This window comes from Mchenga conophoros, linkage group LG18 (genome assembly GCF_057382185.1).
Source record: "Mchenga conophoros isolate Kocher_MC1m ecotype Shallow Benthic linkage group LG18, M_conophoros_male_GT1.1, whole genome shotgun sequence".
Taxonomy (NCBI): Eukaryota; Metazoa; Chordata; class Actinopteri; order Cichliformes; family Cichlidae; genus Mchenga; species Mchenga conophoros.
The window spans coordinates 24322849-24459340 of NC_140543.1; the positions used below are offsets into that span (position 1 = coordinate 24322849).

General features: G+C 40.6%; 9 protein-coding genes across 13 annotated transcripts; 7 read left to right on the plus strand and 2 right to left on the minus strand.

Annotated features, from left to right (window-relative positions):
- The first annotated feature begins 3177 nt into the window (after positions 1-3177).
- On the plus strand, positions 3178-25994 carry crtc1a (CREB regulated transcription coactivator 1a). Of its 5 annotated transcripts, none has more exons than XM_085253350.1 (16): positions 3178-3340; positions 6390-6506; positions 7972-8097; positions 9796-9857; positions 10270-10364; positions 10921-10971; positions 11211-11296; positions 11382-11422; positions 11892-12082; positions 12228-12373; positions 12502-12594; positions 15363-15461; positions 16878-16982; positions 19555-19638; positions 19755-19932; positions 20689-25994. In XM_085253350.1, exons 1-16 carry the CDS (start codon positions 3215-3217, stop codon positions 20892-20894), a joined length of 1806 nt encoding a protein of 601 aa, XP_085109476.1. In that variant the 5' UTR covers positions 3178-3214; the 3' UTR covers positions 20895-25994. The 5 variants fall into 5 exon arrangements, with proteins under 5 accessions (XP_085109476.1, XP_085109477.1, XP_085109479.1 ...); XM_085253351.1 differs by having other exon boundaries at positions 15366-15461; XM_085253353.1 differs by lacking the exon at positions 16878-16982.
- A 1969-nt stretch (positions 25995-27963) lies between these two features.
- crsp7 (cofactor required for Sp1 transcriptional activation, subunit 7) lies at positions 27964-32976 on the plus strand. Its single transcript, XM_085253349.1, has 3 exons — positions 27964-28096; positions 29120-29194; positions 29286-32976. The coding sequence occupies exons 1-3, from the start codon at positions 28025-28027 to the stop codon at positions 30954-30956; spliced, it is 1818 nt and encodes a 605-aa protein (XP_085109475.1). The 5' UTR covers positions 27964-28024; the 3' UTR covers positions 30957-32976.
- Positions 32977-38144: 5168 nt separating this feature from the next.
- On the plus strand, positions 38145-44687 carry cnn2 (calponin 2). Its single transcript, XM_085254487.1, has 7 exons — positions 38145-38334; positions 40896-41017; positions 41148-41214; positions 41538-41675; positions 41777-41893; positions 42566-42712; positions 43291-44687. The coding sequence occupies exons 1-7, from the start codon at positions 38278-38280 to the stop codon at positions 43594-43596; spliced, it is 954 nt and encodes a 317-aa protein (XP_085110613.1). The 5' UTR covers positions 38145-38277; the 3' UTR covers positions 43597-44687.
- Positions 44688-46451: 1764 nt separating this feature from the next.
- On the plus strand, positions 46452-50132 carry rps15 (ribosomal protein S15). The gene is given in 7 exon segments (XM_085253218.1): positions 46452-46470; positions 47547-47593; positions 47595-47666; positions 47668-47688; positions 48087-48172; positions 48591-48825; positions 49972-50132. Coding segments are annotated over 7 exon segments (594 nt in total). The 3' UTR covers positions 50086-50132.
- Positions 50133-50542: 410 nt separating this feature from the next.
- Positions 50543-67199, plus strand: LOC146553842 (dipeptidyl peptidase 9-like). The gene is made up of 21 exons (XM_085255088.1): positions 50543-50711; positions 52021-52104; positions 52249-52487; positions 52694-52806; positions 54195-54368; positions 55697-55868; positions 56112-56222; positions 56836-56964; positions 57067-57128; positions 57241-57341; positions 57564-57741; positions 57839-57998; positions 58137-58216; positions 58863-59015; positions 59663-59798; positions 61485-61630; positions 61804-61950; positions 62047-62199; positions 62635-62777; positions 63453-63564; positions 66066-67199. The coding sequence occupies exons 2-21, from the start codon at positions 52049-52051 to the stop codon at positions 66156-66158; spliced, it is 2658 nt and encodes an 885-aa protein (XP_085111214.1). The 5' UTR covers positions 50543-50711; positions 52021-52048; the 3' UTR covers positions 66159-67199.
- A 3196-nt stretch (positions 67200-70395) lies between these two features.
- On the minus strand, positions 70396-76655 carry angptl4 (angiopoietin-like 4). The gene is made up of 7 exons (XM_085255055.1): positions 76003-76655; positions 75122-75232; positions 74916-74997; positions 72340-72453; positions 72153-72248; positions 71688-71972; positions 70396-71581 (listed from the first exon to the last, which is right to left on the minus strand). Exons 1-7 carry the CDS (start codon positions 76528-76530, stop codon positions 71397-71399), a joined length of 1401 nt encoding a protein of 466 aa, XP_085111181.1. The 5' UTR covers positions 76531-76655; the 3' UTR covers positions 70396-71396.
- Positions 76656-89404: 12749 nt separating this feature from the next.
- Positions 89405-92825, minus strand: rps28 (ribosomal protein S28). The gene is made up of 4 exons (XM_085253524.1): positions 92709-92825; positions 92355-92402; positions 90224-90346; positions 89405-89524 (listed from the first exon to the last, which is right to left on the minus strand). The coding sequence occupies exons 1-3, from the start codon at positions 92745-92747 to the stop codon at positions 90224-90226; spliced, it is 210 nt and encodes a 69-aa protein (XP_085109650.1). The 5' UTR covers positions 92748-92825; the 3' UTR covers positions 89405-89524.
- Positions 92826-93542: 717 nt separating this feature from the next.
- On the plus strand, positions 93543-100605 carry LOC146553845 (potassium voltage-gated channel subfamily V member 2). The gene is made up of 4 exons (XM_085253522.1): positions 93543-94450; positions 94549-95182; positions 95742-95867; positions 97208-100605. The coding sequence occupies exons 1-4, from the start codon at positions 93924-93926 to the stop codon at positions 97523-97525; spliced, it is 1605 nt and encodes a 534-aa protein (XP_085109648.1). The 5' UTR covers positions 93543-93923; the 3' UTR covers positions 97526-100605.
- Positions 100606-100667: 62 nt separating this feature from the next.
- Positions 100668-102642, plus strand: insl3 (insulin-like 3 (Leydig cell)). Its single transcript, XM_085253523.1, has 2 exons — positions 100668-102135; positions 102305-102642. The coding sequence occupies exons 1-2, from the start codon at positions 101943-101945 to the stop codon at positions 102499-102501; spliced, it is 390 nt and encodes a 129-aa protein (XP_085109649.1). The 5' UTR covers positions 100668-101942; the 3' UTR covers positions 102502-102642.
- The last annotated feature ends 33850 nt before the right edge of the window (positions 102643-136492 follow it).

Consider the following 136492-nt stretch of genomic DNA (forward strand, 5'->3'; position numbering starts at 1 on the left):
TGCTCCAACAAAGTGATTCCCAAAACACTATTAGCCAAAAACAGCATATCTCAACACGGTGTGTAGTGCTTCCTTAAAAAATTTGAGGAAACTGGGCGAGAGGAGGATGAAAGAAGAAGTAGCAGGAATTTAAAAAGACAAAACAAAAATATCTACAGCAGATAAGCAGTATCTGAAAGTCATGACCTTAAGAAGTAGTAAAAAAAAAAATCCAACAATGACCTGACACAGGACCTGATAGATACAGCTGGTCCTTGGCAGTCCAGTCCAGTTGATCCACCTACTGTTCATTGAAGTCTCCTCAAAAAGGGCAACTGTCAAGAAGCCATTCTTAAGGAAGGGAAACAGAGAGAAAAGGCTGAGGTCTGCCAAATTTTACAACACCTGAGCTGACAATCAGAGTCAACAGGTCTGATCAATTAATTCAAATGTAACAGGTTTGGTTTAAATCATCAACAGGATAGAAGCACAACAGTGTCTACAGCCATCTGTAAAACATGGTGGAGCCCCTGTCATGGTTTGGGGCTGAATTTCAGTCAATGTTGTTGTGGATTTTGCCAAAATGGTTGGAGGGAAAAAAATTGCCATCAAATTTTGATGTACCATACAATACCGTCTGGGAAAATTCTGAATGGCAATGACTTCATTTTTCAGCACAACAATGATCCCAAACCCAGTCATTGCAGTAAAAGCATATCTGAATAGAAAAACACACAGTGCAACACTATCAGTCATGGGCCGGCCTCTTCAGAGCCCAGACCTCAAGTTTATTAAAAGCGTGTGGGATCATCTTGACAGAAACAGGTATTGTGGCTTTGGCATTGTAACTGTGCATCTACTAGATGGACTGAGTTCAGATATAGAATATTATTATAGTCAAAGGTTTAATCCATTTGTCCACCAAGGCCCAGTCATGAACTAGTGACCCAACCAGACTGTTCATGCGGATCACCTTGTGTTACCTGGCACATGCCTTCATATGTTTTATATGGTGTTAAAAGATTAAAAAGGTTTTTGGAGGTGTTTCAGAGGAAGATTTGGTACCATTTAAAAGGCTTGGCATACCTGAAAAAAAAGAAAACCTTTCTTATTTTATTGATAATTAATATTTGCCATCTTAGTACACTCTGCTGGAGCAGCATGCATGCTTCAGGACAAGTCTAACTACATTAAAGGAGCAAAGCACAAAAGACAGAATAATGTTACTTATCAAAGACTATGGGGTTCACCAAACTCTCTATCATTTATATCTGTTACCATCTCATCAGCGTTTTGTGAACAACACGGAGCCAGAGTGTGAAATTTGGTGTAGATGTTTAAATGACTTTCAGACTTTGAGCTCGGCCGATAAAGTGAAGTGAAACGTTCTTTCAGCTGTGCACTAAAGCTGAGATGTCGCTGCATGCTGGGCTGTTATTGTCACCGCAGCATGTTTGCATTAGATAAACATTAACAATATCTGACAAAGGACAGCTGGATACAGAAATCCTCCACATGCATTTCCCCCCGTTTTAAAAGGGAATTACATACAGGCTCAACTTAAAGCCTCTTGCCCCTTGGAGGCTTATTGAACAATAAAAATAAATAAATAATAATAATCCTGTGTTCAGACTCCTATCCTCCACCTGCCCTGGAGTCACTTCTTTTCCTATGTTACCATGGTTACATTACAACCAAATTACACTCAACTTAATGGCAGGTGAAACAGCTCCACTGTGTCTTTAGTGTCTGAGAACAAGAAACAATAATTAGGTGCGTTTATCCTTAAAACAAAACAAATGCTCCAGATGTTTTGTGTTTCGTGCGAACTTCAATCTGCAAGTAAGCTATTTTCACTGCGCTCCACACGGAGTCATAAATTAAAATCAGAGGGGGGTTTTTTGGAGGGGGGGGGGGTGTTAGGGGGGATGAAGCAGTGCAGGTGAAATTAAAAATCCCAATGCAGCCAAAAAACAGGTACGGACACGCAAAGACCTTTTCTTTTTCTCTTTCCCCTGCAGACGGATTCGTTTGTCATCGATGGCACAAATACCACATTTGTTTTTCACAAAAAACTCGTTTGTCTTCAGCGAATGTGTAGTCCATACAGCTTTTGTATCTGCTCAGTGGGAAAACTAGGAGGAGAGAGACACTCCCAGGGGGATTCAGAGACTTCTACATTCTCACTCAAGGCGCAAGTCATGTACACTAAGGCCAAACCAAACTGCAAATTGTCTCTCCACAAATGTAATGTGGAGAGAGAATGTAATGTAATGACATAATAATAATAATATTATTATTATTATTATTGTTATTATTGTTATTATTATTATTATTAATTCTGTAGATTACACTGTCCTCAGAAATATTAAGGGACACGCACACAATGATGCGTGTCTTCTTAAATAGTGTATTTTTGCGGGGGTTCCGCAGTCCAGATGTGCGGTGCGCCTCCACAACACCCCCGCGCAGCGACGTGACCACGCAAAGCCTACCTAGGGAGAAGCGTCAAGTTTGCCGTTCTCTTCCCTGAGTACACCGGAAACCAGCAGATTTCATAATAAAAGATGTGTAAACCGTTTGGTTTTAATCAAGTAAAAGTAAATGTTTGTTCGGTTATCTGCCTGCACGGTTTAACAGATGAGATAAAAACACGGTGGCCGGAAGTTGATTTTAGGCTCACATGCCGTCCCTTTCTTGCCTCGGCAGGTTAGTAACGACGGTTTTAGGGTCTTTGAAGCTTTTAACACTAAAAAAAGCTGCATTTGATTTAGGTAGTCCCAGATCCCGGTGCGGACGTCATTCCCCACACACTAACATGTTTAATAAGTGTCAGCAGGATCACGCAGCGCTTTATTAGCACACTGGAGAGGCTTCATGGGATCCTGCACATGTGGCCTTCCTGTAATAAGTCACACACTGGCTCCTGTTGTTTTAGTTAGAGTCAGTCCACAGACTGTTTTAGCTGTAGATTATAGGTATCACCTGTGGTCAGTAAATTCAAATATGTGAAGCCCACTTGGCCTGCACGACACTGTAAAAACCTTTTAAAAAAATAAGTTTAAAGACTTTTCATTCAGGATGAAGGAAAAGCAGGTAAACGTTGCCTTTTTTTGGGGGGTATTCTGTTTTTACGCTCTGCGTTGTGTCCGCCTCTCTAACCGGAAGCTGTGCGTCCTCCCTCCGTGTTACTTGACGCTGACCATTGAAGGAAAACGGAGCAGAAGAGCGAAACATGGCGACTTCGAACAATCCGCGGAAATTCAGCGAGAAAATCGCTTTACATAACCAGAAGCAGGCGGAGGAGACGGCGGCGTTTGAAGAAGTGATGAAAGACCTGAGCATAACCCGAGCAGCGAGGGTAACGACACCGTTTGCTGCCTTTTCCTTCCCTCCCTCCTGTCTGCGCTCCGTTTGTTTTCAGCGAGCTGTCAAATAGGCATTTGTAGCGCCGCGGCTGCACGCAGAACAGGTAAACAATAACAAACGACGCTTCCTGCCAGCTGTGGCCGATTTTCTCCTGTCGGTGGACGGCCAGCTGAGCCGACACGATGTGTCGGTCCTCAAATGTAGATGCGTACTGCGGGGACCATCTTTCCTAAAAGTTATTGGCTACAATTTTTGTCCCACGCAAGTGTAAAGCAAAGGGGCGTGCATCCGTGTTTGACAGCGCGCGTCCAGCACCGCGATTTTCCCTTCATCTCGTGGGCTTAGATACGAAGCGATTAACCTAAAGCATATGATATGATCCGTGAACGTAGAGATTGACATTTTAAAAAATGAATTAGAAAATCGTGGTGCATATAGGGATATATGTTAAGGTGTGTTTCTGTGCATATAAACCGCGGTGAACTTGTCTGACGGGTCCTCAGGCCTGTGTGCACTGCAACATGAGTGACATTTACGGCAAAGATGAAGGCCAGCAGATTATGTGGAATTTAAGCCACATACAGCACAGGCCTCCAGAATAAATCCTATGGAGGCAGGGCTTCAGTGGAAACCGCTACTGAGTGGAAATATGATGGACTTAACATCATTGCAAGCATCAGCCACTATCCTATCTAAGCTCTGTTTCTCTGAATCTGTGTGTTTGTGTCTGCTCAGAAGACGATAAAGAGCAACTTAAAGGTCTTTCTAGAATCAGAAAAGCAGAAGTATCATGTAACAGTAGATATCGTGGATGCTGGTTCACAGTCTCACGTCAATGGCAGACTGCAGTGCAAAACTTCTAAACGTGCATTGCTTTAAAAAAAAAATTATTAGAAATACGCGCTCACCCGACACTTTGTTAGCTACACCTCACTAGTGATGGGTTGGCCCATTAAGAAGTGCCTTAAATCCTCTGTGTGATTTTTTTTTTTTTTAACTGCAGTTTCCTGTTCTTAGCTGACAGGACTGGCACCTAGTGTGGTCTTCTGCTGCTGTAGCCTATCTGCTTCAAGATTCAAAGATGTTGTGCATTCAGAGATGCTTCTGCTTCTTCTTCTTCTGCATGCTTTGGTTTTAATGAACTTTTTTTCGGGGATATTGTATCTTCCTATCAGCTAGAACCAGTCGCGCCTTTCTCCACTGACCTTTGACATCAACAAAGCGTTTTCACCCAGAAAACTGCCGCTCACTGGATGTTTTCTCTTTTTCAGACCATTCTCTATGAACCCTAGAGGTGTTTAGAAAATCCCAGTTTCTGAAATACTGAAATACCAGCTCACTTGGTCCTGACAACCATACTACGATCAAAATCTCTTAAATAACCTTTCTTCTCCATTTGGTTTGAACTTAAGCATCTTGACTTGACAGGTCTACATGCATAAATGCACTGAGTTGCTGCATTGTGTCTGGCTGATTAGATATTTGCATAAACAAGCAGTTGAGGAGGTGTATCTTAAAGAAGTGGCCAGTGAGAGCACGCACAAAAATCGCTTGGTATAAACTGAATATATACCAATCAAGTACATTTCATTTGAACAGGTAACTTAAATGTAACATTTTACATTACACTTATGCAACATAGTTACGTGTAACCAAATAACCAAAAATCATCAGTTTGGGAATACATGTTAAGAAAAATGGCCTCCCTATGCTTTACCTTTAAACACGTCCTTATCTGGAAACTAATAGAACAAGTTGCATCAGAGTTATGACTTTATTATTATAGGTCCATATTTGTAGACGATATGTCTCGACAGGTTGGTGGAGGTCTGTGGCCTTATGTTTTTTTTTTTTATCTAGATTTCATTAAGTATGCAATCAGTCGTTTGTGTGTTTTTGGCTGTCAGTAAAATTATGCAAAAACCTCCAAGCTGACTATAATTAAAACCCAGTGGAGAGGTGGAGTATGAGCAAACCCATTAAACAGAGCGAAGCTGGATTGCTTTCTTCAAAACTGCGAGATGGGGCAGTGAAACTGGTGAAAGGATGCACTTTTCCAGTGATTAATGGAAAGACAAACATTAGGTAGCTCTTGTTTGAGCCAGAGTTAGACATGCTGGAAGGATGCCTCGGGTTTAGAGTTTCAACCTTTCACACTGTTGCCTCCCTTTATGCTCAACTCTCACTCTGATTTTTCTTTTGTGCTTTTCTCCGTACACGGCTTCTTGTGATTAAAGTGACCCAGACTTCATATTCTGTTGTTACAGTATCTAATCCGTTGCATCAGAGACTGCGTTCATGTAGCTAAAGAAGTATACTCTGAGGTTGGAGGCTTATCAAAATACACCACTGATGCAGGCATAGTAATTGTTATTATTAGATTTTCTGCCATGCCAACAGTAAGCAGTGGGCTTGCATGAGACAATTTAATTGACTGGTCATGGGTTCTCTGATTGGACATGGAAAAGGAGGCTGTTTTGAAATAAACACTGGAGTGACAGTTTGGAGGGTTTTCTTCTGAAATGAAGACAGGCACATTCAGTGATACTGAATTATATCTATACTGCTTTGCTTGCACCTTGGCATTCATATAATCTATTCACATTAAATAAAAAAGAAACCGTTAAATTTGACACTAAATTAGCTGTAAACGTTAGAGCTTGCAACAAAATTTGTCACTAAATTAAACAGCTTTTAGTTTCCACCACTTCGATCTTCCTTTCCTTTACTGCTAAAATCCACAAATCTCACTTTTAGCACTTCAAAAAATTTAAGAAAAATCTGCAAACAGTCCTGTAATGTAAATGAAACAATCATGCAACTTAAAAAGAAAATGTTCTAGCAGAACATCATATTCAGCTCTCGTTATTAACAATATCACGGCCTGGTCCTTGGTTTTTAGGCGTGTGGGGTGTTAATAGCTAATTTATTACATCGCTGTAACTGGAGCGTGGACTTAATGCGAGCGAGAAACTCTTTTACTTCTTTTCTAAATTTCCCATAAATGCCTGCTGATTTACCTGATGTTGTTCTTCTTGCAGTTGCAGTTGCAGAAGACCAAATATTTGCAGCTGGGGCAGAACCGTGGGCAGTACTATGGAGGATCCTTGCCAAACGTCAATCAGATTGGAAACAGCACGATCGACGTGCCTTTTCAGGTACAGGATTGCTTATCTTTCCTTTGCCTTTCACATTTACAACTAAAATATACCTGGTGTAGGTCAATTCAATCTGTGGCCTTAACTGCAAAAATATATTGTGTGATATAAATAAATAAATACCCCCATTTTTTCCCAATCTCTATGGGTAAGTAATATCCTGCAGTATTGACTGGTCGCTTTTTTTAGACATCCTGAGGTTCTTTTTCCCTGGACTAAATATTCTTCTACAGGAAGTCACATACTTTGTGTAAGTCACTTATGTAAGCAGTATATGAACAAAAATAATACTTTATTTAGAGGCAGTGTAAGTATCCAAGGCCACAGCCTACATTAGGTTTGTATACGGTTGTAGCATGGCTCGGCGCAGGCTCTGTCCAATAAACACTGTGTACACAGTCCTGCAATAACTTTGAAGTTTATATGTTGCTGCCGCAGCGTAATAAGAACGTTCTTGAAGCCACGTCTGTCACACCAAATTTGAATTGTGTGTTTTATGTGCAGGGAGACAGCTTCATGCTGGGCTTCAGTGCACTCGGCAACAACGTGAACAGAAGCAGAAGTTTTTTTATTGCTTTAAATTGTTTTCAGGAGCAGCTTCAAAGGTGGCAGGAAAGGATTTGTATTAATTGTCGACAGAAACATAAAAGAAATGTCAGTCTTCAGTGAAAGCCTTAAAACTGATATTGCACAATAATGAATGTTAGAAATTGAAGGGAAAAAGGGTCAGGAGGTTGTGTGTAATTTGTTCTGAATAATAGGTTTCATTTTATTTGGGGAAATAAAAAAAGAAAAAATCATTGCGTTCAGTGCTATCTGCAACGCGACTGCTGCGTTGCTTAGTGTGTCAGTCTGTGTATATGAGAAAGAAGAGCTTCTCCATGTTTTATTCTCTCAGCCAGTGCTGGAAACAGTCTCTTGCTTGAAAGGCACTGAAGCTGCACAGCAAGACAGAAAACATCTGTCATGTGGGCTAAAAAGCCCTTGTCCTTGAAATTTCCACGGAATAGCGTCAGACAAATGGAACAAGATACCAACCTTTAAAAAAAAGGAAAATGTAATGCAGTTTCGTAGTTTTAATTTTCTTTGCCAATGAAATGACAACCCTCAAAAAAACAACAAACAAACAAGTTGAAGAACACGCGTAGAACATAATGCACACATTTCAGATTTTCTTTTTCCAGTCTTCCCCCATCCTTTTCACCCCGGACCACTTTACCTTTCATTCCTGTGCTACATGCTCATAGGAAGTGTTTATTCTCTGCTGGCCAAGAGCAGTGTAACTGAGGTAAAGTGCTGACTACCGTGGCTGCCGCAGTGCTTTTTGTAGATTAATGACCTCAAAAACTCTCTTGTTATTGTTACACATTCAGCTCTAATAGTGCAGGCCGGTGAGGAGCTGAAAAGTAATGTTTGCAATTTGCCCAGTTCATTACCCATTTTTTTCCTTGTCTTTATTTGTCAGAATTCAGGGCTCGACATGAACAGGTCGACGCGACACCACGGATTGGTGGAAAGAGTCTACCGCGATCGGAACCGCATCACATCGCCCCACCGGAAACCCCTGTCTGTTGACAAACACGGACGACAGATATCCTTTTATGCTGCCTGTTGGGTGAAGTGTTGTTTAATGTTGGGGCGATCGTGGCTCAAGAGTTGGGAGTTTGCCTTGTAATCGGAAGGTTGCCGGTTCGAGCCCCGGCTTGGACAGTCTCGGTCGTTGTGTCCTTGGGCAAGACACTTCACCCGTTGCCTACTGGTGGTGGTCAGAGGGCCCGGTGGCGCCAGTGTCCGGCAGCCTCGCCTCTGTCAGTGCTCCCCAGGGTGGCTGTGGCTACAATGTAGCTTGCCATCACCAGTGTGTGAATGTGTGTGTGAATGGGTGGATGACTGGATATGTAAAGCGCTTTGGGGTCCTTAGGGACTAGTAAAGCGCTATATAAATACAGGCCATTTACCATTACCATTTTTATCTGGTTTCTGAGCTTCAGTTTAAATCAGAGTGCTTGGTCAAAACTTCACTCGGTCAAATTTTTCTTTAGGAGCAGTAGAGTGGCATTTCTGCAGATTATTAGGAATTTACACAGATGTTATCCTACCAATGCATGCCCCATGCTACAGTATTTGTTTTGGCCTGTTCATGCTGTTGGAAGCCTGATATACTTAATCACACTGAGAAAAAACAAACAAACATGTTAATATCCTAAAAATGGGTCAGTTTAACCCATTCCTAGGTGCTTACTAGGCATGAATATTTCAGCTTTTTGTGGATTCAAATGAGAAGTAGCTTTGAAATGAAAAACGATAGGGATGTCTCATAAACTGCTGTAGGTGCATGAAGCCTAAAAACAGGGCATTTTAGCCTGTCGCTAGGTGGTTGCGGGGCAACACGATGCCATCATAATGTGTCATGCATAATTTAGCTTTTGCGAATACAAATTAAATGTTACTGTTGTGAAATACAAACGATACAGTGCTTTTATAAGGTGCATAAGTGCAAAAAAATGGGTCGTTTCAAACTGTTGCTGGGTGGTTGCTAGGCAATGCGATGATGCCGCAGTATCTGATATAGATAAGAACCTTCCGGGGCCTAAGATGAACTTGTGTGCACAGGTTTGGTTGCTCATCTTCTAATGCTCTCGGAGGAGTTGGTGGACAAAGAAACCAACGCACAGACAGACAGACAGACAGAGATTTCATGTATTATGATAAATATTCAGTGGGAGGAGTTTGGCTGGGAATAACATGGTGTCAACAGCTGAACATTAGCATCGTGGAGATGTTAATAAACCATAGTCTGCACACACCCACACAGTTCTGAGAACAGGACTAATCACACAGTATAAGTGAAACCACCTGCGGGCTCTCATCATTCTCCAGCAGAAGTCAATGCAAATCTTTAAACTGTATTATTGTTTTTTAAAGCTTAATATATGCATAAAATATACATTTGTGTTTAAATGCTCCTTCGTGGTAGCATTATTGGAAAATACACAGTGCAGAACAAGCAATTATTAACACCTTTTCATTAATAATGCTGTTGTATTCAGCTAGCTTTTGAAACGGAAGTGCTTCTTGATTTCAGATTTTTAGATCTTAATCAAACTCTTTGTGGGCATTTTTGTAAAAGACTTCGGCCTGTAGGTAATGAAAGTGTACCCTGTATTGTAGAAAATCACCAAGCACAGTGCTTTTTTTATTTATTTATTTTTTGAATTCACAGAAGAGAGTACACTGATTCTGCCAAGGCTTTATTCTCCAGCTGTTATTTCTTAACCTGCGATGTCACATTGACAGCTGTCCATATGGCTCAGTATATCTCTCGCCGCCACCTGATACTAGTTGGAGGAGGTAAGACGGTCTCTGATAATGACACAATGTCTCGGCATGGCCTTCTTGCAACTAAATGCATTTTTTTTTCACCTGTCATGAAGAAATGTGTTCAGATAATAACGCAAGACACATTCAGAGTGGAAAGACCCAAGAGGCTAACACTCTGACTGTGAAATCCTTCTGCATTGTCACATATTTAATGACTTTCACAGTTTCTGCCATTGAGAAAAATTATTGAAATGTTTATATTTACACTTAAAACTATTCCAGTGTCCTTATTCTAGTGTTAAACATTTAAAAATAACTGACTGCTGCATGTGATGTTGTTGTCGCGCAGTGCTGTAGTTGCCCACTATGTACTTTTTTGTGCTATTCGGGTAGATTTTGTCTATAGATCGCCTTATGTGAGTTTAAAATTCTTGTGCTGCAGGACAAACTCTGACTCAGCACTGCATCAGTGCACACTAATTCCTGCCCAGCAGGCCTCCTTCACTGGAGGATCACAGGAGCTGCAGCCAAAACGAGGTACACAAGATTTCGAAGATGTTCTCGTCATGTAGTGTAAGAGACATGTTCATTAGTGTGGTGTGTGTCAGCTCACTTCATACAGACACCCTGCATGAAATGAGCTTTTAACTCTGCCTTGAATTAGTCTATATGTGCTTTTTAAATTAGTGTTTTTTTGCATTATCTGCAGAATTCAGTGTTATTTGTTTTTTTGGTTTTTTTTGTGATCCTGTTTAGTTTTTGTGGTATTTTGTTGCTTTCTCCTGACGACTCAGTGGAAGCGCCCTGCAGTGTATGATGAAAGGGTTTGAATGCAGCTTTGAAGGCAAGAGGAGGAAAATTGATTGCTGTGCAGATGGTGCGCATTCAAGTACCATGTGAATTTCGCTCCTAATGGCCATGTGAGGGGAATTATGTCAATTTTAGAAGCACTTTGGTTGAATTTGTATGTATCATCTTGGAGAAGTGCTTGTGCTTTTACCCATTATTTGCATTCAGAATTCTTTTTTCTTTTACTAATGTCACACTTCTTGTCTACTTTCTTTTTTTGTTTTTGTTTTTCCTCTTTTTAAAGGAACCTTTTCTTCCCACTGTCATCAAGTGCTTACTCAAAGGGAATTGCTGGGTACCTTGTCATCATTTTGTACCTTACAATGCAATAGTGCTTGGATATATATAAATTCATGTATATATATGTTGTAACTTGACGCTACATACATTAACGACTGCACTTACTCACTTGATCTGATTAAATGAAGGCAGTTATTATGAGCTTCAACAGGCAGGACATCTGTAGATCCAAGAGATTGAGGAGATTTATTTTTTAATTTCTCCATCTCCATCTCTCGCTCTTGCTCTCCCCAGTCCTCCTACTCACTGTACCGGGGTCTGAAGCAATTAAACAAGAGGTGGATGAAGATGGACAGAAACATAACTGGGACAGCAAAAAAGTAAATCTTCACACAAAATGTTTTTCACTTGAGTATCTCACTGGTCTTCCTGATACACTAGTTGTCTTTTTTTCTCCCACTTTAGAACATTTCAAGATCCAAGCCCTGCAAAGTTCCTGGAATCCAGTGAGTTTTAATGTCTTAGGTTGTCTAAGGATACCTTCCTCTATAGTCTGAGTAACACAATGAAATTATGTTTCAGTGTAAATATTTTTGGGGGGCACGTTGGTCTCACTGTTACGATATAGTGTTTAAATCCAGAAAGGAAGCTTCGGCTAGGTACGTGTGTACACAAATCTGATGAATGGGTGTGAATAAAGCGTAGTTTTGAACTGAAAGCATCTGACTGTAGTTCAACATTTTCATTTTGACTCGCTCAACTGCCAAAGGAATGAGAGTGTGGAGCCAAAAGATTTGCAAAAATACCCTGGGCCAAATGCATGAAGTCCAAATATCTCTGGACTTGTTTGCCTCGGGAGACATTTCCAAGTAATCTGAATAAGCTACTGGTGTTGGCGGTTCTGCTATTTCATCACCGAGTATATCGAGCATGTCATCGCTGGAGAGTTTACGGCACCCATCTGTTTTTCTGCAGCATTTTCCCGTCTCCAGAACAGCAGCTGACCGCTTCGATGAAACCAGCAGCCCACAACACTGGCGGCTCTCTTCCCGATCTGACCAACATCCAGTTCCCTCCTCCGCTGCCCACCCCGCTCGACCACGACGACCCAGCTGCCGCCTCGTTCGGCTCCCAGAGCAGCACGCAGGCTCTGGGTAACACACAAGGTGGTAATAAGCACTCTCTCCTCTGTTCTCTCTGGACATATCTTAAAGTTATGTGCAGGATATGAAGGATCTTGGATTTCAGCATTTGCCACTTGTTTGGTGCCAAGTTGGGTCTTTAAGGAAACTGTTTTCTTGTGCTGGGTAGGAGTGAACACGTCTCAACCCACAGTAGCCATGGAAATCCAGGCCGGGCAGGATAGTGTGATTCCTCTCATCCTGAACGCGGGAGACTCCCACCAGCACCAGAACCTGCAGCTCTCCCCAACAACTCCACCTCTCACTCTCTCCCAGGTACTCAAGAGGAAAGCGTTGTACATTAATAGACATAGAAACAGTGTCATGATTTGTAGGCAGGCTACAAATACTGAAATGAATGCTTTTTGAGGTTTCTGTCATATAAAGTGCCGTGCTCCCAACAGGCAGCCATTAATGCCATGAACCTGGAGCAGCAGCTGTCCCAGTACGCCTTCTTCAGCCAGCAGCCGTCGTCCCAGACACACCCAAACCAGCAAGTGAGTTTCTATCCAAAGCCACAGCTCAAAACATAATAAACTTCATCTCATTCATATGTACGAACATCCAGTTTTATATAGTATTATGACCACTTGCCAAAAAAAATCAATGAATGAGTCAACAGCAGTTGTTTAACTCGGACGTGTGGCTCGTTTTGTTTTCATTTACCCGTTTTAAACATCCAGAGGATCGCTGAGCGTTAGTCCATCTGCATATGAAGCAATTCGCTCACTGTCTGCCGCTTTACAGCTGACAGTTGGTCGCCCTGCCCTGTTGTTAGTTACTTCAAACAATCACCTCAGAGTTGAGAGTAGTTTAACTTGCTTTCTGCCCACCGCTAAAGCCAAATCACTGCTAGTCACTTCCTCTTAGAATGTCTATCACCTTAGGTCAGAGTTATTTGAAGCCGAAAAGATAATGGGAAACTTTCAGCAACGTGCTCTCCTACACAACATGCTGCCAGTGCAGATGTTGCATATCGCTGCCCCCTCCCCCTGGCACTGACTCACTTTCTCTCTCACTCCCTCGCTTTTACCCGTGGTTTGTGGACATCTTTTCATTTTCTCCGCAGTTTTGGTTGCATTTCCTCTCCGGTTTTCTCTTTTCTGCCGCAGCCGTTCCTTAAACTCTTCCTTATAAGGAATTATATTTCTTGGGTCCGCTATAGTAGCTGCAGTGGATTCACACTCGAATCGCACTCTCGAACTTGTCATGTCATGTACAACATACAGAGAAGCGTCTGATCATGTTTGTTATTGGTAGTAGTAGAGAATGAGTCATTATCATCTGAAGTTAAGTCTAAATTTTGGAATTGATGAAATAATTTACTTAGTAAAAGTTATTCTGGGTCTTCCAGCCAATCAGAGTCCTGAATTTTCAGTGGCTGTGGTATAGACCTCAGGAAGTTTCACTGGAAATTAGGATCGAGTCCATTCCTTTACAAACCTGTTGCTGTGTTTCAGTTTGTGACGCTGGCGTTGTGGTCTGCTTTCCATTTCATCAGTCTGTCAGCTCCCTAAGCCTCCAATCTCGGGATTATGTTTATTAATGCAAGTACAGCTAATCCCAATCTCCAAGTCTTTCCAACTTCTTCCAATATTTTTGGATTTATGAATGTTTTCATTCTTTTCATTCTAAGAATGTTCATACATTTTATCTCTGTTTATCACATGAACGCTAAATCATTTGAAACTATAGCTTTATGTTAAATGTTACTGAACACGTGTCCTAACAAACTGTAATCATGAAGCCGTTCATGTTTAACTGAAATGAAAATGCATTTTTCCACAGCCCATTAAAAAAAAAAAAAAAAGAATATTACAAAACTTTGATGTTAGCCAGACTTTAAGATCTCAGACTTAATGTTTATCTGCAGCTGCTGCTGCTTTTTAATTAGATTGATAGCATCCAGATTGTGAATGAGTGAGTAAGATGAAAAATGAGGGGAAAAAAAGATAAACTGCATTTAATGACGATGATGCGTTTTGGCTCTCATGGGAACATTCGACTTACTTTGACTTACTTACGTTTACTCGTCTGTGATTCAGTCACCTCTCTATTGTTGAGATGTTTAATGAGATGGAATTAGAGAATAACCACACCAGAGTTATAGGAGCAGCAGTTCATAAATGAATTATTATAACTATATTTTTTTAATAAGGTTCCAAATAAATATTAAAACCTATGATGATTTCAGTTACCAGTTAGTTGGAAGAAAACTTCGCAAACTCTTTGATATTCCTGTCACGTCTGCTTTTATTTCATTTACTTTGATTACTTTTTGAGCAGATCTTCATTTTTGCCACAGTTGACTAAAAATAAAAACGCACCAACAACTGTGCTTTCCATGTCTTTATTCAACATACTGAGTTATTATCAGAGAGGCTGTAAAAAAAAAAAAAAGTGAATCCCTGCTAATTGCTTCTCCAAAAGCTGTTTGGATTCAGGTGTTCCAATTATGAAGATGAGACTAGAAGTGTGGGTTGTAGAGGTTGTTCTCAGTAAGAAAGCCATAGAGAGTTTTCTCTTGTGATAACTATGACTCAGTCACAAAAGCTTTCTCGCTGGGTTTTTGCACAAACCTCTTAAAAGCTACAGACACATTTCCAAGAATCTAGGCGTTCATCGGTCCACAATGAAATAAACAGAGGAGATAATGACGTGGGGCTATTGGGATCACAGCAAGTGCGAATACACGCGGTCCTGAAGAAGGTACAAAGAACTCAAGGCCAACTGCAAAACACCTGCGGAGATCTCGCTAACTTGCTAAAATCTTTGTTCGTGTGTCTCAACTCCCAGAACAACAGATGAGACGCAAGTATAACATTTAGACAAAAAATACACAATGATTTACTTAGAGGGGTAAAAGTAAAACCATATCCCTGCTGCCTCGGGGTCTGGGAAAAAAGACATTTCACAGGAGATTGTCAGTGCAGCAGTCCTTGTGCATAGTCAGGTCAGACTCTTCACCTTTAACTAGAAAGTTTATGTGTGTGTTTTTTTTACATTTTGGCATGATCTTTGACAATAAAATTCAACAAAAACATATAAAACTCTAAAATCTAAACTCCTAAAAATGTCACATAAAAGGCAACTTGTAGCCTTTTATGTGATTTTTTTTTTCTTCTTTTGATGTGTTTTCATATCTGCCAAGATGTAATAAAATAAGATATGAATATAATGCGTGTGTGATTAAGCAAGCATTAAAATTATACAGTGGTGCTTAAAGATTAGTTATCTATTTATGAGTCCACTGCTTATTTTCCAGCAGGCGGGTCTGGTCCAGCTGCCGTCCTCGGTGAACTCCTGCTCCCCGTCAGACAACCAGGCGTCCTCGCAAACCAACATGACCATCGACATGAACGCGGTGAGCAGTCTGTGTCTCGCTGATTTGTTGCAACAACAACCCAGTGATGACTGGTTCTCCTTGGCTGGTTCCCAGTTTTCCCAAAGAACTGTTTTCAGATGGTGTTAACGTGTTGGGCTCGGGGTTTCGCGAACACACTGCCACGTCGAAGTAATCAGAACTGATCTCGTAGACGTTCAGCTGTGACGTGAAGTTGTCCAAGTGTGTGTTTTGTAACAGACGTTTTGCTTGGGGGGGAAAAAACGACGTGAAAATAGGACTGTGTGTGACAGTGCAATTGTTCTTTCTTTGTTATTTTAACTATGATACAAAACCATAATTTTGCAGTCCCAGAATTTCTTTGTTTCTCTGCAGAGTTCAAGTCCCCCCCAAAAACCACTAAAGCAGAATGTAAAAAAATGCACAAAGAGATTCGCAAAACATCCGTGAATCTGAAAGCTTCTGTAAGGCGCTGTTTCTCCTTCAGATCTAGGCTCTCGCTGCTTCGCTCTACTGTTGCGATGGGAATGTGTTTGGATTACTGCAGAAATGAAGTGGCCTACATTCTCTTCATCTCCGTAAAAGACTGTGCGGCGTGAGGTCACGGAAAACGCAGAGGAAGCTCGCTGGGATCTGGATCTTAGACTTGTATTCTTGTTATTAAACCGTTAATAAGGAAATGTTTTTATCATTTTACAGTCAAAGTAATGTCAAGGAAAACATGACCTTCTTTCATTTTCAGGCGAGTTCAAACAGGTTTACTCGACGCCACTGACCAGGTCACCGGTTTATAGCTCTATCCACAGACCTTGAACTCCTTTTTATCGCTCTCATCTCATGCTACCATTATTTTGGTAACTTATCTTTTAATAGTTTAGGAGTTTAAAGGTTTGAACGCCTCGTTGACTTGTAAATGATTAAACATTATCAGCCTCATTTGATAAATCTCAATTACTTGATGGCGTATCTGTTGCTTACTTGGAAGGTTTTATAGTACTTTTTTTTTATTTTGTTAGACAGTATAAAAAACATCTGATGATAGGACAGAACAAGAGATAGCAGAGTGGGTTTTCCCTGGTCACTATTTTTAAAATATTCACTTGCTCAGGTTTAATTTCCAGCGATATTCTTACTAATTAATCCCCTGTAGTACTCAGTCTTTCACTTTTCTTTTTTTTTTCTACTACTCCACTGACGTTAGATCTACACATCACTCGTCACATATTGTGATCATACTAATTACATTTCAGCATTAGCTACAAGTATGCACAGGTTCAATATTCCTCTGATCGCCAGTCTCCTGCAAGAAAAACACCACAGACATGGTTAACCAAAGCTCCTTGTTCAATAGGAGAAGAGTTACACACAACGAACGAGGGGGGGAAACAAAACGACGGCCTCCAGTGTGAATAACTCAAATGTATCCTCTTGTATCAGGCCTCGTCCCTTCAACAGTACCGCAGTAGGGTTGGATCCTCTGCCAATCAATCTCCAACCTCTCCCGTCTCCAATCAAGGCTTCTCACCCGGAGGCTCGCCTCAAGTAAGGGCGTATGGACTGAACGAGCTGCCGGCTCGCTTTGTATAAACATCACCGTCCCTTGCATCGTAGTGCTGTGGTTATCTCTGCTGAGTAGGACTCCGTGCAGCTTTTTCTTGTTGATACAGATCTGGGCAAAAAAAAATAAAATAAAAAGCGAGCCCTTCAGCAAGACCCATAACATCAAAACAAGCATTTTCCCCCCTTAAGTTAATTGTATTGTCATTATTTATGCATTTACATATGATTACTTTCTGTGTTTTATAAGCCAAAAAAGAATAATATCTATTAGTATCTAATAAGTAGATAAAACACAGTGCAGCCTCTATTAGTTGACATTTTAACGAGCAATAGCAGGAAATCCTGGGGTTTCTTTGAGTCTGAGTCTACCGACATGCACAGCGGCATCATTAACCTTATAAATCACTGATGTGTTTTCCATGCTTGACATAAGAGGAAGTGAAACCGCGCAGTGAAGGAAATACTCTGGGAGAAAGCTGTCTGTGTGTACTTAAAGTTAATAATATATACATAGAAAATGTGCATTAAAAAGTTCTATTCCTGATCTGAATGATCACATTAAGCATTGACAAACTGTGAACCCTGAGCAGCTCTTGTTTTGCCCAGATCTGACCACCAGTCTCTTTAAGCAGTCTCTTAGTGTCATTGATGTGTTTTGTGATGTAGCCGTGTCCCTGACCTTCCTCCTCCTCTGCTGCTTTTTGTGGTATTTGCATCGCAACTCCACCGTTTCCCTCCCAGTCTTGCTTATTAGACTGTGAAGTGGAGTTTGTTTTGTTCTTTCCCATGTTTGTCAGATCTCTGTGTTTATTGTGGGTTTGCACCAGCATGGGGGGGAATGGGTGAGCATCAAGGGAGGTATTAATCCCCTTCGAAGGATTTTTCAGGAAAAGCTGTGCAAACTGAACCTTGCTTGCAATGTAGTGCATTAAGATAAACTGAACACACCCAAGGTAAACATGGATTAGGGCTGTCAGTGATGTGCGTGAGACTTAGTAAAAGCATGTAAGATTTGCAAAAGGTAGTGCTGATAATCTTTTAATCGCTTATTGCTAAGTGTTCTTTCTTAAATACTGTCTTGAATTACACCTTTAAAAGTGCCATCTAGTAAGCCTTTACTGGTCCAAAGATTGAAGTTATAGTTTCTGACTTTTAAACATGCCCTTGTGTGTTTGAGATGTGGAGAGAGAGAGGAACGTGGCGAGTGACAGAGTTGATTCATGCTGTGTGTGCATTTCTATATGTTTGCTTTCCCAACTCGGGCCTTTCCAGAGCTGAAGTGGCTCACTCGTAGTCCCGAGGTTATCCACGGGCCAAACCACAACCAACAGTCTGTGTTCTCTTGTTAACCTGCTCTGCCCCGTGGGGAGTTGTGCAGCGCACACAGATAATGTGGTTTAGAACTAGGTGGAGCACAGACTGAGAATATGATCCAATTACTTATACATTAAGAGGCCACAATGAAACGGGAGAATTCCTGCTGCTGATTCGATGAGGACATACAAATCAGGATTTTCAAGAGAATTAGCTTGCGCTGGATGAGTCGGTGGAGGGGAGAATAAAGCCACAGAGGGGATTACATTTTCAGTGATTCCCTTAATTTTAACGCACATTACATCCTGTTTGGTTTGTCTTAATTAAAACGTGGAAGCCAGAAGGCAGGAGAGGAAGCTCCTTTTTCATGTAAGGCTTTCCTTTTGTTGTCCTTACGTAGACGATTTGGGGCGTTTGGCCGGTTTGCATTTCAGTGTATTATGTATACAGAGAGCTGTAAGATATCGGCAGCTGATATTGAAAGATTTTGCCTCGTGTGATTAATTAAGCCATTTATTTATTTATTTTATCATATAATACATTTATTTACATATCTGCAGATTACTACAACTGTTTTTTTCTTTTATTTTTTGCAGGTTTTAAATCGTTTTTGTGCAATTAAAATGAAAAGGTTTGTGCTGCAGTAATGTCACACAAATGTGCAAAACGTTATGGCAGATGCTCAAAGACTTGTGAAGGCCTCCTCATGAAAGAAAATCGGCTATAAGCATTTTATAGAGGCATATAAAAAAATCCTAATTATTCTAAGCCTTTGTATCTGGTTGTCTAGACCCGAGGTGTCAAACATGCAGCCCACTTTGATCGTTAGTGGGTCAGACCAGTGAAACTACATGATAAATGTGTAAAATTCCAGTAAAACATCTGGTAGTTTATTGCCTAGACGGTGCTGTAATTCCGAGATTTTTTTCTTTTTAAAACACAAAAGATAAAATAAATACGCTGATGGTGCATCATTCACATAAAAACACTTAATGTGTTGGCATATGCAAACTGGGTGGGCATTTGTACATTAAAAACCTCACACATTTCCAGACGTTGTGACATGTTGCAGTGTTCTAGCTGCTTTGACTGTCTCGTTTTGTATATCCCGTGTTTTTTGTTTAATGTATTATGTCTGAAGCCTTGATGCAATACATATATATGCTCATATTGATGGTGCGCACTTGTAATTTTGACCTACATCTATAATAAACCGATCACTGCTTGTTTGTTGTTGCAGCACAACTCCATACTGGGCAGCGTGTTTGCAGACTTCTACGACCAGCAGCTGCCTTCCATTCAAGCCAGTGCGCTCTCACAGCAGGTACAGGCTCTGTCCGTGTCAGATAGAAACCAATCATCTTCGCATGTTTTTCCTGCATTTAGCTTTCTCCTACTTCAGGGACTTGTTGCATTATTTCTTTCTTTTGGGATTGCCAGTTGGAGCAGTTCAACATGATGGAGACCCCCATCAGCTCTGACAGCCTGTACAACCAGAACTCCACCCTCAATTACTCCCAGGCTCTTATGATGGGTTTGACTGGCCACTGCAACCCTCAGGACTCGCAGCAGCTTGGATACAGTAGCCATGGCAACATCCCCAACATCATTCTCACAGGTGCTTCACACGGCTTCTCAAGACATGCAGCGAGTGGCCTGTTAAGGCAGAGACCCAGACTCTAAAGTGTAGAACTGGTAGATCCAAGTGCGGAGGAACGCTTGTGATTCACATTTTCTTGTGGGTCTTGTGACAGTAACTGAACAGAAGAAGCTTCACAATGATTTGGTTGATTACTGGATTTGTATAATGGATGGAAGCAACAGCACTTTGTCATTCAGTCGTTGCATGCTGCCGCAACCCGACGTGTTGTTACATTTCTCACGAGTTGCACATCAAGGATAAAAAAGGTGGTTGCAGTTATGACGGAAGTTACGACGTAGATTTCCCACAGAAGTCTAAATCGGGCATAAATCACAGGATAAAAAAAATGAAAGTCCAACTTGATTATTTATGGTCTGAGCAGTATGAAAGTAGCGGGTTACCTGTCATTCAATCACTAGAATGTTAGCTCTGACATTGTTAAATGCTGCAGAGACGTATAACACTTATCTGCATGTAGATTCAAAGATAACCATCCTCTTAAGGTTTGCCTTTATTAGTTTTTAAAAAATTAGCCCTCCTAATAATCAGCTTCACTTAGATATGTAATTATGATGCCAAGCTGTCCCCTTAAGTTGTTATCAAATCATAACCCACACTCCTCTGCATTCTTTTGTTTTCATTGAAGTTGTCTCTAATTTTAGCCTTCCTTCTCTTCCTTAGAAACCTCAGTGAGATGAATAGTATTTTTTTTTTCTTGTTGTCTTTCCACAGTGAGTGGAGAGTCTCCACCCAGCCTGCCCAAGGACCTGTCTGGCTCCCTGCCCACAGATGTCAGCTTTGATGTGGACTCTCAGTTCCCGCTGGACGATCTGAAAATCGACCCGCTGACGTTGGATGGCCTGCACATGCTCAATGACCCGGACATGGTCCTCACCGATCCCGCCACCGAGGATGCATTTCGCCTTGACAGGCTGTAACAAAAGTAGCGGGTGTAACAGGTGTGTGAACTCTGCTACCTAAAGCCGAGGGTCTCTGAGGAGAAGGTATCTAGAATCAGGCTGATCAAAGGCCTCATCTGGGCTGAGCATCAATTCCACACGACCCAACACAATCGACTCCCACAAATGAGCTCTTAAAATGTTTCTAAAGACTGCTGCTAGCTTCCCTTTAATGGTTTTCTCACTACCTTTTGTGATGGATCCTGTTGCGATTTAGATGATATACCCGTTTTTTATTCGAGGAAGCTTAATGAAAATTTGGGGGCATAAACAGCCCGGTCTCTAATTCTCCATCAATGACTGACTAAACTATGTCTGTAGAGCAAACCCGTAATAAATCACACTATAGCGATCGCACGGCTGTTAACATAGAGTAGCTTGATGACTCAGAGGAAACACCTGTTGAGCTTAACCTCCCTCTGTCCCAAGCTGTAATGGAAGCCCCGGTGAGGCGATGAGTCACCCTTTTGCAAGCTCATTTATTTTTAGGGAATGGTGAATTTTGATTTTTATCATAGTCAGTGGCGGTCATCAGTTTATGCATGAAATCACAAATCACTGTGCATACTTGTTTTGCCTTAATAGCGTCTACATTTTGGTTTTCATGCAAAGATGACTCTTATGTAGATGAGGAAGAAAGAGGGGAAAAAAAACAAAGAAGCATTTTAGGGATGGAGTAATTTTTTACAGGTGGTTTGGCCTACGTAATCCGCCGTTGTGTCGTCACTACCATATCATTTTTCAACTTCATTTATCGCACCTAAACGGATAAATGAGGAATACGAGCTAGATGTTTACAGGCTTTGTTTTATATTTTACATGTACAGAATGTGATTAGAGTTTGCGTAACGGTATCTATGCAAAACTACAGCGATCGATTTGGGACTGTAAAATGAAACACACACATCGAACCCTTATACGCAGGAAGGCAGCGTGCAGGATTCTTAGAGGACGCACGGCGACCGTGCCATGTTACTTTTGAAACTGTTTCCGTTCTTTCAGACTAGTGAGGTGTAGAGATGGTGGGGGGAAAAGGCACACTGAGCGTGGCACACAGGATTACTCCCAAAGATGTGACCTCAGCGTAGTTGAAATATCTATATATATATATGTATATTTTTCCAGACAATTGAACTGCCTCTATAATAGAACAGAATTGTTGATACAAAGAGAATGTATTTAGGTCACATCTGTACAACCATGTTGTTGCCATCCTGTCATCCTCATTGCCTCTCATAACTAGCCTTTATGTCCTTAAGGACACATATTGTTTCCCCAAAGCAGATATGACATCCTGCTTTAAGTTTTATGTGTTGCTTTGCTCGTTTCCCTGGCACTACAGCGACTCTATGTATCCGTTTTCTCGTAGCGCTCGTGTTGTCCGTGCCCTTTATCAGTTCGTTCCGTATCGCTCTGGTCGCTCTCGTAGTCGTATGCTTTCGTGCTTTAAAAATCCTCTGTGAAATCAGTGCGTGTTTCAGTAGATGGGTCCTTTGAGTTCATTCAGAAACGTGTCTCATTATTGCACTTTATGCATTTATTTAAAACACTGATTTCTCAGAGTGTATATACCAAACCCCCCGTCCCCACCTACCCTCGTGACTGTTATGTGCACTGGACCTGTCTGTCCTGTCTTTGATAAAACTTGCCTTCTTGTAAAAAAAAAAAAAAAAAAAGAAGACGAAGAAAAAAGAAAAGACAAATGAAAAAAGCAAATTGAATTATAGTTATTTTTGAAAACTTCTATAAAAAAATCTATTGAAGAGAGCTGAGTTGTTACTCAGTCGGTGAGTATTTTGTTACACTGTTACACATTTTTCTTTCCTACATTTTTTGCACGCAGGTGTGTCTGTCGTGTCTCTGCAGCTCTGACTGCATCATGTCGTAATAAATTATTAATTAGCAAAAAAAAAAAGAAAAAAAGAAAAACAAACCACGGTTCAAGTTACAAAAATAGTGCATTGGACATTTGCAGTAAGTGTTATTGTAATACTGTGCCAGATGGGATGAGTCAGTCCCTGAAAAGTATTTTGCAGAATTAATATTGCAGTTCAGTGCAGGTAGAATAAAATGTAAAATAGATATAGATTCATTCCCAGGACACTATTCGGCTGTTATGTTCCTGAAACATCGCGTCTGTCGATGTGCGTCGAGGAACCCTGTGCCAGCATATTTATTTTCATGCAACACAAAACTATGATTGAATCTTAAAATTAGATTTTTAAGCTTTTTCCTTTAAAAAACAACAACAAAACTCTAATATTTCAGATGCATCATGTTGGTCAGTGATCCTGCGTTCTAGTTATCACTGTGGGAAAGTGGGGTGGTTGTTTTTCTATTTTAATAATTTTGTGACTGCACGAATCTCCTTAAGTGTTTTCTCTTTATGGCTTGTTTTTTAACAATTTATTTTATTTTATTTTTAAGGGTTAGGTGGGTTTTGTTTGTCTAAGCAAGCGTTTTTTTTTCCCCCCTTGTTCGCTAAACTCGTCTTTTGTCTCTCTTTGATTCTGCATCGTGTATAGGCTACGTGACTGCTAAGTGAAGCCTAAAAGCATCAGATATGTGGTAATCAGCCTTTCATGCACATGTAGAAGCCGTTGTTTGATACTGTGTTTTATACCGCAATATCCAGTATGCGCTTTTTTCCCCGTGGAACACCCACACAGTTTTGATTATGTCATTGTAAATCTATAGACTAGCTTTGTATATTTCTGTATGGTAGGAACAATGTTTTTCGTGCTTTATGTGATATGATGTCAAAGTAAGAAAATGCACTGAGAAATACTGTGCTGCAATATGTCATTGTGGCTCTATATTCTCTGCTGGACCTCCAGACTTTATAGTGAGCCTGACATCTTTTGTGGGTTCTTTATTTCCGTTTGTTTTTTGTTTTGTGTTTTTTTTTTAAACACTTTTTGTGCTCATGTAGATAAGCGCTGACTGATGCGTCGCCTGTTACTGCCACCTTTTTAAGCAGTAACGTTCTGGTATCGCACCAGTGTTTACAGAGACAAGAGTTTACAGCAGAGCAACGTTTGTTTTCCTCTACCTTAAAATGTTTCAGCTGAGTTAAATACTGTATCTGGAAAAACAGACTACATGCATGTAGAACCACTTGCAGTGTAGATTAGCTAAACAATTTTGTGGTTTAAACAGTGAATCAGTAAGGTTGAACAGTTATTTCAATATTATTATTTATTAATTCAGAGTTATCTGATATTTCGTTTGGACCTCGTCCATATGCATTTCAAGGCCCTTGAAGCACTTTTCATTTACTTGAAAAACTTTTATTCTGCAGGAATTCCACTTCCTGTTACATATTAGACTATTTAGATTCTTTTGGTCTTTACTTCAGAGCAGATTTGTCTACAGCACTGTATCTTTTTTCTCCTTCTTTTTAAAGTAAAATCAACAGTTGAACCAAAGGTAAAAAAAAAAAAAAAAAAAAGATAGCCATAAGTAAGAGAAAAAATTTAAAACTTTTATAAAACATCCTCTTTTTTTCCTCAAATGATCCCATTATGGTTCAAATTATTTCATATTTACCTACAAAGTCATTGTTTAGGTTGGACACAATTACTGATTTCTACAACATGAATTAAAGGGGCACCTGTTATGCATCTCCTTCCAGTTATATTTGCTCTTAGAATGGGAGACACTAATAATAAACAAGACCACAGTAATTACTTTATCCAAAGCCTGTCCTAAATGCTTAGTTTTTTTCTGCTCTTGGCTCTGTATGATGTCACTGAGAGTGGATAGTCTTAGTATGCTCATCAAAGGCCCCAGTGGGATACGCCTAGAGATTGTTTGGCAATTAAGTCACTATGAAATTGATTTCTAAAACGTGTCTGTGGGTCTTATACTTTATGTCACTCGGGCCACTTGGGTCCCAGTGACGCTACTTTCGTGAAGGCCCTTGCAGACGCCTGCATGCCTGCTTGTTTTTTTTTGTGACTTGTCCAAAGTGAATTTACAATACAATGCACCAACTACTAGGCCTGAACTCCACCCACCTTTCGTTCAAACCTTCTGTATGTTTAAGGGGAAAAAAGCTAAAACAGCCTGTTGCATAAACAAAAGATGTCCTGAGAAGCTGCACCAGGGCCCTCTATAAGATACGTGGGGGTTATTCTGTACTGTGAATCCTGCACGTCTACTCTAGAAGAGTCAGCAGTTGTTTGTTTTTTTAAATTTGGTGCTGGAAATGAGCATAACAGGTCCCCTTTAAAGAAATGACTGCTATATCCTGTCCACTAGATGAGAAATCTATTTTCTGCATGATGCCGAATTTCAAAGTATCTTGACATATTGTATTTTGCTTTAAACTAACCATTTAGTTTCGCCTTTGTTTTATAAATTTGTGGTGAAATCGTATTTTGTAGTGAAAAAAAAAACACTGAGACATAACATGGACACGATGAGAAATAACACGAGTAAGAAAAATCACATACAAATACTGTACAGTCAGACTAATAGTGGCTCTGTGACACAAGCTGTTAAAACACAAACTGAATCAGGAAGATGAAACAGAGTGTAAGGTCACTCAGTGGGTTGCCCACAGCTATGAATCCTGTGAGTGCATTTCGAGGACGGCCCAGTGCTGGTTCAAGACTCACACAATGGCAGCTAAAACGTTCTACAATGTATTTTAAGTTGAGTGAAACTATTCCACACACTGCAAATGCACTATGTTCCTGTTGCCGTGAAGAGGTGCACTATGTTTCTGTAGTGCACTCGCAGCAACAGGAAACATTATGCTCGTATAATATGCAAATCTAGCATTCTGCAGCAGAGCTTGGCAGGTCTGTACTTTTTCTTTTTGAGCTAACCCTTTAAAAGCAACTGGTCCAAACCTTGTTCTTCAAATTGTGCGTTTTCTATTTTAACTGTTAAAATTGGACCAAAATAATCCAAGTTGGCTGTAAATGTGAGCGACGTTATAGATTTGGGGCGGGGCTTTCCATTTAAAATGTACCTGATGTATTTTTCTTGTGTGAAGGCTTCTGTCTTTGTATCTTTGCATTATTATTTGTAAATGAGATGAAAATAAATATATCTGAATAAGCCAAGACACTTGATTTCTCGTATTGTGTTTTTTTCTCATTAGCTTGACTCCAAAAAGTACTAGAAAACAAAGACGTGCAGCAGTAGTTTCATGGTGTTTGCAGCCCCCATAACTGGCATAACTTAGACTTTCTCACCCACTCCAGGACTTCAGTTGCCCTGCCTCTCCCACTCTTTCCGCACCAACAGTTTTAATGAGTTTCTACTTTTTTTTTATGTGGGATGGATACTAAAGCTAAGACTGCTGGTGAGAGGACAGTCTTTTCTATGACTTAAATGTGTTCTGGGCTTTGCGTGGATTGGATTATGCTGTGGTTGTCAAGAAATTAGTTTGAGATTAAATGTTTTAATTCTATTTGGTTACAACAGTTAACCCTAAATGTGTCTCTTCTTATTGTTGATTATCCTTAACTAAAACTAAAACTAGATCTGAAATAAAATGTTCATTAAAAATAAAAACTAAATACGGAGGAAATGCCCTTCCTATTTGTTTATTGGTTAAGCTTTGTTATCCTAACTTGCCTACAGTCTACAAGACTGAGTCAACTGCTGTGTAAAAGTGCATTTTTTTTAAAATTATAATACTTATACTGATTCTTGTAAATTTTGCCTCTGGGACATGCCCTTCATATAATATTACTTAAAAATATTAAGACCTACTAAAAACATTTTCAAAATGCCCAAATGCTAAAATGCCTTGTTGGCGTCAAAGGTTAGAGGAGAATGCCCAGACCATCTTCAGGATGAAGACCACTCATTGAAGCCAAAGTATGCAGAAGAGCATATCTGAACACACAGCACATCAAACCTTGAAGCAGATGGGCTACAGCAGCAGAAGATCACACCGGGTGCCACCCCAGCTAAGAACAGGAAACAGAGGCTATGATTCACACAGAATCCCCCAAATTCTATAATAGCATATTGGAAAAATGCTGTCTGGTCTAATATGTCTTGAATTTCTGCTGCGGTGACTGACATCACGGATGTGCTGTTGACAAATCTGCAGCAACTGTGTAATGCTAGTATGTCAATATGGATCAAAATCTCAGAAACCTTGATGAAATATGACAACTCTGAATGTAAGAAGGGGTCACATTTAAAGCAAAGTCATTCTTGCATCATATCTGATGGCCCCATCAATCTAGCACAGCCCGTCCTGCTTTGCTCCTGTGGACAGGGACAGGCTGTGCTCTTTGACGTATGCTTTGTTGTTTTAGAAACTGCAGGACTCCATCTACTGGTGAAATGCTGTAATATAAAAGGATCGATTTTAGACATGAGTAACTACTGTACTTCGTTGCGATAAACACACACATATGTTTCTTTTATTCGAATGCCTGACAGAATGTGTGCAGCTTTGGCAACAGAGTGCGTAACTAAACAAAACAAAACAAAGCAAACGTTTAGACACTTTAAAAAATAATACTAAGTGGTTGTGGTTAAATCTGTCTTGGAGAAGATAACGTGGGGGAGCTTTGGTATTTTTGGGATGTGGCTAGCTGGCTTCTGACAGTGGCGAACAATTTTGAACACAGCACGAAACTGTTGGAAAACCATTAGATTTTGCGCTACAAATCACTTTTATAAAACTATCAGTATTTGTTATTTAGGGGTCAAAGGCAGTGCGTAATTCGTTTACATACTACATGATCTGCTGTACAATGTTTACTGTGTAACCACAAGTAGATGGAGTCCTGCGGTGGTGCACATCCCTGAGTGTATCAGGTATGTTTACTTGAGGACGTGCAGACGTCAAAGCGCACACAACGTATCCCGGCATGCAGCAGGAGGCCGTGGAGCGATCCTGCAGCTGGTAGTGAGTTGCGAGAGCGCCGAGGAGGCAGCAGCAAACGGGCAACATAGCTCACACGTTTCCCTACTCCATGTGAGATAAGCCGAGCCGTTACCTTACAGGCGACAGAAAATATGCTGTACGGACGCCTGACGTGTTCCCGAAGCGGCTTTTGAGTCATCATTGTCACCCGGTTTTCATTTTGGAGGATTCCTCCCTCCATCCTCCGGATCGCACCGAACAGGCAATGACAACGGTCTCAGCAACCCCGCAGCAGATGAGGGAACGGCTGCTGCAGGCCATCGACAGTCAGAGCAATGTGAGTGCGCTAAAGCGAGCAGGCTATCTAGCTTAAGTTACCTTGTTTCCCTGCACTCTGGGGCAACTCGACTTGAGAATTCGCCCGACAACTCTTATTTAATTATATTCCTGTGCCCAAACTTCTTATTGTATATTTTAAGTTGGAATTAGAGATGGGGGTACTTGAGTTGACAGCTTGAAAGCTAATTTAGCTACCAGCGTTACCCTGGACAGACCATAATCTGGCGTGTAGCATGCTAGCGGCTAACTTAGCCACAGCGGGTTTTGCGTATACGTTAAAAAGAAAACTATTTGCTTAATTTCCTTCCAAATTCATTTTCCATTCTGAATTTATTTTCACCTCGTACTTGTTTTTCACCCTAAACTGTTTCATCTTAATAAAAATCTCGTGTTACTAAGCCATGGACGGGAGCTAGCAAACTCTTAGCTCCAGCGGCTAAAGCTACGTTTTTTGAAACAGTCCACCCTTCCTTCTCAGCTGAAATGCTAGCCGCGGCTAAATCGGCTAGCACAGGCAAATTCACAGACACTTGAGCTCCGCTTGACTTTGTCAACAAGATAAGAAACTCGCGTAAAGTTAATTAATTTGTGCTCTCCGTTTTGGTCTATATGCTACCCTATTGTTATAATGATTACAAAGGAGAAGGTTTTGTGAGTTGACACTTCCATCTTTACTTTGCAACGTCGTTTTGTTGCTCTTGAAGCAGACAGACAAGCTAATGCCCCCCTCCCTCCCCTTGCTAACTTCTAAGCTAACTTGCCCCTCAAACACGTTGCAGGCACGATTCAATTCCCTTGAATTTGTCTAATTTCTGGGGAGTTTCCACGATCAGCATTAGTGCAGGGCTCTTGGCTAATCACTGAATTGTCACCAGCATTGGCCTTTCTAGAATATTATAAATGTGATTGTAATTCTCATTAACAGCTTCTTTTGTTGTTACTTAAGTAAGCAGTAATTTTTGGGTAATATACACTTTGTGTGACCGTGATGTTTTAGAAACTCTATATATCGTCCTTGCAGATATGCAATATGGTGGTCGTACTGGAAGTAATTGCCTGCCTTGAAAAGTATCCTATCACCAAAGAAGCACTTGAGGTAAGACAGTCGACTGAACTTAGCTGCTGCTTTATACCAAACTGTTTAACTGAATAGTGTTTCTAATCCTAGTGCTTGTTTTTTAACGTAGGAAACTCGACTAGGAAAGTTGATCAATGATGTGAGGAAGAAGACGAAGGATGAAGACCTGGCTAAACGAGCTAAGAAACTCTTGAGGAACTGGCAAAAGCTGATTGAACCTGGGCCAGCTGTGGCTGCAAGTGTTCCTGGCTCTACCAATGGCAGTTCTCATCCCTGCAGAACCGATGCCTCTCCTTCTGACATTTCTGTGCCAGGGAAAGGTGTCCCTGAGGTCAAAATCAGAAATGACGTTCACAACACGTACTCACCAAAAGCTGAGAAATCAAGCAGCCGCAAGCGGCGGGCAGAGCACAGAGACAGTGGAGTGTACTTGCAAGAAAAAATCTCCAAAATGTCCCCATATGATAACTCTGTTTCAACGCCACCCACCAATGGGATTGCAGGCAGTCCGGATGCCCTCCCTGACCAGGAGGTTGTCCCGTCTCCTGACAGATCTCGAGTTGAGCACCTTGATAATGATAAAATGAACAGAATTCCTGTTAATGCTGTCAAGCCTCGCCCCAGCTCTCCCGGGGTGGCCAAACTACCCAGCACTTCCTCTTTGATTAAAGTTGCTGTGATGCAGCAACAGGCCAGATTGGATGAAGGAGGCGGGGGCTATTATCAAGCCAGAAGTCCTCGTGGTCTCACTACCAGCCCAAGGAGTACGAAGCAAGATACAATGACCAAGCGCTCTTCAGCATATGCACCAAAAGGAACGCCGGTCCCAAGCCCTTCCTCCAGGGACTCTCCCTTATCTTTTTCCCACACTGTGTCGTCCCCAGCCTCATCTTATGCTGACAAGCTGCCACATTCTTCTAATAGGTCTTCAATGCACTGGGCCAGCAGTTCAGAAGCCTCCTCTCTTTGCCCGTCACAAGACATATCTGCAACACTGGAATCCCCATCAGTCTCCCCCTCACCTTCTCTCTCCCAGCAGAACTCAGAACCACACAGACAGATTTCTGAGGGAGCTATGGTTGTGTCTGATGACGCAGATGGGCTAACCGTACCAAATTCGGAACATAAAAGGAGGAAGTACAGGTCTAGAGATTACTCTGTCAACTTAGATGGCCAGAAAATGGAGGACACCACTAAACCCGTTCGGTTAAAAGAACGCAGATTAACGTTTGACCCGGTCACAGGTCAGATTAAACCTCTGGTGCATAAAGAACCTTCTCAAACAGATGAAGCACCCACTCCTGACCTCGCTGAGTCTAGGCAGAGAACTGAAAGCACTGTACAACAGTGCGCTGCCACCGCCACAGTCCCAGGTCCTAGCCCTAACCCCTTCCACCACACAAACTGGAAGGAGCTGTCTAGAAATGAAATCATCCAGTCCTACTTGAACCTTCAGAGCAATGTCCTTAACTCCTCGGGGGTTCAGGCCCCTAGTGCACACTTTTTCATGTCGGAATATCTGAAAAGGGAAGAACAGGAAATTAAGGAGTCGCGGAAGATGCACGTTCTCCAAACGGACAATTTGACAGGGGATTTACCGGGCGTGAGCCGGGACGTGACAGATGAGGACTTGGACAGGATACACACACAGCACTGGCAGGGGGTGAATGGCGTTTGTGACACCAAGGGCACCTGGTACGATTGGACAGATTGCATATCACTGGACCCTCACGGGGATGAAAGCAAATTGAACATCCTGCCATACGTTTGCCTAGACTGAAGGGGTACGGGAAGGTTGCAGTACTTTTCCACTCCTTTCCTCATCTCACCACAGAGACGAGATACTTTGTGATTTAATTTTTTTTTTTTTTTTTTTTTTTGTTCACTGTGAGTTTGGCAAAAATCAGGCCTGCCAAACTCCACTCCCCCACGCCTCTTCCTCTTTCTGTGATAATCTATTAAGATTTTGGTATAAAAGAAGTGTAAAGATTAAAAGACTAGTTGAGTTTGTAATATCAAGGGCTGTTTCTGTTTTATTTTTCAAACTGAAAGCCACAGGAATGAGGCCCGTATTGCAGAGTACTGCTGCTAACCATAAAGGCAAAAAAAGAAGACAGAATTATCCCAGATCACCCAAATAGGTGTAACAATGTGAGGTTTTTCTTTTTTTGAATATTATGAATTGTACCCCTCTTTGAGGCACACTGGGATGATGCTGTTTCTTTTTTTTTAATCTGTTTAGTTTCTAACAAGAAGTTTTGAACTAGTGTTAAACCTGAGGGAAGGCTGGGGTTTAGCTGTCCTGCACAGACCACCATGTTGGTGCCCAGAAAGATGTTAATAAGAGTTCATCTAGCACAGTTAGAGCCGAATATGTCCAGGGTTTGAAGTTACTGGAACATATTTGGCAGTTACAAGAAGCTTTATGTGAGATATAAAAGAGTAAATTATAAACTTCTTATCATATATACATCTATTTATTTTTGACCAGTTCATTTACGGGATGTTCATCAAAACAAATGTTAAAAAAAGGACGATAACAACAACTATAGATTCTTTTTGCTTTCTCTTCTGTTTGCATCACTGTGCTCTCAGCTGAATCTTAAATGTTAAAGGAAGCCCATGTGCTGTCCTTTCTTTAAGATTGGCCGGTGCGGATTTGTTTTGTTGTTTTGGTTATTTACATTCCAGACTCCACCCTCCAACCAATTTCCGCTCTCTCTGTCTCATCAGCTCGGCTCCTAAAAGGTTCCAGGTCATGAAGATTCTTCTGGAGATGTAACCGTTTTAAAGTAGTGTGGTGCTAATGCAAAAAGGAAAAAAAATAGTGCAGTCAAATGTTTCCATCCATTAATTCTCTCCGAAATATTAAAGAATGTCCCAGCTGCTGGTGGTGTTCAATGACAAAAGCAAGGACATGTTTGAATGCTGGAACTTTTTCTGTTTCTTTAGATATCGTTTGCCTTCTGAAATTCCTTGCTAATATATTTTTTTTTTCTGAGTTTATACCGCCTTAGTGAATGTACAGAATTGAGACCTCTTATGCACTTGTACATAAGTTGACGACTTGTTGGTCATTTTCTTTACTGATTCATTCATTCGAGTGTGAACTGACTGATTCTCCCACAATGTGCCCATGGATTAATACGAATTTCAGACACATTTACGGCTCTCGAAGCTGCTTTTTCCAGGCTTTAGAAATCATTTAAGTTGCAGAATGAGGGTGGCACTTCTTTTGCTCCCGTTCAAAACAGTGATTCAAACATTTAAGAGAGAAACACAGAGCGAGCTGTGCGCATCCAATGTTCTTGGCGTTTTCCATGTGACAGTACTTCAGTTCGACTCCCTTTTTAGTCGCTACCACCATTCTCACATGATTTAAATGAAGATTGGCTTCTGTGCAGCCTCTCTGTCCATTCATTCTTTTTGGTCATCCATTCCTACCTACCAATGTGCCTTGGTTTAAAAACAAAACAGTGAATCTGGATTTGCTTCCGCCTAAAACACACCTGCCTGGAGCTGGATTTGTACGTAAGAATCCCAAATCCCCACGATCAATCTGACGCTGGTATATGCACCGTTTTCTGTTACTTTTTCTACGCGCTGATCTAGTGAGGGGGTGAAGCTGCAGACAACGAGAAACTGCACGTCGTCATCAACAACACCACTGGCAATAATGGAAAAGTGCTACAACTGGTTGAAAAGAATCTGTTTTTTTCTGGAGTTTTGATGGGGCATCTTTATTTGTTCAGTGTTTAACATCTCTCAGTTGTTTGAAAAATAAAAAGATCTAAATCTTGGCTGCCGTCAGGTCTTTTATGGTTTAAGTAGTTAATCTAAACTGTGCCTTTTGTTTGAAGGTGGACTTTTAATTGGTGCATTTACACATGTCGTCCATGTGGGGGTGCACATTGTCCATGTGTGTTCTTTGTCTGCACCAGAGATGTAAAATGATGAGAGTAATATCGGTTCAAATTCATCAATAATTCTTATGACTTTACTGGGCCCATGCTACAAAAGGTCCTCTGTTATTAAACAGTACATTTTACTAGTCTAAAAGTATAATCCCACCCTTTTAAACTGGCCATATGTGTAGTAAAGCAACAGTTTTTCGGCACCTACTGGTTGTAATTCTGATTGCCTTTGGGTTGCAACATGTTCAATAGGCTAAAGAATGTTTTGCCTACGTCACTCCTCCTATGACTCAGTCAGCTGATGTAATCACATAAGACAGCAGGATGAGTAAGTGCCCTCTGGTGCGTTTACCCTCACACTGAATCAGCCTGCCGCACACCTGTATGACGGTATCATCTGTTACATGTACAAAGAAATCCAGCTGTATTTATGACCAGGAGGATGCTCAGACACTGATGAGATACACCTGGGCTTAGATCACTGATATTTTATGGGGCTTTCTTCTGCTCAGGTTAAAACAGGATAGTTTCAGCTTGGATTTGAGAACAATTTTGCATTAAATGTTGTAGAGTTATAGCCATTTTTAAACCCTCTCCCCGAATTTCTCAGCTTCAAAATTAATTGGTCAAAGAAATGATTTTAAATATCAGGATAGTTTTTAATATGTGGGTGAAACTAGTTTGCAGGGGATGACTGTCTGAAGTCTAGAAGCCCTGGATATCACCAAATCTTATGTTTCCTCCCCAGAGATGTTCATTACTGCCTTTAATCCAACCGCCTTCAGTTGTAGCTTGTTTGTGGGTCTCTGCATTCAGTTTTGTGCTACCTGAAAGCACGCACTGTTGAACATTGAAGACTATCCTATTTCCTCGGCTTATCTGTTTGCACTGTAAAGTGCTGCCTAAACAGTTTTGCAACTGAGACTGTAGCCCTGTACATTTCACCCTGCTACTGCTATCAACAGTCAAATCATCAGTACACACTAGTAACCCACTTCCATTGGCACACATATTTGCCCGTGCGCTAACCCTGCCTCCACCGTGTTTAACACATGGTGTACTTTGGATCATGGGCTGTTCTTTCTTTCTCCAAACTTCATCCATAATAAAAGGTGAATCCAAACAACGGTGAAGGCTTTTTTTGGGGAAAAGTCCTCCCTGTTCTTGAGTGTAACCAGGCGTTTGCACCCTGTGCATTCACATTACTTGGACAATGACACACCTACTTCCTCGAGAGTGTTTTCACGTGTCTAAATGTTGTAGTGGGGTTTTTTTTAACCATGGAAATAATTATCTTATCATGCACTTTAGATGTCTCCTGGGGTCTTTCTGACAATGAATTCCTTCTTTTTAAGGACTGTTTATTTGGCCACTCCTAAGGTCTCTGCTATCTCTGACTGGTTTGTTGGGTTTTTCAGGCGTGCAAAATGAAAGATCAACACTTGAAATCAACTCCAGATCTTTTATCTGTTCAATTTGCTGTGAAATGACGAGAAAAAAAAGGCCTGGCCTGAAAGTTTTCAGTCAAACGTCCAATTACGTTTGAGCCTCTGAAAATGGGAACTATATAAAATATAATGGACTGAAAGAAACGTGTCTCATCAAACATCTAAATAAATGATCCAAGTGACCAACTGAGGATTGGATGGTTCTCACTTGGATTCGAATGTTAAAAAAATTCCAAAGTATTTAATCTGTCATTGTAGTTCACAGGCTACATACGACACAATTTCAATGAAAACCTTTATGACTTTATAACTTATAGATCTTCATCTTCGATCGAATATGCGTTCTAAAAATGAATCAAACATCTGTTTACAGCACAAATTATTAGGAGGCACATCTTAAAAATATTTGTACTTTCAACAATATCTCTGTTTTTTCCACATTCAGTCTACTGTCATTGCAAGCACGTTAATATTTATGGATCCTAGTGGAAAGGAGTTTTTAGGAATGAAACTTTCTTTTATAATCCACCAGCAGTGGTGCATATTATTGAAATATTTCAGGTATTAATTATTTAACTGCAGTTTTTACAAGAGTAAAGCTTTGGTGGATTAATTTGGGTCCCTGGGTCGCATATTCATACTCATAAATCAATGCTCTCTTCCACAGTGTGTCATTTGTCCTGTCTCCCTGCCCTCACCGTTGCAGCAGTTGGCTGCCCCTCTCTGAGCCTTGTTCTGCTGGAGCTTTCTTCCTGTTAAAAGGGAGTTTTTCCTTCCCACTTGCTGAAAGGAAGTAGTTTGATACTGGATGGATAGTCGGGAAAGATGGGAGAATAACGTCAGTGGGATTGTCCCCAGTCAGTGGGACAGATTTCAAAACTTAAAAAAAAAACAACAGTCAAAACCCCCATACTTTTACAATATTTAATACAGTATATGTTGGACAAACTTTTCAAGGGGATGTCAAAGACATCAGCTGAAGAAGAAAGAAAGATGTATCCGATGAGTGCAGGTAGTAACACTGATGGGCTCCAGCATGTGTCCATGTCGGGAGGAACCGTCGGTGTCTCATGGAGTCATACTAATCTGATGTACCACTGTCATAAAGCAGCCTATTGTACATATTTTTGTCGAAATAAGATAAAGAAAGAACCCCCTGACCTGTCCAGCTGACTGCCAGCTTAAATCATATTATGCGCCACTAATACATTGTCTTAGATACGTCTTACATAGCATCCTGGACTTTCACACATGCTGACATGCCAGGAGAAGTTTTGTTATCTGAAAACCTCACACCACCGACATTACGTCAGCCCAGTAGCTCATTCCCAAATAACTTTTTTCTCCCCCCTGACCGTGACTCAAAAAAGTGCGACAATTTGTCTCGTCCTCTCTCCACGTCTGGTATGCAGGGTGGGACCAGAGGTTCACTCCCACTATTCAGGAATTTGGGAAGTTTCCTTCCATATAAGGAGTTTTTGATATAAATCGCGACTTAAGGAAGAGCAGTGGAAAGGTGGAGCTTAGGATCGATTAACGAAGCGTGGAACGAAGAGTATACAGGACTATCAAGAGAAGTCCCCTCTCTCGCTTTGTTGCTTAAATATTTTTTTACTGAGTAGTGCAGTAGTGCGTTTTGAATGGAGGCCTAAAATACATTTAAACTCATGACAGGCATTGCTTAATTATTTATATATGTGCTCTTTATCTAATGGGTCGTTTTTACATATCAGTTGAAAGCTTTCATGCAGTTGGCACTGTCACGTCATAGCAAGATGATCCTGCGTTCAAATACAGTCTGAGGCCTTTTTGTGTGGAGCTTCCTTTTCTTTGTGGGTTTTCTTTGGGTACTCTAGCTTCAACCCATGCCACATATCAGTGTCCTGTTCCGGTTGTACCCTGCCTCTCACCCCACGACAGTCATGACAGACTTCAGTCCCCACGACCTTCAACTGGATGAGTGTAACAAAATCGATAGATGTTTCTGTTATAAGGATTGTTTATCTTAAGAGCATTACAAGAAACTTAAAAAAATACAAATTTATAATAAATACAATAATTATAACAGCCACATAACAGTTTCTAAGTGTAGGATACATGCTTATAAAATGTCTATTTACATAGAAAAAAAATCTGATATGCATACAAGGTGACCAAGATTTAAAAAAAAAAAAGACTGCACTGGTTTCAGGGAAAAAAAAAGAAGAAGGTGGTGTTTTTCGGGTATGAGATACAGTAAAATAAATAAAAAGTGAACTGAAACAATGCTGTAAACTCGCAAAACTAAAGTTTAAAAAAAGTATACAGGAAATATCTTCAGTTTCAATCTTTGTCAGCCTGGCCAAATTTGTTGGCATAACCAGCTTGAAGAGTATTTGGTGCATATGTTTACTGAGATTTGGACATGTACCTGACTTTGAGTAAAGGGTTTTATTATTATATTTATTCCAAATATCACATGTGAAAACAGCAGCCATGATAGAAACTAAAACTAACAGCACAGCTAATGAAAAATGAAACTGAAACCTGATCGTGTTTAGAGAATCTGAGCTAGACTAAAATATGTAAAGCCACTTTGCAAGATAAGAACAACGAAATGAAACTGGAAATCCAAAGTTAACCTCCCATATTTAATGTATTTAGTTACCTGGTTCATGCTTTCAGTGAATTATATTCTCCAGTGCAAATACACACAAAATGCTAAAATCCTAAAAGTCTTTCTTGTGCCAAAAAGTGATTGTCTGCCAAAAAACTGATTTCCAGTGTTTCTGTGTATTTTTTATGTGTAATATCTTTACGTATGTTCGTAAATAGACTTCGGTGAACAGGGGATACAAAGGGGTTACATAAAGAATTAAAACATTATCTGTTTTTTAAGTATCTTTACAACTTGTACTTACATTATAACCAATCCGGTCCTTTATCCCCACTTAAAATATTTTTACAGAACTATTGTAATATTTGCTGCCATTTCTGCTGTCCTGTTGGGCAACTTACTCTTACAAAATAAATTTTTAATGTTAATGAGATTTTTTTACTGCATAAATAAAGGTTATATAAAAGTCGCTGCCAAAAACTGATTGCGGCTTGTATCTTGCTACACGAATGTTGTTTGTGGCTCAAGATGACTTTATGTCATCCATAAGGGATGCATTTGACATATGTTTAACATATTATAGCCCAACAAGTTACTTATAGCACTTTAAATATGAGCAATCGCTTTTTGGCAAATACCGGAAATCAGTTTTTGGCAGACAATCACTTTTTGGCACAACACCGGCTAACCCAGACAGATGCAGATACAAACAACAAAACACATAAAATAAAAACAAGATAAACAAAAAATACGACTGTATTACGTAACCAAGAGCACATGAAACTGATCTCCTTCTTCACCTGTATGAAATTGTGCTAAATATTCAATAATCACTCTTTTCAGCTAGTTTGCAATTAAAAAACAAAACAAACAAAAAACACCTAGAAACTTCGGAGGGTCATTTCCGGGACGGACCGTTCAGGGGTGAACTATCTTGATTCGTGAATCAAGACTCTTTGACAGAAACCGTGGGAGCGCTCTAATTGGCGCCCGTAAAAGAGAAAGGAAGTATTTAGTTCAGTCCGAGGTTTCATTGGAAGACAAACTCGAAGATATTTTAGCGCAGTTTTTATCTTCAAGTCGGAGTCTCTTTCTTTTATTATTGTTTGCCACTCTCAAAGGAAAAATCTCAACACTTTGAAAATGTCTTCCTTTAACAAAGGTCCGGCTTATGGGTTATCCGCAGAAGTGAAAAACAAGGTAGGTGGCCATACTTTTCTCTCCCATATAAAGTTAAGTCGCATTGAACTTTTCTTGCCTTCTTCATTGCGCTTCTCTCTTAACGCGAGAATCACCTGGCCTCCATTTTAATATGGCGCTCAGGTTAAAAGGTAATCAGCAGGGGTAAAAAGGGAGTTTGAATAAAAAGATTTAAAACTATATTTTATACATATATAAGTCGGAAAATGAATAATTAAACTCTGGTCGAGTGTGAATAGTTTGCAAAGAAATAAGTTGTGGTCTAGTTAGACACCTTGGACCTCCTTAGTCCCTCTGCTCGTGCAGGAGACTTAACTTAAAATCGCACCATGGGCGTTGTCCGTCTTGGCAAACAAGCATGTCGTTGTGGCAAAAAAAAAAAAAAAGTTACCCCCGTTTCCAGCATTTTCCGCCGCCCGTGCAGCTCTCTGCCCTGCGTTGTGACCCGCATTAGTAGATAATGTAATTGACCTGTTAGCCCTCCGATTGGATGCCACTGTTCTCATTGCTTCTGTGTTCTCGTGGTTTCTGCAAGAATAGTTTCCCCACTTCCCCTCATGCGGTAAGGTGTAGCGCTGCTCTTCGTGCTTTAACTTTGCTCTCCACACCGTGCCAGATCAGTGCAGGGACAAAGCCTCTCTCCTCCTCAGCCACTCACTCTGTGAAAAATCAAGGTGTCGACTGACACCCCCCCGCAAGTTCTGGGTAATGTGTAACTTTATTGATTGGGACCTTCGTGAGGAAAGCAGCTTGTTTATTTGGTCACAGCCGCATCGAGTTAAAACCTCAGAGGTGACAAGCCCGATCACGTTGGCACATCACTTTTCGCCAACTTTCCTCCCCCCTTTTTTTTTTTTTTTTTTTTTTTTAAAGTACTTTGAATGTGACTTACTGTCCATTTCGTTGTTATTGGGAAGCAGACTGCTTTTTTTTTTCTCACACAAGTGTTACAGCTGATCTGTCCTTAGCCTTCTGTTCATTCTCTTGACACCCGCATATAAGGGCACTTTAACTTACCTCCACCTCATCCCCCTCCCCTTCTGCATTCTTTGGATGTTCCCTTGTGTGGGGCGAGGGAGAAAGAGAGGGTCGTATCCCCTCCCCAGATCTCCACAGAACAACATGTGGCTGACTTAAAGAAAGCATGCAGATTTCCTCTGTCCATTACCACAGGCGTCCTTGAAGGAGGAGAGAGAGAGAGGGGGGGGGGGGGGGGTCTACTAAAGAGAGTGGTATTTCCTGCCGTCAGTGACGTAGCTCCCCCTTAAAATGTGAGGCATTGAAGGCTTTTAAATTCCACCTACCCCCCCCCCCCCCTTACAAACTGATAAACACAGACAGTCTTTGCTTGTAAGAGTAATCCCCAAACTCACTGATACACTGCAATAACTGTTTTATTTATTTATTCATCTCAATGCACATCCATTCATCGGCTCGGCACACAGACACAATCCGGCGCCCTTCTCGCTTCATTCAGCTCCCTTTATCCCAGCACTGCGGGCTGAATTCCTCGCGTTCAGCTTGTCGCTGGAAATTACATCTGTGTCGGATTCCTTGCGGGCAATTAAAACGGCCAGTGTTGTCTTTTAATATGCGGATAACTGGATGAAGGGAATTTAATTAGAAGACAGGCATTCCTGAAGAGCGCAGCCAGCTGTGAGCTGTGTGCGGCCTGCTTCTATGTAAATAGTAGGTTACTTTTGCGGTTTAGTTTCCCATTGCCTTCGGGGACAAGGAAAAATTGTTGGCTGGTTGTGAGTTTGCACGCAGAACTTTTTTTTTTTTTTTTTTTTTTTTTTTTCCTTCTTCTTCTTCTCTTTCACTGGAGGAGGAGAAAAGCTGACCTGTTTAACTCTTAGGTCACTTTTCTCCATTTGTCCGCCTTTCAGATTCAGCTCATGAAACTGCTGTTTGTTTACGTGACCCCGATTCTCCTCCTGAATGGCCTCTTTCTCATGCTCTGCATCCGTCGGTAAAGCTTTTAAATCAGAGTAACGCCTCAACCGTGACGCCGTCAGCAGACCACGTTAAGCCCCTTAAAAACTGACGCGCCCTGTTCTTTCTACAGCAGCTCCCTTCCTGTGCCTCTGGTGACTTTGTTACAGTTTACCAAACAGGATATCCGTGTGTGTTTCTGTGGGGGGGGGTGTATGTGTGTGTCGGGTCACGGTGGAGTCACCATTTATGAGAATGAAATCTGACCAACTCTGTCTGTAGGAGTCGGTCAAAGTGAAAATGTGGGGATGACCATGAAGCCTGGCCTCATGCAGTCACAATAAACCTTTTAAAACGAACAACAACTAAAACTGAAATCTTCGTGGTGTGTGTTTTGGTTATCATCACCTCGGTCCTTGGTGTTTGCGTGGCTCAGTTATCAGCAGCTGGAGAAAAATAGAATTCTTATATCTTAAGAGTGTTGAAGTGGGAGGTCATTGAGGACAGGGCGAGCTATTCCACTGCTGACAAAAGAAGCTGGTGTGACTGCATCTACTGTTCTTCAAAAGAGCCACCCACTTGGTTGCAGAACACACATGTGACCTCTGACCTTTGTTACCAACTAGATTGCACAGAAGTACGACCCTCAGAAGGAAGAGGAGCTCAGGATCTGGATCGAAGACATCACTGGCAGTTCCATCGGCCCCGACTTCCAGAAAGGCCTGAAAAACGGAGTCCTCCTGTGCGAGTAAGCAGAGCCTACATCAAAGTTCTGTCACGCTAAACCACCAGGGCCTCGATCATCTGTTTTTAATATGCACACAGATCTGGAAAGCTCACTTTCTTTCTTTCTTCCCCGTTCTTTCTCTACTTTGCAGACTTATTAACAGGCTGCAGCCAGGCTCTGTGAGAAAGATCAACCAGTCAGCACTGAACTGGCACCAGGTGAGTTTGTCTTATTTTAGCTAATTGAGGGCGCGGCAGACTTGTGAGCAGGAGCACTTCATTGACGCTAGAAGTGCAGCAAGCAGTTAGACTTGCCTCTTCCCTGCATTGTGCTGAGGATGTCAGTGCACTGAATCACACTCATGGCTATACTTGGACATTAGCAGTGTTGCTTCTGCTTTTATCTGAAACTGGTTTCTTAATAGTTAGTGCTTATAAAAATATTTGACTGCAACTTGTTAATGAGAGGATACAGGCAGAGAAATAATCGCCCGGCTTCAGCTTAAAACCTGTCGCTCTTGTTTACTTTGGTGCGGCTTTAGCTGGAGAACCTGACAAACTTCATCAAAGCTCTCACAGTGTACGGCTTGAAGCCCCATGATATCTTCGAGGCCAATGATCTGTTTGAGAATGGCAACATGACGCAGGTCCAGACGACTCTGCTCGCCCTCGCCAGCATGGTGAGTCTCTAAAAACGTCGCATCACAAACGGTAGTGGTAGTTTTTTGTGGGGAATGATCGCAGTTTAATGAGAACTCTTCTACACCGCCTTTTCTCTCAGGCCAAGACCAAGGGCTGCCAGTCGCGGGTTGACATTGGCGTGAAGTATGCGGACAAGCAGCAGAGGATGTTTGACGATGAGAAGATGAAGGCTGGACAGTGTGTCATTGGCCTACAGGTACAGTTTTCAGTGTCAGTAATATCACAGGACTGATGCTCGCAGAGTGAAACTCGGGGCCAGGGCTTTAAAGGAAATGCAGACAAGGGACTAAACTTGATTCTTTTTTTTTTTTCTTTTTTTTCTTCTGAAATATAAAGATCAAAAAATTAGAAATAAGAATTTTTATTTTATTTATTTATTTTTTTTAAATGATCTGATCATTCTGGCTGCGTTTTGACAGGTGGGCTACGTGCTCGCAAAGCTGAACTCACTGCTGCAAGTGGCGAAACTGTTGTGAAAGAAGGCTTTGTCATGATGATCTCATGTTGAGTAGCGTTCTTCTGTGCGAGAGCTGCACATTGTCACTGATGCTTCAAACCTCCCTACTTTTCTTTCCTTCCCCCTCCATTACCTGGAAGGGTATCAAGTAAACACAAGCACTTCTCAAGCAATGAAGAAATGCCTCGACTGTAATTTGAGAGCGGTGCAAATATGAGGAACAGCTTAGTCAAAACTTTTTAAAACACGTTTGGTTAGTGTTGCACCAGTATCAACAGTCCCACACTTGCTCAAAACAATAAAATGTGAGAAATGCAGTGATGTTGTGCAACAGTTTACACCAAAACTCTTTATTGATCTTGTATGACTGTTGATCATTTATATACAACAAGTGATTGTTCTATTTTTCAGATGGGGACCAATAAGTGTGCCAGTCAGGCAGGTATGAGTGCATATGGCACCAGGAGACATTTATATGATCCCAAGGCGCCAGTCCAGTCCCCCATGGACAACACCACCATCAGTCTGCAGATGGGTACAAACAAAGGGGCGAGTCAGGTATGCATTCTTAAAGGACTGCAGCAGAAATAAGCTTCGGGACACTGGTTATGGCTTGTCCTTGGCGTTCTTTGCCTGCTGTAAACTACGGTCATGTTTGGTCTTGTAGAAAGCTGTAAACTCCTGTATTATCTAAAAGGCAAAGCTCAGTCTCTGTCTGAGCAAAGTCTTTTGTTATATTTTTGCCATAACAAATTACAACACAGACTAAGGAAACAATTTGAACACATCAGCAGAATACTAGATTAAGGATAGCTTGACATCAACGTATATTCTCAGTTTATAAAAATGGTCATTTTGTTACAGTGAGTACATTAATGACATTATGGCTCTGTGTTTGTTGAAACCATGGGAGCTGCTGTTAGTGGAAATAAATGGTTGCCGGGTAGCATTTGATTTCCCCAACAGATCCTCTGTGTTGCTGATCTTTTCTAGATGAATGACATGTATTCTTTAACCCAGTGGCCAAATGTCTGGGGCCAGTCTCGTGTTTGCCAAGCAGGAGGAGAGGAAGGGGGGGGATGCTGGGGAGAATTCCACAAAATCTGACAGTTTTCCTTTTCCTGTCTCCACTTCAGGCTGGGATGACGGCTCCAGGAACGAGGCGTGCCATTTACGACCAGAAGCTGGGCACAGAGAAGTGTGACAACAGCACCATGTCTCTACAGATGGGATACAGAGACGGGGCTAACCAGAGCGGGCAGAACTTTGGCTTGGGACGGCAGATCTACGATGCCAAGTACTGTCCCAAAGCCACTGAGATTCCAGGTGATGAAAATGGAGCTGGTGTCGCCCGTGACTACATCCCAGATTACCAAGACGAGGGCTACCAAGGCTACCAGGAAGAGGAGCAGGTGTACCAAGATGATGGAACAGATTATTAAAAGATTGGAGGGAGCTGAGGAAGGAAAAGCGTGATTGTGTAAGGCTGGCAAGTTCTGCGAGACAGAAAGGTGGTTTATCTTTTATATCATTAGGATGTTGCACTTTTTTTTTCTTCCTTTTTTTTGTAGGCCGTATCCTCTTAGTATTGTACGAAAATGTCTTCTTACCCCTGTTTGTACAAAACCATCTACACATATCATCATGAGCTGTATTTCTGTAATTTCTTTATATATTTGAAGTGACCACAAAAGCCAATCACTTGGCTTGGCTAGATATCCCAGGGATTTCTGTCCATGTGCCAAAGTTTTGTTTTGGTTTATTTTTTTTTTTTTTTTTTTTTTTTTTTTTTTTTTGTCCTCCTGTGGCTTTGCTAACACATTAGTTTCATTGAGGGATCCCAAGATTTTCTTTAAGGGCAACATAAACTAAAAGTGAAACCTTAGGGATTTTTTTTCTTTCTTTTTTTTTTTTTTTTTTTTGTGTGTTAACAATAAATGGTTATGAGAAAATGCATCTTTCCATGAAATCACCAGTGCTTATGTTCCTGTAATAGCTGTATCATCTGTGTTTTAAAAGGAAAAAAAAAAAATCCTGTGAATGAGAATGTAAACTTATTTCGTGTTAGTTGTTACGTCAGTATCTTCTTCATCCTGTCAGTATTGACATGCGGTAATCGTCCGTTTTGGTTATTCTGGCAGATGAGGGAACAAAATGGATTTGTTAGAACAAACCAGTCTTCTTTAAATTCTGCTATTTCTCTCACTTCTTTATTTCACTCTTTTAACAGAGGAAATATTTCCTTTGTTTGCATAACCAATCTGACTGGAGAGAGGCTTGTTTTCTTTGGACAGTGGAGGAGTGGATAAAATGATACTCAAGTGAAGTTTTGAACATTCCAATCAAGAATACTGGATTCTTCTTTGTCTTTCAGTGAACAATGTTTCAGTGGCTCATTAGATATTGGTTGATATGCAAACCAATCATATATTTGATCATGTAAGATTATTATTTATACATGTTTGTGATTTTATTTTTTTTTTTGAATGGAGGCTGTTTTGTACCTTGACATTGAATAAAATTTGGTATTGGACTATGCTGCTTTTTTTTGTGTGTGTGTGTGTGTGTGTGTGTGTGTGTGTGTTTGAATTAAGACAGACTCGATGGCCGCTCTATGTATAATGGCTCATTTATCCAAATATCTAATCGGCCAATCGCATGGTAGCAACTTTCAATGTGGTATGGTTGGTGGTGCCAGACAGGCTGATCGGAGTATTTTAGAAACTGCTGATCTGCAGGGATTTTCCCACACAACCATCTCTGGGTCTGAAAGAGAAAATAACCAGTGTGCAGCACTTTTTCTTTGCAAGGTTATTGTTAAATAAAACTTGATGTGAAAATGAAATTTAAATGGATATGTTATTTTGTGAACGTGGAAAACAAATACAGAAGAAGCATCCTTAGTATTTGTTAATTAATTTTATTACAACTTACCTGATCTTTATTTAGACTTTGGATATTTACACGACTGAGTCATGTCTTTATTAAAACACCTACACTGATTCTTCAAAATCTTGCCTCTGGCATATGCCCTTCATACAATAACAATTCAAAAGATTAAAACACTGAAACTGATAAATGTAAAAATACACTCTGAAAAATAAACCTGAAATTAAAAAAATAAAATAAAATAAAAAATCCAACACCACAAACTGGTCCTCTGGGCCTTTGTGATGTCAGTGTTCAAAGAATGCTTTGAATAAGAAGGAAACAGTGACTCTAATTAACCACTCATTAACCAAAGTATACAGAAGAGCATCTCTTAATGCAGAACCTGTCAAAGCTTGAAGCAGATGGGCTACAGGAGCAAAAGACAGCACAGGGCGACACCACAATGTACATGAATATTGTAGCCGACCATGCCCATCCCTTTTAAAATTCTAACAGCTGCTTTCAGCAGGATAATGGACCATGTCATAAAGCATAAATCACCTCAAACTGGTTTTGTGAACATGACAATGAGTTTTCTGTACTCAGATGACCTCCACAGTAACCAGATCTCAATCTGGCATCATGTCAATAAGGGCTAAAATGTCCATATTGGTGTAGCATATGAATTGTCCAGTGAGTGCGTGCTGGTGTCAGTTCAGTCAAATGAAACGTGTATTTAAATGCTGTTTGAATTTGGCTTTACAAATTTACTATCTGCAAAAGCATAACTGATTTTATATTGACCTTGTAGGTGTGTGTGTGTCTGTGTGCATGTGTCATGGAAAACTGTGAGACACCTACTGTCATATTAACAGCTGTAAGTTTGGGTTTCAAATGCTCTGGCAAGTGTTTGTTTTGTCAGCAGTGCAGCAGAGCTCCAAATGAAGGCTGAGTTCAACAATCAGTGTGGTTTGCCCTTTCAGTAGTTGTCTAACTAGAAAGACATTCAGAGGTCGTAGATGTCTGCCAAAGCCCGTGTACTATTTCACAGTTTTAAGGAAAGTGATCTGTACAAAATTGAGCGGTGTCTTCCTCTGAAAACACTCTCACCAAGCTTCATTAAATTTGGCTAGATAGATTCTGGGCTATGTTGGAGATAATAGATTGTTCATAAAGATGTAACTGTGAACAAAACACTCCCATCTCTCTCTATATATATATATCTATCTATATATCTATCTATCTATATATATTTAAAATAAAAATAAAAACAGAATAAAACAATAAAACCACAATTGATTTGGTGCTATAATTTTTCAATACTTATTCACTATGAAATCCATACAGGGTGTGAACTTGGGCGTGTTATTTAGACTGACACATATTTTGAATTTGTGCCATAGCATTTATGTGTAACCAAGAAACAATGTATACATCCGTCACAGGTAAATCCAGGCAAGCTAAAAAGGACAATTGAAGATAGAACAAACCAGGCAGAGATGACGTAATATAAGATGGGAAGGGTCATGAATAACATTGCAATAAGTAACCAAGTCCCAGTATAACAAATAAAATAAGTTACATATTGCTATATATCCGTAGTCTGTTAACTAGTTTTATATAAACCTGGACAGTTAGAAACTGTACACGTATGGTCAGAAATTGACATCAACAAATAATTCTGACTGAATATTTGATCATTCAATTTTCAATAGGATCAAGGCCCGGGGCTTTGGGGAGGTGAATTCTAGAAGCTGAATGTTGGTCTGCTTTAGCCATTTGAAAACCAGTTTTAATATGTTCTTGGGATCATTGTCTTGTTGGATGACCCAACTGTGTCCAAGTGTTAACTGTCTAGCTGTTGATACAAAGTCAAGTTGAAGCACTTGTATACACAAGGTGAAACCAGGCAAGCCAAAAAGGACACTTGAAGATACAACAAATTGGTTGTTTATTGTAGTTTGCGGGTTGTTCCTGATCATCCCAACCAATTTTCTCTCATCTGAGGGTGATAATTTGGGTCCTCTTCCAGACCTTGGCAAAGTGGTGATACATCTGAATAACGTGTACTGATGTAAATTTATTTGAACTGATGATCTTGGACTCTTGACTCTTAAAAGCCACAAATTACCATGATATTCATGCCCATAACCCCCAGTGTGTTTAAACTACTGACTGCAACTGTGTATGTTTAGTCCCGGGGTTTCCGACCTAGACCTATGTAGTCATGAGATAAACGTGAGGAGTTTTAGTTATTTAAATGAATGGTCTCATAAGATTTGAGGCCAATTGGGACACTGCATGAACTGAAAATACTTCATCCGACTTAAAGAATTTCGGAACACTTTTACTGCCTTTCTGCGAAGATCTGTCTGCTCACTACTTTCCTGTAATGTTTTTGTTTGTGTAACTCTTCTCTCCTCCTAAAAAGCAGAACTAACCCTGCCATATCTGTGGTAACACAGACAGTAATGAAAACAGGACACGTTGGTTGAAATCTGACACTGGACACAAACTGCAGTAACTCTGCAGCTGCGCCACCTGCTGTTCACAGAGGAGATCAACGCCCGGAAAACATCACCGGATGTTTGCCAGAAATCGCGCGATATCTGGCCTTGCGAGACTTCTGGCCGTTCTTTTCCCCCGGAACATCAGGCAAGATGGTAGGTGTTTGTTCCGTCTCGCAGCTAGTCAGACTACAATCTGTATGCATCGGGGCTCTAAAGTTGCTGATTTGAACAGCTGACTGTGTCATCGAGTAGTTCCACAGTTTTTATTACCATCCAGTAGAAAATCGTTGCTCCAAATGAAAGATTAAACTGTGTTTACAGCCTCCGTACTAGCCGGAGCTATGGCTAAGCTAACCCGGTGGTAGAGCGTTACTCGTAGCAGTAGCTGAAATAAAATAATCATTATAATATTACTGTAGTTGGTTGTGCATGGGTTATTAAACCGACCTGTAGACGTTTAATGGTGAAAATGAGTGACGCCTGTTAAATTCTGAAGCATCAGTGTAAAATGCTAAGCTACGTACTCACCGGGGTGATCCCGTTTCTTCCAGGCGGATACCGAGATCAAGAAGAAGCGTACCTTCAGGAAGTTCACATACAGAGGTGTGGACCTGGACCAGCTTCTGGACATGTCCTAGTAAGTGACACAACTGATACGGTCACTGGTGATGTCATTCAGTCAACTAGAGTTACTGTACTACTACTGCACATCCTGACATAACGTAATTTGTTGTCACAGTAAGACACTCACAGAGGGGTTTAAGTGATAATACTGACTCACTGAAAATCAAATAAAATTGTCCAATTTTTAAGATGATTTATTCAACTCTGATGCTTGCAGGTCAAAACTGAATAAAGAGGCTTGAGACTGGACACTGAAACTAGAATTTACTTGTCTAATATTGGCAGCCATTTTTATTTTTTTTTTAACCTTTATGTGTCTGACAGCATTGAATAGTTTGTGTATGGACACGTGATTTCTTCTCTTACTTGCATCTGGGAATTGGAGGCGTGAAACTTGATTTAAATTGTTTTCCTCTGTGTCCTGCCTCTAGTGAGCAGCTGATGCAGCTGTACTGCGCCCGCCAGAGGAGGAGGCTGAACCGTGGCCTGCGTCGCAAGCAGCAGACTCTCCTTAAGCGCCTGCGCAAGGCAAAGAAGGAGGCTCCTCCCATGGAGAAACCAGAGGTGGTGAAGACCCACCTGAGGGACATGATCATCCTGCCTGAGATGGTTGGGTCTATGGTTGGAGTGTACAATGGCAAGACTTTCAACCAGGTTGAAATCAAGGTGAGATGTCAGTCTGGTAATTGGCACAGTTTGAAAAGCTGGGGTGGCTTTATTTCTGCCATTGAACTAAATCAGCGCACCCATCCAATAAAATGGATCATATAGGCCATTATCATTTATTTTGGGGGAAAAACAAAGGCCCCAAACAAAAGTGTGCATTGGTCCAGCAGGTATAACTGACCAATAAATTGACCTTTTGCCCATTTACAAACTCATTCAGTTTTCACTCATTGCCCTCTAAAAATAGACTTTCAGCTCAAGTGGCTCACGGAGCGTTTTTATCAAATGTAACTAAAATATAATGTGGAACTTTAGCTACATCTGACCATGGTTGTCAAAGTGATTCAACATGACTGATAATTAGTACACTGGGAAAATACAGATACACTAAATTGAAAGAAAATATGGGACGTCTTAGTTGGTTAAAAAAAATCTAAGGGGTCTTTATCAGTTTTCCAAGAATGTATTTCCTATAAACTAGTTTTCCTGAAGTCACCGCTTTACATTGAGTACACTGTGATGCATAATCTACTGCAGTATTGGACATAATTTTAAACCTGCCATATTGTCCAGTTAAATTTAAAAAAAAAAAAATTACATCAATTTTTAAGTTGACAGTAAAATATGCTATGAGCCAAATCACCCATTGTGATTGATTATGAATGCAGGATGATGCATAATAATCAGGTCTTGTAAAACCCCTTAAGTATGCCAGCTTCAATGTGCACAGATCCTGCATGCCTCCAAGCTTCCCTATTTTGGTAGTGACCAAGTCAGTGTGTTATTTTGTGTTTCCAAAGTGTACAGGTTTACACTGACAAGCAAAGGTTCCTGTGTTGATCCAGGGAGTAGGCCCACATCTCTTTGGGGTTGTCAGGAAGGGCATCCACCTTTTAAAGAAGGTGACAGCCAAAAGTAGTTTGAATCATACATTACGTTAGTAAATCTTGCATATCCTGTATAAAAGAATTCCTACTGTATTGTATTTTTCAAATCCACAACCCTGTTTGTACACATCAAATTACACTTTGCTCAAGCTGTTGAGGAGAAGCCGTTTTGTTTAAATGTCAGTAAATTTGTTCTGATCTCTGTCACATAAAATTCTATTGCTCCGTACTTAACATGTTGTTTGTCCCCTCTCTACAGCCTGAGATGTGTGGTCACTACTTGGGAGAGTTCTCCATCACCTACAAGCCAGTGAAGCACGGTCGCCCTGGTATTGGAGCCACACACTCTTCTCGTTTCATCCCTCTGAAGTAGAATGGCTGTATTATTTGTATAAATAAAAAATTGGGTGCTCCACACAACATGATTGTGTTGATTTTCTTTTACATTATGGGTCAAAATGAAAATTGAATGCATATTTTAAAGATGGCATGGTGACAGAAACCTCATGAATGCAAGACTCAAAGATAAGGTGCTTTTGTTTGAATTTTGATTTATGCTGAAATGATCTAAGTCCCTGAAATGTAACATTTCTTTACAAAACAAAAGATGCTATGTACATCAAAATTATTGGTGACTTGCTAATTAGAGGCTTTCAGCCTTTTTGACATGGTCTCTGCTTCATCTTGAAGCTTTAAACATCAGGCATCAGCGCCTAACCTGGGAAGCTGTTCATGCTCAAATAAGGTGAGCAGTTGTAATACTGACCACAAAGTTCCTGCCGCCGCTGAAACCAGAGCAGCAACAGCGGTGCGGCTGAAAAAAGCACCGGGTTTGTACTCCACCAGTACGAATGTTCCGCCTCTTGAATCTTAGAGCCAGCTGCAATTTGAGTGTGGCCATTCTGGGCCATGGATACAAGCTCTAGCGGTCTCAAAACTGTTTATTGACATCGAGGTAATAAGGTTTGTAAGCCGGGTAAAGAAACAGTGGCCGAATTGGTGAGTGTTGGTTTAAATTTTAACTTCTTTCACAGAGCCTGTTTTTATAGAAAACCAGACACCGCTAGCTTGTGGCAACCTAGCTTCCAGCCCGGTTAACGGCAGCTAGCTTGTTAGCTTCAGAGCGAGAATGACAGAGGGGAACAGTCCTGTCAAAAGGCAGCGAAGGCAAACACGATTTAATAACTGTCTTTTGCTGCCTGTTTTTAAAATCTTTGGGGTTTTGTTGTTCACCTCATGATGTAAGTAACATCGGCTGAGTTTGAAATGTTCGCTCAAATAAATTTGCCGGTGTTTTTTCCCGGCGTGAGTGAGTAGTTGCAAATCAAGAACAAAGATCTATTGTAGGCAAGCTAACCTTAACTGTTACCATCAGCGGCACCGGTATTATTATTATTATTATTTTACCATTTCACTCTACTAATTTCCCATCCTTAATATTAAGCCTTTAAACGCTGTCAGGTATCTACCTGACTCAAATGGGCTCTTTCCGTATATTATTTTACAACTGGCACATAGGTCCCTGTAATTTTAACGTGTTTAGTAAGATCGAGGCCACGTTAAGTTAAATTTTAATTGCTAATAGGAGGATTACAAGGACTAGACATACGGTAATAACGTTACAGATGTTCTTCATCCAAGCGAAGATTTACGGTATGGCTATTATACATTCGTACATGACGATTAACAAATTATTGTTGAATTCGCTATTTAGGGCCATCTATACGAATTCTGTGGTACATGCTGGTTGGTGTTTTGATTGCGAGTTTGTTAAACACAGATGTAAGTGGCCTCACCATAATATTAGATTAGTCAACTATAATTACCAAAGGAGTAGCATCAGAAAAGCATCTCGGTTGTTTAGACAGTATCCCCCCACACAGGTGTTTGCGTCATATAATCTCTCACTAAACAGAGATTATAAAGGCAGAAATGTGGGCTATACTATAAATCCTGTATTTCACCTGAAGCTGAGTTGTAGATGTGGCAGCTGCTTTTGTGCTATCATAGACTTGCATATAAAAATCGTTCAGGGGATTTCACATCTTTAGTGGACACTGCAGTATGCAAGTATCCTTTGAAGTCTTAATAAAGGATACATTTTCCCCTCTGTTTGGGGCCCACTTTCTGTATTTGTGTTATGCACTGTGGCTCAATCTAATGGGACAAGAACAGCCTGGTGCAGACAGATTTCTTGACTGTGTCTAGCTTTTGTTATAAAGAATTGATGACCCAAATTCCAAATTTGCTAACTAATTTTATTTACAATTTTTTAACATTACATCTGTACTTCTTCTATTGGTTACAGATCTGACGTCAAACGTGTTAACCAGTGAATGCATAGAGTCAAGAAGGTCAGACTTTGTGACAATAAAGACGGTATCTGGACAAGGTACAGTGTTCATGTAGTCTCTCTGCCTTGGTTAAAAAAAACGGATGAATAATATTTAAACCAGTTCCAATAAATGAATGGCCTTGTGTAGGTGTGCCTTGGTTTCTGCACCACTTATCAGTTCTTTGTAATGTCAACGTGCAGCTGTGTGACTGTGAGCATGACGGCTGTGGACGGCCTTTCGGATAATGCAGAGGTGGTGGAAATGGAGGATGTGCCATCTCAGTTCTTTGTGGAGAAACACTCTTGGGAGGGCCTGCGAGATATTATCCACTGTAGCAGGAAGTACTCAGGCATGATTGCCAACAAGGCTCCCCATGACTTCCAGTTTGTGCAGAAAAATGATGAAAATGGACCCCACTCCCACCGGCTCTACTACCTCGGTAAGCCGCACAAAAATGCCCAGTATCAGCTTGTAATTGGTCATTTCTGTCTTTTTCTCAACTGTACTCCTTTCAGTTGACCTCAGTCATGCTTTTCTGCTCAAGGCAGCAGAGGATGATTGCCTCATAATACTAAAACAGTCACGGTGAAATGCCTGTTGTTTCTTGTTGACACTGCCTTTGTTGCTTTTCTTTGCGCTTACCAGGAATGCCTTATGGAAGCAGAGAGAACTCATTACTCTACTCAGAAATCCCCAAGAAGATTCGGAAAGAGGCCCTCTTAGTGTTGTCATGGAAACAGATGCTGGATCACTTTCAGGTGAATTCCCCATCTCTCCTCTCTCCTCTCTGTTTGTGCCACAACCAAACTACCCAGTATGTTGTTATTGAAGTCCAAAATACTATCCAACCACTATGAAGGGATGATGGGGCAGATGAAGGTGGTTTAATCATGTGTTTCTCATTTATTATGTTACATATAAATATATCGATTCATTAAAATCCTGAATCGATTTTTTAATATAAATTTATTTTGCCCGAAAAGCCAGAATCTCAGGTTAAACCTCACAAAATTTCAACAACCACCAAACAGCTAAATCAGTAAATGTGAGCAGGTACACGGATTCTGCACAAAGACGTAAACACAAAGCGCGGACCCGCCGACGCATCAGAATCAGTGAGATGTTGCCTTTCTCACCCGACGGCACGGACACTGTCGGGGCTGAAAGCCGACAGCTCGCTGATTCTGATGCTTCGGCGGGTCCGCGCTTTGTGTTTACGTATTTTTTGCACTAGATTCTGAGCTGCAGGTTTTATCTCTCTTCAACCAAAATTCACTGAACCAGCAGCAAAAGAAGCAGCATATTACGCTTCACATTTGATAAACATCGTCACGGATTCCTTCTTACTTTTGCTGCTTTGCTTCCACCACGATAAAATCACACTTCATGCACAGCTCTCTCTCTCTCTCTCTCTCTGTATACTTCAAGAACAGTTTCCCGTCTAAAAATCTGTTTTCTTTATTATTCGCTTGCGCACAATTATACCGTTGTTTACAGCGCTGTCGGCTGCTGTGTTTTTTTCCTTTTACTTACTTCTGTAAAGAAAGCCTCATTTCTGCCGTTCAATAGGCTACTGAACAAATTTAAACTTTTTAAAATTATGCAAAATTGCAAATCGCTTAGCTGTGTCTCTAATAAAACCTCTGTAACTTTCCTCTGCTTCACTTCAGCAGCATCAGGTGTTGTTCATATGTTGATTAATGGTTTTTCCTTTGTTTTTGATCTACTGCAGAATATTTGTATAAAATCCCAGGCCAGGAAAATCACCTTCATGTTTTTCTGTGTTTTATCATCAGCTACTTTGACACAAAGGCATCTGCTGTGATGCTTACACCTTTGATAAAGTCTCGCAAGTGTCAGCTTTCTTTTTATAGATAAATAAATATGGAAATGTACTGATGCATGATCTGAATTATAATATTTTTTACTGTCTGAGGCAAAATTTCCCCGATTCGAATTGATTCGAATCGATTCGGGACCTTGTGAATTGGAATCAAATCGATTCTAGAAATCAGTGACGATACCCAGCCCTAAATTTTTTACATATATGTACCGTTGCATATGCACAGGTTTACACAGCAAACCTCTAAAAATCCCTTTGGTAAATTCAAATCTTATCCACATGTTTTCCTGTTGTTGCTCTAAGGCTACGCCGCACCAGGGGGCATATTCTCGAGAGGAGGAGTTGCTGAGAGAGCGTAAACGTTTGGGAGCATTTGGTATTACATCCTATGACTACCATTCCCAGACTGGACTGTTCCTCTTCCAGGCTAGTAATAGCCTATTCTACTGTCAAGACGGTGGCAACAATGGTTTCATCGTGAGTACAGCTGCTCAATTTTTTGCAATTCTTAGATTCTCTTGATTAAAGAATGGATCAGTACAGCTGTGTAAAGACACTGTTATGTTAAATACATTACTTTGGCTCATAAACCTTTAAATACTGTGTATCCGTTCAATTAGAGGGATACAGTACCAAGGAATACCTGCAAGGTAGAGATGATCTCTATCTGTGAGTCTCCTGTCAGACTTTCTTCCAGACACACAGTCAGTGAATAGTGTTATTACATAGAATAATGTTATAAGTTATTACATTTCATGTGTTTGTGTGATTAATGGCTAGAGCAGGAATGTTAGACTGACTTTGCGTTGTGGGCCACTTTGTTCTTAAGTGGGCCGTGAAACTGAAACTCCCCTTTCTGTCAGTGTAAAGAAGTGTAACTGCACATTGAATCCCTCCGACATCTTAATATAAGTAATTTCCACAGTACAGCTCAGTTTTTACCCATCAGCTCTAAAAGGCTGATGGGGGTAATGCTATCACCCTGCCTGGTGGACAGACAGGCAAGCAATGGAACACCTGAGTTTGTGAATGCAATAACTCAAAAACAAGGTGACATAGGAGTTTCAAATTGGTGTATTGACTACAAATCTTGGGAGAGTTAACATGTTTTAGATGTCTATCAATAGTAAAAGCTGTAAAACTCGGTTTGGGCCTTGGATTAAGATTCATTTAGATTGTTTGTCAGAGGTGCACTTCAGGTCTTTCTCCCCCTGTGCTTGTGCCTTTTATAATTTTAATGCAGCTTTTTAACCTGCTTGAAGTAACAGGGATTTCCTTAGACCCTTGTACATTACACTGTATTTAAAGAGTTTTTGGAGTGCATGATGCTGCTGCTGAATCTTGATGGGTTTAGCAAGATAAAAAGAATAAACAAACTGGTCGAATAATAGATAAATGAGATTTGTATAAACATACAACAACATCCTCACTGGTAGGAGAAATTGCAATAGCTCGAATGCATTGAGTCACTTTACAAAATCATGAGCTGGTCTGAGTCACTGAAAATAACCACGTGCATCCATATGGGTGGTCTGTACTTGCTGTCATTTACTTGGCTGTGCAGACCAACAATCTCAAGCTGTTATTTGAGCTTCTCTTTACAACTCAACAAGTATTTCAAGTCAGCAGATGTTACAGACGGAGTTAACTTAGTTTACAGAACTCTTTTTGATTGTCCTGATGTCTTTCCTCTAAACTTCCAATTTTTTTTTTTCATGAATCAGGTTAATGTTTTCATAAGGCTCTCGCTCTGTCCACGTAACATTCAATTTCCTTTTGACTAAGACTGTTTTTGTTGGTTTTAGCAGTCAGCTCCTGTAAAGCCTATGGAGATCAAGACCCAGTGCTCAGGGACCCGTATGGACCCCAAGATCTGCCCCGGAGATCCAGACTTTATAGCCTTTATCAACAACAATGACTTGTGGATAGCCAACATTAAGACAGGCGAGGAAAGGCGACTCACGTACTGCCATAAAGGTCTGAAGACTCAGTTTTTTTTTATTTAAGCAGTATTTTTATTGAGTGAGCTTTACAAATTTCACACTATTAGTGTGTGTCTTGTTTTGGCACTTCATCTTCCCTGTTTTTTCTCATCCAATTTCACTTTGTAGCGCAGAGAGAAAACAACTTTGAGATCCCACATGTTCAGTTTTGTGTTTAGGCATATGAATATGGCATATGGATTTGAACCCATTTGCTAATTTATTCAATTTCTCCCAGGTTTAGATAATGTTAAGGAGGACCCCAAGTCTGCAGGTGTAGCAACTTTTGTCATACAGGAAGAGTTTGACCGTTTCACTGGCTACTGGTGGAGCCCCACAGCAGTAGAAGGTCAGCCGTATGTCTTTTTCCAATAGTACCAGCTCAGCTCGGCTCGACTCAGTTTTTAGGGTTTTCCATTAGGTGGTAGTACCTGGTACCAGGTACTTTTTAGTACCCGCTTGGCCAGGATTCCAAGTGACCTGAGATCTGATCCAAAAAATGTGATGTCATCAGACTGCATGCGGCCGATTGTCAGTCAGTGGCGTCACTCGATGAGTCATGAGAGTGTCTCCTTCACAAAAATCGAAGCTGCCATTTTTTAAACCTGGCAATGAGAAAAAACATTGTGGTCCCCGAGCCTGACAAAAAGCCATACACTGAGCAGCGGGTGTACCATCACCTCGATGCCCTCTATTGTTATGGTGTTCGTGTTGCATACAAATAATGTCGCTGAACTTTCAGCTGCACTGCTATAACGACCCCACGTACATTAGGTGGCACTCAATTGTAATGGAAAACTTCCGAAACTGAGTTGAATCGAGCTGCGTTGAGTTGAGCCGAGTAGGTTCTCGGCTCAATGGCTCTTACTAACAAAAGCAATTCTTAAGGAACAATTCTTGCAGCCCATGTTATAGGTTCTGTTTCTTTGGATAAATTGCGTTAATTGTTTTTCTCTCGTCAGACCCTAATGGAGGTAAAACAGTGTACCTTCTGTATGAAGAGGTGGATGAAACAGAGGTAGAAATTATTCATGTTCCATCTCCGGCACTTGAGGAGCGGAAAGCAGACGCATACAGATATCCTCGCACAGGTCAGTGCAGGTTTGCACAATGTATGCACAAGGATTTAGAGTAGTGAAAACATACGCACACATTTCTACAACTTGTATTTTTTTCTAATCTCTTATTTACAGGTAGCAAAAATCCCCAGTCTACACTTAAACTGGCAGAGATCAAGACAGATCATCAAGGAAGAGCAAGTGTCTCACTTCCTTTTCTTCACTTTTTTTCTACGTGCTTTAGCATCTTCATTCTTTAGCATGATCTTTATCTCACGTGTGCGTATGCATGTGTATGTGTATTTACAGATAGTGAGCACACACGACAAAGAACTGGTCGCCCCCTTTAACTCCTTGTTTCCTGGGACAGAATACATCGCCAGAGTAGGATGGACGAGTGACGGCAAATAGTGAGTGTTGCAAAATTCTGCCACTCTCAGAATAAACCAGCATAAGAAACTATCTGATTGAGAACCTTTTAAAATTGTAGCTTCAGTTTGGGAGCTATGGACGTACACAACAGTCTCGTTAGTTTTTACAGAAGTTGTACTGGAGGGAACTATTTTTCATTCACGATTGCTCATCATTCCATACAAATCAGTCTTTTGATCGTTGTCTGCTCTCTGTTGTAGTGGTTGGGCAGTGCTGTTAGACCGCAGTCAGAGGAAACTGCAACTTGTTCTGCTGCCACCCGCCCTCTTCATCCCAGTGACAGATGATCCAGCTCTAAGACAGGAGAGTCTGGAGGCTGTGCCCACTAACACGCAGCCATACATAATCTATGAAGAAACCACTGACGTCTGGATAAATGTAAATGTTTTCTCACAGCTCTCTATGGTTACCTTTAAAATAAACTGATTAAGTACATTTATAAATTCTAATTATGACGCTTTCTTTCTTTCTGCAGGTTCACGATATATTCTATCCCTTTATTCAAACGACAGAAGATGAGTTTACTTTCATTTGGGTAAATGAGTCTAAAACAGGTTTCAGCCATCTGTATAAAATCACATCCCAGTTACAACCAGGCTGCTACCGTTGGATAGAGGAATACCAGCACCTAGAGGGTACGAAACTAGGAGATGCCTCTGCATTGATTTGAAATGAAATAATCAGATTTTTTAGGCTGATATTACTTTTGTCTTTAGACTCAGCTGTTAGCGTTTACATTATAGAATGTTGATTTTTACTTTTTTGTCCTCCAGGAGACTTTAAATGTGCAATCAAAGAAGAGGTTACATTGACCTGTGGGGAATGGGAAGTGTTGGCAAGACATGGCTCCAAGGTGAGTGCCAAATACAAAAGAAAAAAAATCACACTTATGAGAGATACAGGTGAACTCAGTAAGAAAATATTTGGGCAGTTCTCAATTTTAATCTCAAGTAATGATCATGAATTTGGAGTGTTGATTCTAAATCCTAATTTTAGGGTGTTTATAAAAAGACTGGTGCTGCAGTGTCTGAAGTTGACAACAGATCCACATCAACTGACATTTGGTATTTCCCTGGAGATTTTCTGTCAGGCTTCTGCTGCAGTCAATTTCAATTTTTGCTTGTTTCAGGCATTTTTTTGTTTTCAGTCTGGGTAAAACAGATGGACAGAAAATGTCTAAACATGTTGACATGCAAACACCGTCAAATGCTACTGAAGCTGAAAGATGACAAGTTAACCTGATGCTACCTTTAAAAAAATCACTAGAACACTCAAATATACATGTTTGTTTGAAATGTACATTTTACTGTATTTTCTGTATTTTGTATTCTGGAGTTCAGCACCAATGCTGACTAGGTGTCAGCTTTTCTAAACTATTTAATATATTACTTGAAACAAAGATTTTCCACTGGCTTTATGGCATCTGAAATTGCTGTATTTTTGCTGAGAGCTGCTGTTTTCATTCACCTTCAAATGCTCTCTAATGTTTCCTTTGCTAGATCTGGGTCAATGAGGCAACAAAGTTGGTGTATTTCCAGGGCACCAGAGACACTCCTCTGGAGCATCATCTTTACGTGGTCAGCTATGAGTCACCTGGAGATGTGGTCAGACTAACTAAGCCTGGCTTCTCTCATAGCTGCTCTGTTAGTCAGGTACTATCATTTATTTGTGCACGTACCTGTTTGCTTAACTCTGTGTGCAAATTTCAGTAATCCAGCTGTTTATCCACCTGTTTTTTTTAACATGTTGCTCAACAGTTGAGTTGCTTTAACATATTTTACTGTTTTGAGTAGTTCTGGTGGGAACAAATACTTCAGTCAGTGCCAGAATTACATTTCAAATATATGAAAAATAAATAAATAAATAAATATAAGTGTTGTTGTCTTACACCTGGGGAAACAAGACCAGTCCAGATTAAGTACAGCTAATAGAGGATATAGAGAAGGTTTAAGTAAAGAGAGAAACTGCCTGCTTAAGAGCAGTGAGAAATAAAGCACTGGCTTGAAGGAAGCGTTTAACCTTCTCCAGGCAGGCAGTTACGACCTAACATCCTGATTACCCCACATACATATTTTATGAGGTTTTTTTACTCAGAAGTACCACTGCAGGACTTGGTTGTGCATTAGCAACAAAAAACTTAATTCGGGCCTGAGAGGGTTAAAGAGAGTGTTGACAGCATACTTGATAGTGTCTCATGTCGGGCTTTGTTGTAGTTAGTGATACAACTTTGCATCCCTCTTGCCTTTTATTTCCTTCCTCTTCTTTATAAGGCATCTCTTTCTCTTCTCTCTTCTTGCAGAACTTTGACTTTTTTGTCAGCCACTACAGCAACGTGAGTACTCCTCCCTGTGTTCACGTCTACAAGCTGACTGGCTCAGAAGGTGACCCGCTGCACATGGTTCCTGAGTTCTGGGCCAGCATGATGGAATCGCCAGGTAAACAGAGCCTGATGTAAAAAAGACCATGTAACATCGCTCGTACTAAAGACGGAGAGGCACTGCTTGTCAGCAGTGTGTACACTGAGATAGTATCCAAGAGCAACTGCATTCCTCTGTCTATAAGTGGTTAGTTCCAACGAAAAGTACTTGTTTGACGTTTTGTCAAACTAAAGGAAAAGTCAGCCAAGAGTCATTGTTTTAAAATCTCTCAAAGGATTTGATAAATTTGGTTTTCACATGGTAAATGTTTTGTTCCCTTTTTTTTAAAACCTCTCTTGCAGTTAAAAAATTACAAGTCTGGCATTAAACAAAACAAAGCCTCTCTGTGTCAGTATAGTTTTGTGCAGAGGATAGTCTGTCCAAGTGTGAGTGTTCATATCAGGAGACGATCCTAAACATCATCACATTTCTTCTGTTTCTGGGAGCTTTGGAACTCCTGAAATTTAAGGCTTAAAGTTTATTAACCTCTTTAATTCAAACTACTTATCATGGACCAAACCATCACAATGGATTGTCTGTGAAGGTTCTCAGTCATCCAGGTCATCGTAGTCAAAGGAGCTTGCAAAGAAAAGCGTCTGGACTTCTTTAAGTTGCTTGAAGACGTTTCACCTCTCATCCGGATGAGAGGTGAAACGTCTTCAAGCAACTTAAAGAAGTCCAGACGCTTTTCTTTGCAAGCTCCTTAATCACAATGGATTGAAAATTGCTCTATATAAATTTTTTTAGCACTACACCTTTAGTTAATGTAGTTTTCATTATATGGGTGTCAGCTTGAACAGTTTGTGCTTTGTTGGAAGAGTAGGAATTGAAGCAGAAGTCTTGATTTAGACTTTTGCAGGGAATTTTTGCAGACGGTGTAAACTATCTAGTGGCCGACATCGTTGCTAGCATTTATGCTTGTGCAGGTGCATTATGTGTAATTACCTTGTGGCCGTATCTTGGTGTTTTATGTGTGGCACCAGACGATAGACAGCATTTTATTTGTTTGTTTGTTGGTTTTGTTTTTTTCTGCCTTCATGTCCATTCCGATAAATTCTGCAATTTCCCACCTGAAATTTACTGACATTAGAGAGTCCTTACATTGATGTTAGAATTATGTTTCCTTGTATTTAGCCACTTAGAGAATAACAATCAATATACTAACTCAAAGTAGCCGAACATGCACAATGCACGAACAAGCAAATCACAGTCGATGCAATCTGTAGTTAAATTTCTAGAGAGGGGTGGTTGAGGTGAAGATTTCCCACTAAAACATAAATCCCTGTTAACCGCCACCCCATTGCAGGAGCTTCTACAGAGTTGCTTGTCATGATTGTGCTGTTAGCTGAAACAATGTTTTGAAGCTGTAAAAATCTGGCTGAGGGAATGAAAAATAAACCTGCAGCAGAGTCCAGCTGTGGAATATAGTACAGGTTCAAGAGTATCAGTAACCTTAAACACTAAAACGTTTCATTTTTTTATTCCCAAACAATCATTTAGTTCTGTAAAATGTTTTAGAGTGCTGAGGTTTTTTTCTGCTGTAACATTTGTTGACAAAGGGTTCTCAGGCATGCTGTATGAAGCACTTTGAGTAGAAAAGCTTTATATAAGAGAACCAGTCATTTCACAATTTACTTTTTTTTTATTACATAAAACCTTGTTTGCGTATGCCTAACCTGGTGACTGCTTGTTGATGTCATCCAGGTTGTCCGGGAGATTACAATCCACCTGAGATTTTCGACTTTCCGGGGAAGTCAGGCTTCCAGCTTTATGGGATGGTATACAAGCCTCACAACCTGCAGTCTGGGCGGAAACACCCCACTGTTCTCTTTGTCTACGGAGGCCCACAGGTTTGTAGCTGCATCTTATCCATCTTACTTCTAACTGTGTAATCATACGGCTTTGTTACATAAGATTTAATCATTGCTGCCTTCCCTTTGTGGCTAATAAATGCTGCTCTGAAAGTCTATTACTGTGTAAACAAAATGTTTCTAAGAATGTGATTATGTCTTTGTATATGTAGGTGCAGTTGGTTAACAACTCTTTTAAGGGCATGAAATACCTCCGCCTGAACACACTGGCTTCTCTCGGCTATGCTGTGGTTGTCATTGATGGGAGGGGTTCTTGTCAGAGGGGCCTTGAATTTGAAGGAGCACTGAAAAACAAAATGGTAAAGTTTGACACATACAAATAATAATCCAGTATCATTAAAGAAATAGATGTGATGTCAAAGCTCCAGCCGAAATAACTCTGTTTGCCTCTCCAGGGTCAAGTAGAGATTGAAGACCAGGTGGAGGGGCTGCAGTATGTAGCAGAGAAGTTTAACTTTGTGGACCTGAGCCGTGTTGCCATCCATGGCTGGTCCTATGGAGGTTTCCTTTCTCTCATGGGCCTCATCCAGCGACCCAATGTCTTTAAGGTTGGACTACCTGTTTACCCTCAAGCTGTCGTTTATTGTTAAAACCATATTAAACTTTTACCTATAGCCCAAAACATGCAGGCATTTGTTATTTAATGCAATATAAAGTGGAGAAATCATTTCTTAATTCTCCGTTTCCTTATTGCTCATAACCTCATTTGTGATGCAGTTGCCAGTTGCATCCACATGGTGTCTGTCTTGGAGTGTGTTAGCCATTAGTCATTATTAAGTAGAGATGTCTGCAGATACATCAAGATTTTTCTTGTGACATGCGTGCATATCAGATGTAAAACAATGACATCAGAATATACCATTAATAATCGTATTATAACACACACAGTAAGCCTAAACAATTACTCTCCTGCAAAGTGACTTCTTTCCAGATTAAGATGAATTCTTTTTCTTTTAATGTTATTTCTTTTCCATCCCTGACAGCTGGCTATTGCAGGTGCCCCAGTGACTGTGTGGATGGCCTATGACACAGGCTACACAGAGCGCTACATGGATGTGCCTGAGAACAACCAACAGGGCTACGAGGAGGGATCTGTGGCGCTGCATGTGGACAAGCTCCCTAGCGAGTCAGTACACACACACTCTTATTTAAGTTAACAAGAAAGAAAAATGTTTTTAAAATCAAAACGCACATTCTCTGCAGTTTCTCATATTGTCTCTGTATTTTAATAACGATTGTAGGATCTTTAATGTTATATTTTGGTTAAATGTGCTTCACATTTGGTCAGTCCGATTCCTGTGTGCAACTGACAGTTCAAACACTTCTTAAAAAAACCAGTCTCATTCTTATGAAACACCTTTAAATGTGACTCTTAAAACATTTAAACTCTTGAACTCGTGCTTGTGCATGCCACACCTTGCCTCTGTGTCCTTGGGCTACTTGGATCATTTTCATTAGCTGAGGAACGTTGAGTTATTGATGTTTCAGTAGCAGGGTCTTCCTTTAAGTCAAAAGCTGTGGATTATTATTATTATTATTATTTTTTGTATGTAAAATAAGTTCTGCAAACATTAAGATTGCATCCTGACGGAACCTCACTATTTAGGGTTCTAGCGATGACCTTAAAAACGTGATACTGAAAGAGAGAGTAAAAGATTTTTTACAACTGCATTTGTGTAATCATTCTGTAAATCTCTTTGTGCCACTTAAAACATTTGTAATGTTGGGAACATGTTTTTACTGTTCTCAGAACACGTATTCATTGCAGTTTAACTAATCACATCGTAACTCTCTTCTTCAGGCCCAACCGTTTGCTTATTCTCCACGGCTTTCTGGATGAGAATGTACACTTTTTCCACACCAATTTTCTAGTGTCACAGATAATCCGGGCTGGAAAGCCCTACCAGCTTCAGGTTTGTTTCATATCTTAAGAGCATAATACATGTGTGTGTGTATGTTTATGTTGTTCCAGCATTATCACAATCATGTTGTCCAGGATCAATGCTGCAGTTGATCACTTATGTTGGTTTGTTAGTGATAGTGAGTGATCGAACAACATCACTGGTCAGATGCAGGGCTGATCCTGGACCAACATTATTATTATGATAATATAGCCTATATGGTGATAATATAACATCACCAGCACTTGGATATCAGATCATGCTTCCAGAAACATAGAAGAAAGTGCACTTTTACTGCTAAGGGCCATCTTAGTTTTCACAGGATTTTCGCTTGTATCACTTATTTATAGTTCAATAAATTAACTTCAGTTAACATAATACAGTAGTTGGATTATATATTAGGATTAGGATTGTTGTTTTGAATTTTGAACCTTTAGTGTCAGTGGGCAGCTATTTCCATAATGACAGCCTCAATGCTGTGACACTTTGCATCGACAGCGTTCAGTGCGATCATGCAAAGCAGCTTCTTTTTCCTGCTGCGCTTTCAGTGCTTTCATTTGGAAATACAAGTTAACTCTTGAACCACTTCTCTGTCACCAACCAATCAAAATCAAGAAGTGTTGAGCTTCACAGTGTCAACTTCAACACGGGTAAAGGTTAAACGGCGCTTGTTTGTCCCTCATGGCCCAGTTATATATGGATAAGGGAGATGGTTTGTGTAACCTAGCAACAGCAGGTGCTAGGCTACAAAAACAACCTTTGTAAAGAAGGTCATGAGTGGCTTCAAAGGCAAAAAAGATATTTTCTAGATTAGATATGATTGGTTACAGTGGGGCAAAAAAGTATTTAGTCAGCCACCGATTGTGCAAGTTCCCCCACTTAAAATGATGACAGAGGTCAGTAATTTGCACCAGAGGTACACTTCAACTGTGAGAGACAGAATGTGAAAAAAAAAAATCCATGAATCCACATGGTAGGATTTGTAAAGAATTTATTCGTAAATCAGGGTGGAAAATAAGTATTTGGTCAATAACAAAAATACAACTCAATACTTTGTAACATAACCTTTGTTGGCAATAACAGAGGTCAAACGTTTACTCTAGGTCTTTACCAGGTTTGCACACACAGTAGCTGGTATTTTGGCCCATTCCTCCATGCAGATCTTCTCGAGAGCAGTGATGTTTTGGGGCTGTCGCCGAGCAACACGGACTTTCAACTCCCGCCACAGATTTTCTATGGGGTTGAGGTCTGGAGACTGGCTAGGCCACTCCAGGACTTTCAAATGCTTCTTACGGAGCCACTCCTTTGTTGCCCGGGCGGTGTGTTTTGGATCATTGTCATGTTGGAAGACCCAGCCTCGTTTCATCTTCAAAGTTCTCACTGATGGAAGGAGGTTTTGGCTCAAAATCTCACAATACATGGCCCCATTCATTCTGTCCTTAACACGGATCAGTCGTCCTGTCCCCTTGGCAGAAAAACAGCCCCATAGCATGATGTTTCCACCCCCATGCTTCACAGTAGGTATGGTGTTCTTGGGATGCAACTCAGTATTCTTCTTCCTCCAAACACGACGAGTTGAGTTTATAGCAAAAAGTTCTACTTTGGTTTCATCTGACCACATGACATTCTCCCAATCCTCTGCTGTATCATCCATGTGCTCTCTGGCAAACTTCAGACGGGCCTGGACATGCACTGGCTTCAGCAGCGGAACACGTCTGGCACTGCGGGATTTGATTCCCTGCCGTTGTAGTGTGTTACTGATGGTGACCTTTGTTACTTTGGTCCCAGCTCTCTGCAGGTCATTCACCAGGTCCCCCCGTGTGGTTCTGGGATCTTTGCTCACCGTTCTCATGATCATTTTGACCCCACGGGATGAGATCTTGCGTGGAGCCCCAGATCGAGGGAGATTATCAGTGGTCTTGTATGTCTTCCATTTTCTGATGATTGCTCCCACAGTTGATTTTTTCACACCAAGCTGCTTGCCTATTGTAGATTCACTCTTCCCAGTCTGGTGCAGGTCTACAATACTTTTCCTGGTGTCCTTCGAAAGCTCTTTGGTCTTGGCCATGGCGGAGTTTGGAGTCTGACTGTTTGAGGCTGTGGACAGGTGTCTTTTATACAGATGATGAGTTCAAACAGGTGCCATTCATACAGGTAACGAGTGGGGGACAGAAAAGCTTCTTACAGAAGACGTTACAGGTCTGTGAGAGCCAGAGATTTTCCTTGTTTGAGGTGACCAAATACTTATTTTCCACCCTAATTTACGAATAAATTCTTTACAAATCCTACCATGTGAATTCATGGATTTTCTTTTCACATTCTGTCTCTCACAGTTGAAGTGTACCTCTGGTGCAAATTACTGACCTCTGTCATCATTTTAAGTGGGGGAACTTGCACAATCGGTGGCTGACTAAATACTTTTTTGCCCCACTGTACACACACAAAGAGCATGTGTATTAATTTATAAATTAATTTGCTGATGTTGGTTGATTGCTCTGTTTTCATTTTTAAAGGTCTACCCCAACGAGCGGCACAGTATCCGCTGCCCTGAGTCTGGAGAGCACTACGAGATAATGCTGCTGCACTTTCTACAACAATACCTCTAAAATCAGACAACAGGGGACAAGTGAAGTCAAATTCCCCTCTTCCTTCTTTTACCCCTCCCAACTGTCCGCCCACCTGTATTCTCCATGACCTCCCCACCCCAGCCCATTTCTAACTGTTTACCCTGTCAGCAAGAAACACATCAGACACCCAGCAGCCACCAGCTCCTTTCCTCCCAACCAACTATTCGTCTCACTTCTGCATTACATTTCCTCCTTTCTGTCTTCTTCTGTTACTCAATTGCTCTCCCAGTCTTCTTCACGCCCCCTTCACCCCCATGTACAGTCTGGAGAAAGGTTTACGTGCACGACATGTGGTGTCCCACCCAGAAAGCCGAACAAAGACTTGTGAAGAAATGTTTGCAGGCTGTGTCAGTCTGACTCATTGCTCACTCACATCTTCATTTCTACAGCCACGATGGTTTCTGCCAAACGTTATCAAATTGTTTTCCCGCCCCCCCAAGCCTGTTTTGTTTACTCCAGTCAGAGGTAGAAGCGGTGGTTACAGTTCACAGATATGACATGGAAATGTGTCCGCGCATTTGCAGACGTAAACCTTTACAGTATACATGCATATGTAAAATACAGTTCATCTCATACATAAGCACAGACACTCACACCCACCCTCACAATAGCCATACATACTGTGGGTCTGTACCTCGGAGTTGGTGTAATAATCAAGAAAGGAAGAAAATCAAGGCTCTTCCTCTGTCTGTGTTTTTAGCGTTTGTTGTTTAAAATGAAATATTTTTATGGATTTTTATTCTTTTTTTTTTTTTTTTCATGAGTGCTGATGGAAGGCACTCATTGATGTTTTTGCGCCGTCTTACCCCGTCATATTACATTGCTCGAGATGTCTGCTTGCCTTCTTAACACATAATTTATATTTGCCAAAGTACCTCTTGACTCTTGATCATGCTGGTATTTCCCTTTTTTACTGCAATAAAGACAACAAGAGGGTGAGCACTGGAGTCTTACAACAGCTTTGTACCACCGAAATACAATTTGTACATGATAATGAATAAATGTATGAATCAATCACAAGCTTTCTTCTGGTGCAGTCTTATTGTTTTTCTACCTGTGAAGGGTTATATGTCTTGTTGTACTTCATATTTTCTGGGATTAAAAGGTTTTTTAAAATTATTATTTTAAATGTCAAGTGTGGCTTAAAGCCTCAATTAGACCCCCCGGCTCCTGTATTCCTCTTCACATCAGACCTGCACCTGACTTAAAGAAATCCACCTCAGCTACAAGAAGAGGGCTTTGAAGCTCCCCAAACATGTGGCAGCTGATGCTGTGGTAACCTTTAGATGTATTGAGTGATGCTTCATATTGATTTGGGAGCACCGCAGAGACTTAACTGGATTCCACTGCCCTTAAAATCACTTCAATAAACAAGCAGGCCTTTGGAGAAGAAGGAAATGGCAATATTTGATCCTTTGCTTGTTATTGCAAGCCTCTAATCAGCCATGTCTTATGTGATGGACCGTGCAGTGAAGGAAACTTAGGCACAGGTTAAAGTCCAAAAAATGATTTTTTATTTAACCCAAAAAACATAATTGGTTAACTCATGCAAAAAGAATCAAAATCTTGGGCCCATAAAAGAGGTCAAACTAACAAAACTCTACTCAAAGTTGACAACACAACTGATAACTCAAACAAACTGACCTAACTTAACGAGACAAAGGGGAAACTTAAATAGTGGCTGATCAGCCCACAAAAACAGGAAAAGGGGTAAAACACACAAAACCTAACTAAACCAAACATAATGAACTCCAATTCCCCCCCCATGGTCCCGAGTTATGGCGTGAACCAATTTGTAGCCTTCCTTTAAACCTCGCTCCGCCCCTTTTCCACCTCTTGGCTCCTTAATCAAGGGACTGGAACAGCTGCAACTATGGTAACTCAGAAAACAAAAGATTAATCATACATAACAGTGTAAACTAAAATGTGCGCACTTATTTTAGAATGCAGCGTTATGTGGATATATGAATTAACTAAACCAAAACCAGTTATTTATTGTCCTGTAAATAAATTCCTATATTTAAAGAAAGAAATGTGAATGCAATGTTACTTATAAGCCTCTACACTAACATGGTGGGTATTACCACTGTGTGGCTGTAAGTGCAGCCATCACATCTTATTAGTGCAATTAGACATTTAGGCATGTAGCCATGGTCAAAGCAGCCTTTTAAAGGTCAACCTGGACAATAGAATAAGGAATGAATAGTGATTTAAGTGACTGTGATTCAGAAACTGCTGATCTACTTGGATTTTCAAGCAAAATCTAGGGTTCATAGAGAATGGCCTGTTGTCCAAAACTGGACAACAGAAAATTGGAGAAATGTAGTCTGGTCTGATTATTCTGCAGCAAAATTCAGATGGTAGGGTCACAATTTGGCACAAATAGCACGAAAGCATGGATCCATCCTGCATTATATCAATGGTTCAGGCCAGTTGGCGCACTTTTATGGCCCTTGGCACCAACTGAGCACCATGGACCTGAGTATTGTTGAGCGTGGATCCATCTTCTGATGACTGCTTCCAGCAGGATAACACACCATGTCACAAAGCTCAAATCAAACTGGTTTCTTGAACATGACAATGAGTTCACTGTACTCAAATGGTCTGCAGAGTCACCAGATCTCAATCCAATAGAGCACCTTTGGGGTGTGGTGGAAGGGGAGATTCCCATCACAGATTTGCAGCAGCTGTGTGATGCTTTCATATCAATATGGACCAAAATCTTTAAAGAACATTTCAAACATCTTGTTTAATCAGTGCCATGAAGAATTAAGGCAGATTCGAAGGTTAAAAGGGGGTCCAACTTGGTACTAGCATGGTGTACCTAATAAAGTGACAGCTGAAAACTGGTTAGATTCGTTTAGTGAAAGGTCTTGATTAAGGTTAATCAAATCTGTCTACCAGCTCCATTAAAGCTAATGAATTATTCTGCTTCATCTGGTGTGTGCTTAATTTGTTTAAAACAAACAAACAGAAACACTGGACTGTTTCTTGGTAGGGAGTACAGCCAGACCGCTAATGCTTTGGATTGTACTGGCACTGTTCCCGAAAGAGCCAAAGAGAACAAAACAGCAGGAGGTCAACACAAATAAACCAAAAGCGCCTTAAGTGAAAGCTTTATTTATTTATTTATTGTTCAAATTAAAACTCTACTTAATTTATAGGCCCACCTTGACTTTGAACCATGAAAATCATTTTAGCAAGTTTACATTCATTCATATAAAACTTTGCAAATCAAATGGGAATAACAATATTTAGACTATCCCAATGTCTGGGCTTAGAAGCCCCCCACCACCACGACCAAAAAAATAAATAAAAAAATAGAGAGATATTTAAAGGTGTTAGACAAATGCAAATAGGTTTGTGTTGCCACAGTTTCTTAATATGCCCTAAAAGTACATTTCAAGAATAAATTGGTTTTAGTTTTGATTTAGAGAGTTGCAGAAAGAACACTTTAAATGCATGCTAAATGAAAAAAATGGTAAACCTTATTTACCAAGGTTTAAAAAAACGAAAACAAAAACCTGTTCCCATGCCTTACAGTCGCCCGAGCAGACAGTCACCACAACAAGTCACCAAATGCTTTCCATTTGCAGGAAGTGCTGTCCCGTTCTTTTTACATCACCCAAGCTGTGACATCAGGCCGTCGACTTTCACTGGCAACACCGTAGCCCAGAAGAGAAAGGCGAGTTGAGATGAGGGTAAACTCCTTCAGATCAGCTGTCTCAGATGTTGATCTTGACCCGGCTGTCAGTTCTCGGAGGATCACTGTGGATGAAGCACATTAACAGTAAGCCTGACAAGGATGTAGAAGGTGGTGCTCTGGAAATTAAAGCTGACACCTTGGAGCTACTAAGGTTTGCTTCCAGGTATAAGCTGCTGATCGAGAGGTCTGCTACGTGCGGCTGCGGTTTAGTGCAGATGTGTGTTTGCGCGGTTAGCAAACTCAGTGTTGTGTTACAAGTGTAAGAAAAATAAATATCAGTTTAATTACATGAGGTAGCCACAATGTGAAATCAGACTACATGCCTTGCATCACATCTTGGTTATGGATTTACTGCAAAATGCAAGAAGTTTTCTTTCCCACTGTCGCCCTTGGTCATCTGATTCTTGGGGTTTTGCATGTACAGCATCTTGAGGTGACTGTTGAGGTTTGTGGCTGTGTAAATAAAACTGAATTGCATTGAACATAACAGAGATAAAGTGCACACAGATATTGGTTTCAATCAGTTTTATTGGCTCTTTATGGCCCCAAATCTTTCTCTTAAAAAAAACCAGAACATAAATTACAAACAGCATATATAGATAGATAGATATATACATTTATCAGGTGATTTTTTTTACAACATTTAAATAAGGAAAAAAAACATCTACAGTAGCTCTCAAGTCTTAAGGACACAGATAATATCACTGGACAACAGTAACAGTTATAGTTATGAAAACAGTCCTTCAAATACTACTTACAAAAACTCGTCTTAAAAGTAGTCAATATGACTTATTATCAACAACATCTCCACAGGAAAATCAGAACAACTCAGTTAAGAATAGTTTTCGACTGATTCAAATTTGCAGGCAGAACGTGCAGTATGTGGTACAAAAGGCTGGAACAGTGTTTCTGCATCTAGTTTACAGTGAAGTACAACTTTACACAATGCTTCTGTCGTCATGTTCACGTAGAAAATGACTGTTTTAATTAAGTCTCCATTTGGTCTGCCCCATTGGGTTTAAAAGGCTTGCTTGATGCATGCTGCATGGTTTTTTTCTTTCCTTTTTATTAAAAATCTGACAGTCCTTGCTACATTCAAACTTATCAACAGACCGCATACACAGCTGACACCTCACATGTGATGAGGAGTCTGGACTTGTTGGAAAAGCTTCTTTGCTTACAGCTCACTGGACAGGCTGGGACACGCTGTGATGGGACGTCCTGTTGACTGGGAGCACCAGCTTCAAACCAGCAGAAAGAAACTGCGCAATGCTACGACATATTAATTTTTTTTTTAAATTCCATTGCACGTTTTAGCTTTGTCTCTTCTGTGGTCATCAATGCTGGGAAGGAATCTGCTCATCTTCTCTGGAGAACAGTCCTGATTTTGAGGGCTGTAGCTCTCAGATTAAGTCCCTAAAGGGAGATAACCAAGGAAGTGGCAAGCTCTACCTCATCAACCAATAGTTCTGCTTCTTACAACCCTTCTTGTTTTTGCCTCGTCTGGTTTTTTATGATTTGCTCTCGATTGCAGCGGGAGCAATCATCATCATACTGGATTTCAAAGGGTAGTAACGGCCTCTCCAAGTCTTCCAGAAGATGCCTTGCTTTCTCTGGTGCCGCTGCTTGGGAGGAGGACTCTGGAAATATCTGCCATTCAAGTTGGAGCGCCCACAGTTACTGAACCACCAACCACCTAGAAAAAACAGGACGATATTAGGTTAGTTGATGCGTTTTTACTGGACTCTATGTGAGCCACATCACGAGTTAATATCTGAAGGATGTTCATCATTGTATCTTACCAGAGAGGTGCTTGGCACAGTTGGTGTCACTTTTCTGGTCATTGTCCTGGTCATGGGTGGAAAAAGGCAGACCAGAGGCGGTGTCAGTGGCCAGGGAGCTCTCGAGGTCACTGAAAGTGCCACCCTTCTGAATCTGGAGGGAATATTTGGTTTCCTGTCCGCCCAGTTGGAACGGGAGACGGACGGTTGCAAGGTCATCCACCCAGTCAGAGAGCTTGATGTTGAGGATGAAGCTGCCATCTTTGGCAATAGAGTAAATCTTCTCTAAACCTAACCAGAACTCTCCTGGAGAGGAAGGAAAGAAGAGGAGTTTGAGCTCTGTTTGCATGTGGTCCATTTCAGGTTTAAGTGCTAAAATGTTTTTGGAGGGTATTTCTGTCCACTGATGCAACGTTACTAAAAGGCAGATAACCTGTCTGAACACTGTACCAATCAGCCAGTGAAATAAAATTCAAAAGCATTTACCATTCAGGCTGCCGAAGCCTTTCTCGTAGGCATCCCACAGCTGGTCAAAGTCCACTGAACCATCTTGGCGCCTCTGAATCACTGTCCATCCGCCGTCTGGATAGAAAAACAGAGAAAGAATGATCAGAACATATTCCATCTGATGAAACAGCAGGTTCAAAATCTAAAGGAGTTTTGCTCCACGTACCAGCTGTCATCTCACAGAAGACTTCAAAGGGCTCTGAGTTTGCTGGCTGGATGGTGTACACCCCACTGGTGGTCTCTCCTCTCATGAACAGCTCGTGACAGTCCGATGCCGTCTCTGGAAAAAGAACAAAGAAGAAGGAAAAAAAGTTAAAACTTGGACTGTATCACGGATGCCTTTTTCCCTGGATGTGCTTTAGACATGCTGCCTTTTTAGTCCAACCGCTGTGTTCAGATTTCGCCCCAGCTCCCTCAAATGTTTTTATTTTGGTTATCCTACCCAGCTTTCAGAAATAGGTCATTCACAGTTAGTGAATCTTTCAGTAATGGGCTGCTGCACACTTCGAGTAGAGTGTTTTCAAATAAGACTATATCTCCAGGGGAAAGAAAAATAAAAGCTTATCACTATGTCTGGAGATATGAGTGTGTTCCTGATAAAAACAAAAAACAAAAACTTTGACCTAGCTTTAGCAGGACTGTTGTAAACATGACCTTTCTCCCAGTTCCCAGGCAGCCTGCCCTCTTTAAGTGCTGGGCTGTGCAACCTATAGAGTTACATACTCCTATCCTTTACATTCCTCTACAAACCCCCCGCCCTCTCGCTCGTGCATCCGACCCCCTTCCTCCCCCTTGGCTTGTCACACCTCCCTCACGTGCACAGCAGCCGCTTGGTGACGAAGATGTGCATGGCTGCTGCATGCATGGGGAATGATCACAGCGTGGTGTAGGGATGAGGGGGGCTGTTATTGTATGCAGAGCAGGGGTCTCCAGAGCTGGCACGTGCTTTAATAAGGGATGAGGCTAATTGCACCCCTGGCATAATCCTTTTTTAGTAAGGATGACATCATGTAGTGCAGTTTAATATCCTGCCAAAGCCTCGTCACAATTTACTGTGCATATATATAGATTTAAATTTGGTTGTTCTAGTTGTTTCAGTGAAAGCTCATCAGCTGATCACACAGTAGCAAAATCTGTTTGTGTGAGGTGACCTTTTCTTCTTTAGAGAAATGAACTCTTGTTGTGGTGACTGTCTGCTCAGGGGTCAAGGGTTCTCCTGAACTTTAGCACATTTCTAATTCATTATAATTGGAAATAAGGAGGAGATGGGGTGGCTGGGAGGTGCACAGGGATGGGGGAGGAGAGGACGACCAAAGGGAAAGGAGGCTCAGGAGGAGGAATGCCTGTTTGATTGTTGTAGGGCAAAGGTTGCTCATTCTTCAGGGATGTAAAAATGTTTGTTTAACAGAAAAAGGTGGGACATCTTGGAAATGGGGAGGAGGTGAGTGTCTTCAAAACAACATACGATATCTGTACAAAGTTCAGAGATAAATTTAGCTTGCCTTTCCCCTTTGTTTTCCTTTATTATTATTATTATTTTTATTTTAGTTAAGACCCAAGGTGAGAAATCTGAACATGAGTCCAAGAAAACCTTGTTGCCCTTTCCCTCCTCCACAGCGCAGAAATGATCTGCGCGTAATCCTGGCATGCTGTCTGACCCTGACTGAATTCTCCCAGAGACCAGCAAACTTTCCCCCAGTTGAAACCTTTCCAGAATAACTCTCCCCCATCCCTGAATCCTGCAGATGTCAGAGCTTTATGGTGTAATTGTGATTTCAATGACCGAACTCTAATGTTACCTCAGCCACATTCACCTTTCACCTAGTTCACACACATGGCTATTACAACCCGAGAATTCAGTTTGAATATATCATTTTCCATTTGTATTCATTCATAATTACTGCAATTATTCCATATGTGCAGATTTCAGCGTTATTTAAAACTAAAAAGGAATAAAATGAGATCTATATCTAATCTGATAGAAAGCTCAGAGTTTCTTATCGCTTCCCCATTTGTTCAGCATCCAGTCCAGTCTGGATGAAACCAGTCATTCATGCTGGTTCAGTCACAGCAGCTGTTTGGCGTGCCTGCAGTCTGAGAGCCTTTCATAATTACTGTAAACCACAGTATCAGAGGTGCTGACTAAACACCTTACTAATTTCCCGTACAACTCCTGCAGCGATATTCCAGCAACTTCCTGTTGCTATTGTGATTAAAATCCCTCAAATGTACGATAGACTCAGCTTACAATTAAACAAACAAACAAACAAAAAACCCCAAATCTATACTTTATATTTTAAATATGTTGTACACGTGACTGTGTTAACCCTCTCAGGCTCAAATTAAGTTTTTTGTTGCTAATGCACAACCAAGTCCTGCAGTGCTACTTCTGAGTAAAAGAAACTCATAAAATATGTATGTGGGGTGATCAGGTTGTTAGTTCTTAACTGTTGCAAATCTGCAACGTCTGCCTGGAGAGGGTTAATGCTATATCGTATTTAACGAGTAATAATAATATTTCAGTCGCTCTCAGGGATTGCACCTGTTGGTATTTTTGGCGTCACGCTGAGCTGATAAGCTTGTCCCGAATTAATTAGTTTCCTTGATTTTAATTGCTAGTGATTTAAGCTTCTTTGTGGCCTTACTAGACAGATGGTCTGTCACATTTGGCGTCAGATTTTGTAGAGTCGACTTAAGACAGTGTCAAGGGGGGGATTTTGGACGCTTTTTGGCTTTACTTACCGGCCGGCGAGTCGCGCTGCTCCGCGACACCACCCTCGGATTTGCTGCTCCGCTGGGAGGCTTTCTGTCTTGACTGCTGGATCTGAAAAAGGTTGCAAATCAGTGATGAGACAAAAAAAAATGACAAAATAATAATAATAATAACGATAAAGATGTTTAAAGAATTTTTTGTGCAAGCAGTGTGCGTAAATGTGGCGCCTGCTTACTTCACTCTGCAGGGTCCTGATGCGCACGTTCTGTTTGTCAAGCTTATCCTGCTGAAGTCTGATGCGCTCCATCAGATCATCAATTCGTCTGTTCTGGGCCTCCAGCATGAGCTGACAGAAAAATATGACACAGGTGCAACAATATTAATTATTATATCATTTTTATTCGACGACGTGTTTGTGCGTAAAATAAATCCATCGCTCAAAGGAGGTCCTCCAGTTAACACCGCAAATAGGGTACCCGTAAGTTTCAAACTGTTGCTTGAAACTTGTTATTTTATCCTACAATGACAAGCCAATAGTGTGTAGGTGTAGTTATGTAACCCATTCGCCGCTCGGGATTTTCCAGCTCACCATACAAAGCTCTCCGACTCACACAATGCTTTGTAAACGAAGCTTTGCTAAGAAAGCAAAACTTTCATGAGCCCCTTCAGTGTCTGTGCTGCAAAATGCAACGGAACGGAAAATTCTTGCATCTGATGCTGGCAGAGCCTTTTTATCCGGCAGCTCTGTCTGCACGTACTGCACGTTTATCCGCGCCTGCAGTAGTAACCTTCCACTCCGGCTTACCACCACCCGCTGCTTACGCTCTGTTTAATTTTATTTAGGACCACTGAGTGTTCAGACACCCCCCACCCCACACACACACAGACACACACACCTTGTAATCCTTGGATGCTGTAAATCCACTGACTTGATAACCAGTGCAAAATCCCTTTGTACTTTGAGGGGCCTACATGGAAGTATCTTAACTCTAAGAAAAATGGTTTGCACACAGTGGAAAAGCTTCATTTCAGATAATTTCCCTCCCAGACTAACTTTCATTCAACTTATCCAACATAGTTCTAATGATCATCATTAACCTACACACATAATCTTACCTGGATGTTGTGAGCATCACTGCTGTTCTTGGCACCAGCATTCATGTCAGACATCCCTCCATTTCCCTGCAACATGCCGTCCACCTTCTCCTCCAGGCGGCTGAGTCTTTCACTCATTGTCCTTCTCTCCTGCTGCATCTCCTCTGCCTTATCCCTCAGCTCGGCTGTGACATTCAGCACCTGCCCCTCTCTGTCTTCCAGTCCCTGGGCCCGAGCTTTCAAAAGCTCCCCCTCTGCTTGTAGCCTCTGGCTTTCCTTCCCCAGTTCGCTCACAGTGCGATTGAAGACTTTCAGTTTGCTTGACAGGTCCCTCATCTGGATTTTAGTTTTGTCCACATGCTCCTTCAGCCCCTGGCCCAGTTGCAGGAGGCCGTGGGCAAGGACGTTAACATCATCCCATGCTGCATACTGGACACGCTTCTCCTTGGTAGCACCACCAGAGCTTGAGGCTCTTTTCCTCTCCACTGGGAAACTTGTGGCCATGAGCACCACCAGGCAGAGAGTCAGAGTTGCCAGTGTTGTCTTCATTTCTGCCGTTTTACTAAACTTCTGAAATACGTCTGTAAACTGTGCACAGAATTGTGCAGTGTCCTGCCTTCTCTTCTCGAATTGGATCTGATAGTTCAGGTTCCTGGATAAACAAGCTCAGTGCTGCTATTATATAGTTTCTCAGCCGTCAAGTCAAAGCTGTGAGCCGCCTGCTATTGGCCAGCTGAGGAGAAGGAGGCGTGCAGTCACTCTCAGGTTTCTGTCCCTCCTCCACCTCTCTGTTAACTCTTCCTGTCAGAGGCTGACGCCAGAAATGATAAAGTGGTGTTCATCTCTGTGCGCTGGGAGACAGGACAGTTGTGTACCCTTCTATGATTTGTAATAGTAGTATAGTCTGATCATTATGATTGTAATATGATTATGAGTACATGAACAGTTGACAATGATATCAGAAGCCAGATAAAAGGTTATATTCTTTGATGAACAATGTGGTTCTGTGTTTGGTGAGTTTGTGCTGGATAAAGATGAAGCACAGACCTTTACTGAGCTTCTTCATTGTGTCCTTAGTTCATGCTGACAGTGAAATAGCTGAACTTCTTTTATTCATCATTTAAAATCAAGCCAGCATTCAATTTTCTGTGTTCTTCTGTACTCGCTTGTATTATTTAGTTCATGTGCCTCATGCTGTTTTTATTTTAGCAGATAGCAAGCTGTGAAAATGTCAGAGTCAAAATGTTACAGCTGTGATTCAAATTAAAAATACGAGAGAAGGTGCACGATGACCACAAATCTATCCATACCTGAATTCTAAATTAATCTCTCTTCACAGTAAACTTTGAAATATTTAAAATTCATACCACTGAAATGAAACCCATTAATCTGAAACGAGCGTCTTTAGCTGAATATTTTTATTCATTAATGGATTTATTGTTGAGCAACTTACATTTTTTATTAAATGTCAGAAAACAGTGAAACCGCACGTTTGTCCACTGAAATCTTAAATTATCTTTTGTGTTAAACACTAAAAAAAAACCTCACAATCACCCAGTTTCCAAAAATATAAATAATCTTCAATTATTCATCTTGGAGACTTTGGGACAAAGAAATTAAAATGAAAAAAATTGCTTTAAAAATACCAAGAATGGGTAAAGATAAAATTAAATAGCTATTGAATTTCTCCTCTGACATCCTATTGGGAAAAAGTCAGTCCAGAGAAATGGCTATTTAGTCTTTATCTGGATTTTTCTTTATCATAACTCCTTGGATAATACAAGGAATGTGTGTCATCGGAAGAGGAACATTCGTATTATTTGGCCTGAGGTTCTCCATAGTAAAGATCTGCTGCTGCTCAGAAGCCTTGAGCACTGTGAGAATTAGGGGAAAGTTCACACGGCACAGAGACTGTCAATATTACGGGTTCTAGGTTTTTTTTTTTTTTTAAACAACCTCTATTGGCAACCCTACGTGATCTGGGGGGAGACCACAAATGAAGGTCCTGGTTAACCCTCTCCTGTCTGCAGACCAGACTAAGTAGGTGAAAGGTGACTCAGAGACTGCTGACAGTGCTGGGATGGGGAAACTCAGCACCCTCATTCATGGACTGGAATGCAACAAACATTCATTATTTTCCCCCCAAAGCCTCAGCAGGGTAGGGGTTTCCACTGAAAGCCCTCAGTGCTCCGGTTAAAAATAGGCTTTTCTTGTTCAGTTTTATGCCCTTCATGTAATAGGAGCGCTGAGGTCAACCCACACACATTTACCTTTGTTTCTCAAACTGACGCACTGCAGGGATGATTCATATCCTCTCAGTTACAGTAGAGCAGGATTATCACTGAACGTAAACATCTTCTGTATATTTACTGAATTTATCTTTTTTTTACAGTTTAATGAAAGGCCAAGTGGTTGTAGAGCAGGGACAAGCAGGATTACTGCATAACAAAAAACAGACTCGATTCATCCAACAATTCCTGTAATGAACCCGATGACTGTCTGGTTTACGTGTGTCATGATGGTACACGCTGATTACCCACCAGCCTTTACGCAGTCCTTCAGGACAATACAGAACTTGGGAGGGATGTGAGCTACAGTAAGGATTACTTTTTACCTGTAAAGATTGCTAAATATTCCATCTGTCATGTGTGGAAAAAAACAAGCTGTTTGAATGTGTCTGTTGAAGGAGACCTTGACATGCAGCACACTGGACCGTTTCAGACTGTCTAGAAGAAATGTTGTCTTTCAGATATTTAGATTTCATCAGGGGTAGAAGTAGTCAGATGCTTTACTCAAGTACACACAAGTATTTTCACAAACTGTGCTCATTACCCACAGCAAAGCCGTCTCTTCTGTTCTATATCATTTAATTATGTGATTTATAGCATGCTGCAAGTACACTATTAACATTAAGCTGCATTTTAATGTTTACATCTATTGACATGCTGCTGGAAACTTTAATCAGTGCCAGTGTTATTATATTTTACAAGATCATATGTGTAGAGTTTTAATGTATACGACAAATGGTAACTGCGATCCAAAAAGTGTAAAGTAAAAAGTACACGATCTATCAAAATGTAATGGACTTACGACACAAAGTAGCTACTGGAATTACTCAAAGTATGTACAAGTACCCCAGAGCTTAGTATTCGAGTAAAAACAAGAATAAAATCAGCTCAAACATGAAGATCTGAGGAGCAGACAGTTTATATATTTACCCCAGAACAGACTAAACCCATTGATTACAAAAACTGTTGTTATCATTTCTTAAAAATTTGTTTAATGCCATGGATGTTAAACAGTGTGGGAATCAGTCTCCCCCGTTTCCTCCGAGCGAGTGTGTGTCCCTGCTCATCACCGCATCCACACCTCACTGCCACAGCTGCTTATTCAATTTCCCAAAATGGCCGCTCCCATCTCTGGCCGGCATGCTGACCTTTTACCCAGATTCCAAACACAGAACATCTGTAAATCCTAGTGCAGCCCCCCCTTCACCCCCACAGACATGGTTGTGCACGAGGGAATGGAAAATGGGAAGAATGAAAGAAGAAAAAAGAAAAGAAAAGCAGGTGCTGGAGGCAGTAAACCGATTCTCATGGGCTGGCTGTTTCACGAGGTTTTTGGGTGATTTACATCACAGTTTTTTCCACTTGTCTTTGCTGGAAATTCACATCCAAAAAGATTTAAATGAATAAAACAAAAATAAAAATGAAAAACTGAAGAAAAACCCAGAGGAAAGAAAACAATTGAAGCTTCTTCTTTCATGTCCCAGTTTGAAGAGATGATAAATATATGATCACACAAGGCAGGCTCAAACACATCCATCACACACATCATGAGATATTCATGAGGAGCAGGAAAGCAGTGACCTTTCGAGCCGACTGCACAGCCGGCGAATGGAGCTCATGACTGCTCTGTGATTGCCTCAGTGAAGATGGATTAAGGATGCAACTCTAGACGAATAGGCCTGCGTACAACAGGACTGGTCATCGATAAAAGGCTGGTTTTATTTATTTATTTATTTTTAATAATAGGGGTGACATCAGAATTATATATATAGCTTTTACTTAAACTCAATTTTAACTATTGAATATAGCACCAAATCACAACAACAGTTGCCTCAAGCCACTTTATATTATAAGGCAAAGACCCTACAATAATACAGTTTTACTCCTGGTGTATTAGTTTTTTTTATTTAAAGGAACGGTAACATGAAAGGTGGCCCTCATAGTCATGGAACATGAACTATAAGAGATCCATAGTGGATTGCAGCCACAGCTAATTAAACATTTATTCAAATTTACAGTTATAAATCAGACCGGTGTGTCTGACACTACAGCAAAAAGTGGACATTTTAAAAATATACATCTTTGAAGACATTTATTTAAGCAGAGATATACTCAGGCACCATCCAGATGTAGAGGGGAACTAGCTAGAACCAGTTTTCCAGCTCCTGTCCTCCAAATAAATGCCAAAGAAAATGCACTTCTGCCTCCCAGTGGCCAGAAGCGAGAGCATACCCTGCCTACTTGCTCAACTTTGACTTGTACTCATCTGTCTACAAGGAGGGGTGATGGCGGTGGTGGGTCTTCAGTGCCTGCTCTACTGCTTTCGCCTTAAGCACTGCATACTGAATGCGACGCAGCATCGAGCGAATCAAAACCTGCCAGTTTCTTTTAAGCCTCCAGCTGTCCTGAAACACGAGGTGTGACTTGTTTCACCTCCAGCTGGGTTCATTGGGTACATAGAAGAAGCGGATACAGGGGGATAATAGAAATAAACAGTTCAATACATGGACCTGTTTACATATTGCATGTTCCAAGAGAATCCTTCAGTGTCCACACACTAAATGCCAGATTTTACGCCTGTTTGTGAACTTTAACAACCTGCTTAACCGAACTGTGATTTCTCAGTTCTTTAGTAAAATCATGGAGCCATTTTTCTGTTTGAGTTCAAAACATTTGGGACAAAAAACAAGTTATGTAAGGTAACAGAATGAATAATTACTATTGCTCTTTTTGTGCAGCTGACAAAACACACAGTCTACTGTGTGTCTATATAATTATTCGTTCTTGCAGAGCACACAGACAAACACCTTTTACAAGTCACCTCACCTCAGGCGCACATGCACAGACATGCTGCAGGATACAAAAGAACATGGTGCTTCTGCTCGACTGACAGCTTTGGATATTTTAACTTCTCCGATTGGACATATAAGGAACACATGCAGACAGATGCTGGATGCTTTTCCCTCAGTGTTTTTATTTTTATTTTTTTATTGCTTATGGACTAAATGAGTAACCCAGATGCAGGAAGCAGAAAAGTACAGAATGTAGCCCACACATTTTCCATTTTGGAAAATTTAGATATGTATAGACTGTGGCTGAGAACAGCAGCTGTCTTCCCATCATACAATTTTTTTTCTTTTGATGGTGCCGGAGATCCACAGTGTTTTACACACTTTTGGGGTTAAACCAAGTACACTGAGCAAACTAATGCTATCTATTTAAGACTTTGAATAGTAATAGAGTCGTCCTCAGGCTAAATTCTGTTAGACTATGCAGAGAAATGTAATATCAGGACAGTTGGGTGACAGATTGCACCAAGAATTTGAGTCAATTCTGCAGCGTGATGTGTTTTTTTTCCTCCCTTCTGGCCACAAAATCCAGAGTTACACAACAGCTATAAAAGCACAGCACCAAGATGAACTGCTGGGATGGTTACTAATGAAAGCAACCAGAGAAGCCATTGAGAGAACAGCCCAAAAGCTGCTTTTTCACATCTGTGCAACGCTAACTGGTCCCAGCAATTCAATTCAATTCAATTCAATTTATATAGCACCAAATCACAACAATAGTCACCTCAAGGTATTTATATTGTAAGGTAAAGACGCTACAATAATACAGAAACCACAACAATAAGACGACCCACTATGAGCGAGCACTTGGTGACAGTGGGAAGGAAGAACTTTCTTTTCTGGAAGAAAGCCCTGGTATGCCACGTCTTGGAATGATACTGCCTAAGTTAAGCATATATATGTAAATAGAATTCGTCCTAGCGTTGAACCCTGTGGTACTTCATAATTAACCTTTACTTAGGAATGACTGCCACTTATTTTCTTTCTTTAAAAAAAAGAAGACAAAATTCTCAATATTGAAAATAACTAGTGTACTTCCAAAAATGTAAATCTAACGCCCGCCTAGCTCTGCACAAATAGACAACCAAAAAATATTCTCCTCACAGCAACTCTAAACATTTACAGGGATCATGGTGTATCTTTTTTAATCAGAACAAAAGTGTTTAAATAAGGAAGACCTGCCCCATGTTTGAGGTCAGGTAACAGTCTCTGAGGCTGTAACTCTCTCATTTATTAAAGCACAGATTTTATGTGGAGTGAGATCAAAAACCTAATCAGTTCATTTCTATATATTCCTTTAACAGTGTGTACATACCAAGGAATATACAAGATGCTCTGAAAATATAAGCCACGGGAGAACAAAAAGAGTTTACGTGAATTCCTAACTAAATGCTGCAGCTGGAAATAAATAGAAACACATATCTATATTGGCTTGGGATTGTGCAGAAATGAGGCTGCGGGCTTTGAATGATCTCTCCAGAACCCGTCTTTTACATTTTATGGACTTAAACCGCAAATCTCTGTGGCTGTTTAGTCTCCTTGGGGTTTCAGAGGATGCAGCTTTGTTCCTTGTTTGTCCCCAAAATGAGCCCCTTGGTGTGTACCCCAGTTACCGAGCCTGATTCCCATGAACTAATCGGCCTCTTATGAAACATTCACGCACGCACACTGAGTTCACCACGGCGTAAGAAGCACTTTGGGTCACAGGGTGTAGGTCGCTAATCACAATGATACTAATTCACTTCTCAATTAATTCTAATCAACAAGAGTGGAGGTGGAAGAGACTCTTGAACTGAAGTGGGATCTGACTGTGAATGAGGCTTTTTGTGGGATAGCTGAGGGTACTGGCAGACAACCTCCCCAGCGTTAAGCAGCTGGTGGTTTGCAGAAGAAAGAGAAGGAAAGTAGGCTTGTGTTACAGAGTGTTATTGCTAAATAGTGGAGGCTCTGACCCATGAGTGTGTCCGAGCAGATGTGCACTCTTTAGCACTGACATTTCTGCAGGAATCGTGCTCTTATGTCTCTTATTCCTGCTGCGAAAATGACAATACGCTAAATTTGTTTGCAGTGAAACCGCCCACCTCCTGTGAGAAGACAGTGTCTTTCTCAGGAAATGCACCACTTGAACCACTTCAAGATTTATAAGATTCCACATTGAGTGCATGACCTCTGACCATCTGCTGAATCCCCATTAAAACCCAGAGTGACTGCCTTGATCCGCGTTAATCCAAATCCAGAATCCTAATTGGAACTGTGGCACCAGAAAGCAGTTCAGGCCTTGCTTTTTACCCTGTGTTTTCACAAGTAACGGTGCAAATCAGAGCTATTCTTCTCAGCAGTGCAGGAATGGAATTAAAAGAAGCAGTAATAATAATAATAATGCATAAACAACAGTTTTAGCCAGTATGTTATTTTGTGTGTTTTTTTCTTTATTGTGGTAAATAAAAATAATTTTGTTTTTTCACCTGGGCTGAAAGTTGGTACATAATCTTTTCTACACATAATAGAAGGAAGATCATTCACCTGAGCTCAGATAGACAGAGAGAGTAACATCCAATTGAAAATTTGGTTAAATTTTTTTGTTTTAAACTTGGATTTTAGCACGGCAACTTCCATTAAAGCGTGGGTGCTGGGTGTGTCAGCAGCTTGGGCATTTACAGCCATATTTTGATTTTCTGTGGCTCTACAAACCCATGTAATAAATGCAAAAATCTTTCAGGAATGTAATATAAACCCTAAATGCAACACCACTAGAACTTAACTCTTCAGTGACCTCTGTAAAGTTTTAGCATGTGCCATCGACTGCATATTGTGCGTGCATTCAAACTGTCATAATATGTCTCTTTCTGTATTTTAGAGAGCACATCTAACCCAGATAACATTTGTTTAAGCCCGCTGGCCACTGTGGTATGTACTGTACATGACGCTACAATAACAAGCAGTGATGAGCAGCATATTGATTCATTTCTTTACCTACAAGCTGTGATCCATATGAAGAAATATTACAGCGATGTGGAGAGTGAGTGCTTACTGAACCCGACTGTACTTTTAAATCCCCCAAAGTCGTATAGCAGGGCCATAAGATGAGCCAGATCACATCACCCCACACAGACATTTTCACGTCTGGAATAATACATGATACCGTGCCAGTACTGAAGTTTTTCCAGCAGTTATGGAGCCAGAACACAAAGCCTTGTTGTTACAGTGTTTACTTAAAACCCTGTGCTACAGAGCTTCAAAACAGTGTTTTTTTTTCATTACCGTCCCTCCACAACAGGCTTTTTATCAGACGCCAAGAATCTGACCCTGTATGTGAGCCCGTCACTTTCCCGTCTGTGCGAGCACCTGCTGTTGTGCGGCGAAGTGTGAGATATTTTGCATAAGTCATGCACACTGTGTGTGTGTGTGTGGGAGTGGGGGCTGCTTTATAAAATAAATAAATAAATGAGTGAATGTATTCTGTTTCTGACCTTCACACAAGGAAGCTGTCCCCCCCTCTTTGCACTTTAGCTTACATAAAAGCAAATCAAGCATGTCCAAACTGTGTTTTGTATTTTATCACCCAGCTGCCTTCTTGTGCTTATATATTTCTTTTTTCTGTGGCATGCTGTTCATGGTCACATGGTTATATGTGCATTTCTTTCTGTCTGTATTCAGAGTTATAGTTCAGGCAAGGTCTTACGTGTTATTTCAGAACGATGTACTGTTTGTTTTTTTGTCCACAGTTGTGAATGAAAACCTGTGTGATTTTGCAAACTGATAAACAGAATCAGCATGTTCTGAGTGAAAGATGCACTGTGCATGCTTAAAAGTTTTTAATCTTTTTTTTTTTTTTTTTAGCATTTCCCTCTTATAAAGATTCTCGTTGACACTGAATGTGAAAATCTGGCTAAGTGGACCAACCTCATTTTCCACAAATTAAAGGCAGGAAATAAGGATAACCGTTTCAAATGCAGAGTGTACTACAGTTCAGTAATCAGCAGGGATGGAGGGGAACAGGGAGGGTGCCAAAGAACTAGATACCAGCAGAGGGACTGAAAGAGAGGGGCAGGAAATGACTTCTAGTTACCTCTGGGGTTATTGTCTTCTGGGCCTATGTGTCCTATGTGTCCTATGGGCCCCATTTGTAAATTTCATGGCCTTGACCCAGGTCGTGGTTGGGTTCAGAGTGTGTACATCGGTGGCCTGTCTCTCCTTGTAGGTTCCATCACACCCCCTTTGGCCTTCCTGTTACCCTGCATGAGAAACAAAGCCCAAAGCCTTTAGCCAGGTTCCCTTATTTTCAGCGAGTCCCCTTCTAATATTTGTAAGAACGTTATCATGAAGGCATTCAAATAATACCTTTATACATACTATACTATTCTCAATGTATTTCTTGAGACCTTAAAGAACATACTGGTACAGAGGAAAGTATATGATGCTTTAAAAGAAGCCACAATAGCATTTGCTTTATTGATGGCTATATAACTAAGTACAAACAATTTAATAATGAACTATATGACTATAAACATTTTTACCTTTAGTTTGATACTTTTTGATGATACTAAAGTTGTATTTTGATCAAGCAGAATAGGAAACACTGTACTTTCGTGTTGTAGAAGATGCACTGTTAAACCCTTTTTATACTTACTGATACATTTAGCAACATTATTATTCATTGGGAGTTTTGGTTTAGGTCGTCTGCAGATCCACACACACACACCTTTCAGCTCTGTTGTCCTCGCCACCAACTCCAAAGCACACCAACAGCGCTACAGTAGCTGCACTTCTACAAGTCACAATGTCCTTGATTTCTTCCTGGTTTCTCTGGAACCGTGTTAAAGATCTGAGACAAACAGACTTGTTGTCTCAGACTGCTGATGTTTTCTCCTGGCTGGGTTAGACCTTGGTGGCATGCAGGCAAACAAGTAGAGACCTTGGGATGGATTTTCTTCTAACCTGCTGTATTTCTGCTTCAAAAAAAGAGTGGAAACAAGGACCGGTGGGAGATACGGGAGCGATAAGGAAGAGGTGGTAAACACATGCCAACTGAAGTTCTTGAAGGGTTGTTGACGCAGAGGGTTGGAGAGGGGCAGAATGACAGTGACGTAGGGGCCAAGGTGACAGCAAGTTGTTTTCGTGCATGGAGCTGCCGAAGACTGAAAACATAAACAGAGTAGGACTCTCTCCTCTTCCTTATGGACTACGTCTGTTGTTCCAGAGAACGCTGATTTTGAAGCGTTTGTGAGTAACAGTCAGCTACAAGCTGGAGTGTGTTTTCTGATTTGCAGGTAAAGCTCATTTGGGTAAATAACCACTTTAGGATAAATGGGGTTTATCAGGATTCATGTCTGAAGGTTGAAAAGAGACAAAGCAGTTTGTCTCTTCTCTCCTCTGTCCCTCACCTCTCTCACCGTGTTATTTTGTCTCCTTCAGGTTCTCCTGGAAAAGCCGTCAAGTGCCAGCACGCTCTCCCTTTACCCTGGCAGCTGAATAGATTCCAGGTATTAATTTGTGGCTTGGTGTCAAATTTCCTCTCTGGTTCCGCATATACTACACGCTGATCCTTTCTTGTAGAAGTCACAGATATTGTCTCAATCGTTTTAGAACTCAAACCGTTCAGTTTCACTAGCCACACTCAAGCCTGATTACTGACAAACCTGCTTAATCTAGAAACTACTTAAAGAGAAGGTATCTGACGAAGTGAAGCACTAAAAGATCTCAAAAAAGCAACACATTGTGCCTCGATCTAAAGAAACAGCTGAGAAATAAAGTCGCTGACATCTCTCAGAATGGAAAGGGGTTACAAAGTAATTTCTAAGGTGTTAGGACATCACTGAAGCACAGTCAGACCTATTATTCACAACTGGAGGAAGCTGAAATTACTCCAAGAACATATTGATAATTCATCCAGGATGTCAGAAAAGAACCCAGAATGTAATCTGAAGACATGCAGGCTTATTTGCCACAGTTAAGGTCAGAGTTTATGATTCAACAATAAGAAAGAGAGACTGGGCAAAAGTGGCACCCATAGGAGAGTTCAAGGATAAAACCACTGCTGACCAAACGCCCCCCCACAAAGGCTCGTCTCACATCTTGATGATCCCAGAGGCTTTTGGGAAAATATTTGTCGACTGACAACACAAAAGCTGAACTTTTTGGAAAGTTTGAATTCTGTTATATCTGCATAAAAGTAACACAGCATTTCATGAAGCACATCATACCAGCAGTCGAACATGGTGGTGAGGATGTGATGGGCTGGGACTGCTTTGCTGCTTCACTTGGACAATTTGCCATAACTGATGGAACCATGAATTCTGTTCCCTACTAGAAAATCCTGAAGGAGGATGTCCGACCATCTGTTCATGCCCTGAAACTCAAGTATGCCTGGATTATAGGCTACCACAGAACAATGATCAGAAACACACCAGCAAGTCCACCTCTGAATGGCTAAAAACCAAAATGAAGGTTTCGGTGTGGCCTAGTAAAAGTCTGAACTTAAATCAAAGATTAAGATGCTTTGGCCTGACCTTAAACAGATCGTTCATGCTCAAAAACTCTTCAGTGTGTCTGATTTAATTATTTCTGGAAAGAATAGTGGGCCAAAATTCCTCCACATGGGATGTGAAAGACCCATTGTCAGTTAAAAGAAGTGCTTGATTGCAGTTCTTGCTGCTACGGTTGGCACAAACATGTCAGTGTGACGAATGTGCATAAAACTATGAAATCATGAAGGGAGTAAATACTTTTTCACTGCACTGTATGTCTGAAAAAGGCACCCAAGTGTTTAAGTTGAACTCAGCTTTGCACACAACCTGTCTGTAAAACAGGCCAAGGTAAAATAGGAGATCATTAAACCTACAGTGTACATAACTCAAACTGACCTCCTTTCCTGTTTAAACAACCGCAGAGATCCTTCAGGAACCCCAAGCTGGAATTTAGCCAGATACCTTTGCAGAGTATTAATTTACAGACTGCTCAGTATTCCTCTGATGTATTTCCTGACATTTACACATCGTTAGTTCAGAGGTAACTGACCTTAAAGTTCTTTAGACCTCAACATTTAAACATAGCCACGCTAAACCTGGATCACCAGCATTCATGACCAGATTTCACTTCTAATGCTGCAGAACAGCAAGTAGATCTGGAGGGGAAAGCATTACTATAGCTGTGTGAACTAGTACATCCTCAGCTTTTATCTTAAATAATTTGAGAAAACGGGTCACATATGTTTTGAACAATTTGAATCTGTCTGTACTGTGTTCATTAGCTATACAAGCTACACGGCTTTGGAGTGGTGCTCAAAGTGGGGAGCAGTTGCAGTTATAAATATAAAATAAAACTAATGTGGATAAATATGATTTTTGGTGGAAAATAAACAAATTCTAATGATTTTTAATGATACAAATTGTGTTGTGCAGATGTTTTTCAGCTTGTCCCATTATTATTAGTTTATGATGGAGAAACAACACTGCTGGAAATGAACGGTGGCATGAATGTTTAAGTTAGTTTAAAGGAGAGAGCTTGGCCTGTAAATAGTCTTCACTTGCTTACATGCAGTCGATTGTGTTGTACCTGAAATGGAGGTCAATTCCGTTAGCTTTTAAAACTCAGACACTGCCCCCTGCTGGACGGAACGTAAACTGCACAAGGTGAAATAATGGCGTGCCCGCTAAATTTGTGGAAATTCCTTAATTTTCATACACAACAGTGCAACAGAAAACAGCTATATTAGCCTTGTAATGTTTGCTATTTAAAAATAAATCTACTTATCTGTGTCTGGGGAAAAAGTAATTATAGAATTATTTACAGGAGCTGGAGGTCAAGAGGCGAGATGGTTTGGACACGTGCACAGGAGTGAAGGTAGATATACTTGACAATTGATGTTCATGGGCATGATAAAGGACATGCAGGGAGTTTGTATGACAGACGCAGATGTTAGGGACAGGGTGAGATTGTGGTAGATTTTTCCATTTAATGACCTCTAAAGGAAACAGTTGAAAGAACTAACATCCATTTACTCTGAAAGAGTAGTTTAAAACTAGTCTATTTTAATACTTTTGAACTGTAATGGAATGATAGACTTGAGAAGTTGACACTTCAGAGTAACTAAATGTATAGAAGTATTGGATTATTTACCTTAATTCACATTCAGCGTACAAGAATTTGACAGCCACCCCTCACCTACTATTAATGCATCAATAATGAGCTATTACTTGTCTCATGCAAGTTTATCATGGCAGGCTAATGTTCCAGTTTATTGAATTAAAAAAATCACTTAGTATAAAAGAAAGAAGACTTCAAGGATAATTTTCAACTCAAATTTATTTCAAAACATCTGAACAAGTGGTGGGTAGTCCACTGAAAAAGACTGCATCCTGCTGTAGTTGATGCTCCACAGTGTTGGATTGGCAGCTTCAGCGGGCACTGTGAAGACAGAGCAAGTGAGAAAGGTTTAAGCCTGTGTTTAAGTCTTATACATTCCCAAATTTGGAACACTGATACGCTCTGAATTGAGCAGCATTAGACATGAGCAGCCTATCGGGAGGACTGAAGGAAGAATTCAAACATCAACCCCTGACCACCATGGGACATATTCCCTACACACTGAAAACAGGCAACCTTTGTGCAGCTCTGTTACACTTTAACTAGATAAGAGCTTCTGACCAGTGGCCAAGATGCAATTATGATCTAATACCGCAGATATTTGAATTGAGAACTTAGAACATTAGGTTGAGTTTAAGACTCGTTATGGACATTTCAAAGCCAAAAACAGATCGAACCGCAATATGATTTACTGCAAGCCATTTTTAATGTTTTTTCTAACCTTATAAGGTTATATAAGGAATATAAATATTCCCATAGTGCATGTTAGTACTATGGGAATATTTTTTACTTCTTGTTAACTATAATACAACGGCAAACATTGTCATCACCTCCCCCGCAGTGTTTTATTATCATAAACTGTTCTTGGTTCACTAAGTTTTTAATAACAGTAACGTTCAGCATCATCAAAGTATCTAAGGTCAAATGCATATTATCCATCAGCACTCTCACTGTGGGCTTCACCAATGCTGACAGTTTAATGACTCAAAACACTGATCACCTGAGGTTATATTGTCTCACCTATCGCAGCCTCCTGGCTTCTCTTTCAGACTCCAGGAGTGTCAGCACATCTCCCTCTCTGACTGGGCCCTTCACGTTCCTGATAATTGAGCGGTTGCTGTCGTCCATGAACTCGACACGGACCTGGTGGGAAACGGGAGTGCCCAAAACTTAAACATTAAAATGACTCTACAGCAGACACATTTTTCTGTTTAAATTAATGATGTACCACTTAAAGAGGGTTTTGTTCAAATGTTTACAGACAGCCTATATGGATTTTTCCTCATTTTGTTTTTGTTATGCATTCCTTTCTGTGGCAAAGGAGCAAAGCAGTTGTAATTCAAAATATATATTTATTTGGAAATTTTTCAGCTGTTTAAATTATCCACTTAACATGGAAAATAAACCAATGGTCATGATAATCAATTTCAACAAGGAGTAACTGTGGGGTGATATAGCACAATATCTAAAAAATTATTCGGATGGCATTTTTTTCAAACGTTATTTTTTATAATCTGCTTAATCTTTGGGACCCCGACTCTGTTCCCTGCTGTTTCACTGTCAGAAAACAGTATCTGAGGATCTCACTCTGCAATGCTGTAAAAGCGATCAAGTGAACACCCAACAATCAAGTGAACACACATTTTAGTAATAAAGTACTCAGTTAGTGGGCAGCACAGTGTTACAGCAGTTTGAAGAATGGAAGTATAAACACATGTATGTTAACTTAACTATAGACCCTTTTCCCATTAGTACCTACACAGATTGACTTGGTAACGCTCTCATCCCGACACTGACCAGCGAATCGGTGGCATGCAGTCTGGTGATGCAACATTTTAGGACCTACCTGCTCAGATCGCTTTGTAACCCCGTTAGCAGGTAGCATGTAGTATGACCTAATGGAAAACCCCGAAAACCACTGAAAGTCAATCTGAGTAGGTACTAAGAAAAAAGGGGCTTAAGTTGGGTGTAGCTATGAATGTAACATAAATTGTCATCATTAGCCCAAGTAACCAGTACACCAAACAGCACACTAAATGACAACTGAGTTAAATGGCCTGCATCTGTATAGCGCTTTACTTAGTCCCTAAGGACTTAGTCCCCCTAAGGCAGGGGTGTCAAACTCAAATACACAGTGGGCCAAAATTCAAAACTGGAACAAGGTCGCGGGCTAACATTAATATTTATTGAAAAAAAAAAAAATCTTCCTCCAGATTTAAGAATGAATCTCTTCTTATGGACTCAAACAAGTTTTGCTGAAAAACTGAATATGGAACAAGAAAAGCTTAATACTAAACAATATATATATTAGCTGTATAATACCAGTAGGCCAGCTCTAATAATAATTTGGTATGGCTTGGCCCGCGGGCCAGAGTTTGATACCTATGCCCTAAGGCAAGCTACATTGTAGCCACAATGTAGCTTGCCATTCACACACTGGTGATGGCAAGAAAAAAAAAAAAAAAAAAAGCATTGATACATTTTAAAGATACATCTGGTTTCTCTATTAAACGTGGTTTCCAGTTAGGATCAATGGCTTGCTCGAGTATGTCATTAGTAGTTAAAATCCAGGTTAAAACTCTGTCCCTCCCAAAATAACCTGCCTCCTTTGTGGTAAAAGAAATCAGAGGAGTCATATTTTGTAGCTTAATCAGTTTTTCATCTTAAACTTCTGATAATAATTCAGCTTAGTTTCAGTTAGTTGGTAGAGCGAATCTGCCCAGTTTCAACGTTAGTGACTTTAGTTACAATACTATGGAGGATATTTATCAGGAGCAAAAAGTTAAGCTCAGATCAAGTTTTTGTTTTGTTTTTAAAGAAACAAACAAAACCCCTGACTTACAGCTAAATCAATGTCCAAACTTCAAACAGCTGTCTCAATACCTCATACTTAATGTGTAAACAAATTATCTAAGACAACACGAAACTTGCATTTTTCATCCTAGCCCTTTTTAAGAGGTACAAAATATCGTTTGTTATTTTTTCCTTTGTTTAGAAATCTAGTTTTTAATTTCACATGAATTTACAGCCCTAGATTGTGTATATCCTTGGCAATAACTCAAAGTAAGCTTACACATATAAAAGGTAAATATTAATCGCAGATACTGGTTTGTGCCGGATAAAATTTGAGGTGTTAGCCAAACTAGCATACCTGTGTACATTGTCCCTGGGAACCGGTTCTCCCGAGAACCTTGGTGACCTGAAAATGAAAACACGAGCAACATGAACATCAAATCTCTAAATTCAATATAATACATATATATAATTTTTTAACGAACACAGAGAATAAAGAAAAGTGAGCATAAGTACTGCGGCAGCTAGCAGAGACTGTAGCATTGACAGGCCTCCATGATAGAAGCACGAGAGCCGAAGAGACGTTTGCTAACTACGACACAAAAAGTGGATTTAGCCTAAAAATTTTGAGCCCATTTGAAACAATACTTATTGTTGTGGGCATTTAATCGCTTTGATACGATAATTTTCAGCGTTTTATAGATTTTCTTACTCTTGCAAGCTTGATGGGCTGCACGCGGCTGGCGTCCATGTTGTCAGGTTAGACCGGAAAGGAAGTCACGTGGTGCTCGGATGGCATATATGGCAACTGTAATCTTTTAGTTTATTAAAATTTTAAATTTTAAATTATTTTTTAATCAAATTACAAGTAACAGAATCTAAACTTACGAGTAATAACAACAATAACGAACTTTAATAAAAAACTATTAGACATTCGTAGTTACCTTCTTTTCCGGTAGATTGGGAAATACCATTCGAAGCACCCATGGTGGAAACCTGGGCCAAACCATTATTCACAGAGTTTCCAAAACTATTTTAATGTGCAGAAACAGAGAAAGGAATTTGTCTCTGTGTAACTGTATCTCTTTTTTTGTGCGTACATACAGACAATTCACATACTGAATTATTGGAGTGACTACAAATGCTTGTGATATCAGTCAAAAAACACAGCCTATTTATCCAAAGTCAGTATCAAAAAGGTTACTGATTCAGTACATTATTAAATAAATTCACTGTTATATAATCAATATTTTGTTTTTAGTTGGCTTGACTTAATATTGAAATGAATACTTTGTCAATTATACCAGTGAGTTATTGTAAAGAGAAACATATCAGTGATAAACAGTGATAAGGGTCTGTGCAGAATATACAGAAAACAAAGACAATTTTTATCAGTCATTATTAATTTTAATGTATTTTGACTTTAATTCTAAAATCAGGCTTGTTTAACTAGTTCAGCAATAGGTCAAAAAGGCCATAGCTGATAATTTGCGTAATCTACCTGAATATCCTGTGTAAAAGCTCTCTGTAGCCTTGTTAGCCATGCCATACTGTCATGACACCACCCTCTCTGCTTTTCTTCCTCTCTCAGAAGTCAAAGCCTTAAATCACAACACTAATCCTTGTGAACAGTATTTTTAACTTGCGCTGGGACAGAAAGAACAGCAATAGGATTAGAGAATCAGTGAAGAGGCTGAAGCCCTAACTCATGCAGTTGATCTTCTTGCACAGTGACTCAAAAGTACCACAGCTCTTTCTTTGTCTTTATTTCAACCTGGAGGATTTTTTTTTCTTTTTTACCATGGTGATATTTTTGCTTGATATTGTAGATTTAAAGAAAAAACATATTATCATTTTTCTCCTGTGATTTGATTCAAACTTGGCATAAAACATTTTCCAGTGATTGGTCTTCTGAGCAGCTGTCGCAATGGAGAAGTGGAAAATTCTAAAAAAACGTCGCTCCAGTCTTTTTGCATCCGTAAAACGCGACTTGAGTTTCACGCAAAGCATCGAAGAAGAGGAGAATGAATTCCCCTTTTCACAGGACAGCTCAGTAAAACCGTGGACATCAATGGACAACCTTGACGCTCCTGGTGCCAGAAAAGAGGTGAAAAAAGATGAGAAGAAGGATGCACCAAACCCCTGGCAATCAAACATTGTCAACCTAAATGTGGGCGGAAAGGTGTTTCACATCCCTAAACACTTGGTCCTCCGATACCCAAAGACCAGGATCGGAGTCCTTGCTCTGTGCAATGATCCAGTTAAGCGTCTGACGCTCTGTGACGATTATAATTTTCAGAACAACGAGTTCTTCTTTGACAGGGACCCCATGTTTTTCCATTACATATTTCACTTTTACTGCAGTAATGTTCTGTGGGTGATGGATGGCTTGTGTCCTGTCAACTTTGAGGAAGAGATCTCATTCTGGGGGCTCAAACTGAAGGATACTCCAAGGTGTGCTGTAGATATTTGATATGCAGTGTATCTATTGTGGCTTTGTCTGTGGATATTTAAAATGTAGCTATGGTAAAGCATTTGTCTGTCTTTCTCAGGTGCTGCCGCATTCTGTTTGAGGAGAAATTGGACGACATCAGAGAACACCTGAAGGTTAACCAGGAGCTCATAGATGAGATTAAACCTCACCATGATGACGAGGGCTACAAGACCATGTTTCTTGGAAACTTTCGTAAAGCCCTTTGGGACTTGATGGAGAATCCTTACTCCTCACTGTCAGCCAAAGCCTTTGCAGTGTTTTCCAGTCTCTTTGTGCTTATCTCTATCGTTGCCATGACTCTGAATACAGTCAAAGAACTTAGGCAGTACAAACTTGCAGGCAAAACCTACATGGAGTGGGTGGAGGTTAGTTCTATCCTTTTCTTCACGTTGGAGTACTTTCTGCGACTACTCACCACATCAAACATCAAGCATTTTGTGAAGAGCGCCCTCAACTTTGTCGATTTGGTAGCCGTCATGCCCTACTTCCTCCAGATCATTTTTGAGACTTTTGTATTAGACGCTGAAGACATCAGTGCTCAGGAGGATTTGAGGGCCATGTCAAGAGTCAGCAAAGTCAGCAAGGTGCTCAAAGTGGTCAAGCTCATGCGCATCTTCCGTATCTTGAAGCTTGCCCGTCACTCCACCGGCATGAGGGCTTTCGGCTTCACCATCCGCCAGTGCTCTGAGCAGGTATGAAGGGAATAATCAATAAACACAAATGCTGGTAACATTTGAAGGCCTTTGAATAACATGGCAACCTGCAAGGCAAAGAGACATAAGAGGAACAGGAGGTAGTTTTATGTGAAAGTCACCACTAGGAGAAGTAGATAAGATAAGATAAGATAAGATAAGAAGAGAAGAAGGTTATGATAGTTTTACAATAGGATATCACAATCGATCTAAATTTGCATATTTTATTTCTTGAAGAGAGTGACACTAGATGATTAGCTTATGATAAAGAACAAAATCCACCTACCAGCAGCTCTAAACTTCACTAATGTAACATAATATCACATTTATTCATTTAATTAACAAAAGACAGAACGGTTTCATTGCATATGATGTGTTTAAAACCCATTAATTGAACAAAGCTTGCACAGCCGAGTGCAGAAATGTCAGGAAGGCTTTATAGTAACATCTCAAACTGTCATATTACTGGATGCAAGCCCCTAAAATAGTATCTGCTTTATGACATAGTTTCATATAAACAAGCGCTGTCATTGACGTGCTCTGTTCTGTCGTGCTGCAGGTGTGCTGTCTGTTTCTGTTCATCACCATGGGCATCTTCACCTTCTCTGCTCTGATGCATTCTGTGGAGGTGGATCAGCCCGGGACACCGTTCAGCAGCATACCAGATGCCTGGTGGTGGGCTGCGGTGAGTACGGGACAAGCTCTACGTCCAGTAAAGTTCTATGGCTCTAATATGTTTGGGATGCTTGTTACAAATGCAGTATAACTAAAACATCAGATTTGGGTTTTTTTTGTGGCTTTTAGTGATTTCTATAAAAGTTTTAACACTCTGGGAATTATTTCTTCTTTTTAATGGCAGCTGTGATGATATTGTAAATTATTTTTGAAAATATTTTCAAGTCCAATTTTTAGGTCCAGCCACACTGATGATGTAACCCTACTTATAACACCACAGTTGCTCCACATCTTTTCATTATGAATGGGGCAATTAATGTTTTACAGCATTTAGAGCGTGTAGCCAGCTCTCACCGGCTGCCACTCAGCTTCTTCCGGATCAATTAACTCAGTTATGAAGCTTTGGTAAGCTCTTTCTCTTGACAGCGCTGAAGGGAAGCTCAGTTGGGGTGTGTCAGTATGATCAAGCAGTGCAGTGCATTTCGGGTGTCAGGGATTAGGTCTATCTGGATTTGTGCTGCCTGCTTAGTCAGACCAAGGCAGATTCACAGTACAGATCATGTTCCGTGCTATTTTTATGCCTTTAAAATGCAGTAAACACTGATTATATTCAAGAGCTCAAACACAGTCTTCTTTAGTGAATTAATGGTTGGCTAAATAATATTCTGAAATCGTCTCTCTTGCAGAAAAACCTACTAACTATAATAAATGTAGGATTTGCCTTTGTGTAATTCTTACCCCAAAGTATCTTCCATAATTGGTACTATATGTGAAACGAAGAGAAAGATGTGGAGTAACTCCAGGGTCACATAAACTTGATATAAATTATCTAGCCTATACAGATGTGGAGAGTGGCTACTGATGGCCGCCAAGCTGTCATATGGTTAAACAGTAACTTATGCAAATTTACTTTCAAGCTTCATATATAAATGATCAATATTTAGAGGTATGAATATCACACCATTTCTAGGAAGGTTCACATGGGTCACACTGTGTCACCAGCCTGGTACTCTGTGTGTCTTTCAGTATCATCTGAGGACATGGTTTTCAATTATCTGGTGGCAGCTGTGAATTTATATGTGTCTAATTCCCTCTAATGCTGCGTAATGCGTCTCATTTGTAGCCAGACAAAGTGATTGCATTCAAGAAATATAAAAAAAGCATTTTAATTACTCGATTCACAGAAAGTAATGGATACAAAGTGCATGAGGCCAGGTGAAAGGCAGGTACTGTGAGGATTAAACTGAAAACTTCTTCTGCTCTTCTCTTGATCCCTACTTAAATCTACACGAGAGAGCACTGGCTTTGAGTAATTTTATGGAAGCTGACGCTATTCCTTTTTTCCTATAGGTCAGCATCTCCACTGTGGGCTATGGAGATGTTGTCCCCATCTCCTACCTCGGCCGCTGTGTGGCATTCAGCTGTATCTCCTTTGGCATCATCCTTAACGGCATGCCCATCTCCATTCTGTTCAACAAGTTCTCCGACTACTATGCCAAACTGAAGGAGCAGGAATACAACTTTTCCAACACGGTGCGCACCTTCCAGCTCAAGAAACGTCTCAGGCGTAAGTTTGACAACTGCTTCGAACCCCGGCCGGAGGACTCGGATGAGGAGATACACTATCGGCCCAGTGGCAGGCAATTTACCCCCGAGATTGAAGAATAAGAAAAGTTGCCTAGTTGTGACCTCAGTAACCCTAAATGGCCTTATCACCGTTGGGTATACAAAAGTAAAAGACTCCATCTGCCTCTAAGTCTCAGCCTATGTGATTGAATAAAAGCGATCTGATGGGGGAAAGCAGAAAGCTGAGACAAGCATTAAGCCTCAGCTTTGCAGTAGGTACTGTTTTCACACTATAGCGACAATTCCTCTGTCAAATGGACAAGATGCTCAGACTAGACAACTTGTTATGTGTTTCCACAAATAGCACACGTCTACAACTAATGCTCACTCAACAGAAATAGATGTTTGACACAAGGAGGTCAAACAGTGACATTATGAATGAAGCAAAACTTCCCTTATATCCTTTTGAAAAGACTACTGTCATTGAAAGTGCTATTAATGAACAGTTTTGAGTGACTACATAGTCTCTTACATTTTACTTTGATGCTCAGCAAAAAAGAAATTGTACCTTCAAGCTCTAACTAGTGCAACTTTTGGCCATTACCAGCATGTACCGCCACACATCATGGCGGCTTTAAGTCACCATTTACTTGACTGCAATGAAAACATTTTATTTATGTGTGCATCTCAGAACAACTATAACACCATCAATGGAAAGTTCTCACATTTGACACAATTTATGTTTCATCGAAGTGGCATACCTATCGAAAAAGCACTCCCTCTGTTTTTGTCCAGTCACTCAGTGTGGTCTTGAAGACACCCAAGTGGGGTGAGAGATATAGCAGCGGGTGTCAGTATACCGATCAGGAGCCTCAGTGTAATTTGGTTGTCAAGGATTAGTAGGATTTGTGCGTCTGTTTCCTACCTAGTCAGACAAGTGGAAAAGTCAATCAAGTACTGTGCTATTTTGGTGACAGAAGGAATCTGATCAGGTGTGCGCAGACAGGACGTATTTAAATACTTACAAGCTATATTTAATAGACGTACAATAGAGGCCTCCAGCGTAGTGATTTTTCACTCCTACTAACACATGGGCAGTGATGCCTATATCTGTCATCCAACAGCTCAGAATTTGTCGCGATCCCTGCGGCGAGAGAGAATTGAGCTTTCCGTTCTTGACCAGGAGATGTCAGGATCAATCATGGTCTAAGCCTTGTCGTCACACTGTGATGCTATGATTAGATCATAAACCCAAGTCTTGCCTTGGGCACCAGAAGACCAGCATTATAACATATTAAACAAACATACAAAAACTCTTCGCGGATACAGACACCACAGTTTTCTTGGCTCATCTGTTCGACACTGGTTTTAAATAAGAGGGACAGATAGAGGGGATTAGAGACAAGTTCTCTGGTCAGTCACGACAGATGCTGTGGGAGTTACACTCCATTTCCAACTGCAGGAATATTGTGTTGAGCCTCTGCTCATGAAAGACATCCTGAACATCCATTTTACAGCAGACTGTGACTTCATCCATTTGAATAATAATCAGAGACAATGACTCATTAGTGACTGATGTTTCCTTGTCATTAAGTTCTGTGCAAGTGCACTAATTAACGAGCGAACGATCAAATGTAGTGTCAGATGTGTCTAATTTACCCTCTGATCTGGGGTTAAAGTGGTCCGGAATGGTGGCACCTTCAGTTATTGAGTAATTATATCTGATAGGAAGTTTAATATAAAACACTGTCAAACAGTTCAGTTTTCATGCTCTGCAGTCTTTCTGGATGATTCTGATGCCACACACGGGTTCACCACATGATCCCGTCTGCACACGTCCTTTTTTCTGTCCCATCCCTGTCAATAAAGTTGTGTTTGTGGTACAGAAGAGGAGTGAGCATAAAAGGAATAATTTTTAATAAGTGGCAGGTAATTACAAATTCAACGTTTCAAAACAGCTCAACAGATTTAATGCACAAATTGTTCCTGTGCAATTTGGATCTCAACCTGTCTGCTAGCTAGAGGTATAGTGGCTGTATTTTTGATGAGTGATGGCAAAACATGTTAATGTGTATTAATTTTACTCTCAGAGCTGAAGAACAAAAGGAAGGTTTCTATGGCGACTGACATGATTTCATTTGGAAATTTAAAGATTGCATGTTATATCATTAATTTAAGATTTTTTTTAATCAGACACTGTTTCTGTGAATGATGTGTGGCTGAAGTTAGCAATTTCATGTTCTGAAATGTTTTTAAAAAATGAATTAAATGATAATAACCAAAGTTTATACTGGAAAGTAAGTGCAGGTTAAACAGGGTAGTTTGCAAGTGTTGTGGTTCAGTTTACAGTAAGGGAGAAACACGTGACTCAGTTAAGATAGAATTTTGCGACAGAGGTGGAAGTGTAGCTTTCAGGGGAGAAAGCTTATAAAACGTCATTTGTGTACAAAGTCAACAAATTTTTAGGCGATTTTTATCAGACTGGATGGTTACATTTTTATGATATTGCCTGAAAGAAACAACAGTTGGAGCAAGTTTCAATTTTGAAGATTAAGGTAAAAGAAGAAGGTCACATCACAATTACTTCATTACAATAAACGTATCTACGTATCCCCATTTAAAACTCAAAAACAAAAATGAGAAAGTCCATTTATTTGTCATTAAAAATTACTGTCTTTCAGCAGACCTCGCTTATGCAAAATTAGTTAATGTAAAAGAACCTTAAAGTCCGTATTTATTAGTGGACACCTGTCTTATCTTTCTGAGGAATGAAGCTATTACAGGATATAGGTACTGTTGGTTTTACTGTGCCGTCAGCATCAATTACACCTCAAGAGTATGGCTGTATCACATGACTCAGCCAGAAGGAGAGAAATCAGAAAATTTAGAAGGCTAACACATAGTAGTTGACAAGAAGAGGAAGCAATGGATGAACATCAAGAAGGAATCTGAGAAGCTTGAGAAATACCAAGGGCTGAGTTAGGAGTTAGAAAAAATGTGAGGGTGAAGGCAAAAGTGATCCTCATGTGTGTATCTATCTATCTATCTATCTATCTATCTATCTATCTATCTATCTATCTATCTATCTATCTATCTATCTATCTATCTATCTATCTATCTATCTATCTATCTATCTATCTATCTATCTATCTATCTATCTATCTATATAGATCTATCTATATATATCTATATATATCTATATCTATATATCTATATACACACACACACACACACACACACACACACACACACACACACATATATATATATATATACATATATTTATATATGGCATATGATAGATCGGCAAAAGAGAAAACAATGAGTTATCATAGGTTGCAGTAAAGCTTTGATTCCACTTTGGTGCAGTAGGCAGTGCCATGATGAGGTAAACATACTCAGCTTATTTGACATCTGCAAACTGACTGACATCTGTGTGTTCTGGGCTAAATGGTTGAAAATGTTAACACACAGCATCAACCTCAGCAAGAAATAAAGGGCAAGAATCTGTGAAGGCAAAAAAAAAGAAGAAATAATCAAGGTGCTTTGCGCTGAGCACAGCAGCTGAGAATAACAAACAGGCCACTGCCTACCAGTGATATCATCCTTAGAGGTTAAAATGCTAATCATAGCCAGAAGTGCATTTTAGATGTTAAAGTGTCACCTTTCATATTGTTCATCTGTGCTGGAGATATGAAGCAGTCACCTCTGGTATGATTAAGCAACTACAGTATAGCCACAGGGTGACCATGTGTGTGAACAGTTGCGTCATAATCCTTGACATCTCCTTTTTCCGGTCACACTCTCTTCCGATTAGATCCCATCCTTCATGATGTGTTAAGATAAGATGCTAAAGGGACTCATAGTCAAGGAAAATATTTTAACCACAAGTCAGCACCAAACCCAGATTAGATTCTGCACAATGCAATATAAACAAACAACAGGAAAGTTGACTAAAAGCAGAAAAGCTAATCAAATATAAGCACTGAGTCTTTGTTTAAATACACCGAAAGTGGACAGTGGCGGATGCCCATAAAAAACATGGTCAGAGGTTCAAATATAAAAGTCAGCGTATGTATATATGGATGCACTTCTTTCTATGTGTAAGTAACCACCAACCTTCAGACTGGGAAAGGACTTGCTCTTTCTCCCGAGCCAAAATAATACTCATAATGATAATAACACAATAATAATACTCATTAAAAAAAGAAAAGAAAAGAAAGAAAAGCAGCTTAACAACAGTAACTGCAGAAGTAGTGACTTGTTACTTCCACCCTGAAAAACAAGATCAGTGCCAGAGCAGATTTTTTATCTCACTGAGAGTTTCAGCCTTGAGATTCCACATCACTTTCATGCTGAGCTTTTGATCAGGACATGCTTTTCCCTCACCAAGGCTGAATGCAACTTTTGAACAACCTGTGGCCACTACATACACTCCCTATATAAACCCCCTCAAATTCCTCAGGTCACTCATTTTCTGCCTTTGCCAACCAACTGAGGAGCAGTAACACATCATACAATGCCGGCTGCTAGGTGTTTGGTGTCTCTCGTGGCGGTGCTAGTGGCTGCAGTGTGTGTGGCACATGCACAGGAGAGGATCAAGATATGTGGACGAGAGCTGATACGTCTGGCCGTCTCATCCTGCGGCAGCTCCCGGGCCAGGAGAAGCATCCTGGATTTAGGACTGGAAAAGAATCAATACGCTCCTCTCTGTAAGTACTTAAACAATCTTTTATTTGTGTTTTCATGACATATATGAAAGGTAAACAGGGAAAGACGTACTCTTGCTTCTTGACATCAAAAGTTTGCAAGATTTTTTGGGGATGAAGCTGCACGTTTACAGTGATCTCTCTAAATCCCAGATGTGTTGCCTCTGCACAGGGGAGCAGATCTCCTCCACAGAAGAGTACCTGACTTCAGGGACTGTACGCACGGCTTCGAGGGCAGATGGAGAAAAGGACGCCGTCTCCTTGGCTCCTCACCTTCTGTCATCACGGATCAGGCGAACCGCTGGAAAAATATCTGATATTTGCTGTGAGAAAGGATGTAGCATGAAGGAGCTGATACAGTTTTGCTAAATGAAGCCGGTGGCATATCAGAACGAGTTAAGTGATTATCTTCAGAGTTTTGCTGGGTTTTCTTTTAGTGATCCTGAATGTACTTGGTGATATTTATCTATGACATTTAACAGTATCAAAGATAAAACTGGAGTGCACACAGGATTTTGTTATTTGATTTATTGTTTTTATCAATGTAAATATAGTATATTAACTGAACCGATATTACTGGACAGTCAGTCCATAAGAAATCACAAAAGTCCCAGAATCAAACCCTTATTTTCTCAGACCTAACAAAGATGACAATAAATATTACTCCCAATGAAGTGAAGGTTTCAGTTACTGCTTGTGTCCTATACACTAATCTGCATCAACTGACCCAAATCTTAGACAATTATGATAAGTAAACAAATGCAAAGCATACAAAAAACTTCAGATGCCAGAGAACCATTTTAACACTTGAGCTGTTTTTCTGCTGTATATGCATACTGGTATATATTAAGATCCATGTAAGTTTTGTTGTGAGCGCAGTTTACTGGTGCCAAAGGAGCTAAATCGGATTGAGGCTATTGGCCTAGCCATTGAGCTATTTAACAGAAATAATCTTTGTAACCCGGCCTGTGCCTCACACCGAGGAGTGTATAATTCTCTCAACAGATAATCAAATGTGCCGCTGATTAGCTGCCACTCTATACTGCAGCCTGCGCCGAATGACTCCTAATAGCAAATGAAATCAGCCTACAGTGACTGATTGGTTAATTTGTTTTAATTGAGGGAAGAATGGATTGTGCTGTACGTACGATTTGTTTTTGCGTAATTGGTTTTATTTGCTGTGTTATCAGACAAAGCGCGGAAAGATGAATGCTAAAATTAGATCAACTTGTTAGCAGATTATATTGTTAGAAAGGTTTTAACTGCAGATAATCAGAGAATACAGCACACTAATAATGCCTGTAACAATTGGCTTAATCCATCAAACAATAAGGAAATTAAATTAGAAATTTTGGGTTCAAACTGATGGCATGCATTCAAGATTAGAGTAATGTGCAAAAGTCTTGAGCCACCCATCATTTCTTTATATTTTTCTTAGAATTGACCAGACTCAAGCAATAGTTCTCCAGATTTTTTGAAAGACTTTAAAAAAAAAAATCATTTTTAGTCCAGTCATTGTACCTGACCATTTGAAATGTTATTTTTAGGGTTTCTTTGTTGATTCTATGAAACATAACATAAGATAAAGTAGCATTTTTGTACCAACGAGGTGATTCCTGAAGAGCTATTAGGTGAAAACTTTGCATATTTCAGTGTGGTGTGCAGTGTGATAGGCATGAAAAACTATCTGCAGAATATGATTAGTATCTGAAAGTAGTAGTAGTAGTAGTAGTATTTATTTATTGTCATTGTCAAGAACAATGAAATTGCGTTTGGGGCTTCCATACAACCCAAAAAAAGAAGAAAATAATAAATACCCCTTAAAACCCAAGTGTACATATTTAACCCAGTGTGACTCCAATGCAATAAGACAATCCTTAGCAATAATGTTCGTAGAAATTCAGACAAAGACCTGAGAAACATGACAAAATACAACAATGCACCCATTCAATATTATTGTACTGTGAGATATGATATCAGATATGATAGTTATCTATTTAAGAAAGAGGGGGGGGGGGGCAGGAGGGGGAAGAGAATAAAGATATGATGCACCAATGCAGACCAGTTCATTGCTATTAAGAAGTTGGATATGGTTATTGTCCGTGAGAGGGGGGCAGAGAGTTCAGGAGCCTCACAGCCTGTGGATACAGGCTGTTGGCCAGTCTGGATGTTCTGGCCTGTATAGACCTGTACCTTCTCCCTGAGGGCAGCAGATGGAAAAGGTGGCGCGCAGGGTGATTTTGGTCCCGCAGGATACTGTGCACCCTCCTCAGACAGCGAGTGGGGAAGATATTACTGATCTCTGGCAGACTTGTTCCAATAATTCTGCCAGCTTCCTTCACCACCCGCTGGAGTGCTTGCTGATCGGCCTTGGTGCAGCTGGGGAAAGTGATGTCCTTAAGAAGCAGAAAAAAAAATCCAGCAAAGACCTGACACAGGACCCATGTATCCCCACCCTTCAGTTGATCATCGACTGTTCACCGAAGCCTTATCAGAGACAGAATAATGAAGTTAAATTAGAAATTGTGGGTTCAAATCTTCAACAATAAATATGGAAGAGGCCAGGATAAACACAGTGTCTGCTGTCTGCAGTGTTTTGGAGCTGCATTTCAGTTAGTGGAATCTGGGATCTCATCAAACTTGAGTTGCGGTCAGATTTTGATCTGTCATGCAGACCCATCATATGACAACAATTTTATTTTTCAGTATGACTATAACCCCAAACACACTGCCAATGCAGTGAAAGAATCCCTGCATAGAAAAACACACAGTGGATCGCTATCAGTCATGGACTGGCCTCCCCAGAGCACGCACCTCAACATTATTTATAAATACAGAGAACAGAAAAAAAGCCACTCGACATCCAAAGAAGAGCATTGAATGTCAGATTAGAGAACTAAGAGAGATTGTGTTGAAGAATAAATGTCAATTCTCACATTGAAGCTTGTTAGAACTATACAAACACCTATTGTGCATTTTCCAATCAAATTATAAAGAAATAAGGGATGGCTCAAGACCTTTGCACAGCACCATATGTATATAAAAAGGGTATGAAAGGACAAAAACTACCAAACAAACACTACAGTCACCCTTCATCTTTTCCCCCCATTCACTCACATATAATTTTGTGCTAATTATAAGATAATTCCAAAAAACATTCTCCTACACCCACAGATTCATTGCTGTTAGTCACCATAACTTGCATAAAAGAAGTGTACAAGCATAATTCAGCTTGTACAATATTACTAATATTTGCTGTCCTGCAAAGACGGGGAGAAAAGCATAGTCGCAGTTTTATAGTTGCCCCACAGTAGGTCATGGAAATTATGAAGTAAAATTATTCCTAATTCAATTTAAGAAGAACACATGTGAACTAAAATAAAACGATTTCATGAAAGGTTTGATGCAGTGTCTCATGCTAACCAGCAGAGAGTGACAGATATCAGATTTTATGCGAGGTGCTACACTGCTATCTCCCACCTGACACCCATCCATCGCTCTGTGCATGAGCTGGTTAATTCTGTCAGGTTAAGGGTGTCGCGTTTTTGTTTTTGTATCCATCCCATTCTTTTCTCGTGTATTTCAGCCACATTTCCTGCTGCGATGATCAGCCTCTCGCAGCTCATTATCGTAAAATGCTCAATCACCTCGAGTGATCCTTTATCTCCTTGTGACAAGAGGGAAAATGTGATCAGAGGACACTTCTAGGCCTGAACCCGTCCTTATGCAGTGCCAACATGAGATGACAAACGCACGGCTGCAGGGGGGCCCCTCTGGTGGGCTTCTCTCCATGCCTGTTTTGTCAACTGAGAAGCTGCTAAACCAAATATGGAAAATGAAATCAGAGCCTTTATCTCTCCTTCTGCCTTTCTATCTCTTTGTGTCTAGTTTCAGTGAGCGGGTAAAGCAGCAGGGCAGAATAGCACCTTTGCTGAGTGCCAGCAGAGCAGCTACACGGCTCACACATGAGCACACAAACGCACACACATACACGTCAGGCAAGAGTGTGCGCGTGTGTGTGTGGACTTGTGGGTGTCAATTTGCATGTAAATGAAATGGCTCTCAGTGCTCTTGTTTCCAACAGTAAAAGTGTCAAGGCTAAGGATGCCATACTTTGTGAATGTGTGTGTGTGTAGAGGTTTCATGTTTTCATGTGTCGGTGTTTGCATATGTCTATGTGCTCTGCATAATCTGTGTGGGCGTACGAGACCGGGAAACCCATTTGAAGTCCGTGGCTGTGCTTGTTTTTTAAAGCGTGTTGTTGTTTTTTTGTTTTTTTTACCAATGTGCATGTGGTTTGTGCAGGTTTGTGACCAGCGAGCACACGTGGGTGTGCAGAGGGGAGCAGAAGTCAGGACAATGACTGACATGTCTGTTTTTGTGAGTCCTTTATTGTTAGAGCTCCAAGCCGTGCTTTTACGCAACATAAGCTGTCAGACGTTGTGTCAAAGAAATCCTCTGTGACAGGCTGTGCGTCTTGATTCACACGGCAAACCTGAAGATGAGGTTTACTCCGAGATTGTCATATTCCCCCTTTTATGGCATAGATCTGCTCTGCTCTCCTCCAGATCGTGGAAATGGTGTGAATGATTGATCCTGTTCTCAAAGATCTCAGATTTTATTTTAATGGATCTTCTGCATACGTCTGTGCTAATAACAATGCTAATATTAGTGCTTTTGGGAACTTTTCTGAATGCTGCTAATAATATCTCAATAACTCAGGTTTTCCCATCAAATTCCAATTATTCCAATCTTAACTTTGCTGATAATTCTGTGTTTTTGAGGGTATTCTTTCAAAAGCCAGAATACTTCCTACTAATCCAATCTTAATGGAGGGTAGAGAAATTTAGTCTGTTCCTTATGCAGTCTTACACAGTTATATGATAGCAGAGCTGGTGAGGGTTAAAACAAATTGCTTGTTTTGCATTGCAAGTTGTAAACTGTAAGTCCAGTAATATGTTAAAATATGCTCAGCAGCCAGTTCATTAGGTACACCTACTGGGTGGGATCCCCTTCAGAAAAGCCTTTTTTTCTTGATGGCATTGATTCAACGAGGTGCTGGAAACATTCCTCTGAGATTTTAGTCCATGTTGACATGATAGCATCACACAGTTGCTGCAGATTTGACGGCTGCAAGGCTACAATGTCAATCTCCCAATGCTCTCAAAGATGCTCCATTGGAGTGAGGCCTGATGAGGCCTTTTCTTTTGATCTTTTTCACACTATCTTCTATAAACCCTAGAGATGGTTGTGTACGAAAATCCAACAGTTTCTGAAATACTCAGACCAGCCCTTCTAGCATTTACCTAGTCACTTAAATCAGCTGTCGTCTCGATCATGTCGACATGCCTAAATGCACTGAGTTGCTGTCATGTGACTGGGTGACTAGGCTTTCATGTCAACAAGCGGTTGAAAAGGTGCACCAGTGAAGTGGTTGGTGAGTGCATGTGTAACATAATACTTTAAATATGCAGACTGTGTCTTGAACCGGCAGAGCTTCTTACAGCTCCTCCCTTCTTCACAAAGGGTCACCACGGCAGGTAGCTCTGCATACTTAATTTGGCAGCTTTTTTTTTTTTTTTACATCAGATGGTCTTCCTTACACAAACCCCAAGGGACATATGTCTCCTCCTGGGCTCAAAAAAGGAATAATTCACTTTCTAGCAATTGTGCAAACCACTGCACCATGGAGCCAGACACAGATAACAGGAAACATTTCACTCTATCATATGACAGACACAAACACTGAACAAACTAACGAGATTTAACACAATAAGTTGTAACTTCTAATTATCTACATACCTTTTAAAAAAAGAAAAAGAAAAAAAAACGAAAAGCAGCAAGCAGCAGGCACATGCAGCCAGAACAGATATGAGTAATGATATCGGACAAACTGGTGCTCTTTGTGCTGTGATAGAGAAAAACACTCCTCCCCTACTCCTGTTTTCTTCAATTTACACTGCAGAAACTTATTTATCACTCACTGTTCCACTGTTGTTCTGCATCCAGCTAGTTTTAAAACCAATTTAATGTTTGCTTTATTTAAGGTCAGCTCCAAAGCTTCACTTTAATCAAATCTGAAATCATTATGCGGTCATGAGGACTCTGTAAACCAATAAACACACCATCAACAGAGTGTACGCGGTCCTGAAAGTTCTAAAAAAAGATAAGACATCTTTCAGACCTATCCCTAGTTCATCTGCAGAAAACCATTTCCTAACATTATCCCATATACTGTGAAACTTTGTTATCCTTCCATCTGCTGCATCCACCATCTACTGCAAAATGATGGGTCTGTCTTCTCCTCTGCTCAGCAGCATTTAGATGGCCTGACCAGCAGTGACAGCTTCAAGAGCATTGTGCAATCAGACTGCTCCCATGGGAAGCCCGTTGTTGTTGGGTGTTCTCTTATCTCCTGTCATCTGGGATTTATATTTCCCTATCTTTAGCATTGGTACTACGAGATAAAGCAAATAAACCACAGTTTTTCCAGAGAAAAACAGAAGTGAAGTAGTATGGCTGTAATGCTTTTTGCCTGTTTTCAAACTTCTTTTTTGCAGATGCTTCCATTTCTTAACTGCATGCCATGATTCAAATCAGACAACTCATTTTACATTGTGGACACATTCAGCTGGACCAGTGAAGCTAAATGACCAATATGTAAAATTACAGAACAGGTTCTGGTAGACTTTCCTGTAACTTTAACATATTAAGTTTTCATTTATTCATAAAAAAAATGTCCTTTACTGTGGACTCACTGTAAAAACAACAACAACAAAAAACAACAACAGAGTAAAAAAATTAGACATTTCTATATTAGAGTGGAAAGCAGCAACTTTTCTGCCAATTTAATTGTGGTATCTTTTACTTAATTACTTGGGTGGGGGGGGGTCTTTATTAATAGGAAAGATTATCAAACTTATTAAGGTAACAGTTCAGACTTTATGCTTTACTTTGCATTTTCCAAAAGCCTGTACAAATAGTGATTATCTATGAGGGCGATATAGCCACAGAGATTCTTGTTTTGCAGTGCTTGTTAATATTTTGTTGTAAAGTGCTTTGGGCCAGGAGTGTCAGTATCCTTCAGTTTCATTCTTCTGCAACTTAAATGTCCTCAGATTTTCACTGCCCACAGCCCCCAAACCAAAGCCAGTTATTACCTTAGCTCCCTTAATTACTTTCTCGCCCTATACAGTCCGTCATATGCTCGTTATTATAGCCCCTTAATCTGTCTAGTGGAAGACAAGATGCTCATGCAGCAAACACACACACACACGCACAGACACACACACAGACATCAACTGCCACTTTGTCACAACCTTGGGGCCGCTGGGAGGTGGTGAAGCTGAACTAATAGAGTTGAACTGGTAGAGGGCAGTGTGGCAGCAGCAGCCGCTAAAGCAACTGCAGGCAGGTTTTCTGCAGCTGCAGAGCTCAGTGCCACAGTGCAGCACAGATAAAGTGATGCTCCAGTCTACCGCTTACAGCTGAGTGTAATGCCACTGCTGAATAATTAAAAACCTACTTTTTTGTGTGCATTTTCATTTAAGATAGTATTATGTAAAAGTTTGGTCATTTATTACTTTTATTAGTTAGTCCAGAGAGGGACAGAAAATAGCAGATATCTGTCCGGCTACATGTAACCCCTCAAGCTACTCACTGACGTTACTAAATAGCTTTGCGTTTAACATATAATGAAGTGAAACATTTGCCTTTTGATATTTTCCGTTGATTAATTTAACACTTGTCTGTCATTCTGTTAAGTTAGGTTCTAATTATTTTTTGTCAGTGAACATTTCTTTTTTTGTTTACAAGGATTACATTTTAAAAATTATTAGTCATGTTACTAACACCACAAAGTACTAAAGTGTAAGTAAGTGTAAGAGTCTGGCGTTTGTGGGCTGTATACTACTTTTTAAAATAGATGCATAAATAAATATTCAGTAAGTACTCAAATCAGAATTACTGGAATGTTCCCAGGTGTAAGCAGACTTCCCATAATTTGTGGTAAACAAGAAGAAGAACAACAAATCTGTCCATACCTATAATTTTTTAATAAGCACTCCTTATGTTTATCTAGGACAGTATTTCTCAACTAGGTGTACTAGCACCCCTATGGGTACTTCGGAGTACTGCATGTAGTTTTGTAAAATGTTAATTAAAAACAAAAAATGTTAGTCAAGCAAAATTCAAATGAATAAGCACAATAATTACCTGTTTTTGTGTGAGATTAAAAATAAAATATTCAAAGAAAAAATTGGTTGACTGTGTCCTTTGTGTCTGAAAGTTGTTCTCCTGGTACCTGTGTGGATAATCCAGCTTCCTCCCACACTCCAAAGACACGCATATGTTACGTTAACTGCTGATTCTAAGTTGGCTGTAGGGTGGCCGAAAATGAGTGTGAATGGTCATCCATCTTTCTGTATTAGTGAACCTGTGCAGGCTGTATCCTCTCACCCGACCTCTTGCCCTACGACCAAGTAAATTAAAGAAAACTAATTTGTGGTTGAAAAGATAAAATCAAAAACAAAAGAAATAAAAGCTTGTTAAAAAAGGTGATCTTTACATTTATTTGAGTCACTTTCTGTAACAACTCTAATCAAAAGAAAGCAGACTGAGCTTGTAAAAGAGTTTCAGCACCTAAAAATGACACAGATCCTCAGTGCTGAACAAATAAGCGCAGTAGAAGTTATTTATGTGGTTTTCTAGCCTTGCAACTTGCATATTGATTTTTTTTATTTTTATAACACCTCTCTGCTCACCCTGATGGGGGAGGGGGGGGGGGGGGGTGCTCACAAAATGTCATAAATGTGATGGGGTGCTTCTCACCTGGTAGCACCTAATCTGATGCAATTCCCATGTGAAGCTGAAGCTAATTGGATGAAGCGCAAAGACCCAGCAGTCGTCTCGTGTGTGTGCACGCGTGTCCGTCCACACCACGTGTTTGCAGACATTGAAATGTAGAAGGTGGAGTAACCTCCTCATAATTGCAGGGCACGGTAGTGACACAAGCAAAACATGAGATTAGTCTCCAAGCGCAATGAAGAAATAGAGAATTGATTAAGATGGAAAATGCTTGTCAGGGTGTGTGTGTGTGTGAGTGACTGAGTGAGTGAAAAGGCTACAAGGAGAAAAACGATCAGGGACTGAGAGAGGGAGAGAGAGAGGGAGACAGCGGTGGGCAGGCCCAGAAAAGCGATTACTCCAGCTGCTCTTTCACAGCTGCTCCCAATTGCTCCATTGCACCTCTTTCTCTCCGTCCATCACTCCCTCCGGCTCGTCCCTCCGTACGCTCATGTGTGACTGGACTGTTTGTAGCTGATGTAATCTTGACAAAACACTCCACAGTGGGAGTACTTAGCTGATGTGCAACCGTCTCACGGATGTACGTTTAAAAGAAGCCGCTGTGCAGATGCAGGAGAGGATTGTTCTTGATGGAATAGTAAAACGGAGTTAAATGATGTAGTGGAGAAATCAATGCTGGGAAGGCTGTCTAAATGTTATTTGAGATCCTTACTCTATTAAGTGAAATAAAACACATTAAATGTTCCACAAAACCGCTGCTCACACACAAACATGGGGGCTCCGTTCCCGCCTGTTCGTCTCTTTTGAAATTCCTTTCACTATTGTCGTCAGACCGTCTCGGGGGTGGGGAGGTGGCTGTTAAAACATGAGCAGTCCATTCAGTACGCTTCACCTAATCAAAGCTACGCTGCTTGTGAAACTTCCAGTTCTCCAGCCTATCAGGATGTGTGATAAAGACAGACTGAGAGACATGGGCTTCCTGGCAAGCTGAGATGTTATGAGTGTGCGCGTGCATGTTCCATGTGTTTTTTGTGTAACACACTTTGGCCTTTGTTTGCCTCTCTCCCCCTCTGTGCATGTGTGTGTGAGAGAGAGTCAGAGCATTACTTAAGCCCAGAGGAGTTGAACAACAGCAGGTACAGTATCTTAATACAGTGAGGTACCTTTTAAAAAAATTGAAACGCTGGCTCTTTGTCACTTCTACTAAGTCGACCCATTAACGAATATGATAGCTTAATTGTTCGGGGTTTGCCCCCCTGCATTAAAGGCATCACTAAAGAAGTTTTCACCTGAGCCTGGGAAGTGAACATGAAGAAGAGGGCTTATATTTCTACTTTATAAATGAGAATGAAGGCCATTACACAGCATGTTGTAAAAAAGCGACACAGAATTCAGTACCGTTTGGCTCCAAACTTGTCGTGTGACGTGCATAAACACTAAATGTGGTTAGTTTTTGCTGAATATTTGCCCTTAAAGAAAGCACTGTAAAAAAAGGAAAATGGCATCAAGCAATGATGAGCTGTGTTTCTGAACAAGAAAGAGAAGAAACAGAGATTCTGGGTTCATCCAATTCTCACGTGAAGGCAGCAGCAGTGAGAATCTCATGGTTTGATCCAGGAGTTGAAGCTGTACCACGACTGCTTTCGTACAGATTTGACCCAGAGCAGTGTCTAGCTGTGTGTCTGAGGTAAAATGGCTATTATTTTACTTTTGGTATATTCTGCACAGGTGCAAGTTTCGAGCTACAAGAGCACTTGTAGCCAGATGCAGTGGTCTGATGGTTTATTTGGATCCCAAAGTCGGAAAAAGTCAAGCAAGCTTGGTTTGAAAAAATACATACTACACGATATTGTGCAAAATGTTGACACGGATTTTACACATCCTGTATATAATGTGGGGGGGGGGGGGGGGGGGGGGGGGGTAATGCACTTTGATAGTTCGTCTAACAAACAAACAAACACAGGAGTGTTTCCCAAAGTCTGACCTGTATTGACCCACCTGTTTAGTGTCCTCCTCATTCATGCTGGCTACCATGGTTGCTGCAGAAGCAGAAGTTCACTACTGTGAATAATAATTAGCTAAACTGAGACAGCACAGCATTACCTTATTGGCAATGTGAGTGTTTTAAGTTTTTCATTACCAAATTGTGTAAATTATTGTGACATACTACTTGGCCTTGTACCCCTGACCCCCTCTATAACCAGTGTTGGGGAGTAACGGAATACATGTGTGGGCGTTACTTATTTAAAATACAAAATATGAGTAACTGTAGGCTGTTACAGTCGCCACTTAAATAGGTGATAATTAGAATGCAGTTACTTTTTTGAAATAAATAGATTACACGGCAGCAATTTCCTGTTTCATATGTTAGGCCTGTCTATCCCATCTCTAATTTTGGTAATTTCACGCATTGCCAGAAATCCTAACAAAACACGCAATAAGAGGCTCTAATGTAAGCGTCCTGTTAATATTGGTGGCGTGAGTTACACAATTGACCCGGAGCCAGTACAACACAGCCAGCAGTGCAAAGGCAGGAATGCATTTCTTACTTGAAAATTCCAATGCCACTTCACATTTAAAGAAGAAAGGGATGGACGAAATCTGATATCTTTGATGTACTATTGCTGTGTGATTTATTACTATTAATAAAGGATGCATGACAACCTGGTAGCTGCAAATAATCATGTGCAGTTCTGAAAGCAGACAGAAAGAAAACATATTACAGATACAGAAATAGTTTTCCATAAGAGATCACTGCAAAAAGTGCAGCCTCACCTAATGTCCACCCTAATGTTACTCATTTTATATTAAGATTAAAAAATTTAGTTGGTATTGCTTTCAGAACTGCACATGACTAGTTGTAGCTAGCAGGTTCTTAATGCTATCCATCAAGTCAGTCAACGTTAGCTCGGTGGCAAGTACGCTGCAGTAATTGTAATAAAAATCACACAGCAATAGTACATTCATGCAGTTGTAAAAAGCATGACAATATATTAAGTAATCCAAAGTATTCAGAATACGTTACTCACACTGAGTAACTTTACATTATAGACTACATTTTGGGCCATGCATTCTGTAATCTGTAGTGGAATACATTTTAAAAGTAACCTACCCAACACTGTCTGTAACACTGGCACTTCTTCTATACACTATATTGCCAAATGTAACGACTCACCTATTTAAATCACTGTGTGTTCCAATCACCTCCATGGCCACATGTGTTCATTTTTGTTAGTTAACTGGTAACAGAACAAATTGCTCAGTGGAAAATTAGGACACTAAAACCAAAAATCAGACTAAGTGGATCACTTTTGTACTGCCTCTTGCTGCAGCAATGAGTTTTTTCCTTAGAAGCCAAGGATGTACTGTCCACTTTCACTGTCTGTCTCTTTAGCAGTAATTGGCTCTTTGTTTTTTGGCTAGCTGCACTCAAATAGGAAAATCCACCTGTTAGCTGTAATTTTTGGTTTAGTAAAGTGCTTTATGTGTGCACTGTGTGGAGGAAAGACTGTTTGAGTCAGGTGACTGACCAGCTGGAGTCAGGAAGTGATTTCCTCCTGTGGCCGGATTTACTGAGTGGTGCATTCATCTGATGCAATCAACACTAGTTTTTGCAATAAAACGTTTTCTCTTTTCCCAAGTACATCCAAGCAGTTTACAACACAAACATAACTATTTTTCTTATCGAAGCACGATCAGGGATCCTGACATCCCTCAGCATGTTTGCAGCAAAAATAAAGAACGCAAAAACCCCCAATTTGGGTCTTATGGTATCCTTCACTTACATTTGTGCTTCGCGTTTCCTCACTTCTAATATGAAGGAATCAATTTAATGAGATGATGTAAGGTTAAACAAGGGTCTCCAAAAAGTGTGGCATCTCTGTCTCTAAAACCCTTTTGTTTGGTTTTTTTGTCGATCGCACACACTCACCTTATTTTTCCTGCAGACATGTTGATGGGATTCCCACAGCCAAAGAAACATAGTGCGAAAGTTGACAATACATCCTTGGTTTCTTAACATAAAACTCATTGTTACAGCCAAGGGCAGCACAAAAATGATGCCTTTAAACTCAGTTTTAGTTTTGGTGTCTTTATTTTCCCCATAGTTACTGGTTTTGTTAGCTAACGTAAACTAATGTAAGGTTATTGACTACAAGCAACCAACCAACCTAATGCTGTCATGCTCTGCACTGGTGCTAAAAATCTTTTAAAAACTTTAACTTTAAGCACCTTTAAGCTCAATTGTGTGAATTGGCTTTTATACATGAAGTGTTTCATGTCTACTTTAAGGCAGGTTTACAAGAGGTGTGTTCACATGTGTGTGTCATACTCTACGATCTTTTGGCAGTTGTAAATAAACGTTGAGTGCATCCGGTAGCACAGCAGCTGTCCAGCATTAAACTAAAGGATGACTGGAGAGCAAAGGAGTACACTACTTTGTGGCGATTGTGGCTCAAGAGTTGGGAGTTCGCCTTGTAATCGGAAGGTTGCCGGTTCGAGCCCCGGCTCGGGCAGTCTCGGTCGTTGTGTCCTTGGGCAAGACACTTCACCCGTTGCCTACTGGTGGTGGTCAGAGGGCCCAGTGGCGCCAGTGTCCGGCAGCCTCGCCTCTGTCAGTGCGCCCCAGGGTGGCTGTGGCTACAATGTAGCTTGCCATCACCAGTGTGTGAATGTGTGTGTGGATGGGTGGATGACTGGATATGTAAAGCGCTTTGGGGTCCTTAGGGACTAGTAAAGCGCTATATAAATACAGGCCATTTACCATTTACTGTTTTGCCTTTGATGTGGGCGTGTCCCAGTAGCTCTGAAGTTGTGTGAAAACTGTTGATTGTGGCCCACTTGTCAACATTTGACCAACGAATAGATCATCCAGGTCCAGTGACATGCTGTTGGGATTCACTGGGTGAAATCACCCTTGGCTTGGTGTTCAAATTGAAATGCACATGCAAATGGACAGAATTGTGGGACCATAAATAACTCTTTATGTCAAAATGATTGATTAACGAGTGACTTAGAGAACAGATTCACATACAGGCAGTATAGTGAGATGTATGAACTCAATGAAATGACTCATGGAATGACAAAAGTTAGTGTAGCTTATGTTTCCCCTTCACTGTGGCGTTGCTGATCTTGATAATATAATAATGTAATTGCAGAACAAATACTGAATATGAATGCTAATCACTCTTATTTTGAATTTTTTTTTTTCCACATGCTCGTTTCAGTAACCGAACACGATAATTGTTGAATGCGTAATCACCTACCGCTCAGCCGACACAATGGGCTCTCATGTGTATATTTCAACTTTCACCACCTACATCCACCCTTAAGCATGACAGAACCACCTCCACCCCCCATGCCTGCCACCACTTTCTCATATTTTATCTCCTTTACCCTTCCTACTCCCCCTGCTCTTAACCTGCCTCCTCATTCCTCTGCGTTGGTGGGTACTCTCCTCTTTCCCTCTCCATCCACTACTCTTCCGCTCTTTTGCTCCAGCTGCCTTGCCATGCATAATTAAATTTCCAGTGGAAATGCACCCTTCCTCCATTTTTCTCTTTTTCCTCTTCCTCCATTTCCCTCCATGTCTATCAGTCTTCCTTTCTTGTGCTCTTGTGAATAAGATGGGTAAGTCTTTGCTGAACATCTCAATTTTTCTTCCTCTATGTCTCTCCTCCTTCCTTCCCTTACCACCTGCTCTCTTTAGGCCTACACTGGGACCGAGTGCCAGGCCTGTCTTGTTAAGTGATAATGTTAAAATGCTAAATCACACCACCAGAGCCACCACCGCCTCCCTCCCCATCTCATTCTGTGAGGGGTCTCCGGTTTCACTTTGTGCTGTCATCCTATCCAGTCACACTCATCAATACTCAATGCAGGATCTCCATCAGCCTGTGTATTTCTCTTCCAACATTAGACAAGGTGATGTTTGGGGCCTGACCAGACCCTTGTTAATGTGCATGTTAATGAGCCTGAAGTATCAGACTTCCTTCTTTCTGTCAGTTTCATGTCTTTTTCATTCACTCAACAAGTAAAAAATACGTCGGGTCACATTTATTGTTTCCCCGGTTTCACTTCCACACTCTTCCTCCACAGTGAAACTTATTATAAATGTAGGAATCTCTTAGATTATATATTCATGCGGTATGACACCATGCTCTTGCTCAAAGGAAAAGGGCACAAATTTAAGACACAAACCGCGGGCTGTATTGAAAAATTATATGTCTTTAGCAGCTTTAACTTCAACAATGTTATGTTTGAAATACAACCAGTTAGGGGCGGAGGAAAGTGACAGTAACTACATAGTTTTTTAAAATACTGACTTAATTTGAGCTAGTACTGCATCAGTGATCACCTGCTTTTGCTCAAACCTGGATCTGTGTAAATCCTGTAGCTTCACTATTAAGACCAGGCTCGGCTTGTGCGCTCACACAGATGTGACTAACAGCTGCTGATTCCATTAAACATCCCTGAACTGATGATTTTATATTTCAATGCAATACAAAGGCAAATGTAGGAAATGTAACCAGATTCTGTTTTCTCTCAGTGCAATTAGGAAGCACACTGATACTGGTTACTAATATATTCACTGCCAATTTATGTTGTATTCAAACTTGTAACTTAATCTTAAGCAATTCTACTAATAAGGGCAATCAATGGTATTTTTAATTTTATGCTACTAAAAAAAAATAAGTGGGACATTTCTTGCATTTAAACAAAACTTTGATCAGCCTGGTGTAAGAGTCAGGTGCTTTGTATGCCCAGCCTCCACCCCAACCACCTCTGATTCTAGCAAAGCTTTTGAATGTGGCAAAATACTATCTAACGTTAGCTGTACTTCTAATAAAATCCAGACCCAAGACAATAGAGCCACTTTCTTCATGAGTCTCATCTCCAGCAGCAGGCACGTTTAAACTGTGACTTTTGCTATCAGGTCTCAAAACAATGGATAGTACTATTAGTACTATTACGCAAAGTACTCCGTCTTATCAGCTAATGTATTTTCCAGCAGCTACTATACCATTGGCCCACTGGTGGCCCTGTCACCAGCTTTAAGGCTTTACAGGATTTAAACTGGTAATGTACCTGGCTGCTTGCTCACCCATAGCTGACGTTAGGGTAGGATATCAGTGATTCATTACACATATGCAAAGTAACTCAAAAGTTTTTCACAAGTTTCTACAGACAGAGCAAAGTGGTCTTTTTGAATAGTTTTGGTACAGACCAAAAATCAAGCATCAGCTCATCATTCAGGGATGAAACTTTTCCTGGAGTTGAGGTAAGTATTCATGACTATAACATGTATCTAGTAGTGATGAGCATGCAGAGAGGCAGTTCCTGTGTCAGACATTTCCATCACACTAACTTGAGCCAAGCCTTGAATATAATCCAAGGCCATCTGTTGGGTAGATCCTTCGATATGCTAATTAGCTGGTGCCAATCTTTCCTATTTAACTGACGGCGTCTTTGAATGGGAGAGTTCTACTGTGTCACAGATGGATTTAAATATCAAGGTAGTTTATATCAGTAAAGATCAGTTTAGGTCTTACCTTTTGCACACGCGTAATGGCAATGAAGGAACGCACATGTAAAATTGCTGTAGTCATCATAATTTTTGGCATCACTTTACAAAAAAGAAAAAAAGAATCCCTAAGAGACTTTTACCACATTGTGATTCAGGCAGTTTGAGAAGGAATTAGACTCCTTCATGTGCTCTAGGATCTGTTTTCAGGGTTGAGGAAAACTAGCCTGTCATTGGGAGACTTTGGCCAATAACAGGTTTTTCCACCAAATCAAGTATGTAGGAAAGAAGTTGAAGAAGTAATAGTTTGACTCCCATGAGAACAAAAAAGTCAGCACTGACTCAGTTTGATCACATATATAGCAATTGTAAACACTAGCTATTTTTCTGATGGAGCGGTTAGAAGCACAAGGAGAGAGCTGCAGGAGAAGGGCAGGCTATTTTTAAGCTCTTGTGTTTTTTGTTATATTTTATTATTATTTTTTTATTGGCTACTAAAATACTGTGAAGTTCATTGACTCTTTCTCAGCTACAGTCGCGGGATGCTGAGCTGTTTACTCTGTACAGAGCAAATACGGTTGTTTGACATTCAGTTAAACAAAGCTGTTTTACACAGCAGATGACAGGGACTAACGTTGCAACTCAATTTTGGCTACAGGAGCCATCAGGTAAACATATACAAACCCAGATCCAAAAATGTGGGGTGCTGTGTAAAAACAGAAGAAAATCATTTGAAAATCTCAGAAACACATATTTTATTTACAATATAACACAGAAAATATATAAAAAGTTTAAACTGAGAAACATTTTACTTTTTCACGAAAATATTAGCTCATTTTAAATTTTAAAGGCAGCAACACGTCACCAAAAAGTTGTAATGGGGGCAACAAAAGGCTGGAAAATTATGTGGTGCTAAAAAGATGAGATTAATTGGCAACAGGTCAGAAATATGACCGGGTCACCTTATTGATGTTGCAAGTGTAATATTCACAATTTTCATCCCCACGTTTATCTTTCTGCTGCATGGGAAAGGTTGGGCATATATTGTGTTTATCAGTGCATTTTCAATGCAAATAAAGGTGTTGCTGTATGAGAAGCTTTTCTGACCTAGAGTCTTAAACAAAAATGCACCTTTTTTATTTTAGAGAAATGAAAAGAAACTAAGACCATAAAATATGTAGGTGAATAAATGGAGTAAACAGACCAAAACAAAACATCACCACAAGGATTTTCTTGTGCCAGGGTGTCTTGGGGAATAACTTGCTGATGTCACACTCTTGTTTTTTTAATTAGGCAAAAATATCACGAATAGTGCCTAGACTTCTACACGCCATGTTGGGGCTCAATTTTTCCATTTTTAAGCCTTAAACCTACCAGAGTATAATTAGTTATTGAAGAGGCATCAGAATTTAGATTGTTTTTCCAGTTTTCATGAGCCCACTGAGGTGTAAGGACCCCTAACCCCAAAGCTATCCTGATAATCACGATACAACATTATGAAAATTTTTTTTGTCATAGATAAAAATGATATAGACCTCAAAAGATTAAAAGAATCAGCAAGGGGCACACAAAATATCTAAATGAATTAAATGAGGGGAGGACTATAGCACAAACAGGTAGGAACAGAAAAAGAATGCAGACTTAGTCAAATAAAAAGCAAGTCAATAAAGTGATCTTTAAGAAGTGATTTAAAAGACCCTGCAGAGTTGGCGAGCCGAGTTGCTCGGGCAGAGTTCCAAAGCTGAGGGCTGAAAAGGTCCAGTCACCTTGGAAAACAAACCAATGGTTATAACATTTGGAAGCAACCAGAGGTTTTAAGAAACTAACGTGGATTACAAAGAACAAACATCAAAAAAAGAATCTGATTCAGAGACACAAGACTTCTAGCAAAATGGTAAAATCTGTTTTAAAACTCAAGGGGAACCGTGTAAAAATGCAGAGTCATCTGCTGATGTGGTATTGTTTTCATCTTTTAAGTCTTTCTATCTGCCTGTGTGTGTGTGTGTGTGTGTGTGTGTGTGTGTGTGTGTGTGTTTCACAACAACACATGATCTTGAGCTGCCTATTGCAGCAAGAAATAACGAAAAGACCCTTACAACATTTTGCAGCTGTTTAAATGTCTGATTTAGTCAAAGCAATATATATTAAAATATAAAACTACATATACTTCTCATTTATCCTCAAGTCTTCTGCAGAATGTCTATTCAGCTGAAATCAGGGCAGGTTTAATTCACAGCTCCAACAGAACAGTTAGAGCACACAAGACACCAATTGTACATGACGATTCATGCATAGATCGAAGCCCAGCCAATACCGTAAACAACAAAGTTCTTGCATTACAACATGTCAAGATTCAGCTACATAACATACGTCCCACTTTGCTGTGTACTAAGCATGCCAGTCATGCGCAGTGAACTGTCCTTTAATGTGTTTGCATCAATTATATGAGTCCAATTCTTTCTGATCCTTGTGGAAATTAAAGCAAAGATGTCAACAAATCAAAATGTAACCTCGCCGTGTTTAATAAATCATACCGTCTCTGTGAATTCTGTTTCAATCCATGTTTTCTCTCAGTTTAACCACTCTGCTTATTCAAATCTCCAGCAAGAGCTTTAGTCAGTGTCTAAAAAAAGGACTGACTTGACGTAATGGGAACATTGTCAAAACAACCCCAATCCTTAACTCATCTCATGAAGTCCCATTCAGTCATTTTTGGACTTTGGATAGAGGATTTTCACAATCATGTGATCATTTCTTTTTCTTTTTTTAAATTGTGTATGCAATAATAATTTAGAATTATTTATTTTTTAAATAAACTGTGTTTCTTTAAAAATAATTGTGGCTAGAACATTTTACCTTTTACTTGTGCTGTGACTGGCTACCATTTGTTTACATTTGCGGCACCAGTAAAGAGGTCCCCTGTGATAATCGTTATGTGCTGAGTAATGTCACAAACAGTTATTAATACTTATATGTGGATCTGCATGTGGGGTTGGTAATCCAAAACCATGCATATGTATGCAAAATCTCTGACTCACTGCTTTTCCCCTTCCTTGTCATTCTCACACATACACTAACTTAAAAAACTTAAGCCATGAGGGGCTCCTCTTACAGCTACGGCTTTGGAATATAGTCCGTTGCAGTTTATGATGAAGAGGCCTGCTGCTAAATCCAGTTGGAGGTTTGCAGAGATAGATGGAGATGAATACCTCTTTCCATCATCCCTCTCGCTTTCTCTCTGCTGACACGTGCTCACTCGCACATGGACACACTTCCTCTAGCTCTCCGAGTTACATGAAATCCACCCACAATTATACAGCACGCAACTGCAAGGGAATCTTTCAGCAGCCGGGGTTTGGTCTCAGTGGGCAGCGCTTCACTGCTGAGTGCGCAGCCTCTCTTGCCTTGGTGGGGGGAGGCCTCCTCTGTCGAGGTATTATCTGCTCCCATCTAAAATTCATCAGCTACTGGGAGATTCGTGACGACAAGTCAATTTGATCGGCTAACAATGCACCGTGGTGGTCGGTGTTCTGTGCACAGGCAGGTATGTGAGTCTGCGTTAAAGAAGGCATAAACAACACAACACATGGGTAGGCATGTGCAAGGAGGCAGAGGGGTGCCACCTGCATCAATACAGAGTATCTAGTGGTTATTTCTAATCAAATGATTGATTAATATGATTAATAAGCACAATAAACACAAGAAAATAATATTTAAGTACTTAAAGTAATATTTAAGTATTTAAGTATATTTAAGTCTAAATGTAAAATTATTCATTTAAAACATAAATATGAACACATTTGTGTTAATTGCAAGCGTTTTGCACATAAAAGAAATCACAGTGTGTGGGTGTGTGTGGGTTTGGGAGAGCCTGAGATGTGATGATGGGTCATGTAGCAGCAGCACACGTGCACAGTGTGTGTTTCAAGCATGCATATGGGTCTCATGTGTTCTCATATATAGTGCACACATGACAATTCCCACAGAAGGCCTTTACTTTAATCACTTGACTATTTCTAAGTAGCACAAACTCAGTCCCAGCACAGAGGGCGAGGTGATGTGTTGAATGTTCTCTCATAATATTAGATGATAGCAAAAGCATTTTACCACATGCACACTCTACAAGAGACTGGCCTGCCATCGGGTCAAGGGCACTTGGGCTCGATGTCTGCAAGAACACTTAGACGTGTGCTAGAGGCTGGAGATCAAACCAGCAACCATGCAATAGCAAAGATAACAACCCACTCTACCACATGAGCACTGGCTCCCCAATTAGACATAGTAATTCACTAAAGAAGTTACCAATCAGGGCTTTCCCTGAATCAAAATCGAGACAATCCAATCAGATTCAGCAGTTAAATACAGCTACTTGGATACGTCTCTTTGGTTGAATATAAGTTTACCAGAATATTCGGCAAGGCAGCCTAATATTGGTTGGTATCAGCAGGATCACTCAACCTCAGATTTTAGCTTCTGTCATCAGTCAACCATAAACTTAGTGCATGTTATTGGATAAACAAATACTCAACACTCATGAATTTTAGCTGAAACCGGGCTATCAGACTGAAGATTTAACCACAAATACATGCGTCTATCATGTGCTAAAAATGTAAGATTAGCCTTACTATTAATTTATTTGAACCTCTGTGTGAATAGATGACTGCACACCTGCGCTCACTTTTCTTAGTCTATGCAGATTTGTATATATATGTATATAAAGTGTACAGCAGCAAAAGGTATGACAGAGATTCTCAGTGATTCCTTCGGTTTATCTCAACACATGCACACAACACATTCACACCCCAGCGCCTGATGTCCTCTCTCTCCTCTTCCCCTTTTCCCTCTCTTTCTTTTTGGCATCCATCACTGTCTGTGGCAATGGACTGCGAAACAAATTTCTATCACGATACATTACAGGTTAAGAAAGGGAGCTGGGAATGTGTTATATATGCCGGGTTCGATTTTTATGTAGGGTCTACAGGCTCGTCCATCATTGCTCTGCTAGGCACCCTTGTGCACTGGGCCCCTGACGAGATGTTGTCTTGGCACCGCTATCAATCATCCTACACTTGCCTCGTGCCCGATGCGAAGGAGGGGGCATGTGTTGTAGCTGCAGGACTTCCTCCCTCCTTCTGACAATGCATTCCCTTCCTCCGCCCCTCACAATTGTTCCTCGTTTGAATTGTGCGTTCAAAGCATGTGCTTTGTATATAGGGCTTTCGTCCCTGCGTGACCTCTGTGGGTCTTCCCTTTTTGGCAGAGTCCTATGATTTTAATGACAGGAGATGATTAGCTACTAATTGCGCCAGCCATGTGTGAAACACGGTTAGCCTGGATCCACCTGGCGCCACTCAATGATACCTGGGTCAGTGCTATTAAAATAATATGAGGTCATGCCTTCATATGAAATGTAGCCTATATAAACCCTAATATAGCTTAGGGAGGAAGCATCATTATCAAGTGATAACAGAAGATTGCATTCCACAGCATTTAAGGTGAAAGTGTCTGGATGCAGTGCTGTGCTATCTGTGGCTTCATAGCCTGGTATAATTTCAGTCCACAAAGACTAGGTTGCATTAAAGTTTAACCTTAGTTGCTCTGATGTCTTAATATATTTTCATTTACCCTTTCTTCATCTTTGTACTTGACATGTGGGTTACACAGACACAGGATACTGAATCAGGCTACTGCTAGACTAATCCTTTTTCTCCCAAAGTCAGGCGGATTACGATTTAAGAAGTACTCCTTCGTCCTTCACACTCCACGGTGAAAGTCACCAAGCTATCAGAGAGCACGGGGGGTAGGCACAGGGAGTAGGGACTGCTGGGTGGGAGTAAAGGTGGAGGAGGAAGGGGGGTAGGAGGGAAATGGGGAGAGGGCTTAATTAGGCCAGATCACCGATGCTCTACGCCATTGCCACCGCCATTGCCACCGCCATTCCCATCCCCGGTCCCTACTCTATTCCCCTAGATCCCATCCACTTAATGTTCTGTGAAATCATATTCCACTCCCAGGAGAAGAAAGAGAAATCAGAACAATAAAGTGACACATTTTAAAGAGAGGCAGCACCACGGGGAAATAGACTGTTAGTGACACATGGAAGATGTGGCCTGATGGATAGCAACCACATCTGTCTGGCCCATTAAGAACAAACAGCATCAGATCCAAAACACAGCAGTCTGGAAGAAGCTCCAGCACCATCCAAAAACAAGGATTCGCTACTGTTTTGCGTCCAGTCGAAGTAAGTATTTTGCTGTGTGCAGCACGCCCTCATTAAAGCCAAGGCATTAAATCAAACACCTGCTGACTCTGTCTTACCATTTAACAAATTGCTGTAAAACTAAAATAAATTTTCTTCAGTTACGTGGCATTATTTGTAAAAATCATCTGGATATAATTGATGCTCTGGATGTACACAGCTTTTTTCTTTGTGCACAAACTGACAGGAATGTAAACATTTTAATTTAAATCTATATTTGGAAAAGCTGTGACGACTCTTTCAGCTCAAATTTGGTGTTTAGAGTTTGATAGACGTGCATGCGTTATGTAGTTTCCTGTGTTTGTGCACCTGAGAATAGACACCTGTGGTGATTAATCACATCAACACAGCAGCATTCCTGTAACCATCCATCGCAACGAGCAGGGGAATATAGACAAAACTGATACCTTGTCATAATTTTAAGAAAGATGTGAAACTGAATTCTGGGTGCAGGTGTGAGGTTTTGTAGCTCCATGTTACATATTAAAGTAATGAACTGTTTAATGGAAATAACATTAGGAACACTAAGTAGTATCTTTATACATATGGCACACTGAGCCAAAGACGTTTTACAGTAAGAAACTGTTGCTATTAATTACACTAGATAGACTGTAAAATAGCATTTTAATGCAGACTTGGTCTTTTACTGTAATCTGACTTTAAAAGTAAGCAGAGGGCAGAAACTACACGGCAGTGATGTTGACCAGATAGAGGTTAATGGCAGAAAACTAAAACTTATGACATTTCTTTTGCCAGATGTTGTCTGTTTTTTAACAGTCGTCACTTCTATTAAAAGCAGCATCATAACTTACGTAACAGTTATAAATATCTGCTTTACTAGCTGTCACGACTACGTTTTGATGGGTTGTTTTCTCCACGGTGATTTGATTGAGCTACAACGCTTGCAAATTTAGTTTCAAATCACTAACTGAAATCCTCCAAAATGCCCCTTTATCAAAATGGATATTTTTCTTTTTATAAGCAGCAAAAATCAATGAATAAATTTAGTTTCACAAAAGCTAGATGTGGCTGTCTCACCAGTTTAGCAATTGCGTGCAAAAATACTCTGTAGCCTCAAGGAATCGGTGAAAAAATACAGCTGAAGGTCCCTTGAAGGTTAAAAACAATGCTGTTAATGGCTGATATTTCACCATGCATAAAGACCATGAACATGAGGTCAGTTTCAAACTGCACCCTGAACAGCAAATTCAAGGTGCACGGTTAAACTCTCAGATGAATGGACCTTGTCACGTAATAAACCTAAGCTGCTTTAATTCCTTAATTAGGACTGTGTCTGTGTCATTGTTCTGCATTTCCCTCAGCTCCATTTTAAATTAGCCACAGTTACTCAAATATACACATACAGAGCTGTTAAGCTGTAAATTCACAAATTAAAGGTTAGATCGTGACCAACAAAGTAGGCCTAATGTTGTTTTTGGGTGTGGCAGCAGCTTCGTCTTTTTTCCTGAAGCCGAGGGGAGGCAACGAGGCGTTGAAGCAGACAGGCCGCCTGGCATGCAGCAGGCAGTGAGCAGCGAAGACGTCCAGCAAAATGGAGGTATTCAAATAGACAGAGGCACCTAGCGTCAACATGCAGACAGACGTGAGAGGGAGGGAGTCTGTCAGAGAGGAAACGGAGAAAAGCTGGACCACGGAGATACATGTGGAATACAAATAATACACAGAATGGACAAACAGCTGGCCAGACAGTGACAGACAGACGCATGGAGACTGACGGATAAGAAGACATTCAGGCAGGCTGGGTGGCAGAAATCCAGACATCCATGCAGAATAGATGGAGGGCAGACAGTGCAACAGGCAGCAAGCACAGGCCTGCAACCACTCCATGCCTTGGGGACAACTTTGGTAGTGAAGAGATGCTATATCTAAAGTGGCTTTACTCTCTTCCTAGGAAGGGGGGGCAGCTTTTTCCAGCATCCAGATAGCATCAGGATTTTTTCATTACGACACAAGGCAGAATTATCATCCAGAACATCTGAATGTACCCCATCCACTCCTCTCTCTGTATCGCTCCTCTCCAATCATTCCTAATGCACTCTATCTGTCTCGCTCCCCTGTCCCTCCACCGTCCTCCCCCTCAATCAGGCAACCCTGTTTTCATTCCTCACTACCTCTATTGTTCTCTCTCTTTGTCTTTTTGCTTTATATAATTCATTTTATTGTTCACTGCATGCATTCGTCCTCTTTGCTTCCCAGTTTAGGTGGATGCGTTCAACCTTAAATGCACTTTTCTCATAAATGTTTGTCCAGTTTCTCCTTTGTAGAAACTCCATCGATTCCTTTTACACTAAGTTCACCAGCCCACATCTATTCAGGTGGTTCCACAGCACGCAAAAGATGCAAAAAATGGCATAAAAATAGGGAAAGAAAACTGAAAATTGTCATTAATGCATCATACTTGAATTCTACCTCACATGCCAAAAAACTTGCCTGCAGCTTATTGTTCTGCCATATAAAAGCAATATTAGTGACTATTTACTGAGTATTGTTTTTGAAGGCCATTTTGGAAATAATAACATTAAATAAAAGAAGAGCTTTACTGTATTTAAAAAGCTGTTTTGCCCAAGAGTCTACTTGATTTACTCTTTCTTCCTTGACGCATTCCTACCCCGGTGAAGGTGCCTGCTTTTGTTTCTGTCAGTATTTGCACGCCTGCGATGAAGCTGGCAGGCTGAGCAGGAGTCCTCTCTGTGACGTTTGCATGTTTTTTTTAATCCCCCCTTCATTGCAGTATGGCATGTATGGATCTCCCCACCGTGTGACCTACGGGTGACGGGGAAGCCTGCCAACAACGTGCCCGGAAACACCGCGACGCCAACACAGCGCAGCGCGAGCTAAAAATAGTCCTCTGGTGATAAATAATAAAACCTCTCTCCATATGCCAAGCGTCCCTCTCCTCTCCTCGTGATTTCAGTCTGTGCGGCTAATTGTATGACTTAATTTGCTGGGTTCGTGCTGTATAGAAACGCAAGAGCTGAGGCTATTAATGGTGTGTATTAATGCCCCCCCCCCCCCTTTTTTTTTGTTACTGAAGGAAAATTGCACATAATTTTCCCGTCAAAGCCAAATGCTGAGTTCAGCTGCAATTACAGGAGTGAAATAAATCGAAGAATTAAATAGAAATCTTTAGTGGTGTGACCAAGTTTAAATGTTGGGATAAAACACAATCAGATGCAAAGGTTTGCTCAGTTTAAATTCCCCTTTTTAAAGCAGAACACCTGCCTCTGATACAACATCACACAGCTGAGACTTTAATCTCATCCAGTAATTTTAGATTGAATTAAAATGACAATAATGTGATTAAGTATTAAAGTATTTATTTCTGTATATTTTTTAAATATTGCATTTATTACCGTGCACTGTAGCTGATCACTCTCACATCACTCTCATGTAATGTCATGCACCTCTGCGCGGTTTCTCTTCCTCCATCTTTCTCAAAGACCTAATTTAAGGCTGGTATTTGAAAAAAAAAAAAAAAAAAGCAAAACTAAAATATAAATGAAAAATAATTACAATCAAAGAGAAATCTCTCTCTCTCTCTCTGTGTGTGTCCGTGTGTGTGTGTTTGGGGGGGGGGGGGGGGGGGGGGACACGGCGCTCCCTTTTCTGTTTTTTCCTGGCTGTCTGGTCACGATTCAGAGCCCTCACAGCGTGGAGCTTTGTGTGTGGATGCTGCTGCAGTTGAAGTCCGCATGGGAACCCCCCCCCCTCCCCCCCTCCATGCAAATACCCCCCTCTCACCTCTTTCTCCTCTCTTCTCCTTCTTCCATCTCTCCCTCTTTCTCATCCACCCGCTGCTCCTCTTCCTCTTCCCGCTGCCTCTTCTCTCCCTCTCGCTCTCTCTCCTCCCACGCACGGCTCTCCACGACCGAGAGGCTAAAAATAGCACCAGGAATCCCCGCATCAATTCAGAAGAAGGAGGAGGAGGAGGAGGTGTGGGGCGGGTGGGGGAGTCAGCTCACACAAGGTCACCCCCCTCCCCCCCCCACACACACACATCAGTCCCCATCCAGCACATTTCATGATTTGCCCCGGCTCACATCTCTGTTTTTATCCACGAGACCCACACCGTGTCAGATTTTATTTCATCGCCTTGAATTGATAAAAAAAAAAGTCCAAATGGTATCGATCCCTCTCTAAATCCTATTAAAACGTCCCTCCTTATAATTAATTTCGTGACTCGGAGAATGGGAATGAGCTTTCACTGAGCACTCAAGGCAAAAAAAAAAAAAAAAGTAAAATAAATCAGTTTTTTTTTCTTCAAAAAAGAAGAAGAAGAGGGGGACACTTTCCGTAGCAGAAGCCGCGTTTTGTGAGCGCACAAACAGTTGGAAGAGGGGAAAATACCAAGGCGCAAAGAAACGAGAGCAGCCAGCAGCTGTAACAATAAGCTGCTTGCAAAATTTCACAACGTGTTTCCTCCGTTTCCATTCCATGCTACACGCGACAGGAGACGGCAATGACTGGGGGAGCCCCTATTCTTAGCAGGAGACTATTGATTTTCTTTCTGTCATTTATAATCATCGTTGATGTGTCTTCCAAGGAGAGCTCCTGTGCAATCTCTATCAAATAAAAGGTACGTCCTCCCCTTCTTTCCTGGTATTCCTTATTTCTTTGCCTTCCTGCTCATTCTCTTTCCCATCAGCATCAGTTCAAAAGGACGGGGTTTGAAAAGATTGCAGGATGAAATTCCAATTGCAGGGTCTCCCTTTATTTGCATTTTCACACCTTGCAGCAGTAGTGCATGACCCCCCCCCCCCCCTTTCTTTTTTTTATTTGCAGAGCTGAAGCTTTCTATCTGCCACACACCTATACTGAGTAACTAGGAATGGACAGTTTCTTTCTCACTGGTGTGCAGAGTGGGATTTAACGGTATATCCTCTTGCATTAGATAATGCAATGCTGCACGTGTGCGCTATTATTTACAATTTTCTGTCCTTACATTAGGTGGCATTAAGTGTGTGTTCTAAAGGTAGGTTTCATAAGATGAGCCTTTCACAGAGTAGTGCACAGTCCATCTCCTCCTGCTGTGGATAATATGGAGTGGTGGTGGGGGGGTCAGTTGGTCATCTCCTTTGTGTTTGTTGCGGCTCTGATGATGAGACAGGGACCAAGTCTTTGAACCTTTGCATTAGTGATGAGCTTTCGCCTCTCTATCTCTCATCACCATATTTTACAACTGGACAAAGTGAGCCTCTCTAGTCAGACGCTGGTCCCATCCGCCCACACTGTGGTGCACCAGTGTGCACATCTGTTCACAAGAACACACTGATGCACAAACACACGTCCAGTCGCACATGTTTGGAACGTGTGCGCGCACACACACACAATTAAATATCATGCCTTAACTAGCTTTACACCTATGCAGGAGCACACACACACACACACACACACACACACACACACACACACACACACACACACACACACACACACCGGGCTGCATTATAAATGGACCTTGCCCTGTGTTTTTCTATCTTTCTCTTTGTTCTCTTTCACTTCCCCTCATCGTCAACTGCTCTATTTAGTGCGGTGGCAATGCTGTGCTCTGTGAAAAGAGGGTGATGGCCCAGTGCTCCTGCAAAGGCCAGACCAGAAAATGCGGGGCAGGTGTTTGGTGTTGGTGAGCCGAGAAGACGTCACGCGGACCCGGCGTCAGGCAAAGTCCAGTGACACTTCTGTCATTACTGCATTAACACGGCCACACCTTGATCAGATGTAAAAGTTGTATGACGTACAGCACTTTAAAGCAAATGTGATAACGTCTCAGGCGGAGATAAACAAGCTAAAGGGCAGTAGGTGTCACATTCATGCGAGGATTTTGCTGTGTCTAGTTGTCATCTTACTAAAATAAAAAGGTTTTTTGCTACTCATAATGTCAACATTACACACTATAGCAAATATAATACTACACTAAATCAATAGAAACGGTTATATCAACGTGTTACTCACTGAACGTATATGTGTGTGTGTTTTGTTTTGTTTGTTTTTTTGTGGCTCAAGGGGACTAATTGGCTTCTGGGTTATATTCTGGAGGTGGATGAGAACCCTCATTCTTCTGTCTCTCCACCCTGGATGTGGTATTCCTTTATTCAATTCCTTAAATGGGATCCCATCTCATCTCGGATGGTACCTGGCATGTCTGTTCATTCCAGCTGCTGCCTGCATGGGCCACTCCATCATTCCTTGTGCCTTGGCCCTTTCCGTGGCAGTAATAGAAAACACTTCATCACAGTTGTCCGCCTTGCAGGACTCTCCGCTCATTTATGGGACAGTGGGATGCAAACATGTCAGCTGATATTTAACAATGACTCTTCCGGTACCTGCCTCCTCCTGAATGATAGCAAAGCTGCTTAGTCATTTGAGTGGTGGAGCAAATCTGACTAATGATCTTAGTTGTCAGAGATAAATTCCACCATTGGGCACGGGGCCCTTCCACCGCCACTGCCGCGGCTGGCAGCCTGTATCTCCCAGACGCGCTGTGTCGAGCCTGCCCCTTGGTATCATCTCACACTAACTGCACCACGAGCGTGTTAATGCTGCAGCTGAACTGAGTCACGACTCTTTCTTTTTTTTTATCTCTGGGATCGCAGGTAGTTCATCATGTGTGGAGCATATCAGCATTAGCACAGGCAAGCTGCACTGGTCCCGCAGAATATGTGTCACATTATTCACTGGTCACTGTATAAAGGCCTACTTTTGCTTCCACTGCACCAAAGTCTGGCTTTGAGGCATTGTCCCAGTAAGTAGTTTTAGAGTGAGATGACAGCCATAGAAATAACATGCAGTGAATATCAAGATGGCTCCCATACACTCAGCCATTATAATGGAAAAAAGTAACAATGTGGAGAAGTTGATGTGGAAAGAAGTGATTTGGAAACCTTTGTTTAACTTAATGACATTGTTTACATATGATATTTACTATAAGCTTTGTCTTTATAACAGCCTTCCGATGTGCTTGTGCAGTGATAAAGTCATTTACGACTGCTATTTGAAATATAAAAGGAAAAAAAGGGTTTTCTCACTAAGCCATACCCTAAAAGCAATGAATTAAAGTGTAACTTTATTTTAGATCTTTGGTGGAGACCTTTACTTTTATATTTCGTGCACTCGTTTTACTTCAAAGTTGGTGTTCTCTTAAATTGCCTAATCTGTGTTGATAGAGAGGTGTGCGTGTGTGTGTTTCCCTAATTGTCACAGTAACATGAAAATTCTGCAGTGCAATTTTTGTTTTTACTGTTGGCGACTTTGATCAGTTTTTGGTCATTTAGGATGCAGAATCACTTTTTATTCTCAAAATTACACCACTGACGAAGCTTGCTGCAATATTATTGATTTGCAATTACTTGAGTGACTAATTTGGATTTCAATTGGTGGTAAGGCCTCTGTGCAGAACAAGAGAGCAATGACAAGAATCAGACTACACTGTTAAATAACAACTAATCCACATTTTTCCCAGATTTATGACAATCTGTCAGAATTTCACGAGTGGCAAAAGGTTGCAAGAAAAATTATTCAATGCATGTAAGGTATAAGAGGAAGATAAATAAAGTCTCATTGTTACAGTATTGCCGTCCACTGTAAGGTGTGCACGCTGAAATGAGATTTTGGCTTTTTTCTCTTTGTTTTTTTTTTAAGTCTTGAACAATCAGGCCTCATCTTATCTTTTAAAGACCTCATAGTATCACCCTGATTGGGTCCTCTACCACAGCGTGTCTCTTGCATGGTCTTCCTCGTCTCACCTCCAACCAGGTGTGGCAGATGGCTGCTCCTCCCTGAGGCTACGTCCACACTAATGCGTTTTCGTTTGAAAACGCATCGTTTTCTCTCCGTTTTGGCCTCTATGAAATGTCCATAACTCTGGACAGTTTAAAATCTCCTCCATTTCAGCCCTGATTTCACAGCGTGCAGAATGTGTAGTCTGTATCATATATTTTTGCTCATTATCTGCTACACGGTTTTGTTTTGGTGCTAAGACACAACAGTGGTGACACCTGATCATTAAGGCACACCGCACTAATTTTAAATAATGTAATTATATTCATGATAACTGATGAAAGTTTAGGTAAGTCTCAAAACATTTTTTTTTATGAAGGTCTAACATTAAAGTTAAATTAGCCTAATAGAAATAAGTTAACATTCATCAGTTTAAATCAGCTTTATGAGATGTGAATTGGTCTAACATCCGTTTTCTATTACTGTTTTTAATATTATGGAACACAAAAGTTAAACGGGCCACATACAGCACGTCTGGTGCTGCTGTGAATATTCTGGTTGATTTAGTAATGCATGAAAGCTTTTGTGAGAGTGCACACAGGTATCCATTGCCATCAACCTACACCCATTTATCTAAAGTTAAGGAAGCATTGTCATTGTACTGTTTTAATATGCTATCTCATTACCCTAAAATGTACCTCAAAATGCCTCGTTTACCTCTTTGTACACCAGTTGAGAACCACTAGTCCAACACAGGCCTACTTCTTTCTTCTTCTCTGGTTCTCTGAACCACTGGTCCAACATACAGTTAAGCTTAATGCTATCTGATGTTAGTATTGCTAAGCTTTATATAGCAAACCTTAGCCTAAACTGCTCTTAGCTAAACTATTCGTAACCTGTTAGTTGTACCTTTATTTTGAAAGAACTCCATTAACAGCTGACTTCCTTCAGTGTGATTTCTCTCCTTTTTTCTTTGCTTTTTTTTTTTCAATAGGGTGCACATCAAGTGTCCTCACTCAGACCATACCTCCACATTTACGCTGGTATAGGAGCAAAGAATTTTTGTTTTTTTCAAGGCTTTTTCCATAAAATCTTTTCAAACAGTTGCTGCATCTCCCTCTGTTTATGACAGTTTATGACAGAGGATGTGATGTCCATTTGTCTTCAGCTTTGTTGTACAAACCATTTTGGTGTGCATAATCAGCCCCTCGTAGATGTACTTTATGCTAAAGCAGTTAAAACCACCTTTAGGTTAGTTCACGTTACAGTAAACGTCACCAGGAGCAGAGTGCTGTTTTGCAGTGATGACACAAGTACACATATACACACACAAACACCAAACACAGACACACAAGCTGAAAACAATACCTGCTATAGTGTCGCAGCTGGTAACAAGGAGCTGGACTCTGGTTTGAAACCCCACATGTGCTCAATTAAAGTGTCTCTGAGCAAGTCGTGCCAAACACTTCAGTCAAAGTCACATCAGTTTACCTAATACTGTAAATGTAAAGCTTGTCACATTAATATTAAATAAATGCTATTGGATATATTACACCAAACATAGTGAGATGCAAAGAACATTAGAAACAGGTCTTTCAGTGTGGATGTTTTCTGTGTTTTGCTAATGGCTAATCTCTGTACCTGTGTATAATCATTTTTTGGTTTATGTCACAGTACAGCGCATTTTTTGTTTTCCTCTTCTTTTCAATTGAACTCTTTTGATCTGTTCTGTGTTGGTGCACCTGCTCTTTTAGATATCTCTCTCTCTCTCTCTCTCTCTCTCTGTCCAGTTTCTCTCACAGATGCACACACTATCAGTTTCTTCCTCTCTCTCACGCACACACAAATTCTTACACCCTGGTTGGTTTTCTCTTTCTCTGTAATTACAGGTTTCTTATCTACTTCCTGTGTTACATGCTGCAGCCACTGGCCTCTTCCATGTTTCCTCCTCTACCATTTTAGTGTCACAGTGTCTCCCTACAGCACCCGACAGAGACGAGGACACACAATATGCTGTTTTGCAGGTCTGGACCAGGAGGAAGGGAGAAAAAAAAGGAAAACTGAGATATAAAGTGTGGGTTTTGGCATGTGTGGCTGGTTGGTGGATGGGTGTTTGTGTGTGTCCAGCAGTTGTAAAGTTTGGTTTAATTATTCACGTGGAAGCAGTAACATTGCTTCCCAAACTAGCAAATGAAACTCCATCTTGCTTAGGAACTCACACAGGTCACAGCGACCAATTACTTAATGAAAATGCTCAGGTTTCTAATGCAGCCTTGGCCAGAGCTCTACTCCAAATTCCTGCAGTACATAGACATAGCTATAAAACAGAGTGTACCACAGCTTTCTTCCAGTTGTTAGGCAAAGTGTGCCACCTCTGCAGTCTTCGGACCCATCAAACCTTCAAATGGCTGAGCCAGCTTTAAGGGAAGGATTATTACTTATTAAGAATGGTTAATGTATGATGTAAAAGTTGGCTGCGTCTTCATCTCCATCCTCTATCCTCTCCTGTCTCTTTGGCTCAGTCTCCGCTTCTCTCTCTTGGCTAAAATGCTGTGTTTGAGTTGTTTGTGCCTACACTTTTACATACTAGCCATCAGACCATGAAACTACAAAAGCATGCAGAAGTCTTTTTCAATACAACAGTCACATGTCCACACAGTGAAAAGGTTCACTCACCCTCTTTGCATACTGACTGTGAAGTGGACAAAGCCCACAGGCCTGATTCAATTCAATAATTCCCTGTGAAGACCATTTTCAATGTACACATACATTCACTGGTCACTTTATTAGGTACACCTTGCTAGTGTACCTAATAAATGCATTAAGACTTGTCTATATTCTCCATGACATAGATTCAATAAGATGCTGGAAGCATCCTCATTTTGCTCCACAGATTGGCATCGCACAGTTGCTGCAGATTTGTCAGCTGCACATCCAAGATTAAAATTTCCTGTTCCACCACATCCCAAATGTGCTCTGTTGGATTGAGATCTAGTGACTGTGGAGGCCATTTGAATACAGTGAACTCAATGTCATGTTCAAGAAACCAATTTAAAATTATCTGAGCTTTGTGACATGGAGATTTATCCTGCTGGAAGCAGCCATCAGAGGAGATGTGGTCAGAAGGGATTGATATATTCAGTAACAATACTCAGGTAGGTTGTGGTGTTTAAATGATGTTGACTTGGTACTAAGGAGCCCAATGTTCCAAGAAAATATCCCTCACACCATTTCACCATCACTGCCAGCCTGAACCATTAGGACAGGGCGGATCCAGGCTTTCAATTTGATTAATCCAAATTCCGACCCTGCCATCCAAACTGTACAGGACAAACTGAGGCTGGCAACAGTGTTTTCAGTCTTTTGTTATGCAATTTCAGCAAGCCCTTATGAACTGTAGCCTCAGTTCCTGATTCTAAGCATCTCATTAGATGTGGTCTTCAGGTGTTGTAGCTGATCTGCCTGGAGGTTCAATGTGTTATTCAGAGATACTCTTCTGGATAATTTCGATTGTCTGCTCTCAACAAGTCATTTCACCCAGAGAACTGCTGCTCATTGCAGTCTGTTTTTTTATTTTTTATTTTTTTTTAGCATTGGCTGTAAACCCTAGAGATGTTTGTGTGGGGAAATCCCACACAGATCAGCACTTCAGAGTCACTTACATCACTTTTCTCTTCCATTCTGATGCTCGCTTTAAATTTCAGCAGGTCGTCTACATGTGATTGGCTTGTTAGATATTCATGTTAACAAGCACTTGAATGGGTGTCCACAACAAATTGGCTGGTAAATTTATACAGTACTATACAGTAGAACACCCTTTAACTCTTCAGGGGAGTATTTTTAATAGACAGACTTAAAAAATCTATGAGAACTTTTTTTTTTTAGCAAGTTTTCTATTATTGGATGAATAATTCTCAAAGCTGCCAAAAAAGTTGCTGCTGCCTCTACAAAGAAAATAGGGGTCACAGAGGGGCATAACAAGCAAAAGAGAAAAGAAAGAAAGGAAAACATCCCTCCACCCTTGTAGAATCCCAGAT

Bases quoted from the DNA above. Each gene is read 5' to 3' on its own strand.
- rps28 (XM_085253524.1), bottom strand. From the start codon at position 92,747: ATGGACGCCAGCCGCGTGCAGCCCATCAAGCTTGCAAGA. The intron at 92,403-92,708 runs GTAAGAAAATCT...TTTCATTTTCAG, and splicing joins AGCCCATCAAGCTTGCAAGA to GTCACCAAGGTTCTCGGGAG. The intron at 90,347-92,354 runs GTATGCTAGTTT...GTTTCCCACCAG, and splicing joins CCCAGGGACAATGTACACAG to GTCCGTGTCGAGTTCATGGA.
- LOC146553845 (XM_085253522.1), top strand. From the start codon at position 93,924: ATGGAGAAGTGGAAAATTCTAAAAAAACGTCGCTCCAGTCTTTTTGCA. The intron at 94,451-94,548 runs GTGTGCTGTAGA...TGTCTTTCTCAG, and splicing joins AAACTGAAGGATACTCCAAG to GTGCTGCCGCATTCTGTTTG. The intron at 95,868-97,207 runs GTGAGTACGGGA...TTTTTCCTATAG, and splicing joins ATGCCTGGTGGTGGGCTGCG to GTCAGCATCTCCACTGTGGG.
- cnn2 (XM_085254487.1), top strand. From the start codon at position 38,278: ATGTCTTCCTTTAACAAAGGTCCGGCTTATGGGTTATCCGCAGAAGTG. The intron at 41,894-42,565 runs GTACAGTTTTCA...TCTATTTTTCAG, and splicing joins AGTGTGTCATTGGCCTACAG to ATGGGGACCAATAAGTGTGC. The intron at 42,713-43,290 runs GTATGCATTCTT...TCTCCACTTCAG, and splicing joins CAAACAAAGGGGCGAGTCAG to GCTGGGATGACGGCTCCAGG.
- insl3 (XM_085253523.1), top strand. From the start codon at position 101,943: ATGCCGGCTGCTAGGTGTTTGGTGTCTCTCGTGGCGGTGCTAGTGGCT. The intron at 102,136-102,304 runs GTAAGTACTTAA...GCCTCTGCACAG, and splicing joins GAATCAATACGCTCCTCTCT to GGGAGCAGATCTCCTCCACA.
- crsp7 (XM_085253349.1), top strand. From the start codon at position 28,025: ATGACAACGGTCTCAGCAACCCCGCAGCAGATGAGGGAACGGCTGCTG. The intron at 28,097-29,119 runs GTGAGTGCGCTA...TCGTCCTTGCAG, and splicing joins CCATCGACAGTCAGAGCAAT to ATATGCAATATGGTGGTCGT. The intron at 29,195-29,285 runs GTAAGACAGTCG...TTTTTAACGTAG, and splicing joins TCACCAAAGAAGCACTTGAG to GAAACTCGACTAGGAAAGTT.
- angptl4 (XM_085255055.1), bottom strand. From the start codon at position 76,530: ATGAAGACAACACTGGCAACTCTGACTCTCTGCCTGGTGGTGCTCATG. The intron at 75,233-76,002 runs GTAAGATTATGT...TTTTTCTGTCAG, and splicing joins GTGATGCTCACAACATCCAG to CTCATGCTGGAGGCCCAGAA. The intron at 74,998-75,121 runs GTAAGCAGGCGC...AACCTTTTTCAG, and splicing joins TCAGGACCCTGCAGAGTGAA to ATCCAGCAGTCAAGACAGAA.
- crtc1a (XM_085253350.1), top strand. From the start codon at position 3,215: ATGGCGACTTCGAACAATCCGCGGAAATTCAGCGAGAAAATCGCTTTA. The intron at 6,507-7,971 runs GTACAGGATTGC...TTTATTTGTCAG, and splicing joins CGATCGACGTGCCTTTTCAG to AATTCAGGGCTCGACATGAA. The intron at 12,374-12,501 runs GTACTCAAGAGG...TGCTCCCAACAG, and splicing joins CACCTCTCACTCTCTCCCAG to GCAGCCATTAATGCCATGAA.
- LOC146553842 (XM_085255088.1), top strand. From the start codon at position 52,049: ATGCATAGAGTCAAGAAGGTCAGACTTTGTGACAATAAAGACGGTATC. The intron at 57,129-57,240 runs GCAAGTGTCTCA...GTGTATTTACAG, and splicing joins AGACAGATCATCAAGGAAGA to ATAGTGAGCACACACGACAA. The intron at 59,799-61,484 runs GTAAACAGAGCC...GATGTCATCCAG, and splicing joins CAGCATGATGGAATCGCCAG to GTTGTCCGGGAGATTACAAT.